At 40.1% G+C, this 144,179-nt stretch overlaps 1 protein-coding gene and 1 long non-coding RNA gene across 4 annotated transcripts; both read left to right on the forward strand.

Annotated features, from left to right (window-relative positions):
* Nucleotides 1-2,419: 2,419 nt before the first annotated feature.
* hdlbpa (high density lipoprotein binding protein a) lies at nt 2,420-58,145 on the forward strand. 2 transcript variants are annotated; one of them, XM_056751189.1, is made up of 28 exons: nt 2,420-2,520; nt 3,721-3,792; nt 10,848-10,962; nt 11,064-11,230; nt 12,373-12,588; nt 12,675-12,881; nt 13,480-13,695; nt 18,422-18,628; nt 18,788-18,895; nt 26,174-26,278; nt 26,379-26,457; nt 26,567-26,706; nt 33,394-33,498; nt 33,576-33,689; nt 33,797-33,883; nt 33,967-34,098; nt 35,321-35,539; nt 36,246-36,467; nt 36,547-36,765; nt 36,867-37,005; nt 46,514-46,662; nt 46,749-46,853; nt 48,411-48,545; nt 55,375-55,518; nt 55,608-55,787; nt 56,478-56,594; nt 56,670-56,810; nt 56,983-58,145. In XM_056751189.1, exons 3-28 carry the CDS (start codon nt 10,887-10,889, stop codon nt 57,073-57,075), a joined length of 3,822 nt encoding a protein of 1,273 aa, XP_056607167.1. In that variant the 5' UTR covers nt 2,420-2,520; nt 3,721-3,792; nt 10,848-10,886; the 3' UTR covers nt 57,076-58,145. The 2 variants fall into 2 exon arrangements, with proteins under 2 accessions (XP_056607167.1, XP_056607168.1); XM_056751190.1 differs by lacking the exon at nt 2,420-2,520 and adding an exon at nt 3,019-3,082.
* Nucleotides 58,146-62,726: 4,581 nt separating this feature from the next.
* LOC130425123 (uncharacterized) lies at nt 62,727-65,300 on the forward strand. Of its 2 annotated transcripts, XR_008907033.1 has the most exons (3): nt 62,727-62,992; nt 63,688-63,822; nt 64,888-65,300. It is a non-coding gene; the product is annotated as an uncharacterized LOC130425123 (long non-coding RNA). The 2 variants fall into 2 exon arrangements; XR_008907034.1 differs by lacking the exon at nt 62,727-62,992 and having other exon boundaries at nt 63,572-63,822.
* Nucleotides 65,301-144,179: the final 78,879 nt, after the last annotated feature.

A 144,179-nucleotide genomic window follows, 5' to 3' on the forward strand; every position in this document is an offset into this window, starting at 1 on the left:
TTTTCGCGTCTAAAAGACATCCAATATCCTTCTAAACATAACCCAGACGGCTAGTCTAAAACAAGGCAAAATTTGGGCTGTCAGTGAAAATCTAATAGATATCTAACAATAGCCCAAGAATAGACTAGTCATCAATTGGACGGCTATTGAACGACTACATGTATACGTCTTATAGACGGTGAATATGGGTCTAGGTAAGAAAATCCTCCAGGGGGTGTGCATCTGGGCTGGGAGCATGATGATAGCGATCAGCTCATCATCCAGCCCAGTCAGGAACAAATGATTAAATTCAGGACCGCTCCAACTCACCAGACAGGAAGACTTGATTAAGCCCAAATAAAGAAGTCCAACTGACGTCTGACGATTGGTGGGAATTACGCGTTAACTTGTAAATTGGTTATTAAAGGGGTCATATGGCGCGAATACGTGTCTTTGGTGTGTTATAAATTGCCCATGCATGTTTTAGACACGTAAAATTGCAATAATTAAAGTGTTGGAAGAAAAGATGCATTCTATCTAAAAGCGAATGCTCACCCAGACCTGCATGAAATGCCTCGTCTAACCACACCCCCACAAATCTAAGTCAGTTCGTGGTATGATTTGACAAAAAAAGCCCAAATGTATTCACATGTAAGATGGGCATACCTGTAGGGTGACCACCTGCTAATAAGCCGAAGGGGGGACAAGGGGTATGTTTCTGAGGGACAATGTGGGACACTGCCTGGCGCGGCGGTGCCCCCACCCCCCGGACAGACTCACTAGTGGTTTACCCATTTCTGGCACATACCACCTTACATGGTATAATGCCCTATTCCCCTAAACATGTGTAATTGCTGATGTATGCTCTTGAATAGGCCAGCCAATGTATATTTTTTTAAATAAAGATTCACAATATTTTGAACATTCAATGAATTGACAAATGCACTTCCACTTACGATTTACTTTAGCTATTTTATTTTCCCAGTCTTTCTTGTACCCACACCTTCTCTTTTTAATTAATGGCTCAGACCAGTGGCGTTGCTAGGCCCTTTTTAGGGGAGCTAAAGCCCCCCTAAAGTTCTAGCTCAGCCCCCCTAAAATATTGTGTGTAATGTAATCTGTACAAGAATTCGAGATCGCTTTGTAGCCCCCTTTAAAACTCTTATTATGAAAACGGCGTTAGGCTGCGTTATTTAGCGCATTCTTCAGTTCACACACGTCAACACATTGGAGTTAACGTCATTAGCAGAGTAACTTTACAAGGTGTGTTCATTAACATGACATCTGCATTTTTGCCATTCTTTGTTATAAATGCATCTTAATATGATGTGGAAGCGATACAAGACCCCTTTCCCTTCCACTGTTTAAAAGTTTTATGTGCGTTCACCCCTCGTTAACTATTTGTTAACGTTACCTCAAGCGAAATGAAAGCACCATAAGTTATTCTTACTAAATAATGATTCAGCAGTTGATTGTGACATTTATTTTATGGATTTGTGACTGTTGTTGTCACTTTGAAATATAAATGTTGCAGATTGACCGATTAATGTGATATTCATTTGAATAACAATAATTTGTATTTATGCTTTTCTGCATATTCTTTATTAATTATTTATTTTAGTAACGTATACAATATATGGTGATTAGAGTGTGTCTCTCTCTATATATATATATCCTCATTGGAGGCTGAGCCCCCCTAATATTGAAAACCTAGAATCGCCCCTGGCTCAGACTCAGTCTCTTTCTCCATTTTTCAAATTGGAGCGCGCATCTTAAAGTTCCTTCCAAGTGTGTGAATGTGCGCGCGCTGTCATGACAACAACAATGGAACAACCTAGTCAGCAGTTCAACTGAGGGGTGGGTGTGGCAAAAGTAGCGTGCTGAACTGTCAAGTAATGTTCGTTTGGCTGCCTGTGGCTCGAGGATATAGAGCGACCAACTTTTTTTTGAGAAAGCTTTGATTATGCGTGACACCTTCTCAATTTGCGGGACGCATGAATTGGGCTTCAAACGCTGTGCGCGCACGCGCTACGCGGGACGGGTGGTCACCCTACATACCTGTCAGTACAATTGCTTTGGAAACTGATGTTCCAAATATAGTAAGAAGCGCTACATTTCCAACCCCGGCTTGCAGTATTCGACCAATCACTGCCCACTGGTTTACTGGCCAATCATAGCATACCTCGCTTTTCAGAATGATGAGCATTGTAAAAAAATCTTAACGTTTCATAGAGTCGGGCCAAAGAGGAGATACAAACATGCAGGGTATGTGGAAAATAAAGCGTTTTTTTTCCTTAAATCGTGTACACATATTGCATTACATCTAAAACAAACGTTAGTTTCACAAATTTTGATCTACTTGCCTTCCATAACACTTTCCTCTCCAAGTGTATGACGCTCATAAGGAGAGCGTGACGTTAAGGAACGTGATTGGAGGACGTCTGAGCTATATAAATCACAGGCAGCTCTTCCTAGCTTTCGCCAGTTGAGTTTCAATAAGAGCTTCTGCACCACATAGGGCAGACGGGAACACAAACACAAGTAAGTTACTCTTTAAATCATATAGCAGCCTTCACAATTACGTTCATAATATATATTCTTTTGTGGTTTTTGAATGCATTTACGACGTGAGTTTTGGCGTGAAAACGTGCTTTGGCTCGACTCCATGTCAATTTCTCCCCACTGTTTCACCCTTTGCTCCAATGCCTACGTGGACGTTGTGTGTGGACAGTCAGTAATGCTGATCTTGTCTTAAAGGCAGATACACTCCGCGTTAGGCAAATGCTTTGTTTCACGGATTTTTTTAAATAACGTTAGACACTGTCATTCACGGAACAGTAGGTTTTTAAAATACGTGTAAGAGTAAAGTTTTTCTGTTGCGGTGTGTGTTAGCGCTCGCGCTAGCTGGTTGGTGTACGTGTCACTATCGCGCACGCGCAGATCAAAGTTTACTGGAGTTGCGGTCTAGCCTTGACAAGTTTTTGATTCCCTTTAACCAAAGGAACAAACGTGTTTTCCAATCCAAAATATAGATATTTCGATTGGAAATGTGACATTCAACCTATCTTGAAAGATTTTCTTGAGAAAGGATTCAACGGTTAGGGTGAGATATCCGTCTTTCGTAGTCTTTTAGCCGTTAGCATGGCGTGTCGTGAGTTGACGTAGCACTCAATGATAGTTACGCTATGTTAAGTAATGGCCATACACAATGTTCTTAAACAAAATTTCTTTCAGCTATAACGAGTTAAGTGCGTTTTTTAATACAATTTCCGTTACATATGGATACTCTGAAAACGAATATATATCCGCCATATTTAAACCCCCACAAATCTCACACGCAGAAACGGCCACGTTAGCAAGACGCCAGCGCTGCTGGGCCATCTTGCTAGTTCATTAAAACGAATAAATCCTTTTAGTTGAACACCTTTACATGTAAGAAATTCTTGATGGACAGTAACTGGTGGGACTATGCCTGGGATTTTATTTGTATGAACTGTATAGTTATAAAATTAACAAGTAGGCTATGTGACTGAATATACTGGATCAGGATTCTTATTTAAAACTTTTAGTTTGTGAGTCACATTTGCAAGTAAATCCAGCAAAGTAGTGTAATGTGACATCTGCCATTCACTGAAATGCAAACCAATTATGCCACGTGCGACTAAGTTCTTTCAAAGTTAGGTAATTTGCATGATCGGGTCTAAATTCTTTCGCTTCGATTTGTTTTTATTTTCCTTTCAGGCAAAAGCTGGCAGGCTGACACGAACGAGCAGCTTTACAGGACGGATTATCTGGTAACTGACCATTTAGCTGGTAAGACTATAGACCGCTACGTTTGTTTTAAACATCAGTTGAAATTTATGACAGACTGCGTTTTCTTGCTTGTATGTTTTAGCTGGGAGGCTTTCTTGCTTGTTTGGCACTTGTGTGTTTGTAGCCACTGGGCACAAGTTGTTTTCCTTGTGTGGATCATTAAGATGAGAACTAATCTTATGAGTGGTCATATGATATAGCTGATTATAGAGCGATTATCTACAATAGTAATGCTTAAAATACATGATGTTGGATGTTTGTGTAAACTATATAGAGTACTTTGTCTTTTAATGTGCTCTGAGGAGCTGTGTTTATGTATACATTTTTTAGTCTTTAGGAAGCAATTGGAGGAAGAGACCCGGGTAAGGGCTTGCAGAGAGGCCCATTAAACAACATTCGGTCTCCACTGGATGTGGCGCGATGAGACTAGAAGAAAACCTTGTTCAGTTTCGATTTTATTTTTGCGTTGCATCGTGCCGCTTGCGTGCATTGTAGACACAGTGTAAGATAATAACTACTCTTAAGTTTTGCACTTGACTTCATTTTCACCAAGTTATCAAAGTAAAGCCATGCTCTTTCAAAGCCATATTCCCTTCTATGCTGCGATTTTGACTCTCCCTGTTAAAACCCCCCAGCATATGCTGGTTAGGTATGTTTTGAAGACTGGCAGCTGGTCATGTGCTGGTTTGAGCTGGTTTAACTGGTCGTGTGCTGGTCCTGAGCTAGGACCTAACAGCTTCGGACCAGCTACCTTGTTTCTAAACATACCTAACCAGCATAAGCAGTTTTTTCTTACTTGCATAGGACTGGACAATAATACGAAAACAATATTTATTCCGATCTTATACAGTTTGATAAATTTGATATGATTTTAAAACACATTTTTGATATTTCACAATACAGTTTTCCACCATGGGCATCCGGGACTGAGCCCTGGCAGGCAGGCTGACGTTCTCTCTCAGATCCCCGACAGCTGCTTTAATGGTGTTATGGAGCAGCACGTTGTGCCCCAGTATAAATTCCTATTTTGTTATACAGTGATAGTTGTTGTCCGTATTTTCTTTTACAAAATGGATCTGCAATTTGGTGTAACAATTCATGCACGTAAAAGTGATGCCGACAGACATGAACTGGACGATTAAAAAGTTATATTGCCCATCCTCGATCGGGAGCAGACTTGATCCTTGATCGAGCTTGCGCATCCGTAATGTGCCTGTCCTGCGCCGTGCTTCTCGTCCTGTGTCCACTGCCACTTTGAAGTCTCATTCACAAAATTGTTTGTGAAGAAAGCCTAGTCTTAAATTTGCATTTATATTGTGTGCGGGAGCAAAGATTGCACAAGTTAGGAGCATGTTCGTTATTTTAACATGTAGACACACCGCAGGCGTGCTCAAATAGGGAGTGATCCTGTCGCTTGTGCATACGGCGGATCCAGCTGGAAATATTTTAACTTTTAGAGTGCTGCGCATGCAACGTTGATCATGTGAAAAGAGAAAGCAGCGCGGGTGGCGTTTTCCGTGCAGTTTTATACACAAAATATGAATGGCTCAGAGGATCATCAAATTTTTTCTTTAATACACATATTTTCACAAAAGAAAACACAATTGTGGTGCACGATTTCACTAAATTAGGGATTAGAGGTCGAACGATATGGGTTTTTCTCTGTGGGATTAGAAATCAGGATAGCTGATGGCCGATATGTGGCCGATTTTCTTTTTTCCACAATCACATAAAATCTAATTTAAGAAATGATGCTGAATATTGCTTCACTCCCTGCCAGCCAATAAAAAAAGTTGACATTTTCACCAAACTTTAATGGCTCACAGTACATTTTCTGTAAAGAATGTGTAGACAAACAATATGTCCAATGAAAGAACAGAGTCTCTGATTTTAAACAAAAGAAACCATATTCTATGTTCATTTGTTCATTTTTATCCCTCCTTAGATGTGGGAAGATTTTTTACATTTTGACAAAAACGTTAATTATCTCTGCTGTTGAATCAAATATTCTGCCCAGATTACACTTTTAACAAAGATTAAAAACGATAAGAAATGTAAGTTCTAGGATTCTGTACTTTTTCCCAAAGGTGTTTAACAGTGCCACCTGCTGTACAACAGTACAAACAATGATTGCCATAATAACGTCTTTGCAGGCAACCCTTTTTTTAAATGACAGGAACACGTCAATGGTGTTAAATTATATTAAACATTTATTTAAGACATGTCTCTGCAAATCAGTGCACTTTGCAGTGTGAAATGTGCAGAGGAACAGCCGACTTTGGAGTGCTCGCACTGCTGACATTACAAGGAATTAGCAACAGAGCTTGTTCAATAACTATTTAATACCAAACCCTCAAAAAAGTGGACGGCTTACAGCAAATTCACTCAGCTCTGAGACACTCTGTATGAAGAAAGAAATCAGACCTAACCTGTGTTCTCTATCAGAGTTCTACCGTAGCTTTACAACAAACTTAATGACACCGGTACATGCAGATTCTGATTTTCCCTGATTTTTTTACTTGGAAATAAAAAGATCTATGTGAATACCACAGAGTGAACTTGTAGTATTGTGTTATAGTTTTGAGGTATTGTCAAATGAAGCTCTGTTATTCTATATAGGACAAACTTCTGTCCAGCTGCAATAAAAGCATTTAAACTATACTTGTTTGATAAAGAGGGCCATTTTGATGCTTAATCCAGTAATTTAAATTAGTTGAAAAGAGTACAATATGTTAGACTATCATTTATAGTATGCTGCAGCTGAACTCTTAAAAAGTAATATTTTAATAACCTTAATATAGCTGGAGCGTGCACCTAGGGGTGTGCGATATGACGATATTAGATCGCGAACGATTAAAATGACTGCACGATCCACTTTTTCGGGAAAATCGTTAAATCGTCCTATATAGTAGTGTTCTATAGAATTCGTCCACATACTTGCGATAGATTGCGCCATGTTAACAAGCTCGTATACGTTGCTTGTGAATTCAGTAAGATTAAGTGACGCGGTCAGTGAAGATGGAGGGAAACACGGAGGACTTGGTCCCTAAAAAAAATTCTACATCAGTAATATTGAAATGGTTTGGGTTTTCCCCAACTGACACGGCCCAAACAACAGTTATTTGCAAATGTGGCAATCATAAGATTCGAGCGTCGTAAGGCAACACAACGAACCTTTTTAACCACCTCAAAATAAAAGGGACTGAAAGAGTATGCCGACAGTCAAATTATAAAGGGATCCCACGCGAGTAAATCAGGTACAACCAAGCATACGGAAACTAAAAGGCTTAAACAACGACTTTAGCGAAAGAACCATTTGAGAAAGGAACTCCGTATCCGTATGACAGAATGAACAAGCGCTGGAAAGATGTCACTGACGCGGTCGCATTTTACCTGGCCAAAGACATGATTTCCATAAAGACTGTGGAAAATGAGGGCTTTAAAAAAACTGCTCAGTCGTAGATCCACGTTACGAAATACCCAGCCAAAAATATTTTTCCTCCACGCCCATTCCACAGCTTTACTCCGAGTGCCACAACAAGATGAAAAACAAAATTCAAAATGTAAAGTTTTTTCTAACAGCTGATTTATGGTCTTGCACTTGCATTAAATATTAACTTGATTAAAATATTCTTCAAAATATAAATGATAAAGAGTATATTTTTATATGGGGACTTAGTTTGAAGTTTGAAGCCCCTTTAATTAGCAAAATAGTCTTAAAACCAACTTGAAGAAGAACCGCGATAAAATCGTGAATCGTGATCTATCTTGAAAAAATCGTGATTTGAATTTTTTTTCTAGATCGCCCACCCCTACGTGCACCTAGCACAAGGATAATACAAGTATTGGATTGGGACGTCTATTGCCTGATACTAAAAATAAAATGACTGGGGCCACACTAGCCTGATCTGAAATCTGAGTTTGATTCGCCTATAATGTGCATTTGAAATGGCAACACACTTCGGACATCATTTTATTTATATACACTTTATTGTCATTAAATATCTGAGATGGCTTGAAAAACAGTGATCGAAAGAGTGTTGGTGGTAGGGCTGCAACTAACGATTATTTTAATAATCGATTAATCTATAAATTATTTTTCGATTAATCGATGAATCGGATAAAACCATAAACCAAGAAAAGCATTCATTTCCAACTCTTTATTCAAAAACAGAACTAAAATCTTTAGAAACTGCACAATCATGTTGCTCCTTGAACATCCCTGAGCTGTTATAATAATAATAAGATAAAAATGGACTAATACAAAAAACATACACATGTATGTTTTACATCTGCCAAATATATAGACTTTTTTTAAAATAAAAGTGCCACCTGAGCTGCCAGAACAATAAATCATTTATAAAAAATAAAGAACAATCAAACAAATCCTGCCAATTTTCTGATTTGTAATGTCAGAACTTGTTCTCTACACTAAACTGCAGACAGACACTCGCAGATGCACACACTTTTGCAGACGCACACACTCACAATCTCTCACACTGACACACACACACACTCTATCAAATTCACTTGAAGCTTATTCATTAAATTATTACCATCATTGTAGTAAGTGCAAGCTTCATGTATACACCACATTTAAACACAGCTTAAGATGACCGAGTGCTATAAAAGAACATTAAAATTAAATCAAAAAGTACAACACACACATATTTGTCAATAATAACCTATATGGGACAAAGCACAGAATATACACTGCAAAAATTGCTTTTCTAACTTAGTAGTTTTGTCCTGTTGTCAGTTCAAATATCAAAAAAAATCTTAAATCAAGATACATTTACTAGACACATGAAATAGCATAAGAAATGATGTCTTGTTTTCTGAAAAAAAACACCTCAAAATGAAGTGATTGTTTACCTAAAACTAGCAAAATTATCTGCCAATGGGGTATGAAAAATAATCTTAATGAGATAATTTCAAACAGAAGTTTTAAGCATCAATTAATTTTCTCATGCCATTTTTCTTGTCTTGTAATCTTTTTTTTTTTTAGATACTTGGACTAGAAACGAGAAATAAATTACCAAGTAGGAAAAGCTTTTTTTGAAGTGTAGCTATACATGACAACAGACTGATAAATGAATGGTTCAAAAAAGGCTAGAGAAAAAGTGTTTTTATTCTTGCAATGTAAAGTGCAAAGTAACTATAACACCCCTGCTTTACTTCTGTTATTAACGAGCTAACGCTAATTTGTCAAGCTGGATAACGAGTAAACATCTGCACCAGGGACATTACGTTCCTCACTTCAAAACGGAACAAACGTATGATTCTGTAATGACTTAACCTGCTTTTGAACTCCTCATCAAAGAGTCCAACATGTTTGCGTTTCAGGTGCTGGATCATTGCCGTGGTGCTCCCGTGCCATGTCGCTTTTGCATATTTTGCAGTTAACACACATTTTCTGTTTATTTAGTGTGAAATGCTCCCGCACATTGGATGACTTGGGTCGCACGGATTTCTCTGCCTCCGCCATGTATCTTTCCTCGTTTTTTTATTTATTTTTGCTCCGCCCTGTCTATGAGGCGCCGAACTCTGCTAGCATCAGTGCGCGAGAGAGACAGTGTTTTCACTCCGCTCCGCGCTCAAATAAAGTTATATATTTATAATCAAACGTCTCAGTGTCGCGCGACACAACGAATCGATTATGAAATTCCTTGCCAACTCTTTTAGTAATCGATTTGTATCGATTAAATCGATTCGTTGTTGCAGCCCTAGTTGGTGGTGTATTTCTACTTTGGTGCTTATTTGGAGTTTCTATGCAAGAGCACCCTCTGGCTATAAAATGGCTAGTGCATTTAACCTTACTTAACTTAACCTTAAACTTAACCTTAAAAAATGGAGTCTGCTTGATTTAATCACTTCTCACGCTATGGCCAGTTTTTTAGCAAAACCTAGAAATATTGATAAATTAAAAATATAAATGAATCAAGACCTAGAATAAGCCACTGAAAACAAATTTAAACAGTCCTCAATGTCAATTGCAGATTTGTCTGTAGTGTTCTTGCGCTTTCTTAAATGATTTTTCACTTTGACCAAAACACAATTCCTAATTACTATAGTGTAATGTGCCACCTACAGGCATTTTACAGAATCCCTTAAATCCATGTAATTTAAAAACATCTTCAGTTTAATATTTCCAATATTTCTGGAATGACAAAGAAAAAATTGCAGGGGTACCTATTTATACACATAAAAAATGGACTTTAATAAATTAAGATTAATTTAGACCGGTATGTCAAATGCAGGATTTCAAGAAAGTGTCAAGTAATGGGTGTTTTGTGCTTCAAAGCATAATTTCATAACTTCAAAATGTGCTTTAAAGCTCTACTGGGGCACATTTAGACAAGTTATTTTTTCTTTCAATGGTAACATGATTCTAATATTTCATGCCCATCCCCAATTATCACAATTTCACATTACTTTTTTTGTTATACGTTTCAAGTGTTCCGAAGATAACCGTATTGATCTTTCCATGATTGATCCGTCCATGATTATATTTTGTAAGTAATATTTCAGAATTAAACACTGCAGAACTGTAACTGCAGCCTTTGCGGGTTTTGTTTATTCCCTTTGCTTAACCGACACTCGTTGTGTGTAGAGTATGCGACTGTCAGCATGTCAAGTAGATGTTTCACAGAGGTGTGGTGTACATGTTTTCAATTAAATGCAAGGGTTCATTGTTGGACTTGATTTGCAAAGGTTTTTTGCTGATCTACATACACTTGGTACAGTACACAAGGGTTACTGGAAAATCCTCTTAGCTTGGTTTAGAATTAGTCTTAGATTTGGGTAACACACAGGCAGCTTGACCTTGCACAAAAGGGATACAAAAGTAATGTAGATGCAATGTTAACTGATAAAAATACATTTTCATCAATAGCCTATTTTGTATGAATCTAAAAATCAAATAAGCTCTTGACAGTGTTGATGAAAAGTAAATTTCCCTAGCAGTAAAAACAGTTTATGGCTGTGATATCACTGATAAGCTCAAACTTGGATTCCTACCCTGATCTGTGTTCACATGAGCTCTTCTTTTTTAGTGGCACACTCTGACTCCGTGTAAACGTGGGATTTCGACCATGAGTTCAGTCGCTGTACTTACGCAAGAAAGCTTTAATGAGCATCGCAGTGGCCTTCTGCCAGAGCAGCTCAAATGTGAGTAATGCTCCAGGAACCTTATGACTCGTCGTTGTACTGGTAAAGAAGGCATATCATTGCTTGTATGATGTAAAATGTCTTTTGCCTCTTCCTGTCAGCTCCTCTGGCAGGCCCTAGCAGTGCAGAAGATGAGGACAGCCTTCCCACCTACAAGGATGCCTTTCCCCCTTTGCCTGAGAAGGCTTCGTCACCAGATGGGGTACCGGAGGCTGGAAACGCCTGGGCATCAAAGCTCAGACCCCTTAAGTCCTCAATAATCACCCAGGTATGCTTAATTAATGCTCGCTCATATATAAAGGTACATCTCAAAAAATTTGAATATCATGACTTGTCACTCATTTAAGGAAGTGAAATGCATATATTATATAGATTCTCATTACACATCAAAATTTCAAGAAATAAATGCTTGAAATATTTCACTGATTATGGCTTACAGATAATGAAAACCCGAAATGCAGGGTCTCCGAAAATTTGAATATTGCAGATCAATACATTTTTATTTATAGAAAACCGAAATGTCATGGTTCTGTAAATTGTTAATTTACAATACTTGGTTGGGCCACTGCATCAATCAGCCTGTGGCACTGCTCAGGTGTAATGAAAGCCCAGGTTGCTTTGATAGTGGCCTTCAGGTCATCTGCATTGTTGGGTCTGCAGTCTATCATCTTCCTCTTGATTATACTCCATAGCTTCTCTATGGCGTTCACCTCCATAAAGCTTGTCAACAGAAGGAAGTTCTCAAAAATTTCCTGGTAGATGACTGCGTTGACTGGACGTCAGATAACGCAGTGGACCAACAGCAGCGAATGACATAGTCATTGAACAAGCTTTTATGATTTGGGCTGCCATGGTGATACCGTGCTTGATTGTTACTGTGCTTGATTGGTACTTCGCTTGATTGGCCAGCAATCACGCCTGACCTGAACCCCATAGAGAATCTATGGAGTATAATCAAGAGGAAGATGAGGGACACCACACCCAACATTGCAGATGACCTGAAGGCCGCTATCATAGCAACCTGGTCTTTCATTACACCTGAGCAGTGCTACAAGCTGATTGCCTGCATGTCACGCCACATTGATGCAGTAATTCATGCAAAAGTAGTCAAAACAAAATATTGAGTGGAAAGAAATGTCAGGCTTCTGAAAAGTATGTTAATTTCTGTTAAAAATATCCTTTTTTTTCCTAATGACACAAAATTTGGGGTTTTCATTATCTGAAAGGCGTAATCATCAAAATTAAGATATAAAGGCTTGAAATATTTCACGCTGTGTGATGAATCTAAAATATATGGATTTCACTTTCTGAAATGACAAAAATATTGACCTTTTTCATGATATTCAAAAAAATTGAGATGTACCTGTAAAATATCTTTGAGTGCCTAAATTTTTGTAATTTGGCCTTCAGGTGTTCCATGTTCCTCTGGAAGAGCGCAAGTACAAGGACATGAACCAGTTTGGAGAAGGAGACCAGGCTAAAGTGTGTCTTGACATCATGCACAAGACGGGAGCCCACCTGGAACTCTCCATGGCTAAGGATCAAGGCCTCTCCATAATGGTGTCTGGGAAACATGACGCAGTCATGAAGGCCCGCAAAGAGATTGTGTCACGACTGCAGACTCAGGTAGTGTGCTAGATTTATATAAATTTAAACTTGAAAAATGGTTTGCTGTTAAATGTAGATGGTGTTTTTTTACGATTAATCGACAGGCTTCAGCTACTGTGGCAATCCCAAAAGAACATCATCGCTATGTCATTGGCAAGAGTGGGGAGAAGCTGCAGGAGCTAGAGCTGAAGACTGCCACAAAGATCCAGATCCCTAGACCAGAAGACCCCAGTAACCACATCAAGATCTCGGGAACCAAGGAAGGTTTGGAGAAGGCCAAGCATGAGATCCTGCTTATCTCTGCTGAGCAGGTCAGATACTTTGTAGTTTATCTTTTAGCTTTACTTCATTTTTTGGTTTCGTAGCTATTTGAATCTAGTAAACTGCTATTCACTCTATAACCAGGTACAAATAAGTGATGTCTTTGGTCAAATTTAGGGATGTAACGACTCCCGATACCAATCTAACAATTCCTTTTTTTTCAAAATGTATTGAAATGAACAAGTGCACTTATTTTTCATGCTGCACATTTCTTTGTAAAATAAAAATGTATCTAATGTCAAAAACAAATGAATTGCAATTTTAAAACCAATTCAAATACAAAAGGCTCTTTAATATAAAAAATTAAGACTCTGTCTGTGCTTTTCCTAACTTAGATTTTTTTATATTTTTGTAAAGAAATATCAGCAATTGCATTAAACACAGTGGTCCCTGGTTTTCAGAACATGTATTGCAATTCATTTAACATCTCGACAGACTTGAATAGCTGCACATTATTAACTATTTTCAACTAGATCACAGTGAAACGATACATCCCTAGTGAAATTGTTTGGGTATTAATTGATGGGGTATTTTTATTGCTTTTACAAAGTATGTTATTTTAAAACTGATTTCAATAATTCAATGCAGGATAAGCGGGCAGTGGAGAGGGTAAACATTGAAAAGGTGTACCACCCCTTCATCACTGGAGCTTACAACAAGCTTGTGGGGGAGTTGATGCAGGAAACCGGAGCCCGCATTAATGTTCCTCCACCCAGTGTGAACAAAACTGAGATTGTCATAACTGGGGAGAAAGAGCAGGTGGCCCTGGCCATGGTCAAGATCAGGAAAATTTATGAAGAGAAGGTGAGCAGTGCTATAAAATAAATAAACCCTATAAATAAAACCCCTTATTCCTTTAAAGCTGCCAATCTTTTCCAAAAAAAGCGCTTTATATTTTGTGAAAACTATGATATTTTGTGGTTTCAATAGTCCCTCCTTCCGAAACATTCTGATTGTTAAAGCTGACCCAGTCTATTTTGAGCTTTCGCTTCTCAGGATATTGTGATTTAGACGTCAAACTGCTATAGTTTTGCCCATCGGGGTATTGTTGAATCAACATCAGTCACGCCATTCAAAACTAGCCGAAAATCAAAGCAAATGGTTCACTTTTAACATTGATTCAATGTTGATTTCATCTTGTGAAAACTACATTAGAGATCAACACGTATTCGATTACCACTGTTTCGCTTTACTTAATGATTACTATCAGGGTGTTAAGAGACTTCCAACCAGCATTGCAAAAAGTGTTTCTGCACCGATTGCCTACTTGGCCTTTAAGTGCTGAGAATTCATGAAATTTACTCCTACTTCCAAACTTAAATATAAAAGCCCACCTTTTATTGCAATGAATGCATTATTTTTGTTCTCGATGGTATGTGTGATTTCACACCCGAGAAAACCTTTATACCGAAAATAACATTTAAAACCATTTGACTTAAGCAAATGAAAATAATTTCAGTACAGTTTTAAAACTGGTAATTTAGAAATGTTGAAAACATTTATTTTATTTCCAATGTCTATATCATAATCTATTCTATTGAAAAGTCAGTATGTGTGTTGAATATAAACTCATTTTAGGAATTTCAAGGTGAATGTATCTGAGAATAGTCTTAAATAGGGAAATCTATTCGGTGATTGGTCCATGCCAATGTAGTCATCTAAAATCCTGTTTGTGGCACAGCAAAGTGTTGTTTATCTTGAGTGTCAGGCTCAGAGATGATTTAGTCCTACACTTAACTTAAATTACAACTGCTTCGTAACCAACTTTAAGCACAATTTTGAGAGACGATTTTTTTTACTTAATTACAAGAACACTGCTAATAATTGCTAAGATACTTGATAAATACTTGCCCTGATCTCTTGATGTCTTAAACTGGGTCTCACAGAAAAACAAAATACTTGCAGTAAAATTCAAACAATTCATACCGGTTACAAATCAAGTCACAAACTGTCAGAAGAGTGGTCACAAAACTGTAACGATGCAACATTTTCTGTGACAACCACCTGAAGAAAAAATCTAATCGATGTATTGAACCAAACTGAACAACTAGTTGTTGATGACATCGGCATACACGCATGGGAGATCTGGTTACATACAAAACCTTACAATAGTTTTAAATATAATAGACAATTTTTTTTTTCAGTGGCCATGTTAAGATTAGGTTATTGACATGTGAGCAAGTCATGCTTGTCGCAGGAGCAGCGCTGAAGCAGAAGGCAGCAATCGTTTAGTCTACACATGTTACACTGCTCGCACTAAATTAATATGAAAGTGCACTGCAAAAATGCATATGGGTTGACAAGAGAAGTTACTACTTAATTAAAATGCATGCAAGACCACGTTCACACTGCCATGTTTTTTTTCTTATGTGACCCTGATGTCAGTATGAACAGGGCAAACCACATGGAATGCAATCTTTTTAAATCTGAACCACTTCCATATGTGGTCCTAAATCAGATACAGGTCTGATGTTTCGCAATGTGACCTAAGTCTGAATGGTCATATCAGAATTCAAGCGACATTTACGTCGCATGTTTTAAAAAGTTGCTAAAACTTTTAAAAAACACAGCTCTTTTCAGAAGGTTGGTGGCCGACCGAGCTTCTCACCCCATCTCTAAGGGATCGCCCAGCCACCCTGCGGAGAAAGCTCATTTTGGCCACCTGTATCCGGGATCTTGTCCTTTCGGTCATGACCCACAGCTCATTACCATAGGTGAGAGTAGGAACGTAGATTGACCGGTAAATCGAGAGCTTCGCCTTGTGGCTCAGCTCCTTCTTCACCATTTGACTGTTAGTTACCTTAAAATGCCTGTAGCTAAATTCTTTATACCAGCTGTAAGACTGTGATAAAAGTGAAGTATTGAAGCATCTAGCTCAGTCAAATGTTTACAATAGTGACCCCTTTTTTGGTGTATTCCTTTGGGCGGAGATTATTCAAAAACTCTGAATAGTGACCTGGGGGTCGCGGTAACCAAAAATTATTCGTCATTGACAGATTTTTTTATACCAGTAACGGAAAAATGACGGATGGCAGTGTTACAAATAGGGCAGTTTTTAATGCCACTTTTTGACGATTTTGTAGCATCCAATCATGCAACGTTGCGCAGACGATGAATCTGCGTATACGGACCGGGAGGGAATTTGTTCTGGACCCGACAAGTGCCAAACAAACATGCACGTGTGCACACACGTGTACACCAATGTTGCAGTGACTTCTTTCGTCAGGTAAAGTGTGTAGATAAACCATAGCTTTTATGCTAAAATGTTGTCAGTACAGCCCCTCGAGAATGTTTTGTGTTGCAGACATGGCTCTCCTTTCTCTTGGTCTATCTGTGCAGCGGGTGGCATTAAACTGCTGCACATTTAACTGACTGAACACAACGGCGTTTACAAAATTCTCTTACTGACTGCATGGGCATATGAACATGAACGCTCACGCTAAAACCTACATCGAATGATAATGTTATAACGCGTATTTTCCATTGTTAGCGTATTAGTTGTAATCGACATAAGGATATTTGCGAGACCCTGGGAATATACGATAACATCGTTATATCGCCCAGCCCTATTATTAACAAGGCATTAGACTATTACGGCCCGCCACAGTCTAATTGGTTTTGCCATAGCTTCAAAACAAACTTTTTAAACTTTATAACACATCGATCTGTTTTTTTTGTGGTGTTGTTTCTGGATATGATTCTGCAAAGCATGCGTCGGTCACTCAATCATACCCCCTGCATCATGTGCTCTCATACACACAGACGCGCATTAACAAGTTGTGCCGCGTTTACAGACTTTTTTTGAGAGCGACTAGCCTCATTTTGGAATCAGTGAGTGGAAAAAATGTCTCTGCGACTTTCTTCATGACCCAACAGCAGCTTAATGTTACTTGTTAGAGAATTAATGAATGATTTCAAGTGTTTACAATCACCTGTCATTGTTACTGACTGGACATATGAATATAAACATATTTGTCTTCAATTATTAACATTAAATATGTAAGACTTCAGCTTTGGTTGTAATAAAATACAGTAAGTTTAGAGTAAATCTAAAAATTTAGAGCAGCAGGCGAATATCTTTCAGAACTTTTCAAATAAAAAGTTCTTCAATTCAAAATAGTCTGTTGATCGCTCGACACACTTCCAAAATAGCAGTCATGAAATATGGGGTATGAAAAACTAACAGTGAAACATTAAAATTAAACATTAAAGACATTAGACATTAAAAAGGCCTCAGCACCAACACGTGAACAATAACAAGGAACATTCCCTTTTTTGTTAGTTGCCATACTTCGTCTCATGGTGATGTCTAATATTATATTCTTTGCAAACAGTGCCAACTTTGTTGCAGATAAGACACACCGGCTTTGCATTCAGCCTACCTAGTTTTGTGAATGCATAGTTGTCTTTCCATTCCTCCTTGTAAGCCCTATTTTTGTCAACTTTGCTCTTAAGACTCTTTGATAGTGCCTTTTTCTCTCACCATCTAGTTTGCTTAAATGTTAACATTACACTGCATTCAACGTAATTTCGCCTGATGCCATACTTGCTTGTAGGTCGACATTGACAAGTTTACACACACACACACACACACAACGTAAACTCATTACGAGTCGCCGTTTGCTCTGACAAATTTTCTAGCCCGAGGATGAACAATTTGATGAGACATATAAATTGAAGCTTACCGCGGAGGAGCTAGCAAACTTAAATTATCCATGGATTACTTGAGATGCCGCAGACACAGACAAACATATGATCATTTTATATGTTCACATCAAGAATGTTCATGTTCAGTTTTATTTTACATTATATTTACATGTTCAATTCAAGTTTATTTATATAGCGCTTTTCACAATGTGTATTGTTTCAAAGCAGCTTTACAGGGGCAAACAGGAAAAACAGAAAAGTACCAAATACCAAATATTGTAACTTCAGCATTAAGACAAATATTCCGTCTTTGCTCTTGGTTGGGGGATGTAGTGGTCTGAGCTGGGATGGTCCGATGGTCATATTTCTCTTGGCTGGTGGTGGAATTGACTTAGATGGAGCTGGGATGGTCAGTCAGTCACAACATGTTGTGAACATGAGGAAAAATTTTCTTAATACACAATAAATCATTGTAAGAATGTAATAACACTGCTTTTCATTTGGATTTGTGTAACACTGTAAACCATTACATGTATACTTTTTCACAAGCAACATTTCTGATGGTTCAAATGAATTCAGATTACAGTTTCTCTGTCCAGCACGAATCAATAACAACGATTCTCTGTATGCTCTGCCTCTTTGAATAAGCAGAACAAAACCTGCTTTGTTCAAATAACTTTTTTTGTCATTATCCGTAATAATTATTTGGGGGGAAATGTGAATAATTGCATTTGAGGCCAATTTAAGGTTAGCCCCTTAATTGTTAGCTTGTGCCCCTTTAACCTTTCTGTCAGAGGCTACAGTGCTCATAGTAACACAATTTAGTCTGGAGCCCTGTATTGAGACTGGAGAATTTTAAGTGTGGTGTTCTGCTGTGTTCTAGAGGAAGAATGCAACCACAATTGCAGTTGAGGTAAAGAAATCTCAGCACAAGTATGTAATTGGGCCTAAGGGTAACACCCTGCAAGAGATCCTGGAAAGGACTGGAGTCTCGGTCGAGATCCCACCCCTCGACAGTAGCTCGGAGACTGTAATTCTGCGTGGGGAGCCAGACCGGCTAGGCCAGGCACTCACTGAAGTGTATGCCAAGGTAAACGACCTTGTGTTTCTAAATGTCTTCGTATAGAAAGAAGTACTTATTTTCTCCTGAAACTCTGCTTTTGTGGGAGATTCCATTTAACATTACTGCAAAAATAACTTTTGACATAATTTGTTGTTTCAATATATTTTTCCACTTTTTGCTGAACAGGCCAATAGCTACAATGTTTCCTCAGTCTCTGCGCCCTCTTGGCTTCATCGCTTCATTATTGGCAAGAAAGGACAGAATCTGGCAAAGATCACACAGCAAATGCCCAAGGTGAGTCTGCTTTGCACTAACGTATAATATTGAGTGGCTGAGACTGTGATTTAAAATAGTTATTCATAATATATTTATAATGTCACAAAAATATAGGTGGAGAATGAGCAAGATGCAGGACAAATTAAAGTAATCATTACACCAAATGTGGTGTTTATGATCACAGGGGCTTATATAAAGATGGTACTCAAATAGAAGAATCTTTCCGCCGCCTCCGTAGCAGTACTTTAATATGTTTACTCTTGTTTCCCACTGAGTGGCGGTCTCGTCACAGGTCTTCACTCACAGTATGTTGGTACATCAAGCTTGTTTTACGCAAAAATCTCGGGCTCGCTCTCTCTCAGTACTGTATTGACATGATTGCCTGTTTTAAGAAATTGCCAAAGCATTGAACATATAACAAAAGACATACAATAAGTACAAACATTTGTCAAATTGAACTAAGGTGCTGAGTAAGGCATAAAAATAGAATGAAGTATATGCAAGTAAACAAATGAAATATGGAAATAATATATCGCAGAAACATGAATGTAATAAAGTCAAGTGTATATGTGCCTTGAGTGTATCAGATGAAGGCAGTAGTTTGTTTCTGAGGGTGTGCATGATAGACGAATGAAGCAGCAGCTGATCTGTGTCTCTTCTCCCCCAGTAACATCTGCATTCGCTGTGTTTTTGAACACCTATCAAACTCTGGCATGAGCTTTGACATTTTGTGAAAGTGTTCCTCTCTAACATCTTTAAATTGATCACAATGAAGCAGAAAGTGTGTCTCTGTTTCCACATCACCAGTGTCACAGTCTGCACTGTCTGAGTTGTTCTTCCTTTGGAAGCCATGTTTGTCTGTCTGCCTCTACGGCCAGACTGTGATCACGGAGTCCGTATTTGGTCAGGGTCCGTCTCTATCTCTACACTGTTGGAGATGTAAAACAATCTAATTTGGCGCTGCATGCATTATTTGGTGTCTTCTATGAACTCTTAAAATGTTTTTACAGAATTCAGCATGCAGGGATTCAATGGAATGTTTATCCCATTTTTAGTAATCTGTCAGACACTGTGGACCCCAAACCTCGCAGCCATATAGAGCTATAGGCATAATAACACTATCAAATAATTTACACCAGACAGTTACTGGAATATCTGATTTGGTGAATCTGCCTTTTATGACGTAAAATGCTCGTCTAGCTTTCTCTTTCAGTGCATTCACTGCCAAACCAAATACTCCTAACGTGCTGATTTTTAGGTCAAGATAATCGTAGTGTAAAGCTTGTTCTATTGTAGTGTTTCCTGGAGTAAATGTGTATCTGTTATCCCGTAATCTGTTTTTTCTGGAAAATCATAATTTGAGTTTTCTTTCAGATTGACTGTCAGGGCCCAGTTTTGACAGTATTTCTCTAGCAGGTGTAGGTGTTGCTGTAGACCTACGGTGGTGTCTGACAGCAGCACCAGATCATCAGCATACAGAAGACATTTCACCTCGGAGTTGTTTATTGTGAAACGGCTGTTGCAGATTGTTCCAGTAACACTGCTGACTCATTTCAGTAGCTGGTCATATAATTAGAATATCATCAAAAAGTTGATTTTCACGAATTTCATTCAAAAAGTGAAACTTGTATAATTTTTACAATCATTCCACACAGACTGATATATTTAAAGTGTTTGTCTTTTAATTTTGATGATTATAACTGACAACTAATGAAAACCCCAAATTCAGTATCTCAGAAAATTTGAATATTGTGAAATGGTTCAATATTGAAGACACCTGGTGCCACACAAAGGCCTTTAAATTGTCTCTGTCTAGTTCTGTAGGCTACACAATCATGGGGAAGATTGCTGACCTTCTCAGCTGTCAAAAAGACGTCCATTGACACCTTGCACAAGGAGGGCAAGACACAAAAGGTCATTGCAAAAGAGGCTGGCTGTTCAGAGAGCTCTGTGTCCAAGCACATTAATAGAGGGGCGAAGGGAAGGAAAAGATGTGTTAGAAAAAGTGTACAAGCAATAGGGATAACCGCATCCTGTAGAGGATTGTAAAACAAAACGCATTCAAAAATGTGGGGGAGATTCACAAAGAGTGGACTGCAGCTGAAGTCATTGCTTCAAGAACCAATACGCACAGACGTATGCTAGACATGGGTTCCAGCTGTCGCATTCCTTGTGTCAAGCCACTCTTGAACAACAGACCGCGTCAGAAGAGTCTCGTCGGGGCTGGACTGCTGCTGAGTGGTCCAAAGTTATGTTCTCTGATGAAAGTAAATTTTGCATTTCCTTTGGAAATCAGGGTCCCAGAGTCTGGAGGAAGAGAGGCGAGGCACAGAATCCACGTTGCTTGAGGACCAGTGTAAAGTTTCCACAGTCAGTGATGGTTTAGGGTGGCATGTCATCTGCTTGTGTTGGTGCACTGTGTTTTCTGTGGTGCAAGGTCAACACAGCCATATACCAGAAAGTTTTAGAGCACTTCATGCAGATGCAGATTTCATTTTCCAACAGGACTTGGCACCTGCACACAGTGCCAAAGCTGCCAGTACCTGGTTTAAGGACCATGGTATCCCTGTTCTTAATAGGCCAACAAACTCAACTGACCTTAACCCTATAGAAAATCTATGGGGTATTGTGAAGGGGAAGATATGCCAGACCCAACAATGCAGAAGAGCTGTAGGCCAATATCAGAGCAACCTGGGCTCTCATATCACCTGAGCAGTGCCACAGACTGATTGACTCCATGCTACGCCGCATTGCTGCAGTAATTCAGGCAAAAGGACCCCAACAAAGTATTGGTCTTAAGTAATATTCTAATAATACATATATAATATATATTATATAATATATAATAATAATATTCTAGATACTGAATTTGAGGATTTCATTAGTTGTCAGTTATAATCAACAAAAGAAAAGAATTAAACGCTTGAAATATATCAGTCTATGTTGAATGAATGTATACATTAATTCCATTCAAAAAGTGAAACTTGTATAGTGAAAGAAATCAACTTTTTGATGATATTCTAATTATATGACCAGCACCTGTACATGTTAAACGGAGTTGGTCCTATATTCCATCCCTGTCTTACTTCGCGCCCCTGAGTGAAAAATTCTGGTCTTTTATCGCCAATTTTAACTCCACATTTGTTTTCTGTATACATGGTTTCAACGATGTCATAAGATTTTCCACCTATGCCTGATTGTAGAATTTTATAATATTGGCCATCATGCCATATTGAATCGAATGCTTTTTTTATCGATAAAACATGCATATATTTTTCCTTCGTTTTTATGATGGACATGCCCATTGTCTAATGTTTTTGGTGTGTAGATATGGTCGGTGGTTTGGTAGAAATCCGATCTCACTGTTATTTAACACATTGTGTTTGGAAAGTCTTCCCCAGGTTACTGTTCACACAAATGCCTCTGTAGTTATTGGGGTCAAATTGATCTCCGCTTTTGTGGAGTGGCTGTATTAAGCCTGTATTCCAGGATTCAGGAAAGTGTCCAGATTGTATTCTCAGATTAAATAGTTTTAGGAGCTTCCTGCATCACTGCAGGACTGTGCATGGTTTTCTGATCATGAGGTTTCTCTTAATAGATTTTTAAAGTAGTCTTTCCATAGTTCTCCATTTTGTATATCCTGGTTTTGTTGTTTATTTAGACTATTCCATTTTTCCAAGAATTTAATATTAAAAGAGTCATGGATTTCATTGAGAGTTTGTTTAAGGTAATGTTGTTTTTTGTCATGGATTGTATTTTTGTAGTCCCTAAGTGCTTCACAATAGTTTTGTCTGATATTTTTTTAATTTTACATTCTTTAAACTGTCAAACCGGATTTCATCATCAGATATAAGTTTTTTGTTTTTATATAGTAGGTTAGCTTTAATTATACACATCATAGACACTGCTGTACATCAAATTAATCTTATTTATGTCTGTTTTGCTAGTCGTAAACGGTGTTATTTGAAATCTATTAATTTGGTTTGAGATCTCTGTTGAGCTAATTGCACTGATAAATTCAGATTCACATTTGGTGACCATTTAGGTGTTTGGTTCAGTTTGATCAGATTTCTGGGCTTTTGGATGGCTCTATGAGGTGGTTAACCATGCTTTCCTGTAGCTCTGTGGTAAGAGCATTGGGTTAACAACGCCTGGTTGTGGTTTCGATCCCAGGGGATTGCACATACCGAAGTATAAATATAGGTTAATGGAATCCAAGTCGCTTTGGTTAAAAGCTTCTGCCAAATGCATAAATGTAAATGTTGTTTGATTTTCTTTAGGAACACGTTTATTTGACCGTGATCTGATAAGGTAGACCGTGGACTCACTGTGAATGCACGTAAAGAGGATGGATTTTAATCTGTGATGGCGTAATCAACAACACTAGCACCAAGAGCTGAGCAGTACGTGTATCGACCTAAAGAGTCCCCACAGATCCTACCATTAAGCAAATACAGACCCAGACCTCAACAGAGACACAAACTCCTTACCGCTTTTGTTGACAATCCTGTCAGGGTTGTTCCATGATGTGGTGGTGGGGGTGAGATGTGTGTTTGCTTTGAGGATATGATTATTTCCATGAGTGTCTATAATATACGATTCGGAGCCTGTCCTAGCATTAAAGTCTCCGCACAGCACAACATTCCCTTCAGAAAGAAACCAGCCATTTTCAGGCATTAGTAGATCAAAATTATGGTCTTTGTAATATGGTGATTCTGATGGTGTTATGCAAGCTGCACAAATGTAGAGGTCTTTATCAGTCTATGGTGCTTCTTTTGAGCTTTAGTCAGATATGTGTTCAGTCCTTCTTCTGTATGGAGAAGTTGTTTTTTAAAGTCTCTTTATACCAAATGATAACCCCTCCGGAGTCTCTTCCGTGCTTCAGATTGTAATTCTTTAGGGATGGCAGTATAATTTCCATGTGTCCTGTAGGGCAGTAAGTGTTGATGTCTGACCTGCACCATGTTTCTTGAAGGATAATGTCCTGATTTTTTGTTTTTTAGAAACTCTGTTTTTAGAGTCTAGGCCTCTAAGCTCTTGGAATATACAAGGCCTCTACTCTACAACCTTATAGTAAATAATGCCATGGTAAGTGGAATGAAGTGTTTTTGGTAGTCCAGATGCTGAAATCGTATCTGCAAAAAAGGAGGTTAAGAGATGCTTTACCTCTGTAATGTCTGTAGAGCCAGTGTGTTTGCCTTTCACCACATCAGCATAGGTGGACTGTTGTGATGGTGGACTGTTGATGATGGGTGGATTGGTTCCCAGCTTTCCTGTAGCTCAGTGGTTGGAGTGTGGTTAGAAACGCCAAGGTCATGGGTTCAATCCCAGGGATTGCACATACTCCGAAAGTGCAAGAACCATGGGCTTGGTGTTTCGATTTCACCATATAGCAAACCAAATAAGTAACTGTACAAATCAAAACAAAAATAGCAGTGAAGTATTATCCTCCCAAGATGGCGGGGCCACTGCAACATGCAACAAGGTGTGATGAGAGCTTCACATTCTCTATCACTCAGCTTGCTTCAATGTCACCCTGTACATGGTTTTCACACACAAATAGCACATTTTGGTGTAAAATGATCGTGCTTCGCAATCTTTAAAAAAAAAAAATGATATGCAGGCTATGCCAATATTGGCTTTAAACGTGCTGTTTTGCTTGTTCAAAATGTTAATTTTTTTTACTTGGTGATATGTCAAATTAAGATTGTTTCATATAAAATTTTATATAGAACTTCATTGAGTTTGTGCTGTACTTGGAAGGAGATTGTCCTCTCTATACAGGGACGTTGCTTTTCATGCAGAAAAAAAGATCTTTGAACCCCTGTGATCAAAATCAAAACCTTTGCGCCAATTATTAAATTGATTATTTTAATGTACTCCATTTGGCTCATTCTCCGCCAGTAACGCTTTTTTCTGTTATAAACATAACTCTTGTTTTGATTTTTAATGTGTTGCCTCCTGTAATGCATTTTAGGAATTTATCAATTTCACTTGTTCACAGTAAATGTTAAGTGCTGAAAGTGCAGACTCTCCCTTTTAAAAAATTAAACTTGTCGATAAATTTTTAACTAACTTTGGTAAACTACTAGTTTAGATAAACAAAAAATTCTAAGGCTTCCACTGACAACAGGTAGGCTTGAAAGTAGCGTTCGACGTGATTGTCATTTACAGATTGCTTTGTGGCATGAGAATGGCGCTTCCTGTCTTGTCGTTCCCCCAAAGAGTATAAATACCAAGAGGTGCAACTCTGGTGCTTTTTTGGGGTGAAAATACTCTACAACAAAAGCCTTTGTTCGCTAGAAACCTTGACAGATATCAAGTACTATCATCATTCAGGTTGCATTTCAGCTTGGTTTTATTTTTTACAAACCAGCTGATATTTTCATTGCCAGAGCAGAAAGCAGAGTCTTTCAACCCAAAATGGTGGAATCGCAGGGTGCAGGTGTTGCAATGGGAACGATCTATTGAGTTTTGCCTCTTGGCATCTATACTCTTTGGTTCCTCTTGTAGTACTTTGTCTTTCAGTCAATAAGTGATGTCAAAGTGACACTGTCATTATTACTATTACTAAATGAGAACGTAAACTGCACTAGACAAGAACTTAACTATTAATGAGTGAGGACACGCGCTATATCCTGTCTTTGCAGTTGTATTTATTCAATTTGGGGGATGGACGCTGCCAACAATATTATAGCGCACGTTCGGTTTCAAAGAAAAAGAGCTCAATCAAGTGTTAAGTTTGGTTTTTGCAGACAATAAGCTTGACGCGTCAATTCGCGCTGAGTGAATATCGATGAAAAAACAACTTAGTTTATGATCTTCCAGATCAAACAACTGTTTCCGGGTCCAAACGCTCATTAAGTTGCTATAGACAAACAACAAAAAATGCTAATATACGCTCATGACGAGCTGTAAAACTATCAGAAAACCATGATCCTTACCTTTATCTTGGTCACAAAATTTCACATGGCCAGTCAGTGATTCTTTTTTATAATTTATTCAAATATTGATGTCTGAGATTCCTGGAGACTGTAGTGTATACTGTTAACAAATGCTCCGCTTAAATATGTGATGCAAGTACACTGTGCTTATTAACATGTTTAAGCTGTTGCCCTGCTTGAAATGAATAGATGGTTGGACCCGGAAACACGCATTAAAGAAATACCACCGTGGCGACAGTGATTGCAGAAGGATTATTCTGGTTTAGTACCTACTGTATGCTCTTTTGTAGAAAAGCTATGATGCTGTTATTAAATTAAAGGTCAGTGAGGTAACTGTTTACAATGAAAACAGGTGCATATTGAGTTCACTGAGGGAGAGGACAAGATCACGCTGGAAGGACCCACCAAAGATGTACAGATTGTACAGGGCCAGATTGAAGCCATTGTCACAGATCTGGTAAGAGTATTCAGTCTTCTATCTATATTGTGTGGCTGTTTGTCAAACTATCACATTTTCACATCTCCTTTATTTGACGTTCATGTTTATTTTTTCATAGGTTAGCCGAATGGACTTCACAGAAATTATTGTGGACCCAAAGTTCCATCGACACTTAATTGGCAAAGGCGGCGCAAACAGTTAAGTATAGATTTACTTGCTGCAAGTTGTGAGGTTTATTAAAGCAGTTATTATGGTTCTGAATTTACAAGTCCTTAATGTGACATGTTTGGTCCTTCCAATGTCTAGTTAACCGCATTAAGGAGCAACACAAGGTGTCCGTCCGCATTCCACCAGATAATGAGAAAAGTAACCTGATCCGTATTGAAGGAGACCCCCTGGGAGTGCAGGAGGCCAAAAAGGAGCTGCTGGAGCTAGCGTCACGCATGGCAAGTTAGCTAAATTTGTACATGAATTTTACTTTGTAAAATCAATGCTTCTAAAGATTTACTAGCATTAAAACATTACAAGTATTAAAAAAGTTAATGAATGTGTCCTGCATTCAGTGTTAAAAGATGTTAATTAAATGATCATTCAACAAAATTCAACTAATCCTTTATTTAATATAGTTTTATGCAGTAAAATAATGTTAACCTAAATATAAATAGTTAAATTATTAAAATAAATTTGAGACTAGCCAAACACAAACCTTAAGTAAACTGGGGCTCACAAGAACGCAAGGACACACGTCTTGTTTACTATCTCTGTGCAGACAGTCCATAGGCATAATGATTTCTATTTTGTACAAATTTCATTTAAAAATAATCCGTTCCCTGCCAAAGACCAGTTAGGGCAATCTGTGTTTGTACTCTTGTACAGCTGGTGGCGCTGTACAACAGCAATCTCTGATTGAACACAATCTCTGATTGAAAACTGAATAATATATATGTTAATATATACATTCTTGGTTCATTGTTCGGAGTGTAATCTGGGAGGAGTCTTCAACCAAAAATGCTAATGATCTCAGAGGTTTAATCAAAGTGATCCATTTTTCAAGAAACCTACCCACATCTAAGAGGTGATAAAAAAGAACAAATTAACTATTGTTTAAAAGCATAGACTGTTCTTCCATTTGATATATTGTTCATATACTCGTTAAAAAAATAAGTTGTCAGCCAGCACCAGTGTTTAAACTTTGATGGCTCACAGTACATTTTTTGTAGAGAAAATGTTAAAGGCTGGCGGGGAAAGAGTTAAGGGTACAGCGCAATATTGATGAACCAAAAAACAATCGACCATTAATTTACAGCATATGTTTAGAACAGCCCATTTCGTTTATTTAGTATAAATGTATATTTTAAGACAGATTCAAGTCACAATGTGCAAATAAAACATTTGGGCAAAATGTTTTGAATATATGTTCCCTTGCATTTCAGACAAGTCACAAATGGTAAAATGAATGGACTTAAACATCATGTAACAATGCTGTGCCCATTACTAGACTAGATCTCTCCTCAAAACTATTTTTTTTACATACTCTATAATGAGTAATTTTTTAAAAACTGGTTCTAGTCCATTAAGTGAATCTGAATTGGTAATGGTGTTATAATCCCACTATGTCAGCACAGTTGAATTGGCCATAAGGACATTCTTTAGACGTCCTTATGCAGGGGGAAGCAGTCAAGTATATGATTAGAGGAAAGGAGGTCTGACGTTTCCCTGTTTAGTCGGGTTGGCATCCTCTGTGTTTGGGGATGAAGGATTATAGAAAAACGTAGCATACTTGCCTTTCCTTGAAATTGGGACACGCAACTCATGAGATGTCTCTCTGATAATGACAACAAAGATGCCTCTTGATGAGGTGCTGCTGATAATCCCATTTGTATGGTTCCCATCAATTCGACACATCGTCAGTTGTGCACCCTAAACTCATTGGGTGTTTATCACAAGACGCCCTCAGCCGAGGGAGGCCCACCGCGGGTTGATCAAACCTGGGTGTGTTGCATTGTTACAAGGTCATCTGGCAGCCCATGCGGTGTCCATCCGTCTAAAGCACAGCCATTGGCTTCTTCTTTCTGCATCACTGGCCAGTTATTGATTATCTTCCACTGGACCTGTCCTCTGAGAGTGACCTATTTGTCAGCTATGGTGACCTCTGCATTAAACCTGTCCAGTGAGTAGTGAACTCGCGCACTGCAAGTCTTGAACATGTGTACACCAGAAGCAGTGGGCAGCTATCACTGCAGCTCAAAGGTACCACAGTCATTACCCGCCGGCCCTGAAAATCGAACCGACAACTCAACTCAACTCAACTTTATTTATATAGCACTTTTTACAATTTTCATTGTTACAAAGCAGCTGTACATGAGACACATTTAATACAAGTATGAATTCTAAAGCAGCCCCCCCTGCCAGGCAGATAGTGCAAAACAATATGCAAACGGTGGTGAGGAACCTCAGGGGAACCCAGGCCCAACCAGGGGATTCCAGTTCCCCTCTGGCAAAAGCTGCTGCCTCTGCACAAGCTCAACAGTGCTTGCACAACAAGGCTTAGTAAAAATATAAAAATTAAGGATTAAAGATTATCATTAACAATCTAATAGCATTTGAAATGTTGTAGGAAAAACAAAGTTGTCGCGTCCTTTATCCAGCTCTATCCTCTTAGCACTTGTCAGGTCACCGCTTCCCATTCTCAGCTCTGCCATCAGGTCTGGGCATGAACTGCATCCTGCGGTAACCTTGGAACAAAGAGACAAGACTGGCTGAGAGTAGAGTACTGTTCTGCACTCTTTGATGCAACAAGTACATCATTTGTTGTTTGATGTGTTCCTGGTTCCGGTTGATCTAAATAATGCAGCCTAAATCCTCTGAGGATTAATATTATGGAGGTGTAGTGTATGCGAGATTAAAAAGATGAGTCTTTAGTCTAGATTTAAACTGACAGAGTGTGTCTGCCTCCCGGACCGTGCAGGGAAGAATATTCCAAAGTTTAGGCGCTAGATAAGAAAAGGATCTACCACCTGCACTTGATTTTGAAATTCTAGGTATTACCAACTGACAGGACCCCTTAGAGCGTAATGTACGTGTAGGTCTGTAATACAATAGAAGTTCATTCAAATTCTGCGGCGCTAGACCATGTAGGGCTTTATAGGTAATAAGCAAGATCTTAAAGTTAATGCAATGCTTTATAGGTAACCAGTGCAAGGTTGACAGAACCGGGGTTATATGCTCATACTTTTTTGTACGTGTAAGAACTCGAGCTGCCGCGTTTTGAACCAGTTGCAGTTAACCTTCTGGTCACGTGTCCAACTCTCCAACCATTAGGCCAGGACTACCCAAATGGTTAATTCACGCTCTGTGACCCCTGTCCCGTATGGCATACCATTACAGCATATTACAAAAAATCAACGCAACCATATGCGCCAACCAGTTGGCTAAGGCTGTTATAGCCCCACTAGCTCCGTTAATGCAAGGTCAGTGCCCCCTGTCCCGTATGGCATAACATTACAACACATTACCAAAAATCAACGCAACCATATGCGCCAACCTGTTGGCTAACGGTGTTATAGCCCCACTGGCTCTGTTAATGCAAAGTCAGTGCCTCGGTTCCCGTATGGCATAACAATAGAACACACTTTAATTGCGTGGTCACTTGGCAGCCCAAAATATGTCCTTCCATTTCAACCACAGCCAGTGGCTGCTTCTCTCAGCGTCAGTGGCAAGTTCTTTAACTTCCGTCCATTGGGCCTGTCCTCTGATCCCCACTTTCTAAGCAGCCTTGTAGTGGAATTGGAAACCAAACCCCTGCAGCCCACTTCCACCAGAAACACTTTCGCTGACCATCCCCCGACCTTCATTCTCCGCTGGCATACCGGAGATTCTTTTTCAAATGCTTCATTAAGGGCCTCTTCCCAAGGTGCAGTCAACTCCTGGAAAAGCATGTCTGGCTGGTAGCTGCGAATTCCAAGGGGAAAGGAAGTCTGTGGTTTAAATAAACCTACCAATCCAACTCCCTCTCTGCCATGGTGCACTTGTCCGACAATGTCCTATTGTCTGAGGGCTGCCTTTGCTTCTCCAACCGCTGTAGTTGGGTTCGATTTCCTTCCTGTCGTAACTGTTGGAGTAGCATCATTACACCGGGATGACAGGATTCTTTGATCGTAACTTGTTTTGGTGCATTTATATTCCTCCACAGGGCTTGAAATTGGAAGACATAGAGATCCATTACCGCACAGCCCTATGTTGCTAAGGCATCTTGGTAGCCAAAGTAATTTCCTCACTGGTGTACTCCCAGATCTATCCAGGTTTTTTGCATGACTCACTGTGAGCTCATACATTGAAATTTGCCACATCAGGTGTGGCAACAAGCCAAATTGGAAGCTCTAGAGTTTCAGCTTCCCAGGAAGATCTGTATTGATTTTCTTGAGTCCACTGGCTTTTTCTTGCCGGAGTTGTTCGCTTTGTACATGCGTTGGTTGTTGCGATAGTTGTCATGTCATCCATGCATGCCCTTATTGGTGTTGGGCAAAACTCTTTTATCCAAACGTCCTCCTCCAACCACCCAACGCGATACCAGATTATTTCCATTGTCAATGTGAAAGCAAGTGGTGAAATTGTGCAACCTGCCATTATGCCAACCTCCAGCTGTTGCCATGGGATGGTACTATACTGCGTGGTAATGCAAGATTGGAGATCCTGAAAAAATGCCTTAAAGTGAAATTAAATTATGATTTTTAAGGTCCTCCTTTGGAATATGGAGTGTCCAACAAAAAGTACATACAAGATGTAAAAATGGATTCGGATGGATTCTTTCTGATAGCCTTTACAAGAGAAAAACATTGCAAAAAGCAATTAGTTAAAATGTCCCCTTTTTTTATTTCTGTTTCCATTAGCCAGTTAAAGTTTTTCAGCTTTCTGACATCTGCATCAAATGCTGTAGAGCGGTACATTTTGTTTGTTTGTGCGGGTAATTTGCCCCTCTATAAAACCTTCACCAGGTTAGATGAATATGAATGCTGTTGAACTGCCAACTGAGCATTTCGCTGCTCTGCATCTTTCCCTTTGATTGCAAACTGCCTTTACTCACTGGGTATGTATGCTTTTGGACCTAAATGATCCTATTTGATCTGAATGACTAAAGCTGAAAATACAAACGATTCCCTTGATTTTGAAAATGCATATTGTATTAAGATATAATAATAAATAAAATGTGAATGTCAAGATACATTTAAGGAAAATATAAATGTTATTTGGTTCCAGTCTTTGATTTAAATAGATTGCCACTTTTGAAACGTGAAATGAACGGAGTAGCATCAGTGTGGCTTAGGGGTATTTAAAGTAGAACTGCAAAGTAACAAATCCCTGTTTTTAGTATAAAACATTTTTAAATTGCACTGCACTAGCACTAGTCAAATCTGCTGTAGTTCAATCAGCTCCCCTTTATTTATCAGCTCACCTTAAGTGTGGTCTCTGTCCGTGGCATGCCAAGTCTATCTCTGCTCAACCTGAGACTTTTGTTCATCCTCGCTGATGTGTGTCAGTGATAAAAAAACAGTTCTTAGGAATGGTGCGTTCCTCTTTTAATGTCAACGTGTGGGGTTCCAGGGATATAAACAATACAAACATTTTAACAACCACTACTACGCTCCTATTTCTGTCGTCTTCCTCTCCTGCTTTGTCACTGAAACAGAAAACAGAAAAACAAGCAACAGCTTCAGATTAGATGCAGAAGAAATTCGTCCTAAAATCAATGGCGATCCGGGTCAAAATACCTTACAAATGTCTTGAGATAAAACCGCACCTCTGGATGTTCACTATTTTCCAAGAATTCAACAGCTGTCAATAATTCCTTGCTTAAACAATATATTTTAGTTCTGCCTGCTGTATATCTTTTATAGATTAATAATCACATTCCAAATTTTATTTTTTTGTTGCTTGTTTTTAAAACTTCTTACTTTTTTACAAGGTAACGTAAAAATTTACAAGCACACTCAAATTATTCTTTTTAGCTAGACCACTCCGTTAGAAGCAAGTGCTTGTCATGTGTGGCATACCTTTCTGTAAGGACAGGATTGTTGCTAAACATACGGGGAACCTGTATAAAACGGAGACAAGCAAAAGAATGCTTACTAAATTTACACATTTAGTCATATACATTTACTATACAGCGGCAATAACAATCTCGTCAAATGTAATTGTTGACGCATTTTATTCACATTAGACACCGCATCTGCAATGTAAGCAAATGTTAAGATCACTCAATTATTCTACCAGTTTACCAGGCACTTACGTTTTTTTTTAAGAGAAGTGGATGAATTCATGTGATCTGAATCCGACAGATCTCAGTCTGGGGCAGAAACAAACATGGTGGTGCCCAATGTGATCATTATTAAAGTGTTAAAACAACAAAGCACATGCACATATTTTACAATCGGAATGTTAGATATTACATGACATATATAAAAATTCTGTAAAAGCAATGCATCAGTCATACATCTACGTGTGTCACATAAGCAGTTCCGCGTCGCCATGGGAATGTTAAAGTGATGGGCTATCTTAACGGTAGCTTTGGAATGGCTGTACATTGGCTGTCAAATCATAGTTTACTTTATTGCAATAAGTCATCGATACTTGCATAGGCAAACGGAGATGCATCCCATACAAAACTGTTACATTAAAATAAACTGGCCCACAGTCGAAGTTACCTATGCTGTTGTACAGCGGTTGCTTGACTATAAACTTTTTTGTGTCAAATGATTATCTTCTTTTTTGGTAATTACACGGACGCAAGACCTGAGAGAGGTGTTTCATGCACCGGGAAAACGAGACCTTGCGCTAGCAGGGCACTACCGATGACAATTTCTCACTGAAGTAACCGTTAATCCAAAACCGCACAAGGTTTGTCATATGCGTCTTCTGAACAAGTTGTTAAATCTAATGAAAGAGTTGTTAACTTGGCAACAATGGCCATACAAATTAGGAATGAATGGAAAACGGTGTGTCACTAGTCGTGGTGTTGAGGATTTTGGACGTGTTGGCCCGCCACGGCAAAATGAATGTGACAGAATCACTGTTATTTGTAAACCTTGTTTGGCAACTCAATTTGAAAGTCTCAAAACATGTTATGATTTCAACAGGAGAATGAGCGTACAAAGGACATGATTATTGAACAGCGTTTTCATCGAGCCATCATTGGACAGAAAGGGGAGAAAGTTAAAGAAATTCGGGACAAGTTTCCGGAGGTAAAAGCTGGTACTTTTTTCAGTTAGGTGTGGAGTTTCATGCTTTGATCAAAAATTAAACTTGTTTTTTCTTACAGGTTATCATCAACTTCCCTGACCCAGCGCAGAAAAGTGACATTGTACAACTGCGTGGACCTCGTACTGAAGTGGAGAAATGCACAAAGTTCATGCAGAAAATCGTGGCTGAAATGGTACGCAGGTTCTTTAATTTTTTCATTTAAATACTAGATTGTAGTTGTGGGCTGTATATTGACATTATCATTGCAATCCGAACAGTGACTGACTGTTGTCTTTCCAGGTTGAGAACAGCTATTCAGTCTCGGTCCCAATTTTCAAGCAATTCCACAAAAACATAATTGGCAAAGGTGGAGCAAATATAAAGAAGGTATGTAGCTTATTTTAGAGCTTAGACACAGATAATATCAGTAAAAAGGGGGAGGGACAGATAAACATTTAGTTTCTTCTCAGATCCGTGAAGAAACTAACACTAAAATTGACCTGCCTGCGGAAAACAGCAACTCAGAAATGATTGTCATCACTGGAAAGAAGGCAAACTGTGAGGCAGCAAAAATTAGAATCCTGGCCATTCAGAAAGAACTGGTGAGATTTGTTACATTTAATACTAAAGTATATTTCGGGGTACATTTCATGTCAGCCACAAAGTCATGAAATCAATATCATTATTTTAATTAAACTAGGTGGTCGAATAATATATCCCCTTAATATGCTTTGTTAATTGGAGCTTAAGCTTGCAAAATAATTTTTGAATTCATTATTTTGTCAACGGTTACGGACACATGCGGTGTCAAATGAAACCTGAATGAAGTACCACATGGTTGATAATACAGATTTTTGAAGGTTTTTGAGTCTATTCACCAGAGTTTTTGAGGTTATCCGTCTTACTTGTATGAAAGTATGAATTTGGGCTTGAAAATGAGCATTCTTTGGTATGCTATCGTAATGAAACTTTGCTCCAACGTAAATCCGCAGTATGCTGAATTTAGTGTTATTCACCATCCTTACCAAAGACTTCCAGTGAGATCCTGTGCAATTCCTATGTAATTCTGTGGAATATTCTTTACCAGCTACACTCGGTGTGAGCATAAATTGACACTGAATTGCCAACATTGTCAACCGTTGATAGGTAACACAGTTGACATTTGGCCATTTAAGGGCCTTGTGCAAACTGCTGACCTTAAACAAAAACATGACCTTGATTAACTTATGTTTTTATATTCTTTCTCTACATATTTATAAACATAACATGTGATGCAAGTTCAAAAGAACATGTTAATCTAGACAATAATTTGGATAAAATATTGAAGAGGCTGTCTGATGTTGGACATTTGACATGGTCACTTTGTTACTCCCTATAAAACATATACATATACATTTACATTAAAGCATTCATTTTGTGTGAGCAAAATATTTTTAAACACATTTCTCATAATTTAATGACGATTTTTGACACATATTTATTAGAGATATGAACAAACATTTAACAGTAAAATCTCACATTTACTAAATTGGGTGTCACTAAAACTCGATCACAATTTTGATAATAGAATATGCCTTTTTGCAAGATAAAAGATGGATTTTGTTGGATTTTTGTATTCAATTAATTAGAAATGTCCCCTGATATAAAGTAATCATTGCTTGAAGTGGAAAGTTTATGAAAAATTTGTCAAATTGATCCATGGACATCACATGTACCCCTAATTATAGAATTACTTAAGTTAATGCGTCTTGAGATTGATTTCTCACCATTTGAGAAGCATGAGGATGGAATGAGCTTTTACATTTTTCCTAAATGTTTGTGCAGGCAAATATTACGGAGCTGGAGGTTTCCATTCCCTCAAAATTGCACAACTCCTTAATTGGCTCCAAGGGGCGTTTTGTACGTTCCATAATGGAGGAGTGTGGTGGCGTGCACATTCATTTCCCCACAGAGGGCTCTGGCATTGATGCAGTGACGATCAGAGGCCCAGCCGAGGAGGTTGAGAAAGCCAAGAAGCAGCTACTGTTTCTGGCGGAAGAGAAGGTCTGTTTTAAAAATGGGTTTTTGTTAAGTGGCTAACATTTGAAACGGAACTCAATCAACCATTAAGCTGTACTATTGTTAGACCCATATACTGCCATGGCTGAAATCTCTACCAGTATTTGGATTTTTTTCCATTATATCGGCATTAGCTGATTTTTTTTTCAAATTGACTTTTTTCCCAAAAGCATTTTATTCATAAAAATGCCACAATGTGCTATAGATGTGAATCATGGATTTGCCACTTAGTAATGTAATATGACTGAGATTTTTTTTAAATTGTATAGCAAGTATCACTATGTTTCAATTGCTTTATTTTATTCATGTTATGCCATGTTTAGCTGCCCACAATTAATGTAATGTCAGGTGTGAACCTTTTCATGTGTTCAGACTGTTTGTAACTAGGCACATAATACACAATTGTTCGTTTACTTGCAATCTCATTAACTAATTTAATTGCATTTGTGTTATATCTGCCTCTTATCGGCCACAATGCTTTCTTAATATCAGCATTGTGCTTTAACAAAATAAAAATGTCTATAAATTCAGTTTAGTGGTCGACCAATTTAGGTTTTTAAAGATGAATGTTGGTTTATTAATATCAAAATTCATTTTCATTCAGTACAAGACTATTGATTTGATTACTCTTTATTTCACATTAGGTTGAAGTTTCAGTACAAATAATCTACCTGTGATTGTTTTGTAATAGCAAACTAAAAGCCACACAGTTGAGCTCTGTGCCAAACCTGAATACCACAAGTTCCTTATTGGAAAAGGAGGCGGAAATATCCGGAAGGTGCGGGACAGCACGGGCGCCAGAATCATCTTTCCTACCCCACAGGACAAGGATCAGGAGCTGATCACAGTCATTGGTACAGAGGAAGCTGTGGCAGAAGCACAGAAGGTGTTGGAGGCACTCATTAAAAGCTTGGTAGGTTCCTTTTTAGCTTGAGCAATATCCCAAACATAACTGAAGATGTTTGGACTATGTTTCCCTTTAAATGTTTTAGGATAACGTTGTAGAGGATGGTATGACCGTTGATCCAAAGCACCATAGGTTCTTTGTGGCACGTCGAGGTCAAGTCTTGAGGGAGATTGCTGAAGAGTATGGTGGAGTTATCGTCAGTTTCCCCCGGACTGCCTCGCAGAGCGATAAGGTTTCTCTGAAGGGTGCCAAAGATTGTGTGGAGGCTGCTAAAAAACGCATGCTGGAGTTGATTGAGGATTTGGTGAGTAGTTTACATATAATCTGAAATTGCTACATACATGCAGTATATGTCTCGGACAGCCGTTGTAATTTTAAGGTGGTAATGTTCCTCATAATCTACAGGATGCACAAGTGACCATGGAGTGTGTGATCCCTCAGAAGTTCCACCGCTCAATAATGGGGCCAAAGGGCTCACGCATACAGCAGATTACTAAAGACCACAATGTTCAAATCAAGTTTCCAGACAGGGAAGACATGCAAGGTAAATCAATTTATTGGCTGTTCATAATAAAGCACATCACATTACATTTATTAATTTGGCAGATGCCTTTATTCAATGCGATTTACGAGCAGGAGAGGTTATAACATTTTGCCAACTCACAAGGACATGTTACTAGCAGGATTAAAGCTGAAGAAATATTGTTATTGGTTAGTCAAATTAATGTGGAACAGGTATGATTTAAGTTGTTTTTAATAGGGATGTGGGACCCTAATCGACAGTCGTTTAAACTGTAGGCTCCTACTTGTCGACATTGAAATCAACAGTCAATTACACTAAACACTGACACAAAATATTATTGTTTAAATGACTTATTGTTTTAGTATGTCATTGTAATGTTTTGTTTAAAAACCTTTTAAATGTTTGAAAAAATACATATATTAATAGTCTTTAAAAGTATGGAAGCATATTGGTTGTTATATTCAGTATGTAAAATACAATGCAATTGTGTATCTAAATATACATTTCAAATAAGATTTTTACAAAATGAAAATAAAAATTCAATTATATCAATTACATTTGTCAGTTCCTAAACTAGTTTTAATGTTATTTAAATGGATATTTTTAATGCTCTAAGTTCCAAAATTTAAATGAAAATGCATTTCCCGGATTGATTACACTGTAAAAAAATCCTTTAAAAGTTACAGTAAATTACTGGCAGCAGGGTTGCCAGCCAGTTACTGTAAATTTTACAGCAACAGTACTGTAATGTAATTTACAGCCATTTTCTGTTATTGCACAATACAGGAAAAAAATGTAATTTTGAATAGCAACAGTATAATGCTGTATCTTTTACAGCCAATTGCTGATTTTAATTAACTGTATTTAGAAGAAATACATAATCACTGTATATCCAGTATGTTTTGCATACTGGATATACAGTGTTTATTTATTTTTTAATTGATACAAAAATACATTACAAATTTTGTACCTTGTTTTACATGAAATATTTTTATTCAGTTACAACTTCATAGTAGCATACATGGCTCTTTAAACAAGGAATGTTTAAACATTCATGTTTAAACAACACGTTAACCAACATAACCATCATGTAACAACATCGCAAAACAAAGCCCAAGTGAGTCTGTAAAACGGTCCACATCTTGATCCATCAGAGCACAAGTAGCTAGAACTACGGAAAAGAAAAAGAGAATAATGTTAGATATTTATAGTCGGAGGAAAAACAGGGGACAACATATACAGTCAGAGACGGTGAATATTAAAATGTAATTCAATGATGAGATCTGTGTGTGTGTGTGCTGCTTACTTTTCATCGATTACACTGAAAATTCATCATTGTGTTTAGAAGAGCGGCAACATGTGGGTTCACTGCAACCTGTTTCTTCTATATCCTGGCATTTTAGATGACGCTTCTTCTTGTTCCACTCTCTGGATTAATATCTACAAAGAGTCAGGAAAAACAAAATGTTCTATATTAAATATACAAAATATATTATATTAAAACACATTAATTAAATGATCAGCTTGCTAGTGTTAAACAGGGGAGACTTCTAAATAATTTGCACTAAAAAAATCCATCTCTCGTTGAGAAATATTGTTTTAAAGGTCTTAAGTTATATAACATTAATATATCTATAAAATGCAGGTAAGGAAGTTGTTCAACTAATACCTTTTATTGGACTCCAAGATACACGCTGCCCCATCCTGGTACTCAAGATTGAATATGTAACATGCTATGAACAGAGTGGCAAGGCCAGACATGAAGCTGTGGTGAGCTCCGTCACACACAACCTAGCCTTCAGTAGTCAGCATCCAGTGGACTGCATGGCAAAGTGTGTCCAAAAACAAACAATACCACATGTGACAATAGTTAATGGTAACTATAGACTTTTATATTTTTTAACATTTCTGTATGTCACGTTCATGAAATTGTCACACTGGTATTTATAACGGGCCGTCTCACTCCCACCTTCCAACGGTCCTATTTGGGAGACAGTCCTGCTCTAACGATGAGTGTGTCGGTAACGTTGTTTGCTCAAGCTCTCATCTGGCCTACGTTACATATACTGTATATCTAGATGGTTACGTACATTAATCACTTTACTGGGCTATCCTCCGTGAACATCGACTTACCTCAAGCTTTAGCAACTTGTTTTAATTTGGGCGCTCGATTTAACGGATAACTGCATTTGCACATTTGAATTAAACTACAAAATAATCACGACTGAGTGTGATATTCAACACTAAATTCCTGTGAATCCCAACAGTCGAAGCATGTAACTTACCGTGTCTACGACCTTTGCGATGTTCAACATTAAAAAATCAACCGTCAACTTACTATTACAATGAACTGTAGCTCCTCACATACCGCCTTCGCTCCTGGTGTAAACAAAAACTCGAAATAACATGAAAAACTTCTGTCCTCAGGTGCTATAGCGACGGAGAATGTTTGAAAACTTACCGCGACGGTGCTGCTAACACCCAGCGCAAGACTCCTTCAGTCCCCGCGGATGGAGGTTGAATCCGGGGTTACCAATATGAAACGCGAATGTAGATACCTCTATATAAAGTTACCAGTATGATAGTTACCAAATATGGGAAAAAAACGTTATAAGTCACTTACCACAGGTGTGAATCTCATTTTGCGCACTACCCCAATCTCGACTGCTGAAGATCATCCCGCCCATTGTAGATTTGAAATTTACAGCAGTATTCTGTATTGGATAAGATCATTCACACAGCGCACGTATGCAGTGCAGCACGTCCGTTGCAGATGCGTTGCGTTGCATCAGTGCAGCGATCTTTTACGCAAAGTCTATTTTTGCTGTACCACACGGATGTGATGGGACACGTATCATGAACACAAATTGCCATAGAAATGCAATCATTTCACCAAAAATGCATATAAATTGAGTTTACTACCTTTTTTATTTTACCTTTTTAAGCAAAAAAAGTTGTAAAAACAATAAATCTGATTAAAATGTGGTGTCGTACAAATATTCTATAGCGTTTATATTTTATGGGGAAGGTGCATGCAGATAGTGACAATCACGCGACAAGCATGTGGTAATGATCCATGTTGACTTCTGCACTGGTTCATAGAATGAAGTGAACCCAAAGTCTGCACCTCGTTCTTCTCTGCAACCTTCTTAGCAACAGATAAACGTGATAGCCTTTCTTTTATCAACAACTCTCACTAAAGAAAAGAAATGACGAACATAGCGTTTCATAAACCTTTTATTTTCGAATAATCTTCCAAACATTGGGAAGTTACTTAACCATTGTTGACTGAATCACTCCGAAGACGCGGACCGCTTGCATGCAAATGTAACATAGTATGTGTGGAAACACAATGGCGCATGACGGATCTGTACTGCATTCGTGTTGCTCTACGCACCTCATACGTACTGCACACGGATTATGTGTGGCCCAGGCGTCAGACACGTTCTTATCAAACACGTTCAGAGTTTGTTGTATGTGCAAACGATTTAACGCTTTTATCATCTGTGAAGTCAAAACAACACTCATAACTAGTGATTATGGCTAAATGTTGATGCATTTGTAGCAAAAAGTTAATTCTAATGTAATTTTCCCTAGTTTTGCTTGACTATATTAAACATATATAATCAATCCGGGGAATGCATTGTCATTTTAATTTTGCAACTTATAGAGCGTTAAAAATATCCATTTAAATAACATATTAAAACTAGTGTAGGAACTGACAAATGTAATTGCAAAATTTAAATAAAAATTCAATTATATGAATTGTTGCAAATAGGTTATTTGAAATGTATATTTAGATAAACAATTGCATTGTCATTTTACTTACTGAATTGCCATTGTGCAAATCGCATTTCAAATTGAATATAGCAACCAATATGTTTCCATATAAAAGTGTATCTGGAGCGAAATGTTTTAATTTTAGGTCGGCTGAAGGATACGTTCCCTTAGATCCAATTGCAGAAAGCTCAGAAATTACCAATTGAAAAACGAGTCGTGGGGTTAAAACGGGTAAGTCCTATCAAAGTGGCATTGGGAATTGGGTTCTAATTGCTGCAATGCTAAACATGAGGACGGAAGCGCGGAATGCTGGCATAAGACGAAAAAGTAGATAATGATCTGAAGCTACACGTTATATTAAGTGCTAACGATATTTCTTACGTAATTGGTAAGTATAGGGATCAATTCTCACTATTAGCTAGTTGCTTATAAACAGCCAATATGCTAAAAATAGGCATCTAATTAGTACTTATAAAGCACATATTCAACATTACCATATTCCATTTCCCTAAACCTAACTACTACCTTACGAACTATTAATAATTATCAAATGACTAGTTTACTGAGGCAAAAGTCATAGTTAATGGTTTATTAATACTGATAATTGGACCTTAAAATAGTGTCACTGAAATATCAATATTTTAATATTTAAAATGCATGAAAGACTGATTGATGTTATTTGATTGCAGAATGAGCGGCGCATGCATATTGAGCACACGCATCAAAAACTGATGTCTCCGCTTCTAGATTCACAGAACTTTAAAATTTCTTTGAGCATTGTTTATCAGAAAAAAGTGCTTGAATAAACATGAATCACTTGGCACTGTCATCTTTGTGCTGTTATTGTTTATAAACATTGAGCCGACTTTCATCCGAGCAAAATGCTTGCAATTCCTCAAGAATATGTAAAATAATATTAACATCCTAATCACATGCGGACTCGAGTGTTAAGCCTATGCATTTCTATAAATTAGCTTATGTTCAGTATGCTTTAATAGCGGCTTTTTCATTCTCTCTGCTTGATCAAATGTCTGTGGCTTGTTCTGAACTTTTTGTCCATTGCTTTCTATTCACTTTTTTTAAACATTGCTTTGCTTTAAACATGATATAATGTAGCCTATCTTGTTTGTTGATCATCTATAGGCCTACCCTAATTATAACTTGTAGCCTACTTAAATTGCAACATAATTTAAGTTTTTTTTTTTTTTTTTTCATTTAACATTATTTAAATAAACATATAGTGTAATAATCGTTTTTAAGCTTTTAACAATTTACTATTTTATTTATCAAATTTTACTCGATTTGTAGAGTCAAAAAGACAAAGGAAAAAAAATGATTTCATACGGTCGTAGGCTACATATTTTAAACCGAGGCACAGACCAGCCAAAGCAACCATATCCAACCAAAGCAACCAAATCCAACCAAAAAAGTTGTGAAGAATGCTGTTGCTTGGGTAGAGGGTGGCAGTTCATTCAACTACAGAGGAACCGAATGAGTACATTACATTAATTTTTACATTAACAAAACCTTTAATGTTTTTGTCTGCTTTTGTGGATGCAAATACACAGTGTCCTCCCCTAATATTGGCACCCTTGGCAAATATGACCAAAGAAGGCTGTAAAAATAAATCTGTGTTTCTCCTTTTGATCTTTTTAAAAATCCACAATATTCCAACATTTCAATAAAGCAAAACAATTTGAAGTGGGTGGAATATAACATTATGAAAAAAGCTTGTCTCTAATACACCCTGGTCAAAATTAATTGCACCCTTTAGAAATTCTTATGAGTATAACATCTCCCATGTATATTCCCATTGATATTTACATTTTCTTAGCACACCAAGATGACTTAAGAACATGTTGTCCAGTCATGAAGACTTGTTGCACAGGAGAATAAATATTAGTAACACAAAGTCCAAAACCCCTTAATCATTTATCACTATAGATAAAACCAAAGAATATAGTTCTGATGTGCAATATAGTTCTGTTGAGCTACAAAAAATGGCTTTAAGGAAATGGTTAAAGTAGAAGAATTTGAGTGGCCAAAGTCTCTTCAGTTTTTTATATTAAAAATATTTTTTTAGCAGCAATAACACAAGATAGGTTTGATGCACACAGGGATAAAAAAGCCCCATGTCCACCGTTAAATATGTTGCCAGATCTTTATTGTTGTAAACCTACTTTAATACCAGAGGTCCTTGGGCCCAATATGGAGGTTCAACCAACACGGAGTTAAAATGAAGGGTATGGTCAGAGTTGATATACACTAAGATGGGAAACTTTGAAAAACTCAAATCAGCTGTTCTGAAACCAAAAACTTGACTCGAGGTAAACCTACCCTGAGTTGATTAAGCACTTGCACCACGACGATGCAAAGCCACGATCAAGCGTAGAATAGTGGAAACGAGAATAAATGCAGTGCACGTTGATCGTCGCGAGCAGACATTAGTCACCCACGTGAACCCTCACAGATGAGCTCGTACAGAGTCAAGAGTTAGAGAGACCATACGTTCAAACTCTTGAGGGAAAAAAACACATAATGCTCCCCATGAGCGGTTGTTTGGCACATCTCACTAATGGGACAATCAACAGCACGGTACGAGAGCTCAAAATCTAGATCAAGATCAACCCAACCAATTTGGCTAAAACACCCCAAGCATGGGTTAATGCACACAGATTCAACCAATCACAAAGATGCCCTGAGGACCCACAACTGATTGGCTGAGACAAACCAATGAACTGCCAGTTCGAGCTCATGCGAGATTTGCATATCCAAGCCAAAGAAATGAGCAGGCTGCACTATGACAGAGCAGATACCACAACAGTTGGAGCCTGCACAAAATCCCGGGCAGACTTAAAAGTGAACATCAAAGTACACCAAAGCACCGTTAATGGCAACACTGTTAAAACTGTACAGCATAAGCGATCCGCAGCTAGGAGAAAGAACATTCCGCACTCACCTTGAGAACTTGAGACGCCAAAAAGGGACACTCTTTAGAACCTATTCTCTCCGTAGAACCTGCAGAATGTTCTGCAAAGACCAGCCAGACACACAGCATATGACCTGAAAAGATGTGCCCTTAGACCAGGCCCACGAAGAGGTGATTGTCATAGTTGAATGAGCTCTGATACTGAAAGGGCAGTCCTGTCCCAGACTCTCATGTGCCAAGGTAATAGTGTCCACCACCTAGTGAGAGACAGCCTCTGTTTAGGGACAGCCCACTCCTTTAGTCTACCCACTGTAACAAACGAAGAGCTGGTCAGACTGCCGATGCTTGGAAGACAAATGAGTAAGGAAATGACCTGCGTTCTAAAAATGGTGGATGGAAACTTTGGCACATAACCCGATTTCGGCCGGAGAGTGACCCTGCAGTCGCTGGTTCATTATCGAAAGCAATCACCACTGACCAAGAGAGCCTTTAAATCCCTTCTGCACTTAGCCGAAGCAAGGGCGAGAAGGAGAACGGCTTTTAGAGAGGGCTCCCTTATGGAAACTGCTTCCAAAGGCTAGAACTGGGGAAGAGTGAGAACCTTCAGCACTAACGGCAAGTCCCACGGTGGCACCAAAGGAGATTGCGGGGAAACAGTCTCCTTGCTCACCTTAGAGATCTGACCACCAGTGTGTGCCTACCAATTGATTGCCCATCAACTGGGGAATGAAACTAGTCGATAGCAGCCACAAACTTCCATGTGGACGGGATGTCCCGGTTATCCAGCCTGTGCTGCAGGAAGCGTAAAATATCGGACACTGGACATGACACCTGGTCGATACTGTTATCACTGCACCTGCATACCTTACGAGAATAAATGCAGTGCACATTCTCTGTCGCGAGCAGACATTAGTCACCCACGTGAACCCTCACAGATGAGCTCATACAGAGACTGAGTCAAGAGTTAGTGTGACCATATGTTTAAATTCTTGAGAACAAAAAGCATAATGCTCCCCATAGCAAGAAGCTGCACTTGCGGTTGTTCGGCACATCTCACTAATGGGCCAATCGACAGAACTGTACGAGAGCTCAAAATCTAGAGAAAGGTGCTTGACCAGCGCTAAAATGGTACACATGTTAAGCAGCAAACAGTGCACTCAATACATTAACTTAAAAAATACAGGGACAACAATCCAACAAGCAGTAGTAAGGTAGACACCTTATGCAAAGGGGAAAGCTCATATGTGTATCATATGCAGTCAGCTGACGTCTTGGTTTCATGACACAGCTCTCACGTGACCGATGCGGCAATCCCTAATTTTTTTTGACGCTACATCAATGTATTTTGGTGTGTTTGCCGCACTTTGCATATCTATTGGCATATGACATCAAAGTACCGTGAGAGTATTTCAAACAGTCGTCCGTGAACAGCAAACGCTCCCTGACCATGTTAGTGATAAATTTCTAGAGCACATTACTTTTAAAAACTTGCTTGCATTGCTCTGGGAAAGTTAAGCCCTCCAACATACATGTTGTTGATCACCCAGGAGAAACAAATCGTAGTGAAGTTTATACATCCATCAACCCGCACCTACTACTGCAGGATGAAATCACCCTATAACACTTCAGCATAAACTCGAGGTGTCTTGAGAAGTTGCATACTTAAAAATTTATTATAAATGTAAAAATCCCAGTTTTCATTTCAAAGTGCTGTATTAAAAACATTTAATTTGTTTGTCATTTAAACGAGAGGTCATTACAGTGTTTCAATATGTATAATGTAATATTAAAATAATCGAATGTTACGTAAATTAGGAGCATAACGATAATAAAAAGCATATTTTGGCAAAGATGTTTCGTTTATGTTTGGTGTTATAGTCCTTATCAGTATTACGACGTCTTGCAACGTTCATTCTAAACTCGGATTTTTGAACCACCAAATGTTAAAATCTATGCGAGATCTCTGAAAAATCATGCACTAAAAGTTAAACAAAGCTTTGCGAGTTTGTATAGTCAGGTAAGAGCATCCATAACGCTACATATTGTCACATCCATAACGCTACATATTAATTTTCATGTGTCCATTTAATGTCTATAAAGAGGCATCCCTTCTCCATTCATTGGGTATTATTGCTTCTGGATTGTTCGTTTTAATTTACAGAAATCCTATAGTTTATCTTCTCCCAAAATTCATGTCCTTTTTTTGTCATCCATAACACGTTTTTTTCGAACTTTTTTTTTATAGACTGATGATTCAACAGATTCTTAACATAAAAACGGCTGTTTATATTATACTGATATGAATGCAGTACTAAAAAAAATTATAATGTTATATCCTAATGAGACAAGTTCAGGTAGTGTAGTACTTCCTTTGATTTACTTTCAAGGGTAAAAAGAATGCGACCGATTGCGTGAGCAAACAGACTGTCCTTGTGGATTTGCGATTATAACATTACATTTCTTGGACCGACTGATCAAATCGCTTTAGAAGACGTCAATGGTTATGAGCCGCGGGAAATACTTTCGTATTGAATGTAGCAGCGTTTTTGGACTTTCAAAGACTTAGCGTCTCAGGACGCGCATTTCTTGAAGCACACTGTTCTCAAAGTCTCTCCACTGATTTGAAATGTTAAAGTGCTGACTAGCCCTGCCATAGACCATGAGCGTACACCCCAAAAGAAGACTGTATAAGGGTTAAACAAGTTTTGACAGATTTCTTAAACAGTTGTGTTTTCTCTTTATGACAGGTGCTCTAATAAATTAAGTGCTTTGTATATTGGTGGATATTTGCATCAAATCTTTGACTTTCTGTTTAATCAGCTTCTTCAACTGATGCTTCAGTTCAGGAGAATGGAGAGGCCAACGGAGAGGTTAAAGAGCCGGTCGATCCTTCTGCCCCAAGGAAATGTGACATCATTGTGCTCTCTGGGCGTAAAGAGAGGTGTGAAGCTGCTGTTGAGGCTCTGAAGGTCTGGGTTGTTTGCCTCAATCAAAAATACATTTTCTGTATACTTGGTGCATTTTGTCAATTGCTGTGTGTTGAATGGGTCTATAGGCTTTGGTTCCTGTGACCATTGAGGTAGAAGTGCCTTTCGAGCTTCATCGCTACATCATTGGCCAGAAAGGAAGTGGAATCCGCAAGATGATGGATGAATTTGAGGTTGGTCATTTAATCTGTTGGTTTAGCATATTGTACACAAACTTAGAAGTAACTTTCACAAGTTTAGCGCTAATCAAATTACCTGTGTCCTAATTTTGGGGCTGCGTTCTTCGAAGTCTTCATTTTTTCAGACTGATTGTCACAGCAGCGCGACTGAAGTCTGGTAAGGCTGTCCCAAGTTAAAGGTTGCTTCAAATGCAGCCTCAAAATGCATCCATATTTCAGCAGGTTTTTAAAGATAAAATGAATGTATCCTTCGTAGCTTAGGCTATCCTGACATTTATTGCGTGCCTGTAACAGGTGAATTTTTTTTAAATAATCTTTCAAAACTTTAGTTAAATAAAAGTATCTAATTCGCAAAAATGGTCCCTGTCAGTGTTTTATTATTATACATAATGCTGTTTATTAAAGCAACACTTTTTTTTATTTTTTACCTTAAAATAATATCTCTAAAATTATTTCAGTGGTATTACAACTCTTAACTGGACGAATTCTACTGACGCTGCTATCTGAGCAGCATCATAGCAGCTACAACCACACTCTGTAAGTTCTGTGTTTGGGTCAGTACACACAGTCCCGCCCATCCCCTGCGAATGGTTTCCAAACAACTTTTCTGCATTTGCCGGTTTCAGCAGTTTAGTCAACAAATTCCCATGTATTGCGCTACCATGGGAAAGCTTATACAGCGACATTATTTACGACACTAGTAACATACAATTGCGCATACCAGCCAAACGAGGAGCCTTGAGAAAAAAGTTAATTAACATTATTGGTGCATTATTGTTTCACATTTATAAGGTTGGTTATTTAATAATACATTTTATGTGGATTAAGACAGTCCAATTGTATATCTCAAAAAAACCTCAGTAATTTAAAAAAGTAAAAATGTCTCCGTGTCCTGCTGCTGTCACCAGGCAACAGGAGCAGCAGGTGACGCAAATTTTAGATAAACAAAATAAGAACATTTTAGGCTTTTTAAATTATACAGTCATACTTTTCAAACAGCTCCAAATAATTTGTACGATTTGAAAAAAATATTAATATACAGCATCTACAGACACTGTACACACTGTTAATAAAAGCTTTTTGTTAGATCGAACAGTTCTCGTATAGCTCAATGAATCTGAAGGTGAGCATGCCAAAGGATCATAGGGCTGTATCTTTGCTATACTTTATAATAGACACAGAATTTTGTATACAACATCAGTAGAACATCTTGTTCATCCTCACATTCATTTTATCACAGGGATGCCTAGTGGTCAAAAGTTAAGCAATTTCTTTGAGGTTTTTAGTGCTTTCATCTATGGTTTTAAGGCTGATTTTCAAACATTCATGATCTGACAAGATCTCATGTATATCCCTTGGTGCCATTGTAGGGCTTGACCTGTAATTGCTGCTTGCAATTAAATGTTGTTTTTTGTTAGTGTTTTTTAGCAAAAAGTAGATTGTTTTTTTTTTTGTTATAAATTTTCATTGCATTGGGGGCTTGTTCATTAATTATCTTGTTCAATTTCTCTAACTGTCCTTCTGTAAACTGAATAATGCCTTTTTCCTCAGGTTAATATTCAAGTGCCTGCTCCTGAGTTACAGTCTGACATTATCTCCGTTGCTGGCCTGGCCTCTCTCCTTGACCGTGCTAAAGAGGGTCTTCTTGAGCGTGTCAAAGAGCTACAGGCGGAGCAGGAGGATCGGGTGAGTTTAAACAGTCTCACTGCTAGTAGTTAACCTGCATTATTCTGGGATTAAAGGCTCTAATCTGGTGCTTTTGCCTCTCGTTATCTCTGGTTGAAAAGAAAATTGCTTTTATTTTCTATATGTGGGTTTTACTTTTTTTACACTGCTCCTGTGCAGATGAATGAAATTGTATTGCTAGTGTGTGATCACCACATGGTACATAAACATGACACTTAAAAAGTATGTCCTACAAGGCAGTGCCTACAGTAGGTAGTCAACCAGTATGCTCTCCACTGTAGCGTTGAGTGCTGCCTTTGTGGAAGGACGGCAGTTAAATACATTTACATGTGAAACTACTTCGCGAAATTTCCGCCAGGAGAGTTTGTGCCTTCAGTTCTTAACAACATGTACTTTTAAACGGTGAAATTCATTATTACATGACAGGAGGTTATTCCATTGAATCTATTCATGTTTAAATATAAAAAAGCGATATAGGCGGAGAATTTTACCAAATGCAGGATCATAGTAAAGTAATCATTGTCAGAAAAAAAAGATCCTTATATGAACCTCTGATCATTATGATTTTTTTTCTAATGATTCAGTCTAAAGCAACTGCATATGCACTATTATAACAAAAAATAACCATGCACTGTCTTTTCTGTCCCAATACGAGCAAACTGTTGAAATGTTTGATTTTTTTTAAAAAGTTCCATAACAACCATTTAATACCTCCCTATTTGCAGGTACGTTTTTATAATACATGTATCTTTATTTAAGGATAATCTTATTTCCACCACAGAGCAAAACAAAACGGTAAACATTTTGAACGCATAACAGCGCGTTTTAAGCCAATGCGGGCAGAACCTTTAATGTAATATTAGTTACATTAAAGTGTACAATTGTTTTTTATTTTAAGCTCTTTACACAGATTTCCATCAGTGATGGTTTTCACAGATGCACATTTTTGTGTAAAATAATCACATTGATCAACTCTCTCAATCATCTCAACCATCACAACCATCACAACTCTTAACTGGACGAATTCTACTGACGCTGCTATCTGAGCAGCATCATAGCAGCTACAACCACACTCTGTAAGTTCTGTGTTTGGGTCAGTACACACAGTCCCGCCCATCCCCTGCGAATGGTTTCCAAACAACTTTTCTGCATTTGCCGGTTTCAGCAGTTTAGTCAACAAATTCCCATGTATTGCGCTACCATGGGAAAGCTTATACAGCGACATTATTTACGACACTAGTAACATACAATTGCGCATACCAGCCAAACGAGGAGCCTTGAGAAAAAAGTTAATTAACATTATTGGTGCATTATTGTTTCACATTTATAAGGTTGGTTATTTAATATACAATTGGACTGTCTTAATCCACATAAAATGTAATATCTCAAAAAAACCTCAGTAATTTAAAAAAGTAAAAATGTCTCCGTGTCCTGCTGCTGTCACCAGGCAACAGGAGCAGCAGGTGACGCAAATTTTAGATAAACAAAATAAGAACATTTTAGGCTTTTTAAATTATACAGTCATACACATATCACAAAGTAAAACAAAACGGTAAACATTTTGAACGCATAACAGCGCGTTTTAAGCCAATGCGGGCAGAACCTTTAATGTAATATTAGTTACATTAAAGTGTACAATTGTTTTTTATTTTAAGCTCTTTACACAGATTTCCATCAGTGATTATTTTACACAAAAATGTGCATCTGTGAAAACCATCACATTGATCAATCATCTCAACCATCACAACCATCACAACTCTTAACTGGACGAATTCTACTGACGCTGCTATCTGAGCAGCATCATAGCAGCTACAACCACACTCTGTAAGTTCTGTGTTTGGGTCAGTACACACAGTCCCGCCCATCCCCTGCGAATGGTTTCCATAACAGCGCGTTTTAAGCCAATGCGGGCAGAACCTTTAATGTAATATTAGTTACATTAAAGTGTACAATTGTTTTTTATTTTAAGCTCTTTACACAGATTTCCATCAGTGATGGTTTTCACAGATGCACATTTTTGTGTAAAATAATCACATTGATCAACTCTCTCAATCATCTCAACCATCACAACCATCACAACTCTTAACTGGACGAATTCTACTGACGCTGCTATCTGAGCAGCATCATAGCAGCTACAACCACACTCTGTAAGTTCTGTGTTTGGGTCAGTACACACAGTCCCGCCCATCCCCTGCGAATGGTTTCCAAACAACTTTTCTGCATTTGCCGGTTTCAGCAGTTTAGTCAACAAATTCCCATGTATTGCGCTACCATGGGAAAGCTTATACAGCGACATTATTTACGACACTAGTAACATACAATTGCGCATACCAGCCAAACGAGGAGCCTTGAGAAAAAAGTTAATTAACATTATTGGTGCATTATTGTTTCACATTTATAAGGTTGGTTATTTAATATACAATTGGACTGTCTTAATCCACATAAAATGTAATATCTCAAAAAAACCTCAGTAATTTAAAAAAGTAAAAATGTCTCCGTGTCCTGCTGCTGTCACCAGGCAACAGGAGCAGCAGGTGACGCAAATTTTAGATAAACAAAATAAGAACATTTTAGGCTTTTTAAATTATACAGTCATACACATATCACAAAGTAAAACAAAACGGTAAACATTTTGAACGCATAACAGCGCGTTTTAAGCCAATGCGGGCAGAACCTTTAATGTAATATTAGTTACATTAAAGTGTACAATTGTTTTTTATTTTAAGCTCTTTACACAGATTTCCATCAGTGATTATTTTACACAAAAATGTGCATCTGTGAAAACCATCACATTGATCAATCATCTCAACCATCACAACCATCACAACTCTTAACTGGACGAATTCTACTGACGCTGCTATCTGAGCAGCATCATAGCAGCTACAACCACACTCTGTAAGTTCTGTGTTTGGGTCAGTACACACAGTCCCGCCCATCCCCTGCGAATGGTTTCCATAACAGCGCGTTTTAAGCCAATGCGGGCAGAACCTTTAATGTAATATTAGTTACATTAAAGTGTACAATTGTTTTTTATTTTAAGCTCTTTACACAGATTTCCATCAGTGATTATTTTACACAAAAATGTGCATCTGTGAAAACCATCACATTGATCACGCAGGAGTGGGCAGTTTGCACCAACTATTACAGTATGCCCATAGCGGCGCATAGCCTCCTCGTTAGCGTGTCCATCTTCTAAACCGATGAGGACCCATTGGTAGTCCAAGGCTTACTCAGAGAAGTCGTAAGTACTGTGAGAAGCAGCTAAATCAGATATAATCAATACAAAGCGTCAAAAGGGACACTATCATTGTTTTTATAATTATAAATGAACGTGGACAGGAGAAAGTAAACTGCATTAGGCGGAAATGTAACCAAAATGATTATTAATGACCTAGAACAGAGGCCCTGTGAAAATGTCAACGAAAAAACATCATATTTGCTAAAATATTTTGCTGTTCCATTGTTATTAAATAAAAGTTTGATGAATTAGTGTATTGACCTGCATTTAGATGACATGCATTGAAATGTTTTAATTCTCTCCGTGTCAGTAGGCTACAAGCTTTCAAAAGCAGATTCCACTTCTCAGTTGACGGGGATGGGAACTGGGAGAGGTGTGAATGTCTCGCTTTCTGAAAGAGCAGAGTTTAGAATTAATGTTTCCCCTGCAGTGTGACAAATAAACGTAAGACGTAACACTGATAAGAAACATAACTCCAAACATAAACGAAACATCTTTGCCAAAATATGCTTTTTATAATTGTAATGCTCCTCAATTACGTATTAAAATAATTGAATATTTTATTACGTTTTACATATTAAAACCCTGTATTGACCTCTAGTTTAAATGACAAACATTTAAATGTTTTCATATCTTGATCAATACAGCACTTCATAAAGTAAAAATCCCTGTTTACATTTCATAAATATGAATATAAGACACCTTGAGTTTTCTTTGAAGTGTTATAGGGTGACGTCTTCCTGCAGTAGGAGGTGGGGGTTGATGGAGGTTGTGTGAGGAGTAACAAAGAGATGAATATTAAAAGGCATTTAAAGTGCAACATGTGCATATGTTTATTATTGCATAACTTAATCTAGGGTTAACATCGAAGAAACCTAGTGGTGTTTGCAGGCAGTGGTAGTTATTCCATATTACCATATGCTGATAATCCAACAACATTATAGAGCACATTTGGTAATAAAACTTAATCATGTTAGAGTTTGTTTTGCCATTATTTAATGAATGACACTCAACGCAATGCACACGAGCAACACGGGGAAAGTTTTGCACAGGCTCTCTGATCTCACTCGCTGTATTTCTCAATTTGCAGAAAAGACTGAGCGAATACAAACATTAAAGCTCTGCATACAACCACGCATTAAATGAAAACACTCCTTACATATTGAAAAGATTAATTTCGAATAAAGCATTGATTAAATGCATAGAGCAAATTTAAAATGTAAACCCTTGTTAAATGAAATTATGTATTTATGACTAGTATTAAAAATAATTATTAGTGACTGTAGATTTAAGTTCTTGTAACTTTGATACAGAAGAGAGTGCTTGGTTGAGTACCTACTGTATGTCTTAAGGAATTGCATATGGAGTAGTAATATCCGCTGCTTTGTTCTTACCAAATAGGAATGTATTAAAATAAAATGTGTTACTGATGTCTTACATGTTCAGTGGAAAAGCCATCAGTGCATTAGTCTTTAAGGGGACATTTCATGAAAATCAGGGCTTGACATTAACGCTTATCCGCTTGTCCAGTCGGGCAAGTCAAATTCTCTCTCACTTGTCCGGGACAAGTGAATGTTGTATGGGCAAGTTACTTGTAAAGAAACAGCGCAACATATGTAGAATAATAAGAGTATATCCATTAAACAGATGCGTGTTTGTCGTAGTTGTGCTTGTTTGTGTGTGACCATAATCAATGTTCATGCGGACGAAGAATCCGGTTATTTAAATGTCGTCTGAGTGAATTATGTGCACAGTTTAACATACAACACGAGTGAAAGTCAAGGATTTATCTGCGTCTGCACTGTATGAGGATATGAACACATGAACTTCATCTCCAGAGTTAATCTGAGACTTTATTTTACGATCGTTTTATTGTTTATTTGCTACCAGCGTCTTCCAGAAGACCCATTAAAATAAATCCTGTTAATTTGAACACTCAGACAAAAATACTATAGTATTTGCATTATCAATTTACATCAAGGCCACTTAAATTTTCAAAACACTGTATTCTATAGTGCAGTTCCAAAACAATATATTAAGAATTTTACTGCAGTTTACTTTAGTAAATATAAATATACCACTATTGTTTAGTAAAAAAGGAAAAACACTTAATATTTAGTTCTAATAGTATGTAGTAGTAATAAGTTCAAACAAATTTAGGGAATCTAAAAATATGACCCTAATTTATCCATCTGTATGTAACATTAATGTCTTTTGTCATTTATCTGCCTATTCATAATGAACATCACTTGCACATTTCTGCCTGTGCTACCAAACTTTAAACCTCTCTAGCACCATTGCTTTGTACAAAAAAGTTAACTTACAGACTTAACACTAATAATAATTACTACTTGCCTTTGTTTTATAGCAGTCACAGACAGTAGGCCTATAACCAAAGTCAGGCAGCCAAAGCAGACACTGGTCAAGGTTGCTTCTAAGCATTTTAACTAATCCAAATGAAATTTATATTTATTTCTGATTTAAATTATGATGTGCAAAGACAAAAAAAATGTATTTATCATAATTAATTTTTGTACACGGACAATTGAATGAAAAATTTACTTGGCCGAAGGACAACCACATGACAATGCTTAATGTCAAGCCCTGCTTTAATTGTTAAATTGCCATTAAGCAAAGGCTGCGATTATTTTTAATGTGCAGTTTGTGAAGCACAGCTCTGTGATAAGTAGGAAATGCTGCTCAATCTAAAAGCTGCGAGAGTCTCTTATAATGTGCGTTTGAATTGAAAAAGCAACACCCGTCAAGCATTTTATTTTAAATATACTTTGTTCTTCAAGCCTCCTCGGGTACTTTCATGATGATCGAAAGGCATTTCCTGGAACAACGTGTTATGGTATTTCTGCAGGGCATATTTGGAGTCTGCGTAAGAGCACCCTCTGGCTTTCAGATGCAACAGCATCTAACTGATTTCACTGACAAGCTGTGCATAATAAATTGCAGACAACCACCAAATGATGTGCAGTTTATTTTCGATTTATTGTGTATCACTAGTTAACTTCTAATGCAGCCATCTAGATGTCAATTTATAGGACCAATGTGTAGTTTTTTTGGAGGATCTATTGACAGAAATGCGATCTTATATAAATAACTGTGTTAAGAGGTATAAAAAGACCCTACAAAATGAAGCCTGGTACTAATCGTTCTTCTGTTTTCGATTTTCTGAGTTTCTGCATTCGAGCACCCTTTGTCTTTCGGATGTGGTGGTATTAACGTAATTCATTGAGAAACAGAGCATAAGAATTGCACGGTATATTGCCCAGCCCTAGTCTAAATCCTCTCTCAGCCTCCGTAGTGCTTTGAAAGGGTGGAGTGAGCAGTTGGTTGCAATTCGCAACCTCGCTGTTAGATGGCGCTAAAAACACACCTAAGTGACTCTTGTAAGAACAGACAATGCACCACCAGCAGCAGCATCCACACACATGATACAGTAGCTGGGTCCTCTGCTTTCAAACAAAGGCCATAGAAGTCAACGGAGCAAAGACATAAAAAATATCAGTGTTCAGAACTTTCTTTTAACCTGTAAAAGTTGTGGATTGCATCTTTTTAACGGTTTGCATTTATGATCAACAGGCTCTCAGGAGCTTCAAGCTGACCATCACTGTGGATCCAAAGTATCATCCCAAAATTATTGGACGTAAGGGTGCCATAATTACCCAAATCCGCAATGAGCATGAGGTCAACATTCAGTTTCCAGAAAAAAATGATGAAAACCAGGTAATGAACTGAAGCCTAAAAGCAACAAATGAAAAGGCCAAAAATCATACTTTTATTGCGATTAACTTATTTTTAAATGTCTTCAATAGGATCAGATTACTATATCTGGTTATGAGCAAAACGCAATTGCAGCACGTGATGCTATTCAGGCTATAGTGAATGAACTGGATGAAATGATCTCTGAGGACATCACCCTGGACAGCAGGGTCCATGCTCGCATAATAGGGGCACGTGGCAAGGGCATTCGAAAGATAATGGATGAATTTAAGGTGAGTAGGTAAAGGTGTGCCGGGAACTCTTTAGTACTTTAGGGACCAATTCTCATCATTAACAAAAAGCACATATTCTGCATGAGCATATTCTACATCCATAATCCTGGTCATTACCCAAACCTTACAACTATCATACTAACTATTAATAAGCACCAAATTATGAGTTGGAGACAAAATTCGTAGTCAATGGTTTGTTAATAGCAGGAATTTGACCTTAAAATAGTGTGAACGTTGTTCGTATATATAGTTGGTTCATCTGACAATGCTGTTATAACATATGCAGTTTTTTTGTTACTTTGAAATTATTATATCTTTTAATATGACATAATTGTGGTAAAATGGTGGGACTAGCAAAGTTAATTTAACTTTTTTAGGGCAGGGAGCCATTTACATTTTTTGGCTAAAGGTTGCAGGATTTTCATCTACATGCTTTGCTTGACTCTACGTAATCTAAATGCTGCATCAACCAATCAGCATGTTCAGTGTCAGTCCCAACCCCGAATGTTCCTGAAAAGTATGAGGGAACATTCTGGGGGGAAATTTTTACCCAGAATTTTTTTATCCTGTTCCTGCGGTGGAAACGCGCAGAGTACTGCCATGAAGCCCTGAGTTACAGGGGAAGTTCCTGTGGTTGAAACGTGTCATAAATGAGGGACAGGAAGAATCCAATCTTTTTCTGTTTTCCAGGTTGATGTTCGGTTCCCTCAGAATGGAGCTTCAGATCCCAATTTAGTGACTGTGACGGGTCGTCCAGAGAGGGTGGATGAAGCCATTGATCACCTTCTTAACCTGGAGGAGGAATATGTGAGATTTTGCTGCCATTTAGCGCAAGATAGAGATTTTTATTTTATTTTATTTTTGTAAAATCTTTGTTTTCAGATTTCCGATGTGGTTGAAAATGAAGCCAAAATGGCTTATATGAAGCCTTCTGGTAGTTCTGCTTCCAGTGTGGAAGAACCTCGTGGCCCATCCAAAGGCTTTGTTGTGAGGGAGGCTCCTTGGACCACTGGTAATGAAAAGGTAAACAATTTCTTGCCTTATTCTTATAGCTAGTTTGAGAGAGAGTTCTATATTTTAGAAGTAAAAAATCCAATAGAGCTTGCTTTTTGCCTGTTAAAAAGATGCAAAGGGTTTAATTCCAAATATAACTCTGGATTGTTGAATTTTACCTATTTTTACTTTTTGACTGCAGGCTCCAGATATGAGCAGCTCTGAGGAATTTCCCAGTTTTGGAACACCTGTGGCTGCTGCAAAATCATCTCCATGGGGACCCAAACGTTTCTGAAATGTCTGTCAATGGTTGTTACAACTTCCTGGACCCCTTAATATTGTCTCTCATTTGAACCATTTGGATGTGAATTCTGACCCCTGATGTATCATGTTTCCTTCCTTTAAAGTTGTTCTACAAATTGGAAAGGATTTGGAGATGGTTTTTGTAACCCATGTGAACACAAACATGTGGTAAACACCTAACTGTTTATAGTGGTGGCCTCTTTCTGGTCTGCTGCAGTTTTGCTGAATTTGTAGGAAATTATTCAACCTTTTGAATTTTAAGAGAATGACAAATTGGAAGGAAAACTAAATTACTCTACAATGCTTCTGGTCTGTAACAATCCAGGTTTAAGTGATAATGTTTGTGTAATGAAGTACAAAAACATGGTTTCATTACAAATGTCAATTCTTGGGTTTATCAAGCTGCTCTTTTTCATAGTTGCCTTTGCTATGGGTTGGGGAAAATATACTGTATACCTCTAAAATATGATGCTTCTGAATTCTAGTTAAATTCATTCATAGTAAAGTGGTAACCAGCTGTACTTTGCCTCATTCCCTAAGGTAGCCATTTTGTTGCAGCCATTTCAGTGGTCTCCCCCACTTTTCCTCTAAAGTTTACTCTTTGGATCTGGGCAGGGAATGTTATTCCATTCAGCCTATTAGACCTTCAGACTTTCAGAGGGACTCTGAAGTATTTTCAACCTGCCATCCGCTTGGAAATTCAAAAGTTTCCAAAGTCTCTAACATTTACACAAAACAGCTTATTTTCTTTTTAATATTCAAACCATGTTTATTAAAAATGAAAATACAACATTTTGAAAGAAAAGCAGACGACATTAAGATGGAAAATGCAGACAATTTTGTGCCAACAAATGAAGTAATCTCATGTATTGCTTATCCTTGCTAATGGATCAGTGTCCAGCCCCTTTTGTCTTCCAATTGCTATGCAGGTTGGCCTGAAACCATAGCAACAACACTCTTAATTAGCCTTATAAGAGTTATGCAAAAATTACAAAGTAAACAATTATGGTTAACACTGGAAAAATAAACTATCCAAAAAGCTTAATAAAAATTGAAAATTTATCTTGGGTTGTAGTGAGACTAGTTTCTTACACAAAACAATGACCTATACGAACGTTAAGAATAAGCAAATATCCATGTGGTGGTTGGAAGAAGTTGCATCCGTAGTGTGTTCCCACGATTTTGAGAGCTATGAGCGGTTTTAAATTCCTAAAGAAATGATGCTTGTTCAGATTATTACAACTAGCCTGCCAATGGATGGCAAGATATGCCAGTTGCAGGTGGGGGGGGGGGTAAAGAGAGGGCCGTCATCTTGATACGCACCCTGATCTTGCGGTCGCGTGGTTTATGGAGCTCTTAAACGCATTCAAACAGGCTGACAGTTTGGAACTATTAAGTGAGACGGACAGTGTAAGCCACTGTATTTGCAGCTAATTTTACTAAATGCCAACATTATATTATATTTTGTCTGACTGTTAGAACACTGGCGGATCTAGGATTTACAATATACAGAGAGGGGCCAAGTACCCTGATGGCTTACAATCTTCTGGCTTGCATCTATTTGACGTTTGCGTTTACATCTGCAAGACATCCACAATACATAGTTTGCTCTGCAGTCAGACGTCATATAGACATCTAGAATATTTAAATTTCAAATTGCTGCAGGAGCAACCAGATTTCTTATCAAAACACCAGACGAGTTAGAGAATGATGCGGGTTATTGATGATTAACATAGATTTAGTGTGGGTTGCACCAACAAGGATTAGAATTAAATAAACCTTGACTTAATTTAAACCTATTGCACCAAATTGTAAACTAGAGGTCTGCGCGGGTCTGTTTTTTCGACCATCACGAGCCTGTTAAATTGTATTCCACTCCAACTGAAAATTCACCTGTTCACCGGCTATCTGATTTGAATGATATTCGTCCCGACCCGACGGATCCCGCTAAATTTAGATCACGTTTCCAGATCTCGCATTTAAATTTATCCACAACCAATATAAAACACGCTATACAAAAACGTATCAGTTATTTTTTATCGTCTTGTCGCTATACAATATTGCTCTTACATTTTAATGTGAATGCAGTAAACAAAATATCACAGAGAAAAAAATTAAGTAGCCTACGTCTTTCACTCAAACAATAAGCAAATTAGGTTTATATTCAAGTTATCAATTGATCCAGGTTTTAATTTTACTGTAAATCTAGATTAACTTTAGAGTTTAAAATATTGTAGCAACAGGATTAAAGTGAATCCCTAACTAAGAGATACATCAAACTTGCTACTGAGGAGATTTAAATAATATAAAACAAATCTATAATAAAATTTGCGGAAGAATTATCAGAAACATATATGTGTCATTTTGTAGCACGGCATGGCACGGTTCTCCCTGCCGTGAAGCGTCAAGCTCAAGATGCCCTGCTTTTTTATCCAATAGGCTACATACAAGCATAACGTCTAAGATTAAGCGGTAAAATACGACATCCTGAGAAGAGTCAAGTTGTTGTGACGACACCGGTATCTATTCTGGGCACCCTGTCTAAAGTGTTACGTTCTGTTCTACGGGAATCCCGAACAGGTGCACCTCACCCATCGTTCCCCCCGAACACTACCGAGGATGACCTCCGGAAACCCAATCGCCTACGGTTTACCTGCTGGCTGTCACTAAATCATTGGTGTTTTGAGTCAGATCCGTGTGCGTGCCTTGTTGGTTTTGACTAAATCCTTCTTGTTTCAAGTCATATGAAACCTTTACCCTACCTCTAACCATCAATAACTATTTATGATTGTTAAACTTGCCAAAAATACGATTGTGTGATGACGTCAGACTCGAAACACCAAGGATTTAGTGAGAGCTTTACATTCTTGTGATTCCCGTACTGCGCTCTTTTCACATATGTCTGTTCCAGACGCGAGCTGCAGGATAATGATGCGGCTCACCTTTCATATCCGTCCGTACGCTGTCATATCCCTCAGGCTTCTGAAATGTGTTTATGGATGATGAGCCTGATCAACGAATTATCCAGAGAGAGGTTTTTAATTTCAAGAACGTTAGACAAATAGAAGTTAAGTGACAGCAACCATCATATGCTTTTTTTACTTTAAAGTGTTAAATAGGTATTTACCGGTAAGGGGACAGCGAAAGCATAAGCATAAGCTCTATTAAGCAGATGTATGGAGAAATTCATAGAGGTTACTTTAGTTTACCTATGAACTCCACCAGAGATGACAGAAAAAGATACTGAAAGCAGCTTCCCAGCAAGCACTAGCCGTCATTTCGCCGTCTAGCCCACATAGCAGACAGACTCGGCCCGAATGTGGCCTCAGAATGGCACTGCTGGCGCACTGCTGGCACTGGCATGCAACAAGTCAGCCGAGTGTGGGCCATGTGCGGCAGTGATGGTACTGGATCCATGACGGCAAACAATAATTGGGCCGATTGTGGATGGAGGTGTTGGACCAATTGTTGATATTAGGTCTGTGGCCCAGATCAGTCTAGCGATTGTAGGCCACATTTGACATTGTGTAATTCACAATTATTGCACGGTTACATTTAAACATGTTTTACCTTGTACATTTTGGCAACAGGTTACAGGCAGATTTGGTTAACTCCGCTCAGCCTGTTCTACTAAAATGTTGAAATATCAAGTAAAGCAGCACTCTGTCTATTAAAAGTACTTCAGGCTGATTCTTTTTTAAAGTAACCTGGCCTTAAAAAACACTTGCACATATTTTTGTCTATTTAATGCTTTGTCATACAACTAATTATTTTCGTAGGGTACATAGATTGTGGTTTTAATAGAAAAGGCTATTGGTTCATGATGGTATTTTAATGGAAACCTTAAGAATTTTTTTAGGTTCTATTGTTTTTCAGCAGGGAACAAGCTTGCAGTATAGCAGTGTGCTGAGCTATATTTAAGGTATCAGTTACAGAATAGGTTAATAAGGTATCAGTGAAGTGAAATATCATAATCAAAATAATTTCAAAATGAGTTAACGATTTAAATAAAGAGAAAAGTTTTTATTATGTTTTCACATTTTATTGTACTTTTTAGTTTTATGGCCTAAATCAAAATAAACCAACACTTGAAAATAAATCTAATTTTGGAGCAAATATATAAATAGCAAATATATAAGTATATTTGTGAAATACACATAACAATGAATAATACGCCCACAAAAATATGTTTAATAGCAAAAAAAATTTTTTACTTTGTATAACAAACATTGAGCCAATAAAAAAATATGCTAACACAATGTAAACACAAACTGCAAGACTTTGAAAAGGTAAAAGTGATGTTGTGAAAGACAAATAGAAAACAGCAGCTCATGACAAAACATTCAATTTATTGATAGACATGTGTGACTTTAAATTCAAACTCCACAAACTGTCACAGGTTCACGGTTTAGCTTAATGAAATGGTAGTAGTCAGTCTTTCAGGGAACATCAAAGAAGTCAGTGTAATGAACTGTAGGCCAACATCTGAGCTCTTGATATCTTCAGCTGGGTCTCACAGAAAAAAAAAGACCTGCAAGAAAAATCAAACAATTCATACCCATTACAAATCCATTCACTCACAAACTCATGTGGCAATAATATTCAATTTATTGTACAACAACACAACAATTCTCTTTGTAAAATATTCCACCTGAATAAAATATCCAATCAGTGTGTATGGAACAAAACTGAACAACTAGTTGTTTATGACATCACGGTACACACATTGGGACATCTGTTAACATAAGCTTCTAATAATTTGAATTCCAATAGTTCCTGTAGTCACATATTGTTTTTCAGCAGCCATGTTAACAGATTAGAACATTTATACACAGCACATGTGCTAAAAAAAACTTTTGAAACACACAACCGTGTCAGAGGGTTGTTGGCCAAACAACATTAGCATTTGAAGGATTTTTAATATCTTCCTCACCTACAGTGGTACAGGAAAAGCACGGCATGCAAAGCAAGTGCACCAGAACACTCTGATAAAGGGGATGTTCAGACACAACCTGAAACCATTAAAGATTAGATAAGAACAATAATGTTTTTTACATTCAATCACAGTCAGAAATTATAAGAATTCAACAACACTCAAAAGACATATGTTAAGCACAACAGTGACTGCCTCCGTTTATAGCAGTCTGTACATTTAATTACAGTGAATATAAAGTTCAACTAATGAACGCTTAAATAACTTTCAGATCTAGATATAACATACTGTTTACATCATTTGTCTCTGTTCTAATTATTTTTTGTTCTTATTTCATTACTTACTTTTTGCTGCTTTTTAACAAATAAACGTTTTATTTACATATATGAGCTCATGTGTTGTTGTAAGTTTTAGTAAGATTTAGTAATTGTTTGCTATTCGCTGTAATAAACCATCGCATCTACCTCGAGCATTGAAATAGCCAAACGCCTACCTTAAATTATGCTTTACACTTTATCGATGCTGCATGTGGCCTTTCAACATTTTCCACATCAGACAGACCGTGTGCTATCACGACAATAAATTACAAGATTATAATGCAAGAACGTTTCAAAACCCAGAACAGTATAAGAACAACAAGTTGGTTCTTATTTTATATTTTAGTATAAGGAACTGTTTAAACTCAAAACACATTGCTTACCTCAGACGAATCGGTGGCGGTTGGCAATTAAATCAAATGTGCAGTCTATGCGCGTGCGCAGAACTCCGACTCCTCCCACCAAGTTTTCAACCAGTTTGCATCTGGATCAGTTCATCCATTGGCTGGTTAATTGTTTTGGCGCGATTTACATGATCACGACAGCTTCTCGCGTCATCTGATTGGTTGATTTGAGTCAGGTTCACGGGATACTTTGGATTCGAAAACTATATTCCCGCCCAGGATTCTTCTCGTCTCTTCTTCAACGGCTGTTTTTAGGTAAGTGTGGTCGGTGCTGTTGTTGTTAATTGGAACAATTTTCTTAAATGAGTAATTTTATCAGACTCCTCCGTGTATTTTCAGAGCCAGAGTGTGTTATTTAGTGGGGTTTGAAGCAAAATAATTTGAGTAACGTAGGTTGACTGAGGATTTCTTAGAGGGTTTTGCATCTGATATTTTAATATGCAACAGGATCAATGTTTTTCTATTATTTATGCTTACAAATATTAAGATAATCAGCCTGCATAGGGGCATTTGGAACAACTAAATGTATTGATTTAAAACGTTTAACCTTTGTTTTACTATATAGTTTAAAAATGTATTACTTGTTTGTCAGGATTTATACAATATAATCATGATACATATTCATTTAAAAATGTATTCACATCAAATAACACATACAATAATTTCAAAATGTATCTGATTATAAATGTATAAATCTCTTAATTTGTAACTGCTCAAGTGTCTGCATGTTATATACAAGTGAATGGCACTCATTAATGTCCTTTATTGTTTTAGACATCACTAATTAGGGATACTTAAACACATTATATTCTGGAATGGCTAAACTGTTAATGAAAATCTACTTCTTAGATAATATGAGCTTTAAAATTTGTTTCCATCTTTATGATATACATCTTTGACATGGGATTATTCACTTAATATTTGACCTAATTTTTGAATTAATTTGGCAGAAGTCCTCCAATCCACCATCAGCGAGACCGAACTCCTCCAGTCCAGCTACAGATAAGCTGCTGACCCATTTCAGAGGAGGAACATTGGCCATGACCCAAAAGGACCACTAAATCCTCAACTTTTTCTTGACACTTGTAAGTGTATATTTATATCTCTAAAAAATATATTTAATAAATATGAGATTGTGTGCTTGGTTTTATATGGATTTTAATAAGTTTTCAATAAAAAACTTATTTGCAGCTCTTCTGCTTAATATCATCAATAATCAAGAGCACTGTGCTCTGTACTAATTGTGTATAAATTGCATTAATCCTTTTAAATTGTTTTTCTAAAACATGTGACCCTGCCTTTGAAAACCCAGCTGAAGTTGTTTTGGACCTAAAATCATAACATAATGTACATAACATTATGTGAAAATATAATGTTGATGCATTAAATATTGACTGACTATGGCCATGTCAAAGATCTAAATCATATTGAAATGAATGACTGAAATCACACTTTGATACTCATTCTCTCAGAATTAGATTTCACAGACAGGGTCACAAATTGTAATGGACATTTAAAATGAAAGTTCTGTCTGATTTACTCACCCTCTAGTTGTTTCAAACATGTATAAATGTCTTTATTCGGTTGAACACAAAGAGAGATATTTTGGAATAATGTTAACAACTAACAGTTCTGAAGCACCGTAGTAGGAAAAACATTTCATTTTTTGGTTCTGTTGAACACAAAAGAAGATATTTTGAGTAATGTAGGAAAACAAACAGTTCTGGGGAACTTTTGATTACATTTTACATTTTTCCTACTATGTCAGTCAATGGTGCTTCAGAACAGCTGGTTGCTAACATTATTCCAAAATATCTCTCTTTCTGTTCAACAGAACAAAGAAATGTATACATGCTTGGAACAACTACAGGCGGATTAATCCCTCTAATTATTTCTTAAGATTAAATAATGCTGTTTATAGGTTATGTTCATTTTAATTTTTATCTAAAAAAGTACATTAGGGATTGTTTAAAGTATTTAAATAATATGAATAAAAAATTGTTACACCTTTTATTGCATTTGCTTAATGTGCATTATCCGTTATTTTATTTACACCATAGTTTCCACACTTAAACATTTTTTAAACGATGAACTGAATTTTTTTTTTTAAATTACCAAAACTATATTTAATAATTATGTATGTCTTTCAGCTGCGGTGAGAAAAATTCCCTAACAAAAAAAACGGTCATATCCAGAGATGGCTTCAGCTTGCTCCGGATTGGGATGGAGGAAGAAGAGAACGGCTGAAGAGAAAGGAGATGATAAATAGCTGTGCCTCTCATTTAGAGCCTCAATAGCTTATGCGTGCGAACACATACGAAATACATTCATTTCCTTTTCATGTGCACACACGCAGTTATGTGTTATGTTGTTTATAAAGTTTAATTTTGTCTTTCTTTGGTTTATAACGTTTTCATTTAGTCCGTATTCGGTTTCATTTTTTCAAGTGTTAAGGTACTGTTCATTTAAAGTCTAAAGGTTTCCGTTTTACATAAAAATATGTTCAACACAATGTGTTCACTTTATTTTTATTTGTAAATAAAAAAAGGTTATTGAAAAACAATTCAGGTATTGGAAGTTATTTTTTCACATGATTTTGGCAATCATAGGCTGTACTATGGCTAAATTTGGGGGTCTCTTTTTAAAAGCCAGCATTGATCTGGTTTACTTCTGGCTACGATACGGCACCCAGTATTAAAACCTACTCTGGGCCAGTTCAGGGCCAGTTATGGCTTATTAATTGGCGGAGGCTCGGACCAGTTGCGGCCCCATATCTGGTCATGGTCTGTAATTTGGATCTGGGCCACCCTAGGGCCGTCATTCAATGTTGTATGTGGGCCGAGGGAAAAGTATTGGTGTGGGCCGGAGCTGGGCCAACACAAAATTGTTATGTGGGAGGTTATACCCGATATAGCCCGCAGCCCACAGGCCAAAATAACTTTGAATTTGGATACATGTCATTTTGACCAAAATAACTTATAAGATAACTTACCAGATGTATGAAATTCCATGCAATCAAAGTCAACAGTGATTGCAAGCTTTAGTTTAATTTCTTTCACGTTCTAGGCTGTCCGTAGTCACGATTTAGCGCCTAGTCAGACCGACTAATTTAGCCCATTTTGAGTAAAAAAATCATGTGTTGGGTATGTGCGCAGCATGGAGCATTGTCATAGGTTAATGGAGGAACACTGTTGTATACAGTGTTGGGTGTAACTAGTTACTAAGTAATTAGTAACTGTAATTTAATTAAAGTTACTTTTGATGTAATTAAACTAAATACTTTGTGAGATACATCCGTGTGCAATAGTGTAATTGACATCAAAATTCTAAGTCTTACTTTAAAATCTGTGCTTTAATGTATAATTCTCACATTTGGTCAGTTAATAATATTATTTATTTGAATGAATTAAATAAGCCGTTTCATGTCTATCCTTTAATCACTTAACTAATCAAGGTTGATGTAGGATATAGAACAGGGCTCCTCAAATCTTACCCTGGAGGGCCGGAGCACTGCAGAGTTTTGCTCCAGCCCTGATCAAACACACCTGAGCAAGCTAATCAAGCTGTTCAGTATCGCTAGAAAATCACAGGTGTGCAAGTTTGATCAGGGTTGGATCTAAACTCTGCAGTGCTCCGGCCCTCCAGGGTAAGATTTGAATAGCCCTGATATAGAAAGTAATTTGTAATGAGTAACTAAATACTTTTTGGACAGAGTAATTTGGACAGTAATCTAATTACACTATTGAATATGTAATGAGTAACTAGTAATTAATTACTTTTTCAGAGTAACTTATCCAACACTGGTCGTATACTAAAATAAATAAAACCTCAAAAACTAAACAATTTGATTTATCTCGAACAATTTATCAAACAATAAAGTAATGTTTCTATAATTTGGTAATTTGCGCGCGCGCACACTCTCACTCATTTGACTCTCCCTCTCACGCGCATTTGCTCCTCGTGCACACTCGTTCTTTCTCGTGCACACTCGCTCCCTCTCGCGCGTATTCGCCCCCGTTCGCGCGAATTCACTCCCTCTCGCACGCCTTCACTTCCCCTCGCGCGCGTTGTCTCCCTCTCTTGGCATTCGCTTTACTTTTGTCAACTTCCGCGCCTCATATGAAACGGCGCCCAGTGACGGATGTAGCAATATTGTTGTCCGGGTGGAAATCGGGAGAGATTCGGGAGAAAGTTCGGCCCGGGAGATTTTCGGGAGGGGCTTTGAAATTCGGGAGTCTCCCGGAAAAATCGGGAGGGTTGGCATGTATGGGTAAACGGTCCACAACACAATAACAAGTAGCTCAGTTTCGTTCCACTTACATTGCATTTGCCAGCAGGTAAAATGGTTTGAAAATCCGTACTGAAAATCAGACCGAAAGCCTCGTACCGAACAGTTCAACACATGAATCGTTACACCCCTAATATATGTGTAATTGTGTGTGTGTGTGGGTATATATATATATATATATATAATTAGTGCATCACCATTATGCAGGCAAAAATGTTAAATTATTAATACAAATCTATTAATAATATTGATATAAATTATATAGTATCAATCTATATTCCATTGGAAATCATATACATGTATCTTAACTCTATATTGGCCAGCTAGTGTGCATCCAAGAAAAAGTGAATGACTGTCACAATTACTGTAATTAGTTAAAAGATGATTGTAAACAAAGCTTTTCTTGTGCAATTTTTTTTCTTTTTCTCGTTTGGCAGACGCAGTGATGACCAATTTTCCATCGGGAACAGAATTAGAAAAAAAAAAAGCCATTTCTGGCCATTTTAAACAGGCACCAGGGAGAGCAGGGGGTGGTTGGTATGGGAATAAAGGCAACAATTGATTTGTTTAATAAAATTAAATATTGTATTTGATCATTTTTATGTTTGTATAAGTTGTTAATATTATTTTTCTAAATAAATCCTTTATATTTAATTTGTTTGGATGATTGTCATTTATGAGAACCTGTTATATTTGAGTGAAAAGAATCCTTTAGCCTCATTTTGTTGTCTATCACACGTATATGTAGTCCTTCACTAGCTGTGTAATTGATGATTGGTCTATTCTTGGGCTGTGGTTAGACGTCTATTAGATTTTCACTGACAGCCCAAATTCAGCCTCGTTTTAGCCTAGACCTGTATTGACTGTCTATTAGACGTATATATGTAGTCGTTTAATAGCGGTCTAACTGATGACTAGTCTATTCTTGGGCTATGGTTAGACGTCTATTAGATGTAAATATGTAGCCGTCCAATAGCTGTGTAATTGTCTATTCTTGGGCTAAGGTTAGACGTCTATTAGCATATACTAGTTTCTCTAAATCTTGGTTTGAGACAAAACATCTCATCCATGTTTCTGACATGGTAGTATGCTGATGTGCTTATTGCTTTGACATTACTGCTGAATCTAAGGTCAGACTCTAAAATTACACCAATATTTTTTCCCTTACTTTGTATCTTTAGACCTCTTAAATAAAGGTATGTGTTTAACTATTAAAATTAGTTTCATCCTTGTAACTAAAAACCAAGACTTCATTTTTTGTTTTTATTTAACTGATGAAATTAACAGCTGGATTTGACAAAACTTCCTTCAATGCACTGGCAAAGAGTGTCAATAAGCCTGTAGTCATTGGGCGAGAGGGCTATGTAGAGTGTCATCTGCATAGCTGTGGCAGGAATTCGGTACTTTTTCATTATTTGGCCAAGTGGGAGCATATACAAATTGAAGAGGAGCGGAGCAAGAATTGAGCCCTGTGGAAAACCACAAGTCCTGGGTGTCCAGTCAGATTTATGGTTGCTTATGTTCACATAGTAACCTCTCCCTTTAAGGAATGACCCTAACCATTTAAGTACCAACCCAGAAAGCGCTACCCACTATTCCAGCTTATGTAGTAGTATGGTGTGATCTAACCTTGTAGATTTTGCCTGAATCAGAATTCAATCGAATATCATTTATTGTCTTTGAGAACTGTCTCTGTGCTGTGATGCTGACGGACTGATAATTGTCCAAGTAGCCATTTGAGTTCAAGAATTTTGTCAGCTGATTGAAGACAACCTTTTCAATGATCTTGCCTAAATAAAAAAGATTTGATATTGGTTTGTAGTCAGACAGCTAGAACTGCTGGTGTGTTTCTCCAGGGTGCTTTACGCCTGCCAGTTATCGCCTTGACCTTTGCTGGAGCAATGGCGTCGATAGCATTTTTAACTTTTGTATTAAAGCTTTTGAGTCTGCAGATATATTTGGTGACAAAAACATAGCATTCATAAATAGCTCTAATTTATGAATCTGTTTTTTACAGAGACGGGTCTATCTTCAGTGGCAGGACTGATTGATATATCAAAGAAAATACAGAAATGATCATACAGCGCCACATCTCTAATAATAGTGGATGAAATGTTTAGACCTTTGATAATGAGCAGATCCAGAGTGTGTCCACGATTATGTGTGGGACCGTGGACATGCTGGATCAGATCAAAAGTGTTTAAAACATTTAAGATTTATTTTGCAGTGTTGTTTTCAATCTAGTCTACATGAATATTAAAATCTCAAGCAATAACAAAGCAGTCAAATTCTGAATTAATTTTTTACCCCAGTCATTCTCAGAGTTACGTGTAATAGGCAGTAGATTAGGTAGGTTAACATTAAAGATACTGGAGCGAGAAAACCCTTCAAGGCACTCACTAGGAACAAACAGCAACCAAACATTTATTCCAGCTTACCCTCCAGTAACACACGATATCAGGTTACCTTCATCTGACCAAACGGCAATGCGTGCTTTAAACCGGCTGCATTCAGATACGCTCCAGCACTCGAGCAAACCAAAAACCATTCCGCGTTAAACATTCAAACCTGCGCATGACCGGAAGTGACCCAAAACGCCATATAGAGTTGAAAGAAAAAGTATGTGAACCCTTTGGGCTTACTTGGATTTCTTCATAAATTGGTCATAAAATGTGTTCTGATCTTCATCTAAGTCACAACAATAGAGAAACACTGTCTGCTTAAACTAATACCGCACAAACATTATACGTTTTCATGTTTTTATTGAACACAACATGTAAACATTCATAGTGCAGGGTGGAAAAAGTATGTGAAACCCTAGGCTTCTCCAAGAGCTAATTGGAGCCAGGAGTCAGCCAACCTGGGGTCCAATCAATGTGATGAGATTGGATGTGTTGATTAAAGCTGGCCTGTCCAATAAAAAACACACACCAGTTTTGAGTTTGCTGTTCTGAAGAAGCGTTGTCTGATGTGAACCATGCCTCGCACAAAAGAGCTCTCAGAAGACCTGCGATCAAGAATTGTTGACTTACATAAAGCTGGAAAGGGCTACAAAAGTATATCTAAAAGCCTTGATGTCCATGTGTCCACGGTAAGACAGATTGTCTACAAATGGAGAAAGTTCAGCACTGTTGCTACACTCCCTAGGCGTGGTCGTCCTGTAAAGATGACTGCAAGAGCACAGCGCAGAATGCTCAATGAGGTGAAGAAGAATCCTAGAGTGTCAGCTAAACACTTGCAGAAATCTCTGGCACATGCTAACCTTTTTTGTTGACAAATCTACAATAAGGAAAACATTAAACAAGAATAGACTTCAATGAGAGGACACCACGGAGGGAGCCACTGCTGTCCAAAAAAAAACATTGCAGCACGTTTGAAGTTTGCAAAAGAGCACCTGGATGTTCCACAGCACTACAGGCAAAACATTATGTGGACAGATGAAATCAAAATTGAGTTGTTTGGAAAGAACACACAACGCTATGTGTGGAGAACAAAAGACACAGCACACCAACATCAAAACCTCATCCCAACTGTGAAATATGGTGGAGGGGGCATCATGGTTTGGGGCTGCTTTGCTGCCTCAGGCCCTGGACGGATTACTGTCATCGATGGAAAAATGAATTCCAAAGTTTATCAAGACATTTTGCAGGAAAACTTAAGACCATCTGTCCGCCAACTGTGGCATGACCTCAAGAGAGCGATTCACACCAGACATCCCAAGAATATTGCTGAACTGAAATACTTTTGTAAAGAGGAATGGTCCAAAATGTCTCCTGACCGCTGTGCAGGTCTGATCTGCAACTATAGGAAACGTTTGGTTGAGGTTATTGCTGCCAAAGGAGGTTCAACCAGTTATTAAACCCAAAGGTTCACATACTTTTTCCACCCTGCACTATGAATGTTTACATGTTGTGTTCAATAAAAACATGAAAACGTATAATGTTTGTGCGGTATTAGTTTAAGCAGACTGTGTTTCTCTATTGTTGTGACTTAGATGAAGATCAGAACACATTTTATGACCAATTTATAAAGAAATCCAAGTAAGCCCAAAGGGTTCACATACTTTTTCTTTCAACTGTATATTATAGGCATTCTACCTCAGCAATCAAGTCCCCAAGCGATTGGCTCAGAGTTCCGGCTCATCCAGGATCCACACCTCCACCACTCAGCCCTCCCCACAGCCATGAACTTGGAGAGAGACTATGGAAGGCATAAAAGGCCAAAACTCTCTCGATCTTATAGACTTTTCTGCTCCAGAACTACTGTGTCCCTTGGTCAAGGAGATCCCAAGAGTCAACCCTGATTTCAGCCTGGTGGATAGGCTGCTGCTGGACTGCACGCAGCCACCTGAACCAGCTCTTCCTCGAGTCGGTTCCATCCGGTCTTCCAGACGCCGTCCAGCCGTTCCCGGCCGTCCAGTGGCCTCCCAGCCTGGTCCCGTCCGACCATCCAGCCGGTCCCGTCCAGCCTCCCAGACGCTGTCCAGCCGGTCCCGTCCGGTCTTCCATTTTGTAGGGGGGACCCATACGGGTGCAATGGCCAGTCCGGTTGTCAAGCTCCCCGAGCATCCGGCGCCTTCCAGACCTCCAGAGCGCCCAGCGATACTCACCTGCACATTCTGGAGATTCCATGTCTGCCACCCAAGATCTCACATATCTTCAAGGACAGTATTGACGCTTATACTCCTCACTCTGTGTTTGATGCCTTAATGTGTCAATAAACATCCTGTTTGTTGAAAGTAACATTTTTGTCTTAGTGGTATCATAACAGTACATCACATTCAGATTTTATCAGATAAAATACACATTTAACTAAATGGTGTCTGACAAATGTAAACTATTATGCTAGATTTTTTTAATTATTCAATTGGGGTAACAATTTGTGCCACATATTAACCGTGACATATTTTGCCAAAAAAAGATAATCACTAATTAAACGCATTGGATATTAGTTTTTCTGTATATCAATTTTTAATGAAATATTTCACACTCCTAACACAAATTTATTTTTTATATTGTATTTTCATTGCTATTAAAAAAACATTTCCGCTATTAATATGGTGGTTTAGCCTATCCCTCATTCAGTACATTTCTCCAAACCATTACAAATTGTAATTTGTTTAAAGTCTTTTGATGTTAAGTGCAATTTTCAATAAAGAGTTTATAAAAAAATTTTTCTTCCCTTATCATTCACAGTATAAATTATGACTCAAATTAAATCATAGTCAATTATTATTATCATTTAGATTATTGAAGGGATTAGATTATATAGATAGATTTATTAGTCTATATTGATCCATACTAATACAAAATTACTCAATTTAAAGTTGACTAATATTAGCAGCTTTCAAAAAAAAAACGACACAACCCGTCTTTCACAATACTACTGACCTCAGATCGAAACACTGCAAGTTAAGTAGGTCTAATGCCATACAGAAATGAATCGCAAAGAGGAGTATGGAGGAAACTGAAGGTTTGCAGTGACAGAAAGACTCAGACTTTAGACATGTAACCAAAATCGTTTATGTTCATGTAACAGCTCCTTTATTATTTTGGATTGGCAAAAACGTAAATACATCTAATGCATAGCGTAAACTACATTTAAAAACATAAAAATAGACCCCCGTGAACTGTTAAATGAAAAACACAATTTAGCCTTCAAAATAGGCCGTCAGTTGTACCGCCTGGCCGTCAAGTGTTCATCACATGCGTGATACCAATAGTGTAGGGAAACCGTGATGTTTTCAACTACGTAATTAGCCGCCAGATTACGACTACCCTCATAGATTTTGATGGGGATTCGCTAATCCTAGCCCCTCCCCACACCTAACCCTACATCCTAACCCCTCAGGAGAGTCATGTGTAAAGTAATAAAGCATTTAATGGTTTAAAAACTAATTCTTCAATAAAAATAGGCATTAATCCATTTATTTTTAATTTCATTCTTAATTCAAATATTAATAGGCGAATTGACAAAGTAATTTATTATATATTGTTCTAATGGGCAATAAAAAGCGTGATTGTAAAAATAATTAATAAATGAGATATATATACATCAATAAATACTTCAATTTAAAAAAGGACTTTTAAAAATCAACATAAAACACGAAATAAATACACCATTTTAAAGCGCATTAATGAATTCCTTTATAAATAGTGGAATTTCAAAATCTATTTCAAAATGCGATTTAAAAAGAGGAATAAATAATTGGATTTACAAATTAAACTAGAAATAAAAGTTTTAATCTGTCATTTAAAAGACTATTTCTTTTAGCATTTGCATTTCCATTTCCCCTCTGCATTTCCTTATCCGATTTGCTATTCGATTTGCCAAGTCATTTAGCTTTTCCTTTTAGCCTCTCTATTTACCATTTCCGTGACACTCTGGGACCTTGCATGCTAAAACGTGGTAAAACGATGCAAATTAGCTACGGAGAGAGAGAGACATGTTACAAGCTCTCTGATTGGCTAGTTCATTTTACGTCATGTTCAGTGGTGTGTCAGATGAGCAATGGAGAAAGAGAGGATAGTCTGTTGTTCACTACTCTTGTAACCAGCGCGTTATCACCGCCTGCTTATTCTCTAACACAAATCATAGAAAATGAAACTTATTGTTAAAACAGGTTAGAACATTCATACTGCCCGTGAAAGCAGCAGTGCTGCGGTCATTTTGGGCCGAGTCTATTTATGATGCGATGCTTACGCGGAGTTAACGTGACATAAGTTACGGTGCTTATGGCCAAAATGCTTATAGATTCACGCGAAATGTAGCAGTTTTACCATTAAAGCATGTAACTGATGTCGGCTGTGTTTTTATCCGCCAATATCTACTTTTTATGAAACCGTAAACACACACAATGGTGTGTATTATATGCATATAGTAGATGCAGTGCCGGTGTTACAAATTGTCTGTTACCCGTGATATTTTGTGACTGCAGTAGGCGCTGTTGTCACTGTCGACAATTCTCTACTCAAAGAGCGTAAATTCGGGCGAGGATGCGCTTTGTGCTGGTGCGCAGCTTTTAATCTTGTGCAATAACGCGCTTTGTTCTCGTGCACGTTACTGTGAGCGGGCTTTTCGGAAAGTCTCTTAAGAGTGCTGACGTGACGTGGGTGGCTGAACACGCAAATTGAACTGTACAAAGCAGGATCATTTAATTCCTCTACTGATTGCGTTTGCCATTATTGTGATTGCCATGGTAATTGTTTTATAGCCAACATGTAGGTGTGTGTGTGTGTGTGTGAGTGCATATTCACTTTTACCCAAATAATAGAACAGCAATCACGACAATTCTAAACGTTGTCCATTTAAGAAACATGAACATAAATGAGCTTTGTGTTATACATACATACATGCATTATAGGCTATAAATTTTACATAAGAACATAAGATTATAAAATGATATGGTTATAATGTACAGAGTAACCTTGTAGTCAGCAGGTCACCATATTTCACGATGCACGGTAACACGCTAAAAAAATCTGTTAACTTCCCCTGTTTTACACAGAATAGCCTTATTGTTCTCCATATTCACTCTTTTGACATATAATGCCTTCTGTGTCTTATCCTGAAGAGCATTTAGCTGTGATGAGAACAGCGAAAGTGGTACAGCAGGTCACCATATCTCACGATGCACAGTATGAATGTTCTAACCTGTTCTAACAATAAGTTTCATTTTCTATGATTTGTGTTAGAGAATAAGCAGGCGGTGATAACGCGCTGGTTACACGAGTAGTGAACAACAGACTATCCTCTCTTCTCCATTGCTCATCTGACACACCTCTGAACATGACATAAAATGAACTAGCCAATCAGAGAGCTTGTAACATGTCTCTCTCCGTAGCTAATTTGCATTGTTTTACCACGTTTTAGCATGCAAGGCCCCAGAGTGTCACGGAAATGGTAAATAGAGAGGCTAAAAGGAAAAGCTAAATGACTTGGCAAATCGAATAGCAAATCGGATAAGGAAATGGAAATGCAAATGCTAAAAGAAATAGTCTATTAAATGACAGATTAAAACTTTTATTTCTAGTTTAATTTGTAAATCCAATTATTTATTCCTCTTTTTAAATCACATTTTGAAATAGATTTTGAAATTCCACTATTTATAAAGGAATTCATTAATGCGCTTTAAAATGGTGTATTTATTTCGTGTTTTATGTTGATTTTTAAAAGTCCCTTTTTAAATTGAAGTATTTATTGATGGATTAATATTTCATTTATTAATTATTTTAACAATCACGCTTTTTATTGCCCATTAAAACAATATATAATAAATTACTTTGTCAATTCGCCTATTAATATTTGAATTAAAAAATGAAATAAAAAATAAATGGATTAATGCCTATTTTTATTGAAGAATTAGTTATTAAACAATTAAATGCTTTATTACTTTACACATGACTCTCCTGGTCCTCCATAGGGGACTGGCTGGTTTTGTTAATCACTGTCTAAATCAGTCAGTTAAGAGTTGTATTAATGTACAATTAATTTGCACAGGTTTTATCAGCTGGCAATTTTAAATGCACATTTCAACATAACCCACCCTGCTAAAAATAATATTACATAAATTCTAGTGGTTTCCATTTAAATACCATGATGAATTCTGTATATTTTTGTATTGTATGTCTTTTCTATTGATTCCCATCTGCATGTCTTGTTTTTTTTGGCAGGGTTCTATTATTTTTTTCAGCAGGGCAACTACATAATGTAAAGAATATCTTGTGAAAGTATAAACTTTAGATGTTGATTTAGTTTGACTAAGGCCATGTCAAAGACTTACAGTAAATCATATTGAAATAAATGGTTAAAATCAAACTCTGATGCTTGTCACCAATAAATACATTTTTCACACACTAGGTCACACTTATTAGTGTAAGTTGCGTCTATTATTGACATTGATAGTTAACTATAATTAACAATGAACATTTGTGCAGTTTTATCAAGCACCTGTTGCACCTATAGATTGCTGGCAGTGTCTCGCGCCTGAGTTTTCACAAGTCTTGTAAGGAGTTCTCATCTCTCATCATCTACAACAATTATGCACTTTGTAGTATAAGTTATCTCTCCCTTTCTCCCTCATGTATTGATTCAACACACAAACTGACGTTTGTGAAGTTGGCTAGTTAGATACAATGTAATATGCCAATAGTCACAATATGACTTACAGTTATGTTAATGATAACAGATATGCTCGTTTTATTAAAGACTAAGCAGTGGTTTTAAAAGTGGGGTGAGTTAATTCGCAATTGTGAACCCGGAACACTATCGCGAGGAATGGGGACCCCGCGTATAGCATCGCATGAGCCTCGTCATGCTCATTATCTGTAACACCTGCTGCAGCTGCACGAAGCGACAGTAGCTTCGGGGGCAGGCTTACGGTAACACTGATAGTGTAAATGCTGCATTTCATGATCTCCTTTGGTTATATCTCCCGGTTGCACCTAAAATCAGTGCGTCAAACTTTTCTGACACAAAACTGTTGTTAAGTATCCTTGCACTTTTTTTAGTGGGTATAAGGAAATTCTTGATCTTTTCTGTTGGGTATACCTGCGTATCACGTCGTAGACTACACCACTGGGAAATACCTATGCATATTAAACAGAGCTCTTAGAATCAGAAATATCAGGCATCACAGGAAACACAATAGATAGTGTGAATGAACATTTTATTGTCAAGTATGTTTACATGCACGCAAGCATGCACACACAAGGGATTTTGATTACAGCTTCCAGATTACAGTACAGATACAATAAAACAGATAAAACGAATTAAAACAAACTCATAATAATAAAGAGAACAATTAATAAATTGCAGTGAATATGTCTTCAGGATGGGTGAACCTGTCCAGATTTTTTTGTCATGATGGTTGGAAATGTTATGAATTTCCAGGGGAGAACCCAAGTGCAGGCAGACACGGTGGTTAAGGGGGTTTAAACAGTTATTTATTGAAAAAAAACTCACTCAAAAGGACAAAACAAAACCCACGAGGGAGGAAAAAACAAGACAAGACGACTATCAACGAAACTAAAGACTCGGACTAACTTACTGGAAAGTAAACACTTTGAATAACACAAAAACTAAACTTACTAGACACGAGTTGACAAGAACAAGGAACATAGGTTTCAGGGATACGGGGAACATGAACGGGACACAGCTAGATGGATATGTGCACAGCAACAAGTACAAGGTACAAGGTACAAGGTACACCATACTATGTCACGCAACATCAAACAATCCAAGAGCACAAGACAATAGACAAGAGGATGCTTTAAAGGGAAACAAACACAGGATAATTGACAGGGAACAGGTGTGGGTAATGAAACGCTAATGGGAAGGTAACAAGGAAAAGAGATGGCGGGAAACACAGACAAGACATGAGAAAGCGCATGTCAGCCATGTCTTTCTCACACAAAACCCAAGGGCTATGCCATGACTCCGCTGCAAGACATGACATGACATGATAGCGGAATCATGACAGGAAATAGTGGTCAAATTTTATTTTATAATAAGATATCGTCTCTCAAAGGCGTAGAACCAAAAAAATTTGCACAATCAAGACATTCTGGCCGAAAACTGTGACTGGTCATGTGTACATTTTCAACTTATTTTGCAGACCACTGCGCACCCTGTTTACACAGATATCATAGATCAGTAATCGGCGCGATCGCGTCCGCTGCGTCAATGTAGGGAGAATTGAGCTGAATTTAATGGATTTAGTTTGTAAATCGTTATATGGATTTTCGTAGCTTTGGAGAGCGAATCGCATAGAGGGTGGATTTATAATTTCAGTGCTAGAAGGCTAAAGTTAGCACCTTTCCAAATCAACCACCCTGTCACTACCCGATCCGTCCCGGAAACACAATCTGTAACGCGCATGCGCAAAACTGCATCTACTTTCGGTTGAAATGATTTACGGCAGTTAACATCGAAGTTGGGCCCTGTCCCAAATGGCACACTGCAGTCTTGTGGACCTCCTCTGAGTCCACACTTGGTGACGTCAGGAAGAGCAAACCTATAGGGCACTAGGCACGAGTCCACAAGGGCACATGGGAGTACATTTTGGGAAAGACTCAGGTTATCACACTGGAAAAAGCAAACGGTGCTTCCTTATCACTCACTCGGTACTTTGTTGTCATTCGCTGATCAGTCTGTGCAGTGCTGTGTGAAGTCAATCACACTTGTTGTCCCATTGCAGTTATTTGGGACTGGAGCTGCCGGTTTTTATTGTTCTGTATTTCATATGTTGATATGCCACCAGAGCATGCAATAGATATTTATGTTTGTAATTGTGAAAATCTGGATTTCGTCCTGTCCTCTACAAATACTGCATCTGTGTTTATTACAATATTCGTCATATGTATTCATTCCTTTATCTTATTCTTCACTTCTATTCATAATATTTGCTCGTTACTTTCTTGTTGTTTAACCTCGTTAAATATGTATCATGTCTTATGCTGTTTTATGTTGATATAAGTATCTGTTGTTCTCCATCTCAAGGTTCCTAATGATGCCTAGGGACGATTGTTTTGTTATTGTTATATTGAATATGTGATCATATCTGATTGTTCAGGAGGAATAAGACGAAACAGAAAGTCTGGTGATTTTCCACTCTGGTGGTTTTATATGACACCTCCTGTTTCAAGCATATAAATATTAGTCCTTAATACAATAAACTTTGGACTCTGATTGAACAAGCACTTGTGTCTGTGTCAAACTTTGTCTCCAGGCCTGAAACTCTGTGTGTTCAGTCGACTAGACTCTTCAACCGTAGAATATTGTTTAGACAAGGGGACATAAGAAATTTACATTCATACAGTTGGGGGCTCGTCTGAGGGGAGACTCTTCTCTCATTGAACCAAAGAGAACAAAGACCTGTGGGGCGCACTGACGATCGGTCACAGACCTACATTAAAAGGGGTAAGTGTTTTTTCTATACAGTTCTTTATGACTTACAGAAATCTAACGCTTACCCTGTAGGATTCTTCTGTGTTTAAATTCATGTTGGTGGGAGTTGATTCTCCCATTGTTGTAACAGTGAGGCTGGCGACAGTAATTAATAAAATAATTATTAACGAATATGAATTGGTTTCAATTCATGTTAGTGGGATTCAACTTCCCATTGTTGTGACAGTGAGGCTGGCAACAGTAATTAATAAAATAATTATTAACGCACGAATATGAATGGTTAATGCAGTCTTGATCACGCTGTAATTTGGGATCGAAGTGTTAGCTTTGAGGAGGCTTTGTTACTCACGAAAAAATAAAATCTGTTTGATGGTTATTCTAAAAGATAACATTCTTACAGTTAAAATTGAAAATATTATTGATATCACTGTTACTGCATGTATTGAAATATTGGTGTCAGAAAAGGACGGTGAATTTAATATCCACCTCTGATCACAATATAATACATGCAGCACTGTTGAAACGGTTGGTCGATTGAACACAAGTGTTTTTCTTTGTTTTGTCTGTACTGAACTGTTTTATCACCGTCTGGTTTGAAGTGTAAGATTGGAAATTCTGTTTCAAGCCCACTGCCGGGCGAAACGCCAGTCGCATTTATGTACAGAAATAATTAGGGATTTTATACAGATCCATATGTTAGCAATCTTGCAGGATGGTCGGAGGGAATAAAACCGAAAATTTATATTCCCTATCCGAGGGAAGGGTCCTTTTCTGATGAGTGTATGTTATTGGCAAAGGGCATGCTGAGGAGACCCAATATGGGATTATCCATACATGAATAAAGCTTATGCAGTATGGAAAGACATGAAAAAGGTTTGGGACCACGGTCCGGAAAAAAACAAAAATTGTTGCGTAAGCAAATCAAAACCGGTGGCCATTAGAAAAGCCGCCAGGATACACTGGCCCTTGCCAAAAACAGACTTCTCCCTCTGCACCATCATTGTCGATAAAACCAAAAGAGATGAAACCAGAAAAATTTATTGATAAACCTAATGTAACTACAAACCCTCAAAATTCAATGGTTTGGGTACGCGCTGGAAACACGCTAAATGATAGACAGTTAAGAAAAGTTTGCCTTCCCCACAATTATCAATTGAAAATGATAAAATCACAAACAGCCATACGGGGACAAACCCACATGCGTTGTTTGGGAAACTTTTACAGATGTTGAAATATTTTTTTAGACAGATAAGAGTGTTTCTTGATAAATTTCTAGGGAGTCAACAGGTCTTATCTTTTGAAACAGGCAGCAAGAGAGACTCAGCTGCTCAATATTTTGTGCGTTTTAAGAAATTCTAGGTTGAAGATTCTACATTGTCATTAAATAATGACATAAAGCCTCTGTTTTTTTAGGACTCTGTTAAATAACATGAATCATAAACAAGCGCAATTGATCAGAATAACAACTTCAAACTTGCATGATATGACTTTAGAGAATGCCATGTTTATAGGCTATCTAGAAAAAAGGAACATTGAACAAGCGTCTGTAAATCCGCAATTGCCGCATCCTAGCCAAAGGAAGAAATCAGAAATAATCTGCTTTCATTGCGAAGGAGGGGCCATTACAAACGAGAGTGCAGACAGTTGCACAAGTTTCGCACACACACATGAGAACACGGGTGCTTCATATGCCTCCGGTGGCAACATGCCAACAGGGGGACACCATGTTTAACCCTTTGTTATGGTCTCAGTTCAGGGATGACACTTGTTTCATTGACATGGAACTGTCACGGTTCTCGTGGCAAGACAGGGCAGGAGAACCCAATAGCAGGCAGACACAGGCAGGACGAGATGGTGAAGGTAACAAGGATTTATTATAACAAAGACTAAACGCTACAAAAAGGCAAAACAAAACCCTCAATGGGGAAACAAGACTGGAAAACTAAATACAGAAACAAGAACACGGATTAACTAAACTAAGAAAACAAACACTGGGAACAAACACTAAACTAAGACTCACTAGACACAGGTTAGATAAATATGGGCAGCAAACAGCAAAACAGCATACAAGGAACAAGAATCATATACAATGAACGAGCACAGGACAATGAAACATGAGGACTCTTTATAGGGAGACGAACAAAGGATAATTAAATAGGGACCAGGTGACACAGATCAAACACTAAGGGGAAGCTAATTAACAAAAACTAGGAAACAGGAGGGTAGGAAGGATGACGCGACTCGGGGAGAGTATGGAAAGCCACAAGGTCAAAAACATCTCTCCCCACATGAAACAAAGGATTCTGTATGATTCCACCTCTAAACCGAGGTGAAACCATGACATGGAACCTTATAGGGCTAAACTTAAAACAAACAAACCTGTCTACAATAAACAATACCCTTTGTCTAAAGATAAGGAACAAGGCATTCAACATTTGATTGAAATTTTGTCAAGCAGGGTGTCCTCGAACAAACACATTCACCATATAACACACCAATTAATCCTGTTATGAAAGCTGATGGGAAATCTTGGAGATTAACTCAAGATTTAAGAGCAGTTAATCAGTTAGTCATACCACTCACACCAATTGTGCCTGATGTTTTGACTGTTATGAATTCAGTGCCACATTCGCACAAGTATTTTACAGTAATTGATTTGTGTGCAGCCTTTTTCTCTGTACCTGTACACCCAGATACTCAGCCTTTGTTAGCTTTTACATTTAAGGACAGCAATATTCGTGGAAACGCCTTGCTCAGGGCTATGTAGACTCACCCACTGTCTTTTCTGCAGCAGTGCACAGAACTTTGGCCAAAAGGACTGATCTGCCTTCATCAGTTTGTGTTCTTGAGTTTGCAGATGACATCCTCGTGTCGGGGGAGACGGAGGAGGACTGTGAAAAAGCATCCGTGATAGTTTGCAATGTACTTGCCGAAACAGGTTTTAAAGCCTCGAAAGAGCACGATAGGCACCTGAGGGGTCTGATAGATCACAAAGCTCCGCCAAACACAGCATTGGAGTGGACTGCGGAAGCTGATGAACATTTCAATGCTTTGAAAGCAGCCATCACGACAGCACCAGCATTGGGCCTGCCAGACTACACAAAACCTTTTCACTTGCATGTTAGGGAGACAGTGGGTGCAGCTCTAGGGGTCCTATTGCAACTTCATGGCTCAACATATAGGCCAGTTGCACATCTGTCTAAGAAGTTAGATAACATAGTCACAGGTATGCCAGCATGTCTTCGTGCTGTGCCTGCAGCTGCTCTGATTGTACAGATGGCTGAGAAAACTGTGCCGTCACACCCTTTAATATTATATGCATCCCATCAGGTAGGTGTAATTTTACACAACATGCAAACACAACACATGACAGCGCAGCGACGCTCAGGTTACGAGGCTACTCTGCTGGCAACAAAAAATCTTAGCATTCATTAACTACAGCAAACATTAATCCTGCTTTGCTGGGTATTTTGGGTATGGTAGACATGGCAGATTTTAATGTTGAACATGATTGCATCTTTGAACTGACCACCTCTTACTCTTCTAGGTTCGATCTGTTGGATACGCCCCTATAGGGGGGAGAACATATTTATGTTGATGGGTCTTGTTCAAAGCCATCTGACGGTGTCTACCTCTGTGGCTATGCTGTGATTTCTGATTCAGGAGAGGTAAAAGAAGCTTTTGCTCTAGATTACAATTCGGCTCAAGCAGCAGAGTTGAAAGCATTAATACGGGCCTGTGAGCTAATGACAGAAAAGAGGGTAACAATTTAGTTCTTCACCATTATGCCAAAATGTGGGAAGCAAGAAGTTTCAAAACTGCTGATGGAAAGCAAATCTGATGGGACAGTTAACTGAAGCAGTTCAGCTTCCACTCGAAGTGGCCATAGTAAAGGTCTAAGTTCACGCTTCAGGGGAGGATGAACAGACTATAGGCCACAGAAGGGCTGATGAAGCCGCAAAGGCAGCAGCCCAAGATCAGATTAAATCACCATTTCATCCAAAAAATGAAACACATGTAGCAATGACAGTGCACATAACGAATGTACCTGACATTGATATCAAATTCCTGCAAAGTCAACCAACACAGGGAGACTTAGAGGATTGGAGAAAAAATGTTTGCACTGCTGACAAGGAAGGGGTTATTAGAGATGGACAGGGTAGAATAGCACTACCGAAATTAGGGTTAATCATCCTAATTAGACATTACCATGGGTTATCTCACACCAGTTGTGCAAAAGTATTGTATAGCCGATGTTCATAAAACAGCAAAGCTTGTTTTGGATGCATGCTTAACATGTGCTCAGGTAAATCCGCACAAATCAGCTAAGAACCATGCATTGACACATCCGGAAGCTCCTTTTCAACATTTACAAATTGATTTTACGCACATGCCACCAATAGGTAACTTGAAATATCTGTTGGTAATTGTTGATCGATTATCAAAGTGGCCTGAAGCATTTCCATGCGCAAGGCAAGATGCAAAAACAGTGGAAAAAATCTTAACGAAGGAGATTGTGCCCAGGTGGGGCGTACCGGCAAGATTGGAATCAGACAACATGACGGGTTTTACATCAAAGGTAACACAGCTCTTAGCAAAAGCGTTGTCTATTGATTGGCATTTTAATATTCCTTATCATCCGCAAAGTGCAGCAGTCGTGGAAAGATGTAATCGAACACTGAAAACACGACTAACAAAAGCTATACTCGAAACAGGAAGAAAGTGGGTTGATTTATTGCCTGCAGTCAAGGCAGAAATAAGAATGACCCCATCTTCCACGACAAAATTGTCAACGTTCGAGGTACTAATGGGTAGACCTTTCCCGGGCCGGTCTGGTATTTGTGACTATCCTAGTTGAAAAGTTATATTCTACTCATAACTTTGTTCCAGCACAAAAAGTGTTTGTGAGAAATCTGAAGCCAACAAAGATTGGAGAACCAAAGTACCACGGACCAGCGACTGTGATTGCCGTAACACGGACAGGAGTTCTGACGGACTACCAGCCACAGTGGATACACGCTTCCAGACTAAAGTTATGTTCTTCAGGAGAGCAGGCCAGCCCCAATTTAACATAGAATCTCAACAGGGGATTCACCTTACTACACCTCAGGGTGGAGAAAGCACTGACTAAGCTGAGGAAAGAGCTACCTTTCGTGAGGTGGGGGCCACCCAAAGCAAGAAGATAGAAGGCCCATTGAGCCAGCAGTGCTGACTCTGTAGCTTCCCCTGAGGTGCATTGAGGGCCAAATTCTATTCTAAAAAGGAAAAAGGGAAAAATTGTTATCCTAAGCAAATTTCCTATGGAATTCTTAGATATCAATTCCTATACTGCGGGCACACTTACAGAAGCCCTTACTGTGTTTGGCCCAGATATTATTAAATTCTTAAATGATAGAACCTAACAGGCCATGGCACCCGTTCAGGCAGCCAGGTGGACTGCGTGGAACAACGATTATTCTAATCCTAATAAGTATAATAATCACTTGTATAATCCTAAATCAAGAAGTAAAATTAGAGAGAAATGAACAGTTTACAACAGACATGATTTTAAATGATGATGGTAACTGCGAGATGCCAAAACAAATGTCTCTAATAGTACAAATGACTCTGAGGGCCCTATCTTGCACCCAGCGCAATTGACTTTGTACACCGACGCATGTGTCATTCCTATTTTGCACCCGCGCAAGCGCGCTTTTCCCTCCACAGGAGCACGTCGATAAACTAGTGAGTGAACTTGCGCTCCCTGGGCGGTTCAGCGCAAAAAAGGAGGCGTGTTCCGGCGCAAACAATCCCTGGTGCTATTTTGCTGTTCCATTAAACAATTGCGCCACTGACCAGAAAAACCTAGTCTAAAGTCAGTGGCGCGTTGCGCGTTGTTCATTATGCTATTTTAAGGGCGCATGCTTGACCATAAAGTATAGCGTGCACAACGCGCATACACTTTGCTCATGTAATCTACACAGATGCAACAGTTATTTTTGCAAATCATAAATTGTTACACTAAAAAAATATTAACACATGAGATGACGGAAATCATTGTGGTGTGCCACGAAGATGTGAAAAAAAAGGCATAAATCTAGCTTACAAATTATTCAGGCTAATTGTAGTAATTGAGGATCAGACCTGTTTGCCAAATAGTGGCAAGACATATATGTATATAAGGACATCTGACAAATTGGTTTGTCCGTCAAGAACCAGGAAAAAAAAAAACTGAAAGACTGAAGAAAAAAAAAGACTGTGAAATCACCTTTAGCATAATGTAAGTACATTAAAAACCTTAGTCTTCAACTTACCAGTTAAGTCGAGCTTGCTCATATACAAGGGAACCTATTCAATCAAAGTCATTTGCGATGCTTATAGTAAAATCACCCATGTCTTTGCGAATTATCCTGGCTCGAGCCACGACTCATTCATACTGGCAAACTCTAATATTCCTGCCATCTTCGAGGGGAATCCCCCGTTGGTTGGGTGGCTGTTAGGGGACAACGGGTATCCGTTAAAGACATGGCTGATGACACCATATTTGATGCCAGCAACAATGCCTGGGCACAATCTCCTTCGTTAAGATTTTTTCCACTGTTTTTGCATCTTGCCTTGCGCATGGAAATGCTTCAGGCCACTTTGATAATCGATCAACAATTACCAACAGATGACAGTAGACCCACTGGGCAGTTCCTGCGGGCAGCCTCCCCACAAACTGTTCCAGCGTCACCTTCTCCACCGTATTGTCGACGTCACTCGCAAAAACGATGTCAGACACTGTAATATTCTCTGGCCCCCTTACTGCTTACCGTGGTGATGAGATTTATAGCAGATTATCATCACTAAATGGCTGGTTGTCTGAGTGGTGCCTGCAGAATAATATAGATTTTATAAATAACTGGAAGAGTTTTGAGGGCAGACCTGACCTGTTGAAAGGAGATGGTCTCCATCCCTCCTGGGATGGGGTTTTCCTCCTCTCTAGAAATTTGGCACACAGTCTTAATAATGCTAAAGGCTGACTACCTAGGGCCCAGGTCAGGAAGGAGACAGAATGGCTTAACCAACTGTCTGCTTGCCGTCTCGCGTTACAGAATACACAAAATATACAACATGTAATAATCCCTTCTTACAAACAACATAAAATAGAGACTGTGTCTGTCCCCCGGATTAGCAAACATAAGATATTGCGTAAACCTCTTGAAAGTAATTTAATAAACGTTAAACAAATCAAACATGAACAAAATACAGATAATCAGCTGTTACGACTCGGATTGCTTAATATTAGATCTCTCTCAAATAAAGCACTTTTTGTTAACGATTTGATAACCGATCATAAAATAGACATGCTTTGTTTGACAGAAACATGGCTAAAGCCAGATGATTTTATTACTCTAAATGAATCCGTTCCCCATGATTATTACTATAAACACGAGCCTCGTCTAAAAGGTAGAGGGGGAGGTGTCGCTGCACTTTACAAGAATTCTTTTATTACCTCTCAGAAGTCTAATTTTAAGTACAGTTCTTTTGAAGTCATGGTACTCCACGTATCGACACCTATTACTAAGGACAAAACATTTTTAAAATTTATTCTAGCTATTGTATATAGGCCTCCAGGGCACCACACAGATTTTATTAAAGATTTTGGTGGGTTCTTATCAGAACTAGTACTGGCCGCAGATAGAGTCCTTGTCGTCGGTGACTTTAATATCCATGTAGACAATGATACAGATGCCTTGGGACTGGCTTTCAAAGACACTCTTAACTCCATGGGCGTTAGTCAACATGTGTCAGGACCCACTCACCTTCGTAATCATACTTTAGATTTAATACTTTCTTATGGTATAAATGTGGACGATGTTAAAATCGTTCAGCAGAGTGAAGATATTTCGGATCATTATCTGATATTATGTTTGCTTCAATGGCCTACGGCTGCAAATCAAACTCCTTGTTACAAATATGGTAGAACGATTACTTCAACTACCAAAGATGCGTTTCTCGATAATCTGCCTGAATTGTCTAAAATATCCAGCATGAGTAATAACGTTGACGATTTTGACACTACTATTGAAAATTTTAACTCTACTTTCTCGGAAATATTAGACACAGTTGCTCCTCTGCGTTTAAAGAAAATTAAAAATAGCAGCCCAACACCGTGGTATAATGAACACACTCAGACTCTAAAAAAAGCATCGCGTAAAATGGAGCGCAACTTTAAGAAAACGAATCTAGAGGTATTTCGTATAGCATGGAAGGATAGTATTCGAAATTACAGGAATGCAATAAAAACGTCTAGATCCGCCTACTTTTCAACACTAATAGAGGAAAACCATCACAACCCTAGGTTCTTATTTAACACCGTGGCTAAATTAACAAAAAATAAGTCGTCATCGACGTCAGATTCTGATTATCAGCATAACAGTGATGAATTTATGAACTACTTCACAAGTAAAATCCAAGATATAAGAGAAAAAATTATAACAATGCAACCTGTAGTGAAATCCGCTGAACAAACTAACTACAGCACCCCTAAGGAGAAATTGCAATTATTTTCTACAGTAGATCACGATGAACTGTCTAAAATCATTAAATCATCTAAATCATCAACATGCATGCTAGACCCTATACCTACAAAACTACTGAAAGAAATGCTCCCCGAAATTATAGATCCTCTTCTTAGTATTATTAACTCATCTCTGACATTAGGACATGTGCCTAAAGCATTTAAGGTGGCTGTTATAAGGCCTCTTTTAAAAAAAACCAAACTCGACCCTAAAGAACTAGGGAATTACAGGCCTATATCGAATTTACCTTTTATATCTAAAGTTCTGGAAAAAGTAGTTTCAACCCAATTATGCTCCTTCCTCCAAAGGAATGACATTAATGATGAATTCCAGTCTGGATTTCGAGCATGTCACAGTACAGAGACTGCTTTGATCAGAGTTACAAATGATCTGCTTTTAGCGTCTGACCGTGGCTGTATTTCGTTATTGGTGCTGCTAGACCTCAGTGCTGCATTTGACACCATTGACCACAGCATACTTCTACATAGACTCGAAAATTACGTCGGCATTAACGGAATAGCATTGAAATGGTTTAAGTCTTATTTATCCGACCGTTTTCAATTTGTAGCAACAAACAATGAGGTGTCCCGCAAATCACAAGTCCAGTACGGTGTACCACAGGGCTCAGTCTTGGGACCCCTGCTCTTCTCATTATACATGCTACCTCTAGGAGATATAATAAAGCGACACGGAATTAGCTTTCACTGTTATGCTGATGATACTCAACTTTATATTTCCTCGATGCCTCATGAAACCCAGCAGTTTCATCGAATAAAGGATTGCATAGTTGACTTAAAAATGTGGATGAGTAACAATTTTTTACTACTAAACTCGGACAAAACAGAATTGTTACTTACTGGACCGAAAACTGCTATGCGTAACAACCAAGAATACTGGTTAACGATTGACGGATGCTCCATAAAATCCTCGTCATCAGCTAAGAATCTTGGCGTTGTATTTGACAGTACTCTCTCATTTGAAAGCCATGTCGCAAACACCTGTAAAATTGCATTTTTCCATCTTAAGAATATATCTAAATTACGTCATATGCTGTCACTGTCAGATGCAGAGAAATTAATTCATGCATTCATGACATCAAGACTAGATTACTGTAATGCACTTCTAGGTGGTTGCCCTGCGGGCCTATTACAAAAACTGCAACTGGTTCAAAACGCGGCAGCTCGAGTTCTTACACGTACAAAAAAGTAAGATCTTGCTTATTACCTATAAAGCCCTACATGGTCTAGCGCCGCAGTATTTGAATGAACTTCTATTGTATTACAGACCACCACGTACATTACGCTCTAAGGGGTCCTGTCAGTTGGTAATACCTAGAATTTCAAAATCAAGTGCAGGTGGTAGATCCTTTTCTTATCTAGCGCCTAAACTTTGGAATATTCTTCCCTGCACGGTCCGGGAGGCAGACACACTCTGTCAGTTTAAATCTAGACTAAAGACTCATCTTTTTAATCTTGCATACACTACACCTCCATAATATTAATCCTCAGAGGATTTAGGCTGCATTATTTAGATCAACCGGAACCAGGAACACATCCAACAACAAATGATGTACTTGTTGCATCAAAGAGTGCAGAACAGTACTCTACTCTCAGCCAGTCTTGTCTCTTTGTTCCAAGGTTACCGCAGGATGCAGTTCATGCCCAGACCTGATGGCAGAGCTGAGAATGGGAAGCGGTGACCGGACAAGTGCTAAGAGGATAGAGCTGGATAAAGGACGCGACAACTTTGTTTTTTTCTACAACATTTCAAATGCTATTAGATTGTTAATGATAATCTTTAATTTTTATATTTCTATTAAGCCTTGTTGTGCAAGCACTGATGAGCTTGTGCAGAGGCAGCAGCTTTTGCCAGAGGGGAACTGGAATCCCCTGGTTGGGCCTGGGTTCCCCTGAGGTTTTTTTTCTCGATGTGAGTTTTGGGTTCCTCACCACCGTTTGCATATTGTTTTGCACTATCTGCCTGGCCGGGGGGCTGCTTTAGAATTCATACTTGTATTAAATGTGTCTCATGTACAGCTGCTTTGTAACAATGAAAATTGTAAAAAGCGCTATATAAATAAAGTTGAGTTGAGTTGAGAGTTGAGTCACTGTCCTCGTCAACTAGCCATTTGCGGCAGGCGTCCCGGAGCTGTTGGGCAAACACGAAGGGCTGTTGTTGAGCCGCGATTTGGGCCTCTCCTGACAACAGTGGAATAAGTCGGGCCGCCCAATTCTCGCAGGGGCCAGTCAGATACCTCCGCAGACCTTTCGAAAAGGTCCATAAAAGCCTCCGGGTCGTCCTGAGGCCCCATTTTATGGAGCAGCATGGGAGTCTGATGGCCGGTAGCCGCTGGTGTCTCCCCTCGAGTAAGCCAGCCCCGGAACAGCTCGCGGTCATCCGTCTGCGCTTGGAAGAGCCTCTGAAACCTCACTTCCTGGTCTCCCTGTAGCGACACCAGAGCCTGATGTTGCTCTTGATGGAGACCCGCGAGTGCCTGGATGACTTCCGCAAATGACGAGGTTGGCGGATTCTGCATGGCGGCGGCTTTCTCCTTCGATCCCGGGTTTCGGCACCACTGTAGACAGGTTCTTTGGAATGAAAGAAGGAGATGAGGTTGGCGTGGCTGATAAAGAACTTTTATTCAGCAGTATCATTCAAAACATAAAGCAAAAGTAAATAATAATTAACTATGGCCTCCTGGCACATATGTAGTCTCGATTCTCCTCGTGCTTGTCTTTGTGTGTCTCGGCTTCTCGCCCAGACTCTCTTTTCCCAATCTCTCCTCGTGTTGGCTTTTGTACTATTCTCGCCAATCACTGAAATTACAGACAGGTGTCAGTTGTTTACAATTGGGCTCTGACCTACAATTGGGCTCTGACCTACTGATTTCCCGTCCCTCTCTCTCTAGACTCCGTTAGACCACGCCCCCCTTGCCACACATGTCTTATGCTGTTTTATGTTGATATAAGTATCTGTTGTTCTCCCCCTCAAGGTTCCCAATGATTCCTAGGGACGATTGTTTTGTTATTGTTATATTGAATATGTGATCATATCTGATTGTTCAGGAGGAATAAATCTAAACAGAAAGTCTGGTGATTTTCCACTCTGGTGGTTTTATATGACACCTCCTGTTTCAAGCATATAAATATTAGTCCTTAATACAATAAACTTTGGACTCTGATTGAACAAGCACTTGTGTCTGTGTCAAACTTTGTCTCCAGGCCTGAAACTCTGTGTGTTCAGTCGACTAGACTCTTCAACCGTAGAATATTGTTTAGACAAGGGGACATAAGAAATTTACATTCTTACAGTAACGCATTCACGCAATCAACAAGAACACGCTCAAAAGGCTTGCCAGCCGCTCGAATAGGACGAAGTGGAGCCGGTGGCACAATTTTATTGGGTTTCCCCACAACTTGCCATTTATGAAAAGTTTTACAATATCATGATACATCCCTCTTCAACCCAGGCCAAATAAATTGTTTCAACACCCGATCATATGTTTTTGCCATGTTTTGATTTATTCCATGGTACCCTTACCAAGGATGATCATGTGCCAACCTTAAAATATGCTGACGATATTGAGAGAGTACAACAATCTGATTAACCACATCCCACTCGTACTGACAATTTCTATTCAAAGGACGAACACTCCAACACCGCATTCACACCATATTATTCAAATAAAATTGATGACTTTGCGCCGGTATTACTTGAGCCCTTCGTATGTCCGCACTTAAACAACATTTTTCAAGAGTCGGATCACTAATCTGAGCCCTAATAAAGACCTCACACGAAACAGGCAAAATACGTCAAGATTTGGACCCACAACAGGTTTCTGGTAGGGCTGGGGTAAACGATTATTTATTAAACAATTAATCTAGCTATTATTTTATCGATTATTCTACTAATTGGACGATTAATCAACAATTTTTTTTCTGCTGCTCGATTAATAAAAAACATGATGTATCTCAAATAAATATCAAAAAAATCGTAATAATATACTTTATTAAACAACAGTTTTGCGCAGCAAAAATATAAATAAACTTATTTTACTGTTATACAAAATGAAAGACCAGCCCGTTTAATCCTTACAGTACCAACATAAGTCTCTAGTTCAAAAATTTCTAGAGTTGTAGTGCAAAAAAAAAACTGTGCAGTGTTTAACACAATATAAAATTCCTGTTTTTTTGGCGTATATTTTACATGCATTGCATCTCTTTCCCAAGATAGGACGCCGATTCTTTGCTTTGTCCTAGAAAACACGAAAGCAATGCATATTAGAACAACAGCTATGACTGTGGGGTATTTTAAATCTACTCTTAACCTCATTGTAGTGCTATGCTGTGATTAGTTTATTTGAATGGTAACGTGGCTATCTAGCAGCTGTGCACCTTGCACGAACAAACTGCACGAAGAGCTTAGATAGTTAGCTAGCAGCAACGAAGTGCGCAGAGCTCAAGCTACACTACACAGACATGTAATTAATTTAGCCAACGTTAGTACTTACTTGTTATTGTCTCCTTCACAAGTGACAATGGGGTGCCTCCGTTTCAGATGCTCCAACATTGCTGTTGTGCTGGCTTGGTATGCCAACTCCATTTGGCAAAGAGCGCAAATAACGACACCTTTACGTTTGGGAGTAAATTTGAAGTATTCCCATACCCATGTGGCGGGCTGCTGCGAAGCGTCGACGCAAAAATATTGACGTGTCGCTACAGGCCTAGTTTCTGGACACATTTAAGGTCATTTACAAGATTTAGAAAACTCTTCATTCTCACAAACCTTGGGAAAAATGGATTTGCTTAAATTAACATTGTTTTTTTAGCGAGACCCTTTGCCTGCGCACGTGTCATTACCGCACTGACAGCAACGACAGTTGGAAAAGTTTTGGCTAATACATCAGGTTGTCGGTCGGAAATAGGAGTATCAGTAGGTATCAGTAGGAGTATCAGTAGGAGTATCAGTAACATGAAGAAGTGGCATTACTCTTCCCTACGCAATGCCATCCACCATAATAAATGCAACACCCTGTACATGGAGAGATGAACATACCGCTACCTTAAAACATCCAGAGACCAAATCAGACAACACTCATACGCAATGAAGAGGCATGGGAATGGGCACAAAACCCATTTCAATACCTTGTACAATAGCGGTGGTGTCACACACAGACTCTGCACTAAATGGCAAAACACAGAACAAAATGAAGATGCCCGGTATCCCGCAGAATTTGAATAGGTTTCAAACCTCCCCCACAGCCTGTTAACGATAGACAGCCATCAAACACGAAAGGCACGAAACACTCATCAGGGACGACGGGTTCTTAGACTGCTCTGAAACAACTTGCACCAAAACTAAAGCTTGAGGCTGAGTCAGCGAAGAATCTTGTCGTTCTTGTTTCCATTTCAACATTCAACACTCTGCAATCGCATGCCCTACTTAACGAAAATAACTACATTATTTACATTAAGTTTCAATGTGGCCTCAGAAAAACTGCATTCTCCTTCTGCAGGAAAAGTCCGGAATCAAATGAACGGTTTATGCATTAAAGCATATAAAATCTGCCAAAACATCAGCTTGTTGCGCAGTACTAACCTTTTGAACTCTTCAATGAGCAATAATACACGTGAAGAATTGTAGTCAGTCACTTAAAAAACCCTTAACCCATCCGTCAAAAAGTACACCCTTTTCTCGGGCAAATATCCACATGTTTGCGATGCCAAATTCTTTGTCATACGAAACCACTTCTATAATGTTCTGGCAACAACTAGTATGAATGGAGAATCGCATTTTTCACAATTTCATATTGCACACTCTCTTCTAAAGAAAGAGAAGCGCATACCTCTTGTCCCTTCCCAGTCATTGTTGTCATGATTCCGCTATCATGTCATTTTTATTCTTGTCTTGCAGAAGAGTCATGGCATAGCCTTAGAGTTTTGAGTGAGAAAGTCATGGCATGGTTTTGATATGTCATGTGCTTTCTCGTGTCTCGTCGGTGTTTCCCGCCCTTTTTGTCTCGCTAGCCTTCCCATTAGTGTTTCATTACCCACACCTGCCCCAATTAATTATCCTGTGTTTGTTCCCCTTTAAAACTTCCTCATGTTCATTGTCCTGTGCTCGTTCATTGTATGCTGTTCGTGATACCTCGTTCTTTGTGAGCTACCCTGGATAAATGATATACATTTGGACGTTATCCTGCATTCTATGTTCCTCGTTCTTGTTACCTCATGTATTGTAAATTTAGTGTTATTTAGTACAAAGTGTTTGTTGTTTTTTCTCAGTTTAGTGAGTCCGTGTTCTTGTTAAATTTATTATTTATCCTGTCTTTTTTTCCCCCTCGTGGGTTTTGTTTTGCCTTTTGTTCAGTCTTTGTTTAATAAATTTCATGTTTAAACCCGTCCGCTTGTCTGCCTGCACTTGGGTTCTACCTCCTGGTCCAAACCACAATCCTTACACATTGTAACATTAAACACCATACTTCACTTGGCCATCTCAATGCTGTAGCTATCCGTTCAAATGCCTGAAAATACGCTTCAATCTCTTTCTCGCGAAACGGAACGGTGGAACGATTACAATAATTTTTACCATATCAAATGGAGGAGTCGAAGGGGTGGCTACAGAACCTGGCAATATAGAAATAGAACCAGCTATAACAGAATTCTGCGTAACAACAGAGTTCGATCCCCCAGCCACATTCGGCTTAATGCAGTTTTCGATGGCAGGTAACTTTTACTCCCTTAAAACTTCACCAGCCTGCAATTCTAACAGCCGCATTTTAATCTTTATGTCAGCATCAATACGATACATCTCCAATCGAGCTAACCGCACATGTACAGGAGACATTGGTGTATCATCTATCGAAAGAGATGGCGGTTCAGACTTAGGTAAAGAAAATTCCTACCTCATCACAATCGGCATTTGGAGTAACTGACTCAAGAACAGAAGATTGTGGTGGAGATTTTTCTCCACCCACAGCCTCTTCTACTAACTCCATTTTCTCATCGGGAATGTCTTCTTTTGGCGAAAAATGGCCCTTTATAAATTAATCCAGCCACCAAACAAGCTTTAAAATCTTGTTTAACCAATGTTTTTGAAATAGCTAACTCCCTCTATTGCTTTATGAACGCATTTAAATTAAAAGTCACCATCATCCATTAAATTGGTCATTGCCCCTGATCGCATTTTTCAAACTTTAGTTAGTGTGTAATATTGCTATTATAGCATAAATAATACCTGCAAAAGGATAAAGCTAAAGGTTAAATGCCAAGCGAGATATTGTCTTTAACAGAATTTACTTTTCAAGGACTACAGAGAACGGATGGAATTGACTACAGCTCGCTACTTCCCGGGTACATGATGTCAGTATTCCGAGTGCTCTTAATTACCTCCGCCCAAAGGAACACGCTCAGAGAAGAGAAAGAGTCACTGGAGTAGTGTTCGGTTATCAGAGATTGTAAACATTTGACTGAGCTACGCGCTAAACTACATTCACTTTCATCACAGTCCTACAGCTGGTAATATGAATTCAGCTTCAAAGAAAACCAACGGTCAAATAACAGCTTCCAAGACTTTAACATTTGCTGTGAAAGCATTTCTACCAGAAAGCCTCGAAGGCATAATGTTATGTAGTGAACATTTATTAACACTAGAACTTCCGGAAATCTATCACTAGATTGACTGCTCATATTAGACTACCATGCAATATTTACATTCAAAGCTTCTATTGAGATTATATGTCAAAGCTTAGAATGTCAGTTGTCATATATTATAATGTCATCACACTAAAACACGTCAAAATCCTAAACTACATCCCCAAGTGCCATGTGAACTCAGATGGTCATGCATAATATGATTGTATAAAATAGAATAAATAGGCCTAATTGGTATGTTGCAAAAGCTAAAAGACTGCGTTTGCCTCACTTTGTGCAAGCAGAAATGCAACGCTTTTTCACCACAGTGAAAATGTTGTTTTTGAAAGTTTAAACGGCAGCATATATGGATTTATGCAGAAGACTTTGTTAGATAAAAACATGTTGTGAATTTTAGATATTATAATATCTAACCTTTTTTTCTCTATATTTGAATCACACGAATCACAAACCCCACTGAAATCAAAATCTATAAATAAATTGCTGTATTTGTTTGGATAGATAATAATAAACATAAGGACATGAAATTGAAATTCTGACGAATGTAAAAAATTATTATTTCATAGTCAACCACAGAATTTATTGGGTAGATTGCTTATTACAGATATTTGAAGTAGATAAAATGATGTAAAATAAAAACACATTTTAGAATATAGTAATTAATAAAACATTAGAATATGGATTTCATTGCATTGTTAATACCTTCATATAGGCCTACATGTATGGCCATATGGCAAAATTAGCAAAAAGAGGCATAGACAGTTATTAAGAATATTCGCTAACCTGTGGGAAAACGAACTGATTTAGAAAGCTGTATTTCATTTTTGCTAACATTTTGAAGGTAAGCTATGTTTTAGCTTAGCAATAACAGAAAAACTCCAGATAATAAATTACTAGGCAAAGGTGGCGCAAATCTTCAATTGCGGGAAAGAGCGATGAAATAATATAATGGCAGGGTATCTGTGATTGCAGACACCTGTTGCACACCTGATTGCATCGCTGCCGGCGGCTAGTTTGTATCCTCTGACACTTGCTTCACATCACATTTGTTCCTGGTCTAAATATTAGTGTATTTTACTATAGTTACCTATCATTGTCGTTGTCGAATTATTTATAACTTTATTTTCTAAATCTATATTAATTGAAGTGTAACGCCGCAAGCATATTAGCGTGTTAGCTTGCCTTCTGTTTACAGTGTGGAATATCATCTCCCCCTATTTGTCTTGTGTGCTAACTGTTTCTCTTTTTAAGCGTATATACTAAGACTCATCAAGCAACCTTGGTAAGTTAGGATTGCACTTCATACCCGGTGAGTTATGGCTTCTATTCCTATTGTTGTTACTTGCACCTCATGTCATATGTTTAGTTTAGCCTTCTCTGTCAGCGGCGAGGGTTTTACATGTGATAAATGCAGGGAAGTAGTTAGGCTGACGGAGAAGATCTTAGAATTAGAGTCTCGCATCCAATCTATATTTGAGGATAGTAAGAGTGTAAGGACTGTAGAAAACACTTCGGATGCGAGCAATGTTAGCCCACACAGCTCGGTTCCGGTTGAAAATCCCCTGCAGCTGGGAAACTTTGTGACGGTGAGACGGCATAGTCGCAGGACAAAACATCACTCAACCGTTCCGATTAAAGTCTCGAACAGGTTTGCCCCGCTCAGTGACGCACCGACTGAGAAACCTGCTGAAAGTGCCCTAGTGATCGGTGATTCTATTGTCCGGAACGTTAACATAGAGGCACCAGCCACCTTAGTCAAATGTTTACCGGGAGCCAGAGCGCCTGACATCAAGTCAAATTTAAATGTGCTGGCTAAGGCTAATCGTAAATACAGTAAGATTGTTATTCATGTCGGCACAAATGATGTTAGACTCCGTCAATCGGAGATCACTAAAGATAATATTAAAGAGGTGTGTGAGCTCGCAAAAACGATGTCAGACACTGTAATATTCTCTGGCCCCCTTACTGTTTACCGTGGTGATGAGATTTATAGCAGATTATCATCACTAAATGGCTGGTTGTCTGAGTGGTGCCTGCAGAATAATATAGATTTTATAAATAACTGGAAGAGTTTTGAGGGCAGACCTGACCTGTTGAAACGAGATGGTCTCCATCCCTCCTGGGATGGGGTTTCCCTCCTCTCTAGAAATTTGGCACACAGTCTTAATAATGCTAAAGTCTGACTACCTAGGGCCCAGGTCAGGAAGGAGACAGAATGGCTTAACCAACTGTCTGCTTGCCGTCTCGCGTTACAGAATACACAAAATATACAACATGTAATAATCCCTTCTTACAAACAACATAAAATAGAGACTGTGTCTGTCCCCCGGATTAGCAAACATAAGATATTGCGTAAACCTCTTGAAAGTAATTTAATAAACGTTAAACAAATCAAATATGAACAAAATACAGATAATCAGCTGTTACGACTCGGATTGCTTAATATTAGATCTCTCTCAAATAAAGCACTTTTTGTTAACGATTTGATAACCGATCATAAAATAGACATGCTTTGTTTGACAGAAACATGGCTAAAGCCAGATGATTTTATTACTCTAAATGAATCCGTTCCCCATGATTATTACTATAAACACGAGCCTCGTCTAAAAGGTAGAGGGGGAGGTGTCGCTGCACTTTACAAGAATTCTTTTATTACCTCTCAGAAGTCTAATTTTAAATACAATTCTTTTGAAGTCTTGGTACTTCACGTATCGACACCTAATACTAAGGACAAAACATTTTTAAAATTTATTCTAGCTATTGTATATAGGCCTCCAGGGCACCACACAGATTTTATTAAAGATTTTGGTGGGTTCTTATCAGAACTAGTACTGGCCGCAGATAGAGTCCTTGTCGTCGGTGACTTTAATATCCATGTAGACAATGATACAGATGCCTTGGGACTGGCTTTCAAAGACACTCTTAACTCCATGGGCGTTAGTCAACATGTGTCGGGACCCACTCACCTTCGTAATCATACTTTAGATTTAATACTTTCTTATGGTATAAATGTGGACGATGTTAAAATCGTTCAGCAGAGTGAAGATATTTCGGATCATTATCTGATATTATGTTTGCTTCAATGGCCTACGGCTGCAAATCAAACTCCTTGTTACAAATATGGTAGAACGATTACTTCAACTACCAAAGATGCGTTTCTCGATAATCTGCCTGAATTGTCTAAAATATCTAGCATGAGTAATAACGTTGACGATTTTGACACTACTATTGAAAATTTTAACTCTACTTTCTCGGAAATATTAGACACAGTTGCTCCTCTGCGTTTAAAGAAAATTAAAAATAGCAGCCCAACACCGTGGTATAATGAACACACTCAGACTCTAAAAAAAGCATCCCGTAAAATGGAGCGCAACTTTAAGAAAATTTCGTATAGCATGGAAGGATAGTACTCGAAATTACAGGAATGCAATAAAAACGTCTAGATCCGCCTACTTTTCAACACTAATAGAGGAAAACCATCACAACCCTAGGTTCTTATTTAAGTCGTCATCGACGTCAGATTCTGATTATCAGCATAACAGTGATGAATTTATGAACTACTTCACGAGTAAAATCCAAGATATAAGAGAAAAAATTATAACAATGCAACCTGTAGTGAAATCCGCTGAACAAACTAACTACAGCACCCCTAAGGAGAAATTGCAATTATTTTCTACAGTAGATCAGGATGAACTGTCTAAAATCATTAGATCATCTAAATCATCAACATGCATGCTAGACCCTATACCTACAAAACTACTGAAAGAAATGCTCCCCGAAATTATAGATCCTCTTCTTAGTATTACTAACTCATCTCTGACATTAGGACATGTGCCTAAAGCATTTAAGGTGGCTGTTATAAGGCCTCTTTTTAAAAAAACCAAACTCAACCCTAAAGAACTAGGGAATTACAGGCCTATATCGAATTTACCTTTTATATCTAAAGTTCTGGAAAAAGTAGTTTCAACTCAATTATGCTCCTTCCTCCAGAGGAATGACATTAATGATGAATTCCAGTCTGGATTTCGAGCATGTCACAGTACAGAGACTGCTTTGATCAGAGTTACAAATGATCTGCTTTTAGCGTCTGACCGTGGCTGTATTTCGTTATTGGTGCTGCTAGACCTCAGTGCTGCATTTGACACCATTGACCACAGCATACTTCTACATAGACTCGAAAATTACGTCGGCATTAACGGAATAGCATTGAAATGGTTTAAGTCTTATTTATCCGACCGTTTTCAATTTGTAGCAATAATCACAAGTCCAGTACGGTGTACCACAGGGCTCAGTCTTGGGACCCCTGCTCTTCGCATTATACATGCTACCTCTAGGAGATATAATAAAGCGACACGGAATTAGCTTTCACTGTTATGCTGATGATACTCAACTTTATATTTCCTCGATGCCTCATGAAACCCAGCAGTTTCATCGAATAAAGGATTGCATAGTTGACTTAAAAATGTGGATGAGTAACAATTTTTTACTACTAAACTCGGACAAAACAGAAGTGTTACTTACTGGACCGAAAACTGCTATGCGTAACAACCAAGAATACTGCTTAACGATTGACGGATGCTCCATAAAATCCTCGTCATCAGCTAAGAATCTTGGCGTTGTATTCGACAGTACTCTCTCATTTGAAAGCCATGTCGCAAACACCTGTAAAATTGCATTTTTCCATCTTAAGAATATATCTAAATTACGTCATATGCTGTCACTGTCAGATGCAGAGAAATTAATTCATGCATTCATGACATCAAGACTAGATTACTGTAATGCACTTCTAGGTGGTTGCCCTGCGGGCCTATTACAAAAACTGCAACTGGTTCAAAACGCGGCAGCTCGAGTTCTTACACGTACAAAAAAGTATGAGCATATAACCCCGGTTCTGTCAACCTTGCACTGGTTACCTATAAAGCATCGCATTAACTTTAAGATCTTGCTTATTACCTATAAAGGCCTACATGGTCTAGCGCCGCAGTATTTGAATGAACTTCTATTGTATTACAGACCTCCACGTACATTACGCTCTAAGGGGTCCTGTCAGTTGGTAATACCTAGAATTTCAAAATCAAGTGCAGGTGGTAGATCCTTTTCGTATCTAGCGCCTAAACTTTGGAATAATCTTCCCTGCACGGTCCGGGAGGCAGACACACTCTGTCAGTTTAAATCTAGACTAAAGACTCATCTTTTTAATCTTGCATACACTACACCTCCATAATTATAATCCTCAGAGGATTTAGGCTGCATTATTTAGATCAACCGGAACCAGGAACCCATCCAACAACAAATGATGTACTTGTTGCATCAAAGAGTGCAGAACAGTACTCTACTCTCAGCCAGTCTTGTCTCTTTGTTCCAAGGTTACCGCAGGATGCAGTTCATGCCCAGACCTGATGGCAGAGCTGAGAATGGGAAGCGGTGACCTGACAAGTGCTAAGAGATAGAGCTGGATAAAGAACGCAACAACTTTGTTTTTCCTACAACATTTCAAATGCTATTAGATTGTTAATGATAATCTTTAATCCTTAATTTTTATATTTGTATTAAGCCTTGTTGTGCAAGCACTGTTGAGCTTGTGCAGAGGCAGCAGCTTTTGCCAGAGGGGAACTGGAATCCCCTGGTTGGGCCTGGGTTCCCCTGAGGTTTTTTTTCTCGATGGGAGTTTTGGGTTCCTCACCACCGTTTGCATATTGTTTTGCACTATCTGCCTGGCCGGGGGGGCTGCTTTAGAATTCATACTTGTATTAAATGTGTCTCATGTACAGCTGCTTTGTAACAATGAAAATTGTAAAAAGCGCTATATAAATAAAGTTGAGTTGAGTTGAGTTGAGTAATGCATGCGGTCAATTTGACCGCCATGGCAGTTCGAGGTAGAAATACTCAGAACTCTTTTGTGTTTATTAATTTTAATAAAGCAACAATGTAAGAACTAAATATAAATATATTTAAGAAAGTTCAGTGTACTGTAGTTATATGGGTCTTATTTCAACAAAGTCGTTACATTGCAAATTTTAAAAACGGTCAAAATGACTGGCTTGGTAGTTCTAGTGTTAACTCATTCCCCACAAGCATTTTTTTACATTTTCCCTCAACTTTAATGGCTCACAGTAACGTTTCTGTAAAGAATATGTGGACAAACAATATGTCAAATGAAAGAACAGAGTCTCAGCTTTTAAACAAAAGAAACTGTATTCTTCTATCTTCATTTGTTCGTTTTTTTCACTCCGTAGATGATGGTAGGTTTCTCCAAAAATGCATCACTTTGATTAAACAGCCGAGATAATTAACGTTTTTTGTCATAGATTCCGCCCAGATTACACTTAGAACAATCATTAAAATCATTTCTCAAGGGTGTGTAATAGCGGCACCTTCTGTTAAACAGTACAAAAACTGATTGCCGAAATAACTCGTCCTTGGCGGGGGCCCGTTTTTTTTAAATGACGAGATAATTCGTCAATGGCGGTGAAAGAGTTAAATAGCTGATATAAATAGCAGTAATAGTAAATATGAATATGCAGTTTCTTTGCGGATTTTCTGTAGTAGGCCCTGTCCGTGGCTCTCATCCAGAGGGCCAAGAAGTCCTCCACTTCCCGCCTTGAGATGAAGGCGGGGGCGTAGCCAATCCCCCTGGGGTTGTATGGACAGGGACCTCCTCGTGGTGGTGGTGGTGGGGCAGATGGGGGCGAATCAATGCTGCTTCGACTGTGAACGCAAAGAAGGGGTAAGTATTGATCTTTTAAGTTTCGTGTTGGAAGGTGATTGGTAAGGTATTGATTGGTTGTGAATGATGCAAGATTGAGTCTTCCCGGCAGAACTTGATCGAGAGCTATATTTCTACGAGAAAGACTCGGAAGCCAAAATGTTACGTAGTGAACATTTATTAAACACAGATTAGACAGAATATATGGTTATAGTAATAATGAATATGCAGTTTCTTTGGAGTAGGCCCTGTCCGTGGCTCTCATCCAGCGGGCCAAGAAGTCCTCCACTTCCCACTTGAGATGAAGGCGGGGGCTTAGCCAAACCCTGAGAATGGTCGTAGGCTTACCTTTGAAGCGGGGCCTTCCCCCAAAAAATTAAAGGGGAGTTCTACTCACCCACTGGTTGGAGTCTCTAGTGGTCCCTGCTGAGGCTAGGCCAGAGGCTAGGCCCCGACAGTCCACTACGTGTAGGCGAGGCCTGATAGGCCACAACACTGACAAGGCCCCAATAGGCCACAAGACTGAACGAGGCCTCGAGAGGCCACAACACTGACGAGGCCCCGAGAGGCCACAACACTGATGAGGCCCCGATAGGCCAACACACTGAGACGAGGCCCCCATTGGCCACAACATTGAGATGATGCCCCGATAGGCCACAACACTGACAAGGCCCCAATAGGCCACAATACTGAACGAGGCCTCGAGAGGCCACAACACTGACGAGGCCCCGAGAGGCCACAACACTGATGAGGCCCCGATAGGCCAACACACTGAGACGAGGCCCCCATAGGCCACAACATTGAGATGATGCCTCGATAGGCCACAACACTGACAAGGCCTCGAGAGGCCACAACACTGACTGGGCCCGAGAGGCCACAACACTGACAGGGCCCAGACGGGGCGCTGATGAGACAAGGCCCCGATAGGCCACATCACTGAGACAATCGGGGAACTGGAATCACCAGTAGTTGTACAGGCTAGATCCTAGGCCTCCAAAGGACCCACAAGGGTCAACCCGTGCACCAAAAAGACAACCATGACACACACTAGTGGAATACACTACTAAAGAAAATCAAAAGAAAACTACACTTGGTAGGAATACTCCAGGGATGACTAGCTTGCCCACTCTGGACTCCTCCCAGTTCCTAGAAATAAAGAAAAACAAAAAGAACAATTACCAAATGAAGCAAAACTATAATACAGACAATGAACAAAAAAATGAAACAAATGAAATCAATGCAAAAAGAAAAAAGACAATCAATTAAACAATTTTCGAAATATAAAAGAGCAGAAACCATAAAAAGGGAAGCCGACAACAACTAGGCCTTCGCACATTCCCCTGAGCCGGCTAGCGAGCAAGCAATGGCAAGCGAGCAAGCGAGCTAGCAGCGACCCGGAAGCAAAAGTAAAGCAAAGGTAAAGCAAAAGTAAAGCAAAAGGAAAGCAAAACAGCAGTATTGAGACGTCAAGATATGCAGCGACAGAGCACAAAAGGATGCAAGGATGCACTGGTTTGTATCCACATGCGGGAAAACGCGTTATCTATCTGGCAGAGCACCTTAGATCACGACAGGCAGACAGCAGTCACAAACACGCATCTGCGTAGCAGTTTGAACAACGATGCGGCAAAATATTACCCCCGAAAGGCAAACTAGTTTTAGAGTATTTTCGGGGGAATTATTTGAGCAGGTCCATTTGTAAAGTTGCTCACATGGATCCTATGAACCTGCACAAGTAATACAGTATGTAGAATGTGCCACATTATTCTAGAAACATTGACAGCTTTAGTATTTTGGGGGGAATTATTTGAGCAGGTCCATTTACCCACAAGCCTGGATTCTTCCCCCCTGTTTCTTCTGTGTGAGTAAACAAAGAGTCGCTCACATGGATCTGTTGAACCTACACAAGTAATACAGTATGTAAAATGTGACACATCAGTCTAGAAACATTGACAGCTTTAGTATATTGGGGGGTATTGTTTGAGCTGGTACATTTCTTCCCACACGCCTGGATTCTACACCCGTTTCTTCTGTGGGAATACAAAAGGATCTGATGAACCTACACAAGTGATACAGTATGTAAAATGTGACACATTATTCTAGAAACATGGAGAGCTTGATTATTTTGGGGGGTATTGTTTGAGCAGGTCGTTTTTTTTTTACCCACAAGCCTGGATTCTACCACCCTGTTTCGTCTGTGTAAATACACAAAACGTCGCTCACATGGATCTGATGAACGTTCACAAGTAATACAGTATCTAAAAACTAAAATATTCTAGAAACTTGGACAGCATTAGTATTTTCGGAGGTATTATTTAAGGGGGTCCATTGTACCGAGCGAGGCGGGATGAGAGCCGTGAAAGAACGACGGTGACGCGAGTGACCATGAGTGTCAGCTGTGCATTGCACCGTCTTGCATCTCTCATGGAGGAATTCTGAAGCATAAAAGGACGAGCGACCGGAATGTACGACTAGAGAGGACCAGGCTTGGATTTTATGTTATGTTTTATTTTGTTTGTGTGGCCGGCAGTTGAGCGTGAGGGAGATGTCGGCCCTTTACTTTCGTTTGGTTGTTTGTTTATAATATTAAAAGTTGCTTTAACGTTGGCCAGTTCCCACCTCAATCTTCCCATTCTTGTACTTGCAACATCCATTTCTACCCACATGCCATATGTCTCATTTATCAATAGTGTCTATGCACAAATGTGCGTAAGAACAGTTTCACGCAGAGTGTGGGATCTACCAACTTGTACTTACACGTACAATTGTGTGTAAATATAAGCACACCTCTGAGCATGCTTACTCAGAAAATGTAGTGGTACAAAAAGAAAGTGCACCTGTGTGTTTCCTGTATACTTTATTTGCATGTCTCAGTAAATTCATAGTTCAAGCTAGAAATTTGTATAATTGGTTTGAGAAACTACTAAGACAGACGGGAAATCATCTGGAATGTATTTAAAGTGTCATGACTGATCTCACTTTGCTGGATGATTTGGCAAACCTTTTATTGAAAGTACATTGGTAAAGACACACTTAACAGAACAATATATGAAAAGAAAAAAAATAATAAACATTCAAATAAACTGAAATAGGACAGGCATTCCATACATCGATAAGCATCTCCTGCTGGCGGGCTGGGCAGAGCACCCCTGCCCCCTTAGGCCATGTACCAGCTGAATTATATACCGCATAGTTATAACCGGATCAAGTGCTCAAGATGTAGTGACCCCCCAGCAGGGTGGTTCCATCTAAAGTAACCTCATGATTGGTTCCCACCTGGGTAACCCATCTCAACTCAACTTTATTTATATAGCGCTTTTTACAATTTCCATTGTTACCAGGCAGCTGTACATGAGACACATTGACTATAAGTAAAACAACTAATGTCATATACCTGTAAAAACAAGAAAAAGGTGAAAACACAAAAGACAGACATACAAATGCTCCACACACACACATGGAAACACACTCGCACCCACGCACAGTAAAAGCACACATTTGAGATAAAGGAGAGAGAACCACAGGTCAAATATTAACCCATGACCTTCTCTAGGTGGACCTTCACTTTGCGGCAATTGCTTCAGTCCGCACATTCCTCCCATGAGTTCTCCCCTGACAGCGAGACCATGTTGATTTCTCCAATAAACCCCTCCCTACTGTAGGAAGTGGTCTCTGTATTGCATTTCCTCATTGAGGAAATAGCGTTTCCCCAGTGGCCTTTACGGTGCCGGTTGTTTCTCGCTATTAGGTAAACCAGGCCTCCACCTGTGACTACCGGTGGTAGAGGCTTCCCACCGTACAAAAAGCTCTGGGACTCAACTCAACTCAACTCAACTTTATTTATATAGCGCTTTTTACAATTTTCATTGTTACAAAGCAGCTGTACATGAGACACATTTAATACAAGTATGAATTCTAAAGCAGCCCCCCCGGCCAGGCAGATAGTGCAAAACAATATGCAAACGGTGGTGAGGAACCCAAAACTCCCATCGAGAAAAAAAACCTCAGGGGAACCCAGGCCCAACCAGGGGATTCCAGTTCCCCTCTGGCAAAAGCTGCTGCCTCTGCACAAGCTCATCAGTGCTTGCACAACAAGCTTAATAAAAATATAAAAATTAAAGATTATCATTAACAATCTAATAGCATTTGAAATGTTGTAGAAAAAAACAAAGTTGTCGCGTCCTTTATCCAGCTCTATCCTCTTAGCACTTGTCAGGTCACCGCTTCCCATTCTCAGCTCTGCCATCAGGTCTGGGCATGAACTGCATCCTGCGGTAACCTTGGAACAAAGAGACAAGACTGGCTGAGAGTAGAGTACTGTTCTGCACTCTTTGATGCAACAAGTACATCATTTGTTGTTGGATGTGTTCCTGGTTCCGGTTGATCTAAATAATGCAGCCTAAATCCTCTGAGGATTAATATTATGGAGGTGTAGTGTATGCAAGATTAAAAAGATGAGTCTTTAGTCTAGATTTAAACTGACAGAGTGTGTCTGCCTCCCGGACCGTGCAGGGAAGAATATTCCAAAGTTTAGGCGCTAGATAAGAAAAGGATCTACCACCTGCACTTGATTTTGAAATTCTAGGTATTACCAACTGACAGGACCCCTTAGAGCGTAATGTACGTGGTGGTCTGTAATACAATAGAAGTTCATTCAAATACTGCGGCGCTAGACCATGTAGGGCTTTATAGGTAATAAGCAAGATCTTAAAGTTAATGCGATGCTTTATAGGTAACCAGTGCAAGGTTGACAGAACCGGGGTTATATGCTCATACTTTTTTGTACGTGTAAGAACTCGAGCTGCCGCGTTTTGAACCAGTTGCAGTTTTTGTAATAGGCCCGCAGGGCAACCACCTAGAAGTGCATTACAGTAATCTAGTCTTGATGTCATGAATGCATTAATTAATTTCTCTGCATCTGACAGTGACAGCATATGACGTAATTTAGATATATTCTTAAGATGGAAAAATGCAATTTTACAGGTGTTTGCGACATGGCTTTCAAATGAGAGAGTACTGTCAAATACAACGCCAAGATTCTTAGCTGATGACGAGGATTTTATGGAGCATCCGTCAATCGTTAAGCAGTATTCTTGGTTGTTACGCATAGCAGTTTTCGGTCCAGTAAGTAACACTTCTGTTTTGTCCGAGTTTAGTAGTAAAAAATTGTTACTCATCCACATTTTTAAGTCAACTATGCAATCCTTTATTCGATGAAACTGCTGGGTTTCATGAGGCATCGAGGAAATATAAAGTTGAGTTGAGGGACCCCCTACCCATCCACAGGACAGTTACAATTTCGCCCTAGCGCTCACGTCTGCCATGGCGTTTTCCATAGGAACCCCATATGTCGGTTCGATACAACGTTGAGAGACCGACAGAAAGGGAACGTCTCGGTATGTAACCTCTGTTCTATGATGGAGGGAACGAGACGTTGTGTCCTTCATGCCACAACACGTGCCACCCGCTGCAGCAGTCGAGAGAGGCTCTCAGGCTCCTCAGCCAGAAGGTGAATGAATGCAGCACGCCGTCTCCGTTTTATACCCGAATATCCGGGGGCGGAGTCTGGCATGCAAATATCATTGGCCTTTTAAAACAAGTCAGAAGATTATAGGTGGGCAATAGAGGTCTTCTCTGCAAGGATATGAAGTAGCTTGATATTTTTGCAAATAGCTTTATAAATATTTTGGACAGGTTGCATGCTGGATTGTGTACTACAGGTACGTGGTAAAATGTACTTAAATTAAGCAAACTTTGGACATGTGAAAATATAAACTTAAAAAGTGGCTAAAGCATGCAAGAAAATCGTCCACTTGTGCAGACAATGCTTCATCTGGAGCTCTGCCAATTGTCTTCAAATCAACAAAACATATGGTGCTCTGGTTTCAGCTCTTAGAGTGTTCCTTATTTAAAGGATTGGATAGTCTTTTTTAACTAAGTTTATTTATCATATTCAGCCGAATGCTTGTGTTTTCATCTTTTCTTGACTGCTCTATAAGTACTTTCAAACAAACATTGCATTTTAATATGCCTTCACCTTGTCTTTCAGTGGTGTAGACTTGCATCAGCATATGATGGTAAGCCCACATGCATTACCCATTCCAAATGTCACATGTTAGCAAATGACAGATATATATAATATAATTACTGTGATACCCTATTTGTCTTAATAAACAGATTTACCTTAAGAGCAAATTATTAAAGCCTAATACCAAACTACGATATAGAAGATGGATGCAACATCTATCTCGCGGTAACAACAATTTTGCTCAAGACATTTTGACTGTCCAAAAACAGTTTAAGACATCTTAAATTTGTTTTTCTTGGGTAAACATTTTTACCATTTTAAAACTTTGCATTTAAGTCTGTACGAAATTGTCAGGCTTTACATTTAAATTCTAGATGAGCTTTGAAAGGTTTTTTAATAGTTATGACTTTTTTCTTATTCACGGCTTTGAGTCATCTACACTTTTCAGTTTCATACAAGTATCAATAAAGCTAACCAGCGAGATGTTGTTCCGTCCTCAATTCAAGGAGCGTCTTAAATGCGAAGCGGCTGATTCGTGAGAACACAGGAATTACTTGTCTAACATTCTTTTTTCTGAATTTTTCCGTGTTTAAGGGGTTATACCATGAGAAGGTAAAAAAATGTTAGGTCTTTGCAGTTTTTGTGGTGCTTATTGCTATCTCATGCTTTGTTAAAGGGAAATAAGGCAAATAATTAATCTGAGTTTACAATCTTACTTCATGTGTTACCCTTGGAATAAAATAAGTATGTGCAAGTAATGCTATTTCTAGTATTTTTATTCCTTTTTCCCATTAACAGAATACTAAATACGCAAAAGACACATATTAAGGAAACTTTAGTTTGCCTTAAGTTACATGTAATTACTGTTTTATGAAAGCTAAAATAAAGTAATCAAAGGCCGATCTCAGCAATGACATCAGCACGGTTTTTGCTCAATGAATGATGTAACACACATCATGACTGCTCTGTAACCTACCAAGACCCAAGCATAAGTCTTCTAAATGATGCCACAAAACACAAGAATACAACAAACTTGTTCAAGATAAATGAACATTAAACACTAGCGATCCTTTATCTTTCCTGAAAACACATGAAATATTAACAATAACATTTCAAGGTTTCATTGCTGTTTAGGTTTTGGGGCAGAAAGAACCCAGATGCAGACAGCGGTGCAGACGGGAATAACAATGACTTTATAAAAACACAAAAAAAGACCCATTTGGGGGTAAAACAATATACAAGAACAGGAACAAAGACCACCTAAACTTAACTAACAAGGACTAAATACAACACTAAACAATACAATTAAGACTAAACTTAGCTTACTGACTTAGGGAGAACATCATGGGCAAACAAAAGGCACGTAAAAAACACAAGGCACGTAAAAAACACAAGGCACGTAAAAAACACAAGGCACGTAAAAAACACAAGGCACGTAAAAAACACAAGGCACGTAAAAAACACAAGGCACGTAAAAAACACAAGGCACGTAAAAAACACAAGGCACGTAAAAAACACAAGGCACGTAAAAAACACAAGGCACGTAAAAAACACAAGGCACGTAAAAAACACAAGGCACGTAAAAAACACAAGGCACGTAAAAAACACAAGGCACGTAAAAAACACAAGGCACGTAAACACAAGGCAAGGGTATCCACAAGATCAGGTAATGCGGACAGGAACACATGGACACCATACAAAGCAAAACGATTGAGCACAGGACAATGAACACAAGGGCATTTTATAGGGGAGACAGACAAAGGATAATTAAGAGGGACCAGGTGACAGGGATTAAACACTGAGGGAAAGCTAACGAGGAAACGAGATGGCGGGAACAAAGACGTAGACCGGAGAGAGAGTATAGCAAGCCGATACAACCTACACACAACCTAAGGCTATGCCCTGACTCCGCTGCAAGAACAAGAATAAACATGACATAATGCATTAATGCATTAATGCATTAATGCATGACACAATGCTGTCATGCATTAAGCAAAAATGAATAACTCTTGGCACTTGGCACTAAGTTCAATCACATATTGTATTTTAGCTTTAAGACATTTAGATTCGCAAAAGTTTTCTCTAAACCATAAATTTATTGTTCAGAAAATACACATGATGTTTATGGAAATAATTTATGGCAATAGTCTAATCATCTTTTCAAATGCTATTTGACAACGTGTTTTATTTACGTCAAAATCAGATACACATCGTAACGTTATAGGTAACTATTAAGTTCATTCTATTCTTCTCCCAGTTCATCACCAACTTACTTTAATGTCTGTCGGGAGTTCTGATGCATTTAACGTGTTGTAAATTCAACAACTTCGATTAACTGAAATGCAATCTATAACGCTATTCTACCTCATAAAATTAGCCTGCAACCACTGCAGTGATGTGAACTTTATTAACGTCATCTGTACGACCTTTCTGGGCCTTGAGCGTGAAAATCCTAGTCTAAAATCTTCTTCCTTCTTGCCCTCAGGAATCGAAGGTGAACAGTACAACAACCAGGGTCTCTCCCGCTCTCTTCCTCAGTGCGGGCCCTGTAGTGAATGGGGCGGTGGACAGGTAAATTGTCAGGTAGGTCTTTCCCAGGTGGAGATGCAGTAAACAGGCGAACGGCCCGGTAAGTCTCTCTGGTAAGTAAATATTTCCAACCTCCCTTCCTTCACAGGTACGAGATCCGGAGCAGATGGCCGTCGGTCAGGTACGTATACAGCAGATTCACACTCTGATGATGGGGTGGCGAGGGAATCTTTACAGGGTAAGCGAATAATTTCAACCTCCCTCTCTCCACAGGCACAGAAACTGGAACAGAGGAATACTCCAGACAAAGTGTACCAACCCCGTTCGTAACAGAAGGACAGCCACTTCTCTCCGCACAGGTGACTATAAGGATACAGTAGACTCGAAGTCAACCGGTTGCACAGGGCTCCTACTGAAACAGACAGAAGGGATACTTCAAGTAAGCATACGGTTCACATGAGTTGGAAGGGGACGAACACTTCTCACGATACAGATGAATTGCGGGAATTCCCTAGACTCAAGTCGACAGGCTGAGCAAGACCTCTTCTGGCCTAGATGAAGTGGATATTCCAGACAGAACGGACCGGCTTTACGTTCACAGCAGAGGGACAGTCACTTCTCCCCACACAGGTGGGCTCCCAGGTTGCAGCAGGCTCAAAGTCGATGGGCTGAACGGGACCTCTACTGGAGCAAACAGAAAGGGTGCTTCACACAAGGTATACAGTTCATGTGCATAGAAGGGAGTGAGCACTTCTCACAATACGGCTGCGTTGCAGGAATACAGCAGACTCAACGTCAGCGGGATGAATGGGACTTCTACGGAGACAGACCACGAACAATTCAACAAGGCATCTCGTCTCTTATTCACTCAAACAGAGGGGTTAATTCAGAGTCCAGATGATAATTCCTCAACATCCACTCAGTTAGAACAGAGCAATGACACAGAACTCTCACTATTGACAGTAGACCAGCGTAGCACAGGGAGAGTGCACGGCAAAGGGAATGTATCTTCCACACCCACAGCAATTCCACTTCTAGCATATAAGGTGGGGGAAACGTCAATCTTAGGCACTGCAATCTCACTTCACGACGTGCAATTTAAAGCCCGCACTCACCCTTGGGTCTCTGTCCGAGGGTGCCGCGTTCATCAATGCTGCAAAGGGTATTTCGGGATGTTTTTCTTCACAAACACAGGCAGAGTTCACATCACCATTTATGATGGAGAAAGAGACAGGAGGTCGGCAATGAATCAGTACAATCCACTCGGTGACATTTATGATCGTGATCCACACTCCAAACCACATCCAATTCAGTGTCGAATACATGCAATTACGAGACTCAGTTCTCGACTACCTAGCTCCTCTCCAATGCAAACAGGATATTTCACTTTCCCTCTGTTGCCCTCGAGTCCCTCATCAAGTCCACACTCTCCTCTTCATTCACCCGCACTCCAATAACTGCAACCACTCGATAAAACGACTTCTCACGGGAGAGAACCACCCCAACAGTCTCTTCCTCTTGCTTTTTATACTCTCTCAAGTGCTGACAGGACCTCACTCAAACCCCCAAGGTAAATTCCCCACACCTGTTTCCAATCGGTCATTTGGGGTTGTCATGGCAACAGACGCACACACAGGCCTGGGACCGGTGTTACACTCAAAGTGTCCCAGCGGAAACACGGCTTCAACGGGAATAAGTTCCATATACCATTTGTCACACCGTGACACTCTAACTAAGCCTTAGAATGAATGACGTGATGAGTAACGTTTATTTATGTTGTCATTTTTCTTGAATGTAAATGTTGTCACTTTAAAAACATCCATCCTCCTTATTCTCGGGGTGATGATGATTATGGGAAAGACTCCCGTTGAAGTGGTGTATTGCAGCATTTAATCACTCATTCTGATGACAGAAAATAAGACTGTGGTTCATATTTTGAATTGTAATACTGTTAGTTTCATGTGGAAATACAAAAATATCATTTCGAAACTGAAGAGCAACACGTGTTTCTAGCTGCTCCTGTGAGAGACTGTACAGTTTTTAAAAGATGAACTTTAAAATCAGAACCGCTAAATTATATCAGTTATCAATTATGTTAACAAACATTAAACATCACTAGACTGAATGTGCTCATAGTTTAAAGAGTTCACAGTTGCGAGTTCAGATACATTCATCTTTACACTGTATGGTCTTTAATATAAACGCGAGCAGGGACACTATGCCACTTTGGGGCTCAGGCCTAAAATATGCAAGGAATCTGATAGTGACATAGATGATTTTTTTTTCCGGTACTGGAATTAATGCTTTTAATTGTGACATACAGTTACAACAAACAATAGCTGTAGATACGGAGAGTGCAGATCCAAATATTCCAGTAGTGACATGGATAGAGTGTTTTTTTTTTATTCAACCAACATTGTTCACTGACAAATAAGCAGAGGAGTTAAACAAGTGGATCAGTGAGTATAACATCAGCCATAATGCTGCAGAGGTACTACTCAAAATTCTCCCATGCCCGCACTAAGTCTTTTATACAACCGAGTTAAAATTTAGGTTGAAACTTGAGAGGAGACCTATGGTGTTTTTTTTATTATAGTATTGAGTATTCTTAGTAGTGGTGGGCATAGATTAATTTTTTTAATCTAGATTAATCTAGATTAATTCCAATATTAATCTAGATTAATCTAGATTAAAATGGCTCATTTGAATTCTGCCGAAGGCATTCAGAATATGTGTGCTACCCAAATAATGACTAAAAGTAAGTCTTTGAGAACGGGTTTCTCAAGCCAGGTGGCGCATTAGACCAGGGGCTCATCTCCTGTTTCCAAAATGCATCTCAAACTGCTTGAGAAAGCTGTTCTACTCTGATAATTGGTGATGAAAATTAAATTATGTTCAATAAGATGAACTTGTGTTTACTTCCGCATTAGCTAAGGGATGATTTGCGTTTAGGTGGTACTTGAGACTGGAAGAGCTCCTACAGTACATTTACATTTAGTCATTTAGCAGACGCTTTTATCCAAAGCGACTTACAAAGAGTGAGGGAGCAACAAGCGATATGTCATACATGAGCCATAATACAGTAGATCTCAATACAAAGTTACTGGTTTCAACTAAAGCTAGACCAGTACCTGTTGAGAGAAAGTGTTTTTTTAAACCAATTCCGCATTGCACAAGGTGCAAACAACCTTAGTCTTGTCGATGTTTCTATTGGGAAGCTTCTTAAAAATTAATATTCCCTGAAGCAAACCCGGCGGCTTCAAAGCTGCATCCATGTTAGCACGTCACGTTTGATGCGGTAATTTCACAGTAACGTTATGTTGTGTTCAGACCAAACGCGAATGGCGCGTCAAGCGCGAGTGATTTATATGTTAATGCAAAGAGCCAATAGACCTACTTGCTGCGCGAATCGCGCGAATGAAGCCCTGGTTATGAGATGATGAGGCGGCGCGAATGACGCGAATCACGCGAGTTAAAAAATCTTGTTCTCGCCCCGTACAGTGCAGTTAAGCTGGTATACATCTGCGCTAAAATATCAAGGTGAAAGTCATCATAGCTTGCGTAGTATAGACCCAGCTCCCAACCCAACTTTGAGAATAGATTAACGGCGACATTTTTTTTATCGCGCGATAAGAGTCTCACTAACGCCGTTAACGGCCCACCACTAATTCTTAGATAAAATTATACATTTAGTTAGTTATAGGTTTCATGTAATTCTTCTGAAATAATATGGGCTATGGGCCACATATATACGTTTGAGCTTCTGAACACCTGCATGAACACCAAATATCTTATCTCATTAAGATTGTAACTGCACGTACACCACATACAATTTTGTAGAGAAGTTTAATTAATCGCATACAGCCAAGGACGCTGGGTTGCTCATCCTACGCTAAACAATGAGCTCATTTTGAATAAAAACAAGGTTAAATAATGTATCTTCCGAAAGCCCCGGAAAAGTGTCAAGATAAAGAGGCACATGTTTTTGAGATTAACGATTAAATCCTAATATGGTAGGCCGGAAATATAACGGTAGTGAGCGCAGAGGGACGGGCTAATAAAACGATGATATCATATGAAACCTGATTGGAAGAAGATGTCAGGTAAACATGATTGGTTTAAACTGTGATAACAACTTGAGAATAATGTATAAAAGATGGAGTGCCATATGGGAGGTACATGTGGAGACACTGACATGGTCTCACCGGTGGAGAGAGCAAATGCAAAAAAAATGTCCACCCAAGCAGGGGGATAGAACCCAGGTGGGAGTGCCACAGGGGAGGTCACAGATTCACCAACAGGGAAATCAGGAGTTAATGAATCAACACACGGGACTACCCAACAGGGGAGTCACTACGCATGGGGCAACAGTCCTAGTATAGGGGTCCACCTGAGTAGGGGCGACTCTACCAGTACTGGACTTGGTTCCAACAGACCGCTCCGCCCAGTCTGTTACCAAAATGACAATGCTTAGTGATGGATGAAATGCCTATACTTCCCGCAATGGGGGAAATGCCTGGTCCCGAAAGGGAGTTGTGGGAACCTTGGGCATGCTACCGGGCCGGTGTCTCAGGATGACGTGAGAGTTACCGCCCAAATTCTTGGCACCCATGGGACATGGGTGTCCCTTACCATGGGGCATGGAGGTCCCTTACCCTCTTGGGCGATCACCATCAGGAGCGGTCTTCATCGGAGATAAGGAAGAGAGGCGTCTCCGATGGGCTCGAAAGACCGTATCAAGGCCCTGTAGGACCAATTAGAGTCCTAAGAGGGTACGGAGCGGGGCTGAGGTCGCGCTACTGAGGAACCTAGTGACCAGGTTATGTCAACCAAGAAACGTATCCTCCAGGAGATTGTGATGAGCGGCAATAGCGGTGGATGGGGAGAGATTACTCTCTAGTCTGTAAGAAGGTAAACACTGACCCGATCAAGCAACTCAGTGGGTTCTCCCTGTGGGAAGAACACCAGGACGAGAAGAGGTGCCACTTATAAGCATACACACGCCTAGTGGGGGGGTATGAAGTCCAGGCTGTAAACCCCGGAAGACATTTCGATTAGAGGGATAGGTTCGATCGTACCTTTCGCCAGAAGGGCGGCAACCTCGGCCTGTGCACGGGAGGATCGCACTGGATCGCATAACCGAGAACGATCTTCTTCTCTAGCTCGCTTAACGGGCTGGTGCACTCTTGAGCGCCGAAGAACCGTGGTTGCGGAACCGGAGGGATGATCTGCTTCACCGTGCCGTGGGAGGCTGGTTCAGTGGCTGACAGAGCGGTCACCTTGCACAGTGTGGAACCCCGGGGAGGTTGACTGCTCTGCCAACTTACCTGCTTGGTGTTACCGCCGGCCAACGCAACGTCATGTGGAGATTGCGGAAGGCAGCGATGTCACCGGGGGGGAGCCCGGAGAGAGAGAAGCGTCGCTGTACTCTCCATCCCCATGGCTCATCCTGTCAGGGCCGCTCTGTTTGGCGGGTTCCAAATGGGCTAGACGCCCCCTCCGCGAGGCTCGTGCATGGCCCATGCATCTCTGACGAGCCATCCTTGGAGGGCCCAGCATCATAGGGGGCACCGCAGGGGGGGGGGCGGTGCTGCTGGAGTGCAGGCTGTGCTCGGGACCTCAGCAACCAATAGGTTGCCGGGTCACGGCAGAGCAGTCTGCTTCTAAACCACGGAGAATCTCCATGGTGTCACCATACAGTCCTGTTTGTGAGATGACTTAGAAGGCGGACATTCTGTGCGTCAGCACGCAAGGTTAAGCCACAGATGTTTTCTTGGACCACTATCACGAAGCGGAGACTGGCGTGGGCAGGCCATTCGCCAAGCCCATTGGCGTTTTTAATTTATCTAGGAGATGATAGGTTCTCAAGATCAAACAACGTCGACATACCGAATGAAGGGGAAACAAATACATAGACATCTTGGATGACATGGGGGTGAGTAAACTATCATGAAAGTGAACTACTCCTTCAAAGAGGCCACAAAACACTGCAAAACAAATGTTAGTGCAAACCTCTTGGTCACATTAATAATTGACTAAAGAAATAGTATTCTTTATTCACTTTGAGTAAACATAAATCTTTCCAGCGAAATTCAGGAATTAAGGAAATTCTGTAAGAGTAGTTATATAATCTTCCCTGCTGCAAAAATTACAGAACACCTCCCAAAACACAACAGAAAATGTAATGAATTTAAGGATTATTATGGGAATCGTGTTGGTTTTAATGAAAACTTGAATGGTGTCTACTTGTATTTGAACTATGGATAAGGTGAGTGTGTTTTTCTCTTTTCTATTTATTGGACATGGTAAAAGGAATATTACTGGAATACTATTTTACTGCAGTCTTGCTACAGGTAGTTTACAATCAACTATTCTACAAGAAATTACATGTGTGATGTGCTTTGCTTGGTTTACCTGCTTTAGTTTGGTATGCTTTGTTGCAAGATGCCAGTGTACACCACTTCATGTATGTGCAATGTTCCTTACCTTTCCCTGTGTGTGTGCGTGCGTGCGTGAGTGACTTTGGTGTTTACTTACACTTTGAAGGTCTTCCCATCTTTGCAATAGTACATTTTTAAGGATCTTACATTGCTCTCATAGGAAGCTTAGAGGCATAATCATGGTACAATTAAGATAATTTCAGAACGACAGCTACTGGGTAGAGAAGTAATTTTCACACCTCTTAATCGAGGAGGCCTGTCAGATTAAGATAGAGAGGTGATTTAAGGGAAATTGTCTTGACCGAGTCTTTGGAGTGAGGCCCAGGTGGCCGCAGGTATCTGCTCGTCCATGTCTACTTCTGCCTAGGAGGATATTTGGTTTTGATTTGCCACACTATAGAGATCATGGCAGAGCCAGACCCCCTTTACATGTCTCTTGGGATTTGATGTATTATTTATTGGTATTCTCACCAAACCACTACTGTTGGCCTTTATAACAGCGCTTGTGGTTGTTGCGCACATGTGTTCCTGTAGCTCAGCTCAACCGTGACGGGACACACACAAAGTGATAAAATGTCAAATGTTTTGTTTAAGATGAAAGCATCTGCCAAATGCATACATGTAAATGTGGTGTTATGACAATTTTTTACCACGAGATGGCAGTGTTGTCCATATATATCGTAAACATGCACGGGAACTGGGAATATGGGCACACTTTTCTTGTCAATATTTCTTAGAGAATTAAGGTTGGGTTTTTTTGAGGTAAATATTTGTTTAGATATATACATTAAATCTTAGTTAAAAGATAAAATAAATTAATAAATAAACACTGAACATTTCAACTATTCTTTACCAGGATAAAAGGCAGAGTTCCTGCCAGATGCAGAAGGGTGGGCTAGCAGATGTCCTGGGTGGGCATGTACCCCAACCACACATTTATTGGTAGAAAATGAACTTGAGAAAACAGGTCAAAACAACAGAAAAGATGCTCAGCATTTTTAAAACTGAAATAAGACTAGTCCATATTGAGCTTTATATAACACAAAACTAATGTTTGTACATGTATAATAAAAAGTAAAAATCTAATATTTTATGATCATTTTATAATCATGCTCGCAGTCTTTCACATTGCTATTGAGGCTTGAGGTTTGGTTTTGTTGGAATTCAACAAACACTGCGTTATATGACTGCAATACATGCAGGATTTAAATGATTTATGATGTTATGATAATAAAAAAGGTATTTTCAGAAGAGTGCAAGAATAAAGCAAAAATAATAAAATTATTGATCATTGATATTGCCTTTTATATAGATATTGATTGATTGTGATTTCTCTATGTTTTTTTTTCAATAATAAAGCGGTTTTGTAAACTGGACATATGCTAAATAGAAGCTTATAAAGAAAGCAGGATTAGAACATTCCTCATCACTAAACGATCACTGACTTCTGTTTAATTTAGCAAAAAAAACCTCCCGTTTTAATAAATGAAATTGATTATTGTAAGATTATTATTTTTTGTCCCCCTATCTAAGTTTGATTATTCTAAGGTTGAAGAGTCGAGTCGATGGAACACACAGAGTTGCAGGCCTGGAGACCAAGAATTGACACAGACACAGAGATGTGCAGTTCAATCAGAGTCCAAAGTTTATTGAAAATAGTTCCTATATTTATATTCATACAAGAGGAAGTAAATATGTCATTAAAACTATTAATATTATTCACGTGGCTAATTCTTTGTTCTTAGAGCTCCTTATAAGTTCATTAGATGTTCTTCATTAGTAGATTTGATTGGAGAGCTCCTTATAAGTACATTAGTATTTTTAGCAGAAGGCAGCACGATGTTCTGAACATTCTGTTAACTTAGTACATATAAGGCAGCATGAGTCTGCATATTCTGTTAACTAGGTCAGCACTTGACCTTAAGTAACGTTAGACATAATGCATGCACAATCATCATTGAAATACATTTCACATAATGTGTGTGGGACACAGGCAAAACCCAAATTCTCACAATTATACTGAGCAATTAACATTACGTCATATCTGCTGTTGTTTATGGGGTCCGTCTGCGCGCAACGCTTTGCACAACGTTTTTCGCTACCACCTGAAGTATGAACAGAGGTGGGTAGAGTAGCCAAAAATTGTACTCAAGTAAAAGTACTGTTACTTCAGAATAATATGACTCAAGTAAAAGTAAAAAGTAGTCATCCAAATAATTACTTGAGTAAGAGTAAAAAAGTGCTTGGTTAAAAAACTACTCAAGTACTGAGTAACTGTCGAGTAACGTCTGATTTTTTTTTTAACAAGCATTCAATCAGACAGACAAAAATACAAAATAATAATGTTTAAGCAAATTATAGTTCATCAAATCAATAAAATACATTAAAATAAATTTATGAATTAATTACAAAATAGCTTAAATTAAAATTATCCAGGTAAATTCAAGTACTTAAAAAATAAAAAAAATAAAAGAATAAAAAAAAAATAAACACAAGTAAACACAAATTTCCAAACCTTAATACTTTTTTACCAGGCTTGCAGACAGAACTAGAACAAGGCAGCCCATAAACTCTCATAAAATGTGTGTGTGTGAGAGAGAGATAGAGTATGTGTGACTTCAACACTTTGCAGTTTGAATGATGTCCTGCATAAACAAAATGATGGAAAATAAGTAAAGTAAACACTTTGTGACTTTTCGATCGAGCCCTCGCCATTCTTTCTCTCTCACACAACATACTAAAGCATTGCAATGCAAACGCAGCCTGCTTCAGAGCTAAGGCGGGACTACAGATTAAATGTCCCTAAAGAACCCACGTTATTTTTATACCGTGTAAGTTATTCTCTGTGTAAGTTAAATATATGCACCGAACCGTGACGCCCATACCATTTCGGTTCAATACAAATACACGTACCGTTCCACACATAATATATATAGGAAATGTTTAAAACATATGTAACTTTAAAGACAAACATTCGTCTATCCACAGCAAAAAAAAAAACGATTTTAGAACACTTAGCGCTACATGTTTCCTCAAGTTAGATGTTGAGTTGTTGAATGCTGAAATGTCCGTTTGTTTTGGGAGACACAGAAGACACCGCATAATGTAGCTGCTGTTTCGCACTTTTACTAAGGTAAACATGCTTTCAATATGAGGCCAGGAGTGTTCCTCCTCGCCTGTGTCTGCATTGCCGATGGTTGATTGTGATATTTTTGTTTTGCTACGACTGTAAACTAACCCGTCCCGCCGAACGCCGCTGAGATTGAGTATGGTCACGTGACGAGACTGCGCAACTACGTTTGATTGGTGAAACACAGTCACATGGTAGAGCCATTGGCAGAAGTCTCACTCTCTGTCAAAATAAAACAATGACGCGTAGAATATCAAAGAGGTCAAAAGAAAAGTAACGAGCTTATTGTAGCCTAATGTAGCGGAGTAAGAGTACAGTTTCTTCTTCACAAATCTACTCAAGTAAAAGTAAAAAGTATAGTGATTTAAAACTACTCCTAGAAGTAGAATTTTTTCAAAAACTTACTCAAGTAAATGTAACGGAGTAAATGTAACTCGTTACTACCCACCTCTGAGTATGAATTAGTGTGTTTGAGATGGAGCGAGACAGATTTAATTTTGAAGCAGGAGATTTGGAAGATGGAGCTTTCAGTGATTGATGACGGTCAGTAGGTTAAAATATAGCCTACATATTGCAAGCAAATAGCTGTTGATTGACAGCACAAAATAGGCAAAACTTCCGAATTTGATTTTACTTCAATTTCACTTGCTGTTTATAATAAGGTGGCGGCAAATATATGTTATTTATGCTAGGTGAAAATAGCAACAGATACTATATGATGTTTAATTAACAAAGTTCGGGAGGAGCCGGAGCATATAATCAGCCGGCTGGTATATAATCAGCAATCACAGCTGTACACATTTAGCCCTAGCAAGCTCGCTAATAAATAGGGAAACCATCTTACCTGCTCGATCTCCTAAGATTAAGCATCAACTTAAGTTCAACGCTATGTCCGAGACCCACGTCATTGACGACGCACCCGCAAACTGCAATCCTCCAGCGCCGACGAGCGCGTCCTATCGTCCCAGCTCGGGGTCGGATTCAATAGTAGATTCCCCGGTTTCATCACGTGGCCGCCAGCTCCGACGTTCCGCACGTCGCAAGGCTAAAGCCAGAGATGACACTTCATCACCTGCCCCAGAGAGACGTCCGCCCCAGAGAGACGTTCTTCGTACACCTCTACTCACAACACGATCCCCGCCATCCAGAAATGGACTGTCCAGGGCCTACGAATGGCTCTATCCAAGGCGGACGTCGATTTCAGCAGGCAGATGACCAAGGCGGAGCTTTACGGCCTCTACGCTTCGTCCCTGGCCGACACCGCCCCACCGAAGTCAGCCCCGCAAATGACCACCGACAAGCCGGGTACGGCTCGTGGTTCCCCCTATTCCCGGCCCGGGCAATCCACCAATGCGGCTCGTCGTGGCCGTCCGCTGGCAAGCTGGCACAGCAGGCCCTCCGCGAGCGCAGGTACCGCCACGGATCTCCCGGACGCCTCAAACCGTCCGGTCAATGGCTTCCAGCAACTCGTCCCTCTCGCAGTAGGCCAGCTCCAACCTCCAGCCAACACCCCGCCAGCGGTAAACACCGCGGGCCGCCCAAGAAACGTCGGCTCACCAGCACTCGGAGCTCCAGTGCTTTCCCATCCATTCCCTGCCCCTGGCTCTTGGCCCACGGCACCTCCATCGACCACTAGCGCGAGGCTGCCTCAGCTAGCGATGCAGGTGCCGGTCCTCAGCCATTCCACCGCCCCCTTAGAAGCCGCCGCTAGCGCGAGCATGGCTCCGCTAGCCGCTCGGGCGGCTGCAATCCCATCCCTTTTCTCTCTCCCACAGAGCAGATCAAGCTTCACATTGGCCACGGCGACAGCAATGCCAGTGCCAATCAACGCACCAGCGTTGGAACCGCCCCCAGTCCCAGGCAACATCAGATCACAGATCTTGGCAGGTGCGGACACAGATCTTTATTTACTCCTCTCACCTTTATCACCTCCGTCAACCGAGCGGCAGGTCACTTACGGCGATCTGTCGCTCACGCTAAAAAATCAGTCACTCAACCACACCCGCACGCTTTCTTTCCCCGAATTTATCGTTGCTTTTTCCCGCTACACTGACGTGATCTGCACTGCGTTCCCTCATAGGAGACGCGAGCTTGGGCGATTATCTCGCTATCGTGGCAGAGCTCGCTCTCTCCTATGGGGGCGCGCATTTCTACACGTATCACAGACTTTTCTCCGCCAAATGTGCCATTCGTGTAGCTCAGGGGAACCAGTGCCCCTACTGGGGAGCATTGGACACTGAGCTGCATAACAGGGTTTTCCTGGGCGTCCGCAATATTTCATGCGCGGTGTGTCGCTCAGTAGCGCATACCACATTAGATTGTCCCCTAGTCACTCCCTCTCTTCCCCCACGCTCAGCTTCGCCTCCCCAGTCTACCTGCTCTGTTCCGCGCCTGCCAACCCGCCCAGTTCACCAAAACCACGGGCAACCTAGCAATTTGGAGGCTTGCAGGAATTTCAACACCGGAAGATGCGTCAGGCAGCGTTGTCGCTTCCTGCATATGTGTTCATTTTGTAGCGGAGCACATGCTCGAATTGTGTGCCCGTTGTCCCATACGCAAAATAAAAACCTTAAAAATTACCTTTCGACTCCCGTGAACATTTCTTGTTTGTCCTCCGAATTGTCCTCGCACCCCGACTTTCAGTTCACCGACTATCTTCTGACCGGTCTCTCTAACGGTTTCGACCCCGGCGCCATCAGTCTTCCATCGCACAGCTTAATATGCCCCAACCTCCAGTCTGCGCTCGCCGACCCAGAGTCAGTCGATGTCCTCATTAAAAAGGAGATCAACGCTAATTTCATTATTGGCCCCTTCGACGCTCCCCCCTTTACTGCATTTCGCATCAGCCCCATTGGCATAGCGACACGTAAATTCTCTGGAAAAAAGCGCCTCATTTTCGATCTCTCGTCACCACACGGCTCTGCCTTCCCTAGCATTAATATCCTCATTCCGATCGAGGAATTTTCCCTGCACTACCATAACATCGATCAATCTATCACCTTAATAAAACATGCCGGTCATGCCGGCGCTTGGCTAGCAAAAGTCGACATCACATCCGCATTTTAAGTCATGCCAATCCACCCAGACTTCTGGCACCTTTTCGGCATTCGATGGCGCAATAAATTTTACTTTTCTGTCCGTCTCACTTTTGGCTGCAGAAGCAGGCCAAAAATTTTTGACATGTTGTCAGAGGCAATTTGCTGGATTCTCTCTAACAATTATGCAATTCCCTACCTTATCCACCTACTCTACGATATTTAAATCATCTCGTCTCCCGACTCGTTTCCGGCCGCACATCTAGCAAAAGTCCAGCAGGTTTTCAAAAATCTCGAGGTTCCCCTCGCCCCAGACAAAACTTCAGGTCCAAGCACGTCCATCGAATTTCTCGGAATTAAATTAGACTCGCTTAAATTCCAGGCTTCTCTGCCGAAAGAGAAAAGCGATAGAACGATCTTGATTGCGACCTCCCTATTAGCAAATCCCCGTTGCTCAAAACGCGAGCTTCTGTCTGTTCTCGGCCATCTAAATTTCGCGATGAGAATAATCCCGCAAGGCCGCCGGTTCGTTTCACACCTCCTCTCTCTCACGTCATCCGCACACGCTTTAGAGGACCTGTTATCCATATCCAGCTCCTGCCTCAACGAGCTGAGCTTATTGATAAAATTCCTCAGACAATGGAACGGCTTGTCATTTTTCTACAGCGACATGGCCTCTTCCCCCGTCGATATTCACCTATTCACAGACGCCGCCCCTTCCGTAGGTTTCGGAGGCTTTTACCAAGGCCGTTGATTCGCGTCCACCTCGCCCCCCCAGGTCCTAGAGATTCCTCATGCTTCAGCATCTTCAGCTCTTTTTGAGCTATATCCACTGGTCGTCGCAGCATCCCTATGGGGGAAAGAGTGGTCAGCTTCCAGCATAAGCGTGCACTGTGACAACGAGGCAACCGTTCATTGTATTAACAAAGGCCGCTCCCACTCCCCCGCCATAATGCCGTTCCTCAGACACCTCATCTGGATCTCAGCCTGTGACCAGTTCATTCTAACCGCCAAACACATTCCCGGATCAAGAAATCTGATTGCTGACGCCCTTTCTCGTTTTGCCTTCCAGAAGTTCAGGCAGCTGGCACCCGAAGCAGACCCTTTGCCAACACCGGTACCTCCCTATTCGGAGCTGATATTCCGGTTAACCACCCCCTAAAAACCCTCCTCGATGCCTCTCTAAACTCCATCATCCAAGCCGTCTCCCTCAGGACCCTCCAATCTTATCTCACTGCATGGAAAAGCTTCAAGTCTTTTCACATGGCGTTCATAATTCCCTTTCCCGATTTTTCTGTCCTCACCATCACCTCCTTCATCTCCTTCCTAAACTCTTCAAAAAACCTCCAGGTCAATTAAAGGCTACATGAGTGGAGTCCAGTTCTTCCACAAACTCATATTCAATTCGCCATCTGCAGCCATAGCCAGCTCCCAAACATCTATGCTTATCAAAGGCATTCAACGTACCCAGCCTGCTCGCCAGGATGCAAGGCAACCCATAACCCTGGATATACTGACCAGATGCATTTCCACCCTCCGTAAAGGATACCACTCCAAACACGTCGATCGCACACTCGACACCATGTTTATCCTAGCATTCTTCGGATTTCTAAGATGTTCAGAAATTTCCACAACATCCACTTTCAACCCCCTAACCCATCCAACGGTATCCGACCTGTCAGTAGTTGATTCAGAGACGATGTCATTCTCCATTAAACAGAGCAAGACGGAACAAACCAGGAGAGGACATTTCATCTACATATTCAATCTCCACTCACCAATTCAACCTTATCAGACCCTCCTAGCCTACCTCCACTTCAGGAAATCCCAGACAAAAACCACATCGGATCCTCTATTCGTCGACGAGTCTAACCGCCCAGCTACACGCTTCTGGTTCCAAAAGCACCTCAAAGCTGTCCTGCTCCTTTCCGGCATCCCCGCAGACCACTTTTCCGGCCACTCCTTCCGCATAGGCGCAGCAACCACAGCAGCCCATAAAGGCCTCTCGCACTCTCAAATCCAAGCACTAGGGCGTTGGACATCGGAAGCTTTCAAGAGCTACATCAGGTCAGATCGCTCTATCATCAGGGAAGCTCATCGAACCCTCATTTCCAAGATCATCTAGAGAATTCATACTTCACACGCATGAGCTCGAACATCCTCCATGCCAGCCGAAATCTCCATGCCAGTGCTTCAATCTAATGCGCAGAAGCCAGCGTCGCAGAAGCCAGCGTCGCCGCAGCGATCGCCTCCGCAGAGGCCAGTGCTTCCATCTAAGACGTCGAAGCCAGCGTCGCCGCAGCGATCGCCTCCGCAGAGGCCAGTGCTTCCGCCTCGCCTTCGGCCATCTACAACTTTCCAGGAAGCAGGCATCACAGCAGCAATCACTACCGCAGGAGCCTCCATCAGGCGCTCTGCTACAGCCGGCCCCCTGCCTTCAGTTGCCTCTTTACAGTATCAGTCTTAACAACAGGGGCACCCATGAAGCAATGTTCATTTGGATAGTTCCCGAAACCCCAATATTACAATCTCTCCAAGCACTACTACCAGCAGCTCCTGGATTCAAACTTCTCATCACTGCAGCGGGCACCCTCATTTCATCTTCTCAGTCTCAACCATTCTCGGAGGAACCCCTGCCCCCTTTCTCGCCTCATAACGAACCACATCTCCTGAGGAGCCCTCATCCTCTTGTCTCTATCCAAACGCAGGCCACGCCTACGCAGCGCTCAGCATTGCGTTGGGGGGGTATGCGTACTCCGGCGGCTGTCCCACTTTATCGCTTTATGGGGGTGTGCTCTGGGCTCAGACCGGTTCCGAGCTCGGCGCACTCACCCGTACCAAGGTAGAGTGTTTCGGGCTCGGATAGATCTGGCGAGCTCGGAGCCCGCTTCCCGGACAGCACGCCAAATACGCATAACCTTCATAACCAAGCTCTATCATTATCTCTATCAACATCACTGTTATATGTGTAGGTGAACTCGTGAAATGATGTTTAATTAACAAAGTTCGGGAGGAGCCGGAGCATATAATCAGCCAGCTGGTCTATAATCAGCAATCACAGCTGTACACATTTAGCCCTAGCAAGCTCACTGATAAATAGGGAAACCATCTTACCTGCTCGATCTCCTAAGATTAAGCATCCCTCTTTAAATACCCAAGCTAAATATCCCGCAAGAACCCGGGGGGTGTGCTCTGGGCTCAGACCGGTTCCGAGCTCGGCGCACTCACCCGTACCAAGGTAGAGTGTTTCGGGCTCGGATAGATCTGGCGAGCTCGGAGCCCGCTTCCCGGACAGCACGCCAAATACGCATAACCTTCATAACCAAGCTCTATCATTATCCCTATCAACATCACTGTTATATGTGTAGGTGAACTCGTGAATTAAGTAGCAATAGGTTCTGTTTTTCCAAGTAAAAAATAGCTGTATTTTCATTGGATAAAATTTAGATATTAGTTAGATGCTATTTACTCATAAAAAGTGGTAGATAATGTTACAATTTACACCTCAGTATTATTGTGCATTAAACATTATGAAATAATAAAACAGTGTAAATCATTACATTTGTAACGCTGCTGCAGGCGGATAAAAGAGGTCACAAAAGTGCTAAAGCTGAAAGTGAATTCTTTATATAAATCGGTCACTCAAACAGCAGGACTGCGGTCAAGCCATCCACCGTTCGGATTCAGATGAGCACATACTGAGTAGTTTACAGAATATTCAAGGAACACCGCGTTTAAAGCTTTAGTTAAAATGTAGATGATCCGTGTGTCTCGTTAATAACATATTTCTTGTCTTACGTTTATAATATCTCGTTTTGTCGTAATTTATGCCATTTTTTGTAAGAATGTTTGAATTATTAATGCAGTATTTTGTGAAAACAATATCTGTAACTTTTAATTATTTGAATGCCTTTTAGACCTTTGTCGTGAAAATAATACGGTTTATGCAGTATAGTTTGTCTGTTATCTGTAGTCTTACAAAACTTGACCAAGTATTTTGTGGTAAAAGTGTAGTAAACATGTTTTTTGTGTGTGTATTGATTACTATAGGCAAACCATGGTTTTGAAACAGTACCCATGGATTTGCAAAGGTACAAATCAGCTACAGTATATTAGAAAGCATTTTGTTGCGTTTTTGAAAAATATTTTTCAAATATACGAGTGTCAGGATTCCTGTCTAGTGTGTCTTTGTTTTCACTGGTGTCAATGTTTTTTCTCTTGTTGAGCGAGTGGTATGGGTAACAGCCTGCCATGTGCATTCCTGTAATTGTCCTGTGACCCCGCCCCATTACTTTCACCTGCTCTAGTTGTTGTCTTCTCTCCTGCCTCTTGTTTGCCTTATGACTCTCACCCTGGTTTACTCTTCTCTCTCTCCGCTCCTGTTTCTAGTTTGGGTTTTGATTTCCTTCCCTTTATATTCCTTTCTGTTCTACAGTCCTTTGTCAGATCGTTGTACGTTACATTTGTTTGTTTGTTGCAATCGTTTCCTGACCTATCAAAGTTTTGTCTTGTCCTAGTAATAGTATTGCTTCCTTGTTTTACCCATTAATTCTTATTTAGTTCCCCTTAGCAGCTCTTTATCTATATCCCCTTCATTCTCATCTCCAGTGCCTAGACCCTTTACATTCTAGTTCTGTTTTTGTTGCTCCTCAGTTCTCATTGGCGTCCCGGATCTCCCTGCTCACTTCACTCTGGAATCTATCAACCTGCGGCCTCCTCTCGTCAAGTATCTGTCGGCAGGTCAAGTCCTCTCCTCGCTTCGCGTGTTCCCTTCGTGGGTCAGAATCCCCTGGTCTGGGTCTACTACCGCTTCTTCCGTGAGTGCTGTCGGGACGAGAGCTCTCCCCGTGGACTTCTGTAGTTCCTGTGGACTGTGTTCGTGGTGCCTAGAGGACTGCTAACTTTCTATGTTGTTGACTTTTAATAAATATACATTATTTATTATTAGTAGAAAAAACTGATGGTCAATTCCAGTAGTGGGCATCCCACACTATATACACACCAGATATGAATTTATTTCACTGTAGATTTTTGTAGAAATGCAATGTATCAACTTTGAAAGCCTATAGAAACATTATTTCTAAAAATTAGATAAAACTGCTGGTGGTTGTCTGTTGGGGACATCCCACACTATGCATACGATATATGGATTTATTTTACTGTAGCATTTTGGAGAAAAACACATTTTCCCACGTTAAATGGCTATAGAAACATTATTTCTAATCGGTAGAAAAACATTGCCAGTTTTAGTAGGGGCCATCCCACACTATATGCACACCATATGTGAATTTATTTCACTGTACTATTTTGGAGAAATTCAAATATTTCCACTTCAAATGATTATAGAAACTTTATTTCTAATAAGTAGAAAAAATTGATGGTCGGTTTCTGTAGTGGGCATCCCCCACTATAAGCACACCATATAGTAATTTATTTTACTGTAGCATTTTGGAGAAATACAAATTGTCCAAACGACAATTATTTTCACTAGTTCGTCGCAGCAAAACAAACAGAACTCTCCGGGAAACACCCTCGAGCCATCATTGGTCCATGGACACAAAGTAATAGGTGGGTGTGTTATGTAGCGCCACCCGGTCTGTGGGAAATAACGCGTCATTTTATTTAGCTGAGCTAAAACGATTACTCAACTCACCTTTATTTATATAGCGCATTTTACAATTTCCGTTGTTACAAAGCAGCTGTATATGAGACATATTGACTAGAAGCAAACTAGAAACAACTAAAGTCATGTACCTGTAAAAACAAGAAAAAGGTGAAAACACAGAAGACAGACGTACCCACATACAAACGCTCCACACAGACAATATGCACACTGTACACGATTCAAGATATGGAGGGAAGGAGGCGGGAACCGGCAAACATTTCAACAGATTTTAATTAAATAAAAACAACATATTTAAGGACAGCACGCCAAATACGCATAACCTTCATAACCAAGCTCTATCATTATCTCTATCAACATCACTGTTATATGTGTAGGTGAACTCGTGAAATGATGTTTAATTAACAAAGTTCGGGAGGAGCCGGAGCATATAATCAGCCAGCTGGTCTATAATCAGCAATCACAGCTGTACACATTTAGCCCTAGCAAGCTCACTGATAAATAGGGAAACCATCTTACCTGCTCGATCTCCTAAGATTAAGCATCCCTCTTTAAATACCCAAGCTAAATATCCCGCAAGAACCCGGGGGGTGTGCTCTGGGCTCAGACCGGTTCCGAGCTCGGCGCACTCACCCGTACCAAGGTAGAGTGTTTCGGGCTCGGATAGATCTGGCGAGCTCGGAGCCCGCTTCCCGGACAGCACGCCAAATACGCATAACCTTCATAACCAAGCTCTATCATTATCCCTATCAACATCACTGTTATATGTGTAGGTGAACTCGTGAATTAAGTAGCAATAGGTTCTGTTTTTCCAAGTAAAAAATAGCTGTATTTTCATTGGATAAAATTTAGATATTAGTTAGATGCTATTTACTCATAAAAAGTGGTAGATAATGTTACAATTTACACCTCAGTATTATTGTGCATTAAACATTATGAAATAATAAAACAGTGTAAATCATTACATTTGTAACGCTGCTGCAGGCGGATAAAAGAGGTCACAAAAGTGCTAAAGCTGAAAGTGAATTCTTTATATAAATCGGTCACTCAAACAGCAGGACTGCGGTCAAGCCATCCACCGTTCGGATTCAGATGAGCACATACTGAGTAGTTTACAGAATATTCAAGGAACACCGCGTTTAAAGCTTTAGTTAAAATGTAGATGATCCGTGTGTCTCGTTAATAACATATTTCTTGTCTTACGTTTATAATATCTCGTTTTGTCGTAATTTATGCCATTTTTTGTAAGAATGTTTGAATTATTAATGCAGTATTTTGTGAAAACAATATCTGTAACTTTTAATTATTTGAATGCCTTTTAGACCTTTGTCGTGAAAATAATACGGTTTATGCAGTATAGTTTGTCTGTTATCTGTAGTCTTACAAAACTTGACCAAGTATTTTGTGGTAAAAGTGTAGTAAACATGTTTTTTGTGTGTGTATTGATTACTATAGGCAAACCATGGTTTTGAAACAGTACCCATGGATTTGCAAAGGTACAAATCAGCTACAGTATATTAGAAAGCATTTTGTTGCGTTTTTGAAAAATATTTTTCAAATATACGAGTGTCAGGATTCCTGTCTAGTGTGTCTTTGTTTTCACTGGTGTCAATGTTTTTTCTCTTGTTGAGCGAGTGGTATGGGTAACAGCCTGCCATGTGCATTCCTGTAATTGTCCTGTGACCCCGCCCCATTACTTTCACCTGCTCTAGTTGTTGTCTTCTCTCCTGCCTCTTGTTTGCCTTATGACTCTCACCCTGGTTTACTCTTCTCTCTCTCCGCTCCTGTTTCTAGTTTGGGTTTTGATTTCCTTCCCTTTATATTCCTTTCTGTTCTACAGTCCTTTGTCAGATCGTTGTACGTTACATTTGTTTGTTTGTTGCAATCGTTTCCTGACCTATCAAAGTTTTGTCTTGTCCTAGTAATAGTATTGCTTCCTTGTTTTACCCATTAATTCTTATTTAGTTCCCCTTAGCAGCTCTTTATCTATATCCCCTTCATTCTCATCTCCAGTGCCTAGACCCTTTACATTCTAGTTCTGTTTTTGTTGCTCCTCAGTTCTCATTGGCGTCCCGGATCTCCCTGCTCACTTCACTCTGGAATCTATCAACCTGCGGCCTCCTCTCGTCAAGTATCTGTCGGCAGGTCAAGTCCTCTCCTCGCTTCGCGTGTTCCCTTCGTGGGTCAGAATCCCCTGGTCTGGGTCTACTACCGCTTCTTCCGTGAGTGCTGTCGGGACGAGAGCTCTCCCCGTGGACTTCTGTAGTTCCTGTGGACTGTGTTCGTGGTGCCTAGAGGACTGCTAACTTTCTATGTTGTTGACTTTTAATAAATATACATTATTTATTATTAGTAGAAAAAACTGATGGTCAATTCCAGTAGTGGGCATCCCACACTATATACACACCAGATATGAATTTATTTCACTGTAGATTTTTGTAGAAATGCAATGTATCAACTTTGAAAGCCTATAGAAACATTATTTCTAAAAATTAGATAAAACTGCTGGTGGTTGTCTGTTGGGGACATCCCACACTATGCATACGATATATGGATTTATTTTACTGTAGCATTTTGGAGAAAAACACATTTTCCCACGTTAAATGGCTATAGAAACATTATTTCTAATCGGTAGAAAAACATTGCCAGTTTTAGTAGGGGCCATCCCACACTATATGCACACCATATGTGAATTTATTTCACTGTACTATTTTGGAGAAATTCAAATATTTCCACTTCAAATGATTATAGAAACTTTATTTCCAATAAGTAGAAAAAATTGATGGTCGGTTTCTGTAGTGGGCATCCCCCACTATAAGCACACCATATAGTAATTTATTTTACTGTAGCATTTTGGAGAAATACAAATTGTCCAAACGACAATTATTTTCACTAGTTCGTCGCAGCAAAACAAACAGAACTCTCCGGGAAACACCCTCGAGCCATCATTGGTCCATGGACACAAAGTAATAGGTGGGTGTGTTATGTAGCGCCACCCGGTCTGTGGGAAATAACGCGTCATTTTATTTAGCTGAGCTAAAACGATTACTCAACTCACCTTTATTTATATAGCGCATTTTACAATTTCCGTTGTTACAAAGCAGCTGTATATGAGACATATTGACTAGAAGCAAACTAGAAACAACTAAAGTCATGTACCTGTAAAAACAAGAAAATGGTGAAAACACAGAAGACAGACGTTCCCACATACAAACGCTCCACACAGACAATATGCACACTGTACACGATTCAAGATATGGAGGGAAGGAGGCGGGAACCGGCAAACATTTCAACAGATTTTAATTAAATAAAAACAACATATATAATAACAGCCGGCGTCGCTCGTTCTCTTATATGCTCCCAATCTCCTACGTGATTCGAGCCCGGTGTGCGCATAGATGGCGCTCATTCACAATTACTCACCGGTCTCGAACCACGGTCTCACCCCGCCTACTCCACTACACACACATATTACACACATCGACACACAGATAAGCACGTGCAAGCACACACAGATAGACACGCACGCATGCACTCACAATGAAAGCACACATTTAAGATAAAGGAGAGAGAAACACAGGTCACATATGAAACAGACTATACATTTCTATATGCATTATTAATTATGTAAAACTTCTGAATACTTAAGCAGTCCCCCCAGCCAGGCAAATAGTGCAAAACAGTAGGCAAACGGTGGCAAGGAACCCTAAACTCCAATCGAGAAAAAAACCTCAGGAGAAACCAGGCCCAACAATTCCAGTTCCAGTTCCCCTCTGGCAAAAGCTGCTGCCTTTGCACAAGCTCAACAGTGCTTGCACAGGTAAATTATAGATTTAAGATGATCATTAATAATCTAATAGCATTTTAAATTTTGTAGTGAAGCCGTGTCAGGTCGGCGCGTCCTTTATCCAGCTCTATCATCTCAGCTCTTGTCATGTCACCGCTTCCCATTCTCCGCACTGCCATCAGGTCTGTGCATGAACTGCATCCTGTTGTAACCTTGGAACAATGAGACAAGACTGGCTGAGAGTAGAGTACTGTTCTGCACTCTTTGATGCAACAAGTGTTCCTGGTTCCGAATGATCTAAATAATGCAGCCTAAACCCACTCAGGATTTATATTTTGGAAGTGTAGCGTATGCAAGATTAAAAAGATGCGTCTTTAGTCTAGATTTAAACTGACAGAGTGTGTCTGCCTCCCGGACAGTGCAGGGAAGATTATTCCAAAGGTTAGGCGCAAGATAGGAAAAGGATCTACCACATGCACTTGATTTTGAAAAAGGATGGCATTACCGTTCATTGCGACAATGAAGCGACAGTGCACTGCATCAATAAAGGCCGTTCACATTCTTCCGCACTGATGCCTTTCCTTAGATGCCTCACCTGGATATCGGCTAGCGATCAGTTTATTGTTACTGCTAAACATGTTCCTGGTTCTGCAAACCAAATAGCCGACGCTCTTTCCCGTTTTGCCTTCCAGAAATTCAGACGCGGACCCCCTACCAACACCAGTACCTCCTTATTCGGAACTTATATTCCTGTAAATCACCCACTAAGAACTCTCCTAGACTCTTCATTCAATTCAATCATCCAAGCCGTCTCACTGCTGTGCTGGCCGTCGCTTGGGGACACCCAAGGACCCGCATCGTCGACGGAGTTGTCAATTGGGGTTGTTTCGTTCTCTGATATCGCAATTTGGATATACCAATGCTTGAGACTGAAGACAGAGTGAAGGTAAGACGTCTTGACTATTTATAGAGACTCTCTCTCTCTTTTGAACTGATAGGTCGATTCCTGTGATTGCTGATAGCCGACCGGCCAAGTTGATTATCTGCTCCTGCTCCTCCCGAACTTAGTTAATAAAACATCATGTAGGGATTTATAGGTAATAAGCAAGATCTTAAAGTTAACCTGATGCTTTATAGATAACCAGTGCAAGGTTGACAGAACCGGGCTAATATGCACATACTTTTTTGTACATGTAAGAACTCGAGCTGCCGCATTTTGGATCATTTGGAGTTTTTGTAATAAGCCTACAGGGCAACCACCTAACAGTGCATAACGTCTAGGTTACGTATGTAACCTCAGTTCCCTGATGGAGGGAACGAGACGTTGTGTCGAGAACGACAGATGGGGTTCGCCCTTGAGAACCAATCAACTCTGACTACTATAGAAAAGTGTATACTATAGTTTAGTGATGGATGGAATACCTGTTCTTAACCAGTGTTTGGGTAAGAAGGGAGGTTGGTGAGATACCTATTCTTAGCCATATGTTTGGGTAAGAAGAGAGGTAGATAGCACACTGACCCAACCTGTTAGAGGGTTGAAAGGTGCTTTCGCAGGCATACGCCCCCCCGGATGCCAGTCCTACATGTCGCCACGCAGGACGTGGGCTGACACCGGGTTTACGCGAAGGTTGTTAACCCTTGCGAAGGTGTTTGGGCGTAGCCCAACCCGCAGCTCTACAGATGTCTGCTAGAGAGGCGCTTCTGCCAGTGCCCAGGAGGTGGCTAAAACTCCGTGTGGAGTGAGCCCTCACTGCCAATGGGCATGGGAGATTCTGAGATCGGAACGTCCACGACCCAGTGCGCCAGCCTCTGTTTGGAGACAGCCTTCCCCTTCTGCTGTCCTCCAACAGACACGGAGCTGGTCAGAGCTTCAGAGATCTGCGTGCGGTCCAGCACGTACTGGACACAACACTGATCGGGTTGGGTCTTCCTCCCCTATGGGGAGCGCCTGCAAGTTCACCACTTGGCCCCGGAGGGAGTAGTGGGAACTTCTTGGGCACGCATCCGGGCCTGGGTCTCAAGATAACGTGAGAGTTTCCAGGGCCGAATTTAAGGCAATCCGGGGACACGGAGGATGCTCGGTGGTCCCCTACCCTCTTGAAGGGAGTGAGCGCCGTCAGGAGGGCCGTCTTACTCTGTGAGGAAGATCAGAACCTCCGAGGGGCTCTTGGGGGGCACTGAGGCTCCCCTGGACCACTTAGGGTCCCAAGAGGGTATGGAGCGGAGTTGAGGCGGATTCCGCCCTCTCGCGCCCCTTAGGAACCTGGTGACCAGGTCGTGTTGCCCTAGAAACTTTCCACCGACTGAGTCGTGATGAGTGGCAATAGCGACTACATACACATTCAGTGTGGAGGGGAGATTTAGTCTCCAGTCTCGTAAGAAGGAAAACACAATCCTGATCGAGCACCTCGGTGGGTCTTTCTCATTGAGAGAGACACCAGGACGAGAAGAGGCGCCGTCTAGAGGCGTGTGACCGCCTAGTAGATGGGGCCCTAGCCTGGGTGATGGTCTCTGCCATAGAGGGGGAGTAGCCATCTCAGGATCTTCTCGTCCCGTCTAGAGACCAGACATGGGTGATCCAGAGGTCTGATCTGGGATTCCAGAACGTGTCCCTCCCCTGATAGAGCAGGTCCTCTGCCAGGGGAATGGTTCAGGGGGAGTCACTGTCCAGAGCATCAGCTCTGAAGCCAAGTGCGGTTAGACCGGTGTGGTCTAACCAATAACGCTTGGTGCTCCTGCTCCCTGACCTTGCACAGCGTCTGTGCAAGAAGGCTCCTGGGGGGGAGGTGTGCTTCCGCCCATCCCGCGGTCAGCTGTGCGCCAGGATATCCGTGCCGAGGGCAGGGAATACCAAGCGGGCAAATGGTGGTGTTACGGGAGGCGAACAGGTTTACCTGGGCCTACCCGAACAGCCTCCAAATGAGCTGGACTGCGCGGGGGTGGAGTCGCCACTCTCCACGAGGCATAAACTGGCGTGAAAGCACGTCGGCTGTCTAGTTCAGTTTGCCCGGGGTGTGTGTGGCCCGCAGGGAGCGGGTCACCTGTTGACTCCACCGGAGGAGGAGTCGAGCAAGTTGTGTTAGCTGCTGTGAGCGAACGCCACCCTGACGATCTGTGTACGCTACAGCTGTAGTGCTGTCCTCGGACCAGCACGTGCTTGTCTCGCACGAGAGGCCGTAGCCTGCTCAGTGCAAGTAGCACAGCCCACAACTCTTGGCAATTGATATGCCAGCGCAGACGGGGGTTCGTCCAACGCCCCGCCTGCGTGCCCGTTACACACTGCACCGCACCCCTGCAGGGAGAAGTCAGTCGTCACCACGACCTGTCTCATAACCTGCCCAGAGGGACCTGAGTCTGTCGAAAAAGTCATGGAAGACTAGGGGTTATGGTGCGTCGGAAGCAGGGCGTCATCACCATGCGCCGGTGTGCCACGCTCTCCTCGGAACTCGACTCTGAAACCAGTGTTGGAGCGGTCTCATGTGCATCAACCCGAGGGGTATTAACCCGCGAGGACGCCATGTGTGCCAGGAGCCTCTGAATTATTTCAGGGGGACCGCTGTCTGCCTAAAATGTTCATTTCAGACAGTTCAACACTGGTTGGGCGCAACCTGCGGACAGGTGCGCCGACATGGTGACAGAGCTGAGTTCCATACCGAGAAAGAGGATGCTCTGCACTGGGGTGAGCTTGCCCCTCTCATGGTTGACCTGGAGTCCCAATCGATCTAGGTGCCGGAGCACCAGGTCCCTTTGTGTACATAACAGATCTCACAAGTGTGCCAAGATAGGCCAGTCGCTGACATAGTTTAGTACACGCTCGCCTTCCTCCCCTCAGGGAGAAAGGGCGGTTTCCACGATCTTCGTGAAGACCGTGGAGACAGGGACAGACCAAAAGGGAGGACTCTGTACTGATATGCCCGTCTCTCGCACGCGAACCGTGGGAACGGCCGGTGTCGAGGAGGATCGAGACATGAAAGTAAGCGTCCTTCAGGTCGATTGCCACGAACAAATCCTGACACCTAATAGATGTCAAGACGCCCTCTGTGTGAGCACCCTGAACGGCAGCTTGTGAAGGTGCTCTGTTCAGGGTACGCAGACCTCTGGGGGCAACCCGCCGTCTTGGGAACGGTGAAGTGCGGGGCGTGACCCACTGAACATCTTGGTTTTGAGGGACGAACTCGATGCCTGTTTTGCCAGAAGGGTGGTGACCTCTACCCGAAGTACGGAGGCGTCCCTGCCTCTGACAGAGAGAGAGATGATGCCCCAAAGCTTGGGAGAGTCTCTGGCAAACTGGATCGAGTAACCAAGACGGACCGCCGTCATTAGCCAGCGAGACAGTGTGGACAGCTCTCGAGCTCCCAGGGACTGTGACAGGGTGACCAAGGGGACGGTCTGCTTCATCATTCCCACGGGGGGGTTCGTCGGCTGGCGGAGCTAATCATGTCGCGGGGGTCCCCGGAGGGAAGGTTGGCTCCGCCTTTTTACCTGCCTGGCGGGACAGTGGCACGCACTGTCGGTTTGAGAGTGGTGACAGCCGTCGTATGTTTACGACCTCACGCCTCGCCAGGGTGTGAGGTCGGTTCGCCGAGCACAGTCCAGTGGAGTGTGCGATAGGCTGTAAGTACACCCGGGGAGAACAGAAAACTCTGTGAGTAAGTGGGCGCCAAGCCCTGAAAAGGGCCCGGCTTTGGTGACGAGGCAGGAGTCGTCCCGTACCGACCGATCAGAGCCGTGGCTGTGAAGGTTCGGGCCCGATGTTTTTCTCCCTTGGGTCTTCCCGTCAGTGCACCTTCTCGGGAGAAGGTTGTTGACGGGGTGGAGGTTTCCCCCTCGACCTCTGCTTCCGGGGTGCCGCCTGTGGGGGCACAGGAACCGGAGCCGATGTCGAAGGGGTCCTGGGTTGCAGGGAAGCAGACGTCACGTGAGATCTCGGAGGCCTGTAGGCGGCCGAGTCGCGGCGTGAAAAAATTTGACTAATTGCCACTGTCTGCTTCACCGTCAAAAACTGCTGAGCGCAGTCCTCGACGGTGTTACCAACAACCCACCCTGCGAGATGAGTGCATCAAGAAAGCGGACTTCCTTCGAGTCACTCTTCTGCACAAGGTACAGCCGGGGGTGTCTCTCCTGGACCACTACCGTGGACATCGTCCGACCCAGGGCCCGCGCCGCCACCTTAGTCGCCCGTAGAGCGCTGTCAGTGGCGGCACGGAGATCCTGCATTATACCCGGGTCGGCCTTACCCTCGTGGAGCTCTCTCTACGCCCTGGCCTGGCGGACCTGCAGGATGGCCATGGCGTAGAGAGAGGAGGCAGCCTGGCCCACGGCAGTGTAAGGCTTCGACACCAGTGATGCCGAAGTCCTACACGCTTTGGACGGTAGGCGTGGCCGATTCCCCCAAGGAGGTAGCCGCCCGCGGCACAGGTGCACCGCAGGCGCCCATTCCACCCGGGGGATCTCGACGTAGCCTTTGGCTGCCCCACCAACGAGGGAAGTAAGGGAGCCGGAGCTGGTTTAACTGGAACGGTCTGTGAGTGGAGCGTTGCAAGTTTTACACAGCTCCTCATGCACCTCCGGGAAAAACATGGCACCCGGGGTGGGCGCGGTTTGCACCGCGCTCCGACCTCGGGAACCAAGCATCCCCGCGTTAGCATGAATGATATCACTTCTGCTTCCTCCTGAACTCGACTGCTGGGGGTGGAGCTCGGATTCGGCAGAGTCGGATGCCAGTCTCCCTCCGATGCTGCGAGCGACATCTCATCTACGTCACGCATCGTTTCCGAGTGTGTGCGTGAGGATCCGGACGGTATGCCACCGCCGGTTGGGGAACGTTTAGAAGAGCGAATCGGGGTGCGATCGGCCCGTGAGCACTTGGCTGGCGGGTTTACGTTCGCAGAGTTCCCCATATCACTAACGCTGCTACGTGGGTGGTCATCAGGGCCGTAGCCACAGATGTCACAGCCCAGGTAGCAGACGAAATGGTGGCTGGTTCCCGTAGGAAGACAGCCACCCGTGACCGCAACTTCTGAATGACAATCTGCCCGCAGTGCGGGCAGATGTGTCAACGAACGCTGCTTCAGCGTGCTGGACGCCCAGACGCCTAACGCAGCGATCGTGTCCATCCCCCTCCTCGATGAGGATTGCTCAGTCAGTCCTGAAAAGGACCTTTTTAGAAAAAATCTCTAACACCTCCGGAACCGGCGAGACGCCCAGGGGAAGGTCGCTGCAGGTAGGGACGATCCGCTGCAACACGTCGTAGATCCGGCAATGTAGAAGAAGATGAATTCATTGAATTCGTTCTGTTCGTAGTCATGAGCGAAGGCTCTGAAGAACAAAAGGTAAATGAATGATGCACGCCGGCTTCCTTTTATACCGGATATCCGGGGGCGGAGCCCGGCATGCAAATTTCATTCGCCAAATTTCATTGGCCTTTTCTATAGTAGTCAGAGTTGATTGGTTCTCAAGGGCGAACCCCATCTGTCGTTCTCGACACAACGTCGAGAGACCGACAGAAAGGGAACAGTAATCTAGTCTTGATGTCATGAATGCATGAATTAACTTCTTTGCATCTGACAGAGCATTTGAGTAGCATGAATACTTTTGAATGTCGCATTGCAGAGATGGTAGAGATGTACCCACACACCTCTTCGATCACTCTCACCACGTGCGCAGAGGCTATTTGCATACGTCATGTACACCGCGCCTCCAGAAACAAAGGGGTGTTGGATTGTTCAAAAACACTATACCGTGCCTCAACGTTTTCTAGCTTTTTTTTTTACTCCAAAACACAGAACGAAAGTGCTCATTGTCACTCGCATCACCAGCCTTGCGCCGTTCCCTCACAGCCCTGTCCCTCACATTCCCGCTCTGCTTGTCACAGCGCCGCTTGCACATCCAGTGTCCAGGCACAATAAACGTGTATACTATTCAAGTAATTAGTTGCTGGAATAAACTTTTTTACATCCCAACAGCAAGTGGCTTTCCGTGACCCTCTGACGCTAAGTTTGAGAACCTTTGATATAAATGACTATACAGTCAGTTAGTGTAGTGGGTTGATACACTTTGACAGGAGATTGAGGGTTCGCACACTCATTTCATAATTAAATAATATCCATGGTTGTATTTAATTTGCAAATTGGTTTATTCTTATCCTTTGAGTCCTAATAAATGCAACTTCTATTATTTTTTAAGTGCATATTTTATAAAAAAACGCCGCTACCTCACATAACGCAGTGAAGCATTCCCTGTATTGGGTGAATAATTGATTGTCGAACGATCGATATCCATTAATTCTGCACCACCGCCAAGGACAGTGCATGGTTACGAAAGTTTAGAAAGTAACCTCCTAACCCCTCATTTAAACCACAGGTATAGTTCGTCCATCTGTATGATGCAATTTGTTACGACCCGTTTAGGGTCGATCGCAACATAAACGAATATCCACACAAAATGTAACCTTTGTAAAGAAATCTTTTATTACATAAAGGAAACACAAAATAAATAAGGGTTTCTATTCAGGAGTAGTCAATGCCAAAACAATAAACAAAACCAAACTTTTGTTTTTACCCAACTAAATAACCTAAACGTCTTAACAAATAAAGAAAACAAAAGACAATCAATTAACCTAACTTCCTAAGTTCAAAACAGAGGGAAAAATGAATACAGGCAAATAAAGATGGCAACACACTCCCTACTTCCCTTAAAGTAAGAACAAAGACAAATCATCAATACTAAATGAAACACCAAGTAACGGAGTTTCATAGATTCTCAAACTAACATCTTAGATAATGACTAAGAACATAACAAAATCAAAATTCAAAGGTCCAACATAACCATATTCGGGGTAAACCCGGCATACTGACATTCAGGTTTCCAATCAAATGCTTCACCTTTACGAAGTCAATTAGTCAGAGGATTGACTACATCAGAAAAATTCCTACAAAAACTCCTGTAATAGCCGGTCATTCCTAAAAAACTTTGAAGCTTTCTCCTTGTCGTGGGTACAGGAAAATCCACAATGGCCTGAACTTTTTGAAATAATTGGATGAACCGTACCATTTCCAACTTCCTTTCCCAAATAGGTTACCGTGGCACAAGCAAATTCACATTTCCCCAAATTTAATGTAAGATTTGCATCTTTCAAAAGCGCAAAAACACTCCTCAAGACTTGGAGGTGCTCTTCACAAGTGTCGGAATAACAAACAACATCATCCATATAGATTTCACAATTTGGAATATTAGACAAGATCTTGGACATCTAACGCTGAAATGTGGCAGCAGCATTCCGAAGTCCAAATGGCATCACCTTATATTGCAAAAACGCATCCGGTGATATCATTTCTAAAGCTTTTTTAGTAAGTGGCACCTGCCAGTAGCCCTTTAATAAATCAAGTTTTGTTACAAACCTTGAATTTCCCACACAATCCACACAATCATCAACTCGAGGTAATGGAAAAGAGTCAGGCTTGGTCAAAGCATTGACCTTCCTGTAGTTGGTATAAAATCTAGATGTACCATCTGATTTCGGAACTAACAAACATGGTGAACACCAGGGACTACTACTGGGGACGGCCAAACCATGTTCTAGTAGGTACTGGGTTTCTTGTTTCATGAGATTTGTTTTCTCAGGATTAACCCGATATGCATTCTGCTTAACAGGAGGATGCGGCCCAACATCAATGTCATGACTTTGTTTTGCCAAAGGAAAATCTCCAAACAAACAGGAAAAATCACTTATCAAATTACTCAAATGAGTTTGGGCACACTCAGACATATGTGCAAATTTGGTACTCAAAGTATCTAAAATTTCAGAATTTAATAGATGATTTAACAAAAAGGATGACCCCTTCAACTTCAATCCATCACTTTCAGGAGCATCGTCAGATGGAGACACATCCCCAAAAGCAGTCACCACTGACACAATATCCTGAGGGACATCATCGCGTTTCACATATGCATTAAGCATATTAACATGACAAGCTCTTGACTTTCTCTTGCGATCAGAGGTGTTCACAACGTAGTCCGTTTCTCCTAACACTGCCTGAATTTCGTAAGGACCAACAAACTTGGCTTTCAAAGATGATCCTGGTATAGGTAACAAAACTAGAACCTTATCTCCAGGCTGAAAAAAACGTTCCAACGCCCGCTTTTCATAACAAGTCTTCATCCACTCATGCACTGTACTTCGCGACTTCTTTGCAAACTTCCACACAGTATGTAATCGCTTACGAAAGTCACTTATATGGTCCAACACATTCTTGGTCTGGGACAAGTGAAAGTGACCTCGTACCGAATGACCAAAAATGAGTTCAGATGGGGTAAAACCAAGTGAAGCTTGAGTCGTGTTACGGACGGCGAACAGCAAAAGAGGAATCTCCTCATCCCAGTTACGTTCCACACAAAAGGTACGAAGCATTGACTTTAGGGTTTTGTGGAAGCGTTCAATTGCTCCCTGGGACTGTGGATGGTATGGACTGGATACCTTATGTTTTATGTTCAACTGATCCAATACTTTTATGAAAACTTTGGACATGAAATTACTGCCTTGATCCGATTGAATATAACGAGGCAAACCAAAAGTAGTACAAAATTTCACAATAGCTTTAACAATCGAAGGAGCTTTAAGACTACGTAATGGAATCGCTTCAGGAAATCTTGTAGCTGCACACATTAACGTTAGTAAATACCAATTCCCTGATTTTGTTTTTGGTAAAGGACCAACACAGTCAACCAAAATACTCTCAAAAGGTTCTCCCAGTACTGGAATTGGATTCAACGGTGCTGGAGGAATAACTTTGTTGGGTTTCCCAGCCAACTGACACGCATGACAAGGTCTACAGAATTTGACTACATCAGACTTCATCGATGGCCAAAAAAAAAAACTTCAACAGAGTATCATAGGTCTTCCTAACCCCAACATGGCCAGATAGTTTCAAGGGTCCACGGATGTCCGCACACCCCGTCCGTACGCAACCTACATTTTGAGGCTGCGCGGATGAAACGCATACAACAGCAGATGGGCATTGAAAATGCGAAGAGCACACTAGATGGCAATATACACACAGAAAGTTTGTGGTGTGCAGTTGTCGAAGAAGACTGACACAAAAGCAACACGCCGAAGCGGAGGAACCTAAACACTACAAGAAAGAGTTGAGTACAATGGAGAACAAATTTGACGAGGGTTTATGTGAGGAGCTTAGGAAATATTTGTATTTACATCATTCAAGCTTAAGAGTGTATAACGATGTGTTCAGGGTGGCTAGTTTGTTATCTCTGTCATCTGCAATGGTGGAGCCACACTTCTTCTATTAATTTGCACTGGGCCTGTGAATAACACAGCTTAGTGCTGCCCTCTGACAGTCTGGTGGAGTATACATACTTATTTGTACTGCGCATGTTTTGAACTTGTCCGTCCGCACTTATCCACGGCACTGGACTAGTAGCTGTTTGTTAACAAGTGGGCTCAGCACTTGTTGAGACATTTTAAAAGCTATTTCATGCCTGTAGCCAGTGGAGAAGGATTTTGTTTGTCTAGCTAGCTGTAGCTGTAGTGAACTAACTGTCTATGCTTGAACTGGACTAGTAGCGGTTCGTTAACAAAGCACGATTGAACTTCCTGCACTGCTTTTAAGCTAACTGCTGAGCTCTGTATAACCTCAACATCCTGTCTTGACAGTTTCTGCCCTCTTACATCTAGTTCTGCACGTGCTACACCCTCTTGCCCCTGACATTCTGAGACTCTTTGCGACCATCGGACCAAACTAAGGGCTGCTGGGAAGAAGTAGCGCAAGTCTAGAGACCCTGCTGATATTTCCAAGTATCAACATCTTCTTAACTCTTTCACCGCCATTGACGAGTTACCTCATCATTAAAAAAAAAACGGTTGAAAAAAGGTGCCGCTGTTACACACCTTTGGGAAAAAGTACAGAATCCCAGAACCTAGAACGCATATTTCTTATCGGATTTAATGATTGTTTTTTTTATCTCAGCTGTTTAATCGAAGTGATGCATTTTTTTTAAGAAACCTACCCACATCTAAGGAGTGATAAAGAAGAACAAATGAAGATATATAATATCTTCTATATAAAATAGAAGAATATGGTTTCTTTTTTTAAAAGCTGAGACTCTGTTCTTTCATTTGACATATTGTTTGTCCATATATTCTTTACAGAAAATGTAAAGAATATAAAGTTTGGTGAAAATGTTAAAAAACACTGCCGTAGGCTGGCAATTTTTTTTTAAAAAGGCTGGCGGGAAATGAGTTAATGGCAGAAATAAATAATTCACTCATTGCAATAAATGACACTTGGAAAGTAATCAATGACCACATAAAACGTGCCTCACATAAATAAAAACATTCCATGAACCACCTGTATTGTTTGAAATGTATGCTTACAAACTAGAAACACGTAATGAGGGCCTCTCTTCTTTGTATGGACCTCACGTGGGGCTGTGCTGGGCAAGGTTGTCTGGCCATCAGTTCTTCGGGAGGCATCTGCACATCAAATGTAATTCCATTACTCTGTGAAATGTTGTAAAGAACCCCACAGGCCAAGATGATGTCGCAGACCTTCTCCGGTGTACAAAGCAGAGTACCCCCTGCTAATCCAAGACAGAGCCATCCCGATGCACCACTCCACTGTCGCCCGTGTCCACGTGTGCACACTATTGAACATGCGCTCCTGCTCCATAGCGGGATTGCCAGTGGTGTAACCAGGTACTCCGTGAGCAGGTAACCCTTATCACCTTTTTTGTTAAGAGTCAGGAAAAATGTGTTGGGT

Source organism: Triplophysa dalaica, chromosome 6 (assembly GCF_015846415.1).
Source record: "Triplophysa dalaica isolate WHDGS20190420 chromosome 6, ASM1584641v1, whole genome shotgun sequence".
NCBI lineage: Eukaryota > Metazoa > Chordata > Actinopteri > Cypriniformes > Nemacheilidae > Triplophysa > Triplophysa dalaica.

Coding starts and splice junctions, on each gene's coding strand:
- hdlbpa (XM_056751189.1), top strand. CDS start 10,887: ATGAGTTCAGTCGCTGTACTTACGCAAGAAAGCTTTAATGAGCATCGC. Junction 46,663..46,748: donor CTGCTGTTGAGGCTCTGAAG/GTCTGGGTTGTT, acceptor ATGGGTCTATAG/GCTTTGGTTCCTGTGACCAT. Junction 55,788..56,477: donor AGATAATGGATGAATTTAAG/GTGAGTAGGTAA, acceptor TCTGTTTTCCAG/GTTGATGTTCGGTTCCCTCA.